Source organism: Chlorocebus sabaeus, chromosome 1, assembly GCF_047675955.1.
Source record: "Chlorocebus sabaeus isolate Y175 chromosome 1, mChlSab1.0.hap1, whole genome shotgun sequence".
Taxonomy (NCBI): Eukaryota; Metazoa; Chordata; class Mammalia; order Primates; family Cercopithecidae; genus Chlorocebus; species Chlorocebus sabaeus.
The window spans coordinates 107,741,734-107,865,597 of record NC_132904.1 but is presented as its reverse complement, the minus strand read 5'-3'; the positions used below and the strand labels follow the sequence as shown (position 1 = coordinate 107,865,597).

At 42.9% G+C, this 123,864-nt stretch overlaps 2 protein-coding genes across 3 annotated transcripts; one reads left to right on the top strand and one right to left on the bottom strand.

Annotated features, from left to right (window-relative positions):
• Window positions 1–2,357: 2,357 nt before the first annotated feature.
• Window positions 2,358–28,105, bottom strand: HOATZ (HOATZ cilia and flagella associated protein). The gene is made up of 7 exons (XM_073020947.1): window positions 27,880–28,105; window positions 27,316–27,364; window positions 26,762–26,825; window positions 17,844–17,924; window positions 5,504–5,563; window positions 4,854–4,906; window positions 2,358–2,544 (listed from the first exon to the last, which is right to left on the bottom strand). The coding sequence occupies exons 1-7, from the start codon at window positions 28,103–28,105 to the stop codon at window positions 2,487–2,489; spliced, it is 591 nt and encodes a 196-aa protein (XP_072877048.1). The 3' UTR covers window positions 2,358–2,486.
• Window positions 28,106–30,161: 2,056 nt separating this feature from the next.
• BTG4 (BTG anti-proliferation factor 4) lies at window positions 30,162–50,305 on the top strand. Of its 2 annotated transcripts, XM_073020932.1 has the most exons (7): window positions 30,168–30,243; window positions 30,607–30,700; window positions 34,936–35,019; window positions 43,953–44,151; window positions 44,626–44,763; window positions 45,356–45,554; window positions 47,448–50,305. In XM_073020932.1, exons 4-7 carry the CDS (start codon window positions 43,979–43,981, stop codon window positions 47,625–47,627), a joined length of 690 nt encoding a protein of 229 aa, XP_072877033.1. In that variant the 5' UTR covers window positions 30,168–30,243; window positions 30,607–30,700; window positions 34,936–35,019; window positions 43,953–43,978; the 3' UTR covers window positions 47,628–50,305. The 2 variants fall into 2 exon arrangements, with proteins under 2 accessions (XP_037861163.1, XP_072877033.1); XM_038005235.2 differs by lacking the exon at window positions 30,607–30,700 and having other exon boundaries at window positions 30,162–30,243.
• The last annotated feature ends 73,559 nt before the right edge of the window (window positions 50,306–123,864 follow it).

Here is a 123,864-nt window from a genome sequence, read left to right as displayed (position 1 = left end):
TCACTTAACTGTTGGTAACATTAACAGTTGTCTTAAGAGTTTTGTGAGTGTTTGATAAGGCAAATATACATGTAAATGTTCAGATATCTAGGCACTTAATGTCAATTGTAAAGGATTTATTTCTAATATTGTAACATCTGCTTCAACTTTAAAAGCTGTTACTTGGGTCCACATAATTAAATCATGTCCCGACTTCTTGCTTTGATACTCTGGACCTTGGTTTCAGATGGACTTTGTTAGGGTATACAGTCAACCAAACCTGGTAGATTACAATAATGCCCCAATTCTCCACACCTCCCTGTACCCATATCCTTTACCGTATGACTTCGTAGTTTCTCTTACTAAAGAGGCAGAGTTATATTTCCCCACACCTTGACTTTGTGTTCGATTGTGTGATTGACTTGTTTGGCTAACAGAATGAATCAGTTCTGAGCTTAGACCAGAAAAGCCCTCATATTTCTTTTTCTTCTCTGCCACTCTCTGAGAGGAACATACCTTAGATATCCCACTGGTCTATGTGTATCTCTAAGAGGATGACAAATGGAGCAGAGCTACCTCAGGCAACTGACAAACTTGCAGTAAGAGGCAGAGCTGCTCTAGGTGCTGTAGCTTGAAGCAGAGCTGTCTGGCTAAGCCTAGATCAGCCAAACTAGATCACACAAACTGCAGATGTGTGAGCAATAATAAATGTTGTTTTAGACCCCTTTGTTATGCAGCATTGTTGCAGCAATAGCTAACCATTACACTTGGCAATGTAGGGAGTTATCACCAGGGGAAGGCTGGTTCCCAAGAAAGTTCACAAAGTAGAATTTTTCTTGGTAAAATTACCTTGATCCAGAGTCCAATTCCTAGTTTAACATGCTCAAACCCAATCTAAGAGACTAATATATTTACACATTGAGAAATAGAATTGTCAGGTAAACTAATGCTTGTATTGGCCTGTTGAACACATACTCTCCCTCTTGGCAAAAAAGATTTATCAGCATGGAATCAGAATGAAAAGAATTAGTTATATGATTTACTAGTTTAGGCTTTGATAGCCTGCTGTGTCCATCTTCACAACAAAGACCTATCTGTCAGGCAGACAAATACATCAACCAAACGGGGTACCCTTTATTCTTGCTGGTACTGGGAAGAGGCTGCCAATTTATAACTTTAAAAATTTTCCTTTCCTAGGCCTGACTTCCTTTTGTTCCAAACATTTTTCTTCAAATAGTGTTGTGCCAGAACCTTGTCATTGTCCCCTAATATCCATTCTCCACTTCTTTTGGCGATAGAATCCCTGAATTTTAATTAGACAGAAGCCCCCTCCCCATTTTCTAAAGACTATTTCCAGCCTCCCTCACAGCCTGATGTGTCCTTGTGATTAAGTTCTGACCAATGGGTCACCCAGTCTTCTGTTGGCACAGTGGATGGGGGCTGCGTCTTATGAAAGCTGTGTCCAAGAGTTCCAAGTGGAGGCCAGTAGTGATGGGAATGGTGGCCTTAAATAGAGCTGCAAACTCTGGGTAGCCCTCTTACCCTAAATATATGTTGCTTACCCAAGAGTCAGACTCCTGAGATTTCATCATTGGTAACTGATTTCCTTGGATTACCCATTGTTCCTTCTATTCAGCCTTATTTTAAAATGCAAATATTCCTGGGTGGATAATAAACATATTGCTACTAAAGCTTTACTATAAACACTTTCCAGTTCTTTCTTTCTGACAGAAGGGGTCTGGATTATGCTAAGATCTCTTGAAGGAGGGATGGGGAAGAGCATCTAACCCTGAGTAGTACTGCCATTTGGACAATGCAGAAGGGACAAATCCTTAATCTTTTCTTTTCCATTACATAGCAAAGGGAATGAAAGTGAGGGAGATTGGCACTAGGTTTATGTATGTGTGTAAAACATAGGCATGTGGAGCCAGTTATTCACAGAGGTAGAAGCAACTCATTTCTGACTTCAGACATGTTCCAGAAATGGAACAAACCAAATTTTGCTAAGTGGTTTTCTTATTAAAGCAAGTAGACTTGAAGTTTTCAAAACTGCCCTTTCATTCCTATTTCCTGATTGTTTTTACTGGTGGTCTACAAGTTAAGACACATAAAGCCCCTGCTTCTTGCTTACCTGATAGTCATAATATAGATCTAGAATAGAAATTCTGGAAATACTCTTCAGATGAAAACAAGATAAATAGGAGTTTGAGAATGTGGTAAGATGAAAGAGATGTATGGTGTGGTGTCAAACAGTAGTACCCAGTAAGTAAAATAGACACAAATATTCAATAGCTGGTAGAATTCATAGAAGTCTGCATATGTAACTTTTATTTCTTTATTTTAACACAAGTATTCACTAACTGGTAAAATTCCTGGAAATTTGCATATTTAACTTGTATTTCTTTGTCTACTATAGTGTTGCCAGTGATCTCAATGATCCTGATCTAAGAGAAGGTTGTTTCCAAAGTGAAGATATAAGTGAGCCATCCTGTCATGTGTCAAGCAAATTAGTCCAAGGCTTTGACTTCTTCTTGGTCTTCTTTATCTGACTCTGATACCACTTTCCTGTTGGTAGTAATATCAGTCAGTTCCAATACACAGAACTCTGCCATTGTGAACATGATGTAGCATGAAAACAACTTTCGAAAATTCTCCCAGTAAAAATTCACTGTTGTGGATTCTATGTGTTGGGTTTTGCAACCAAGTATAAACTTGTATGTGGGAGAAGTGGTTGTGATACTGTGAAGTGTGGTTTGGAGGTACAGGAGCCCTCCTACCCTAAATGTGTTTTGTTTATTCGAGAGTCAGACTCCTGAGAGTTCATCATTGGCAATTGAGCTTTTTTTGATTACTCATTGTTTTATTTATTCAGACTTCTTTTAAAATGCAAATATTCTGGGATGGATAATAAACATATTGCCACTAAAACCTTTCTATGAACACATTTTCCGGTTCCTTCTTTCTAACAGAAGAGGACCTGGATTATACTAAGAAGATCTGTTGAAGGAGGAACGGTAAGGGGGCGTCTGTGTATGTAAGGGAATTATTTTACATTTGTGTCTAAAATAATTAGAATAGTTTTTAAAGTTTATAAATTAATGTATAGTATGCAAACATCACTTTCCAAATTGGCTAACACTGAATTACATGATATTTTTAAACTAAACTCTTTGTTATAAATACTTTCTGAAGTCTAGCACGTAAGCAGTTTGCTGGCACTTTGGGTGACCCAATTCCTCGTGGACCTTACAAGATAGTTACAGACAATACAAAAAATATGGGAAAAGTTAATAATGCAAGCAATAATAAGAGTTAAATAATTACAAAATATGGGCACAGAGTAGTGCATGATTAGTTACCCAAAGAATGTACAAAGAGTAACTAGAGGCCGGGCATGATGGCTCACGCCTGTAATCCCAGCACTTTGGGAGGCTGAGGCGGGTGGATCATGAGCAGGAGTTCAAGACTAGCTTGGCCAAGATGGTGAAACCCTGTCTCTACTAAAACTACAAAAATTATATGAGTGCGGTGGCAGGCGCCTGTAATCCCAGCTTCTCAGGAGGCTGAGACAGGAGAATTGCTTGAACCTGGGTGGCAGAGGTTGCAGTGAGCTGAGATCGCGCCACTGCACTCCAGCCTGGGTGACAGAGTGAGACTCCGTCTCAAAAAAAAAAAAAAAAAAAAAGAGTAACTAGAAGAAGTTCATAGTAAGAAGATATCACAGCAGAATAGAATGAAATTCAAAGTTTCAGGATGCAGGACAAAGTTAATTTACAAAAGGAATTAAGTAATTATTTAAATTATTAACAGAATTATCTGCCCAAGCTGTGAAATGTTTTATTATTAGATGGGTCAACATGGGTAGTAACAGGAACGTTCTGTAAAAATACATGCAGAAATCTAAGGCACCCAGACATATCTATTGATGCTATTTAAGTAGCAGTCTTCATCCACTATTTGTATCGTTAAGTCACTCTTGATTGGGCTAGTTTTGCTTCATCTGTAGAAGCTGAGTCAAATTGTCTGGCTAAAAAGTGAGAAATTAGGTTGCTGAGCATTGTGTAGATAATATAGTTAGGTGATGAAATGATCTTTAATTTTTTTTCCGGAAGTTTAAAAAATTAGTGTGGACATATACTTTCTTCTTTAAGGGTATTACTTTGATAACATTAAAGACAGCCTCAATACCAATGAGAGAAAAATCAAAATTCTCTAACTTACTGTTTCTCCCTGAATGTAGTATGAAAATGAATATTTGTCAAATTAATGTTGAGTTAGCCACATTGGTTTTTAGTCATAATACAAAAATGGAGAGATTTCTTATTAGGGGTGTGTTAGTGATTAACTATTGCTTGCTTATTTCCTTTAAACTCTTCTAGACTTAAAGTGTCCTAGTCCTGCTCTAACATTATTCCAGAGATAAGGCTACTCCCTCATCATTGAGAGTTTGCTACATGAATTAATTTTAGCAACCTTAGCCCACTCAGAGCTGGTGAACTACAAACACCTGCTGATTCACTAAAGAAGTGGGCCAGGTGTGGATAGGGGATAGTGGAGTCAGGAAGGCATGGTGGTGGGTGGCTACATAGCCCAGGATGGTAAGGGAGGGACAGAGAATGTGCACAGAGCTTCAAGGCTGAGCTGCTTTCCGTTTTGCACTAACTTATGCTTGTATATTCCACAGACTGACAAGTTCGTACACAGGCTTTAATAGCTATGCAGAGAAGAAAGTTTTTTCAAGGCAAGAAATCTGTAATACACTGGGGTGGGTTTCTAGAAGATTTAAGGGTAAGTGGCAAAGTAAGAAAAAAGAAGCGCTTCCCTACACAGTAAGTTAAAAGGTGAGAGAATATTTTTGACAGAAGTCAACTTACTTTGCTTTGTGTTCTTTGGCTTTTGGTTTATAAGGAAGGGAAATCAGTTCTTTCTGAAACCAAACAAAACAAAAATCAAAAAGCTAAAATTTTACTTCTTGCACTGACTGCAATGTACTCACTTGAAAAAAAGCTGAGGTAAAATCATCAGAGTTTATAGACTAGCTTCTTAAATCTGGAAACTGCGGGGTCAGAAATGTTGCACATTAGGGAGTTTGGGGTTTATTTAGGAGTGTGTGTTTTGTACATCCACAAGTTTACATGATGCTATTACTATTTTTACTAGGTTTGTGTCTCTTCATTTAACATTTATTTTTGTATGATCTAGGCAAGCTCAATCATTGTAAACAAATATTAGCACCAAAATAGCCCATGTTAATATCTTACAGCTTTATAATATGTGAACAATAAACTCCACTGACAATAATACCTCATTTCTTATGCCAGGAGGGCTGCAAACTCTGGAGACAGTTTTGATTTATCAACGATTGCCAAATTATCTGATGTCTGTACCTTGCCCCACTCTGGTATATCGATGGCTCTGGACTATAGCTAGCTAGATTTAAGGGTTCAATCTATAAAACCTCTGCAAATTTGCCACAATTCATCCCTTGAGATAGATTATCCAAATGCCTCACTATTGGTCTCACCGAGATCCTTTCTTCTCTTTGTTTTCTTAAGAGTTGGAGAATCTCTTCTCTTGTTTTAGCCTGTTTAAAGAAAGAAAAAAAAGTGGGTGTCTTGACTCAATAATGAAGACTTATGCCTATGGAAGGTAGAATTCTTCCATTTTCATCTTGTATTGGCAGAATTTTAAAATATTATTCCCAAGATATATTTATATATTTTCATTTGTGCCAAAATCCTATTTTTATTCAAGACAATGCTGCTTTACAAAATGCTTTTGTAAAATATTAAAATGCTGTAAAATTTTATTGTAAAATAATAAAATGCTGCTTTACATAATTGACCCTAAATGGAGGGTTTCTTCCCACCTAATAATAACTAACTTTTTAAAAATAACGAATATTTATTAAGACCTTACCACATGAGCTATGATAACAGCTTTACAGACATTATGTCGTTATTTTCTTATAACAACTCAGAAGTTTGACAGTACTATTACTCCATTGTATAGGTGAGGAAACTGAAGCTTAGTAAGGTTAAATAACTTACCCAAGCTATTAAGTGGCAGAACCAGATTTGATCCTAGCTCCATTTAGAAACAAAGTTCAAGCTATTGACCATCACACTAAATTGCCACTAATGGTGGCAAGAAGCAGCATTAGCAAGCTCAAACATCATGCTGCTTGCATAGGGCAACAAAGCTTTCTTCTTTCATCTCTCCTATTTCTAGCTTAGATATTGAGACCTGCCCATTCTCAGGTGAGTTTACCTAAGTGCAAAAAACTAACTTAGTGCAGGCATGAAGATTTATCAATATATAAACTATAAAAATAGGCAAATATAGGTTCCATTTTTTTCATAGAATTCATCTATATTAAGTTTTGGAGATACCCAGGCAGAAAATCACCTCTGGTGTATATGAGAACAAAAGAAAAGCCTGATAATCTAACATCAAACAAATAAAACTTATAACTTCAAATGGCCAGATAAAATCAAAGAAATTCTGTTTAGATCAAGCTGCAAGAAAGAAATAAGAAGTGGGAATAGACGTAGATTTGTCATAGCCAGGTGCAGATTCTGTCATCTACCTAAATTTATTGAGTACTTTCCCAAGGCTGCTGTAACAAAGTACCACACACTGCATGGCTTAAAACAATATTTATTGTCTCACAGTTCAGGAAACTAGAAGAAATCGAGGTATTGGTAGGGTTGTGCTCCCTCTGAAACCTATAGGGTTTCTTTGCTTCTTTCTAGTTTCTGTTGGTTTGCTGGCAAGCTGTGGCATTCCTTGGCTTGCATAACTCCAATCTTTGCCTTTGTTGTCACATGGCATTCTCTCTGTGTCTCCATCTTCACATGGCAATCGTCTTATGAGGACTCCAATCAAACTGGATTAGGTGCACAACCTACTCCACCATGGCCTCATCTTACTAATTTCATCTGCAAAGACCCTGTTTCCAAATAAGGTCACATTCTGAGGTACTGCTGGTTAGAACATCAGTGTAATTTTTGCATGTGGGGGGCATATTTCAACCCGTAGTAAGCGCCTATTAGGTAACATTATGTGCTACTGGCTGAACATAACACAGTTTCTGCCTGCAAGGTGACTGCAGACTTACGTAGCAGAAGACAAGTAAATAGTTTCAAGTGTGCTATCTGGGGTTAATATAGGGTACAATGAATGAACTGAAGATCAAGGACACTTAATTAAGACAAACGTGTGTGTGGAGTAGGGGTGGGGACTCAGAAGATGTCCCAGAGGAGGTGATGTCTATGCTTTAGACCTGAAAGTGGTAGTCGTCAGATAATGATGGAGACAAGATGGGGAAGAAAGCTTTTAAGACAGAGGAAACAGCGTGTGCAAAGCCCCAGAAGCTGCTGGGTGGCTAAGTACTTCTTCAGGGCAGTTCCCCAGTCCTGATGGCTCATCTGCCAAAGAAGCTAGAAACCTCAGGCATGATCCATCAAGACACACAGAGCAGGGGCCCTCGCCGGGCAGCTGTAATCAGTATCTGGGCTGGTGAACTGGGTGCTTTGGCTTTGCATCATTCTGTTTAAGTGGTATGAAGCTTGCCTTTTATAAGCCTACAAAGTTTTAATTTTATGTATTTTGAGATAGGATTTCTACATTTTACTTGAGTTTTAAGCAACATATATCACAGTTACTGCAAGAAAAATATTCAGAGTACATTTGAAAACTGTTTCACAATATCTGTCAACTTGCATAGATTGAATAAAATAATGTCCGTAAAGACCTGGGATATTTTCAATGGAGGTATTCAATGTTAGTTTCTTTTCCAACTTTTCCATTACACATGTATTCAATCAGTATTAATTGCTCATACTGTGATTACATAGCACTTTATACCTTTATTATGGTATTGATCTTACTTCTGCTTTATCTCTTAGTTGCTATCATGTCTCTTTCAGAATCTTACTCATCTCTTTATCCTTCCTTAGAGCTTAGCAATGCTTTGTATGTGATACTCAATGAATTTTTGTTGAATTGATTGAGTCATGATGTATGAATGCAATCATTGTACTGTGTAATCCACAATTACTGGCCTAAGCAAAACGCAAAAAGTTTTGCAAAGTGAAATTAAACAGTGGGTAGATTTAGTTTTAAAAAATTCCCTATGAACAAAATTATATGATTATTTTCTGTGTCACTATTGGGAAATCATGGACAAGTTATATTGTCCTGTGCTTCTAATATAAAAAGACAAACATTTAGTTACAAGATTCAAAAATAATAGTAGAATAACAAATATATTCATTCATTTTTTTCCTTGACTTCAAGTTCTTTTTTATTATAAATGACTTTGATACTTAAATATCACATATCACATAATACAACAGAAACCAATATTTCAAAAATGATCTGATTTCTGCCTCCTGGACATGTTTCCTGGAAATAAATAACAAAACTAGTGTAAACAATTATGTTATCTAAGCAAAAACATTGTGGAATATTCCAGGAAATCTCTGCCAGGAAAGCTAAATACAATTCAGTGGTAAGAGAAGATCCTTATAACTTATATTATTAGTAAGGAAGCATAACTTACTTCTTAATTTCATATTGACAAAAAATTTTCATTTCTAATTATAGTGTTTTGCTTGGGTTTGTTAATGGAATTTTATAAGACTTTATAATTGTTTAATTAATTGTTAATACAAGGGTTTCAGAATTTATATTTATAACATCTTTGACCATAGAACATCTTTGACCATTGAATATTAACTTATATTTATATATTTTATTTATGATTTATATATACAGTATTCCTGAAAAAATAAATTGTGAAATAAAATTGATTCCAGAAAATTAGGATGTGATATAACATATACATTTAATGTCTCATAGATGGTTAATGAATTTTAGTGTCACCTCAAGAGTTAAATTGTCTGGTTCTCTCCTTTTGACTTTTCAGAGCCAAATGACTCGAGTGGCAATATGTATTAGTGGAGTCAAATACATTTGGTTTGAATGCTAGTTCCGCTGTATGTTGAATGGCAAGTTCTAGCTTAACTCTCCCGCCTGGTCCTCCTTTCCCCACCACAACTATGCAGTAATCACTGACCTTTAAGTTAGAGCTTTGTGATCTTGGGTAAACCAAAGAATCCACAATCCCAATTGTGGATTTCTAATCTGTGAGGAAGGTTGTTGTGAAAATTGGAGATAAAAATTGCTTAATGAAATGCATGACATATGGTGAACATTTAATAAATGGTAGCTATTATAACACTATTATTATTAGAAAATTTTTCTTTCAGTGCTTTTAAAATCTTGAAAAGAGTAAGAAGAAAGAGGATAGATTGTCTGCTTTTTGTGTACAGGCATGAAGGAATTCTTATGATCCAACCTGTGACCTATGGTTCAGTTGGTGAATACAGTTTGAGGGAGGAAAGGAGAAACAAGGAGAGATGTTTAAGGTATGATTTGTTATTAAATATGCAGTGCAAATTCTTCTGACCACGAATTTTCTGGTGTGTTATTAACTTTCTTTTCAGTTAATATTCAATGATAAAAAAAGCTCTTAATAAACACTAGACTTTAGAAGAAAGGCCCTTTCTTCTCAAGACCTGGTTCCCACATGCAAACTGCATTTCTTTCTTGGACTATGATTGAAATTTTTAGACTGAAACATTCATCAAAAATAACATGAGGGGCCAGGTGTGGTGGCTCACACCTGTAATCTCAGCACTTTGGGAGGCTGAGGCAAGAGGATCATGAGATCAGGAGTTCAAGACCATTCCTGGCCAATATGGTGAAACCCTGTATCTACTAAAAATATAAAAATTAGCTGGGCTTGGTGGTGCTTGCCTGTAGTCCCAGCTACTCAGGAGGCGGAGGCAGAAGAACTGCTTGAACCTGGGAGGCAGAGGGTGCAGTGAGCCAAGATTGTGCCACTGCACTCCAGCATGGGTGACAGAGTGAGACTCCGTCTCAAAAAAAAAAAAAAAGAGGCAGTGTTTTTCTCTGATTATCTGTCTACATAGCCAGAAGAAATTTTCTCTTGATTACCATAGTATGAAAGCTGAATTACTGAATATAATATAAAAAATGTCTTACAAGAGTATTGAATTGATTCCAGGATCAGTTCTTTGCTTAGATACTTGGCAATCATCTCAACACACAGAGAATCAAAGAACTCTTGAAATCAGTATGAGATAGTAGTTAAAGCCCTTGGCTCCACTGTCAGATGGACCTGAGTTCAAGCCCTTACACTATAGTTTAGATGTGTGACCTTGAAAAGGTCACGTTCCAGCTTCAGCTTCCTCATCTGTAAAATGGAGGCAATCATAGTGCTTTCAACAGAATTATTCTCAGGATGAAATAAGAATGTGAATAAGATGCAGTGCACACAAAATACATTTAGTGCATGCAGTTAGTTCTCAAAAATATTATGTAGGGAGAGGAGCAGATAGTTGGAGAGAAAAAAACATTAAGAAGATAGACTAAGAAATACTGAGGGAAATGTTTTAACTCAAATGAGAATTTAAACACTTTTAAAATTCTTTCCATTGACTATAAGTGCAATATATGTACATGGTATAGACATCAGAAAATGTGAAAAAATACACAAAGGAAATGATGTTTACATAAATCCAACTGCTAAATCTAAAATATTAATGTAAGTTTTGATATTTTAAACATGTAAAAATTTCAGAAGACCTTAAAGAAGCTCCAAAATAAATAACCTATGGACTTAAAAATAATTCATCAAAAGGAGAAAGGCAGCTAAAGAAGCTGTGGGCTAGGTTAAAATGATTATAACAAACATTATGCACAAAGGCATGGAATCAAGCTAGGTCCTCATCAACAGTGGACTGGATAATGAAAATGTGGTACATATACACTGTGGAATACTATACAACCATAAAAAGAATCAAAAGCATGTCCATTGCAACAACATGGATGCAACTGGAGGCCATGATCCTAAATGAAATAAAGCAGGAAGGGAAAACCAAATGCCACATGCTCTCACTTATAAGTGGTAGCTAAGCATTGGATGCACATGAACATAAAGATGGGAGCAATAAACACTGAGGACTACTAGAGGGGTTAGGAAGGGAGGGGCACAAGGGCTGAAAAACGACCTATTGGGTACTATGCACACTACCTGGGTGACAGGATCATTCATACCCACATCACACAATATTCTCATGTAACAAGCCTGCATGTGTACGCCCTGAATCTAAAAAAAAAAAAATTGAAATTATTTAAAATATTATACACAGGGATGAAAAGAAGATAGCAGCCCACTTAAAAATAAATGGAGATCATGGTGATAAGCCTTGCTTGACTGAATCAAGGTGTGTGCTTTGAGGACTAGAGAGATGAAAGGTAGGACAGGTTAATGGGATATTGAGAAACTTGACATAAAGATACCTCTGTTTGAACTTGATTTAGTGGAAGATAGGCGCTTTGTTTTTTACCTCAATATAATTAAGTTAGAAATAAAAACAGTAAAAAGACCTCATACACTGAAAATTAAAAAGCATACTTCTAAATAATTGATAGGACAAATTAGAAATCTGAATAGAAATGTAAAATACTTAAAATGGAATAATAATGAAAATACTATATAGCTTAGGAGATGTAGCTAAATAGAACATTGAGGTATATTTATAGTTTTAAATTTGTATATTAGGAAAGAAAGTGGAAAGTCAAGAAACAAAGTGAAAAGAGAAGGAAGTTAGAAGGAAAAGAACTAACCCAAAGTTGGAGGAAGAAGTAATAAAAATCAACTATGGATAACTAGAAGAAAAAAAAAAACGATAGAGGACAATCAAGCTAAATGTTGTTTTTTTTGAAAAGACTATTAAAATAGATAATACTTTGGCATAATTACTTATGAAAAAAGATACAAATGATTAGAAATGAAAAGAGGTAATAACTAGAGCTACAGCAGAGATGAAAAAGGTATTAAAAACACTATGAGTCTTTTGCACCAGGAAATTTGAACATACAGATGAAATGAAAAATTTCCTAGAGAAAATAAACTTACCAAAAGAATTAAGAAATAACAAATAGGCCATTTTATCTACCAAACACAAAAAGGAAACAGGCAAAAAACCTATAGGCCTATGCAGAGTAGGACCATCTCTATCACCTCAACTAATTTCAATTACCATTGACTAATCAATTGGGTTCATCTAGGGTTCACTTGAGTATAGTCACTGTATTACTCATCACTTCCAATAGTGCCTCAGCTTCAGTAATTTAGCCTTTTCATAGGTTTCTGACAAGTGTTGTGAAGCAAGTAAATGGTTGAAAATTCCTTTCCCAGTTGACTTCCGATGGGGTTATATTTGAGACCACTTCTAGACTTTCAGAATCATTATGACGTTCACCTTTTAATCTACACTTGTTGAGGGAGGCATCATGATAAATTTAATTACTTTTTATTTACCTACAAAGGGTTAATTAACTTTGCCTACACATTTCTGCTCTATGTTTGAAACTTCAAAATATAACTTCAGTGGTAATTTTTCTTTTTGCAGGCAATAACTAAAGATATGATTAAGGGGGCCGGGCGCGGTGGCTCATGCCTGTAATCCCAGCACTTTGGGAGGCTGAGGTGGGTGGATCACAAGGTCAGGTGATCGAGACCATCCTGGCCAACATGGTGAAACCCCGTCTCTACTAAAAATACAAAATTAACTGGGCATGGTGGTGCACACCTGCAGTCCTAGCTACTCAGGAGGCTGAGGCAGGAGAATCGCTTGAACCTGGGAGGCAGAGGTTACAGTGAGCCAAGATCATGCCACTGCACTCCAGCCTGGGCAACAGAGCGAGACTCCACCTAAAAAATATATATATATATATGATTAAGGGAAAATAATATGAGTCTCATTTTAACACTATGAGCAAGCCAATCTTGTGTCTTTTAATCAGGATGTGGATACTTGAGTGATCATGCCTTTAGTAATCTAGTCATCATCCTTTGAGAGTTACCCTTTTAGTCAAAGCATTTCCATTTAATACTAATGCTTATTTTGAACCTGCTAAAATTTTATTTTTCAATCATGATTTGAATTGAAAAAAAGGATTGAAAAAAAAGGAAGAGGGGGAAGCAGAGAAGATAAAAACAAATTTTCACTGAGTAACTACTAGATGTTGGGCGTTGTGTGAGTTCCTTATAGGTTACCTAATTTAATCTTTATAGCACAGTGAGGTGGGCATTACTATTATTGCCTCTTTACAGGTAGAAGAAACTCAACCACGTAAAAATGAACAACTTTTATCAGGGTCACTTAACTAACTAGTAACTGGCAGAGCCAAGGATTCAAACTCATTTCCAGTTCTGTTGGACGTCATTTCCTGTGCTTCTTTTGCCACACTTCACACACACACACACACACACACACACAGAGTGACAGAATGGTTTCTTCATTCAGTCTTTACTCTAAAAATGAGTTATTAACCATGGTGAAGAAGAAAAATATATTCTCTGCTCTCACAGAAACATTCTTATTCTCATAGAAAATGCTTGCTTATCAGAATACAGCAGGTGGAGCTAATCCAGCTTGACCTCAGCCTTGATCACAGTTAATTTACTTATTTAAAGGTATCATGTTCTTGTGATAGTTTGCTAAGAATGATGGTTTCCAGCTGCATCCATGTCCCTACAAAGGACACAAACTCATCCTTTTTTATGGCTGCATAGTATTCCATGGTGTATATGTGCCACATTTTCTTAATCCAGTCTGTCACTGATGGACATTTGGGTTGATTCCAAGTCTTTGCTATTGTGAATAGTGCCGCAATAAACATACGTGTGCATGTGTCTTTATAGCAGCATGATTTATAATCCTTTGGGTATATACCCAGTAATGGGATGGCTGGGTCATATGGTACATCTAGTTCTAGATCCTTGAGGTCACAAGAACAGAAAACCAAACACCGCATGTTCTCACTCATAGGTGGGAACTGAACAATGAGATCACTTGGACTCGGGAAGGGGAACATCACACACCGGGGCCTATCATGGGGAGGGGGAAGGGGGGAGGGATTGCACTGGGAGTTATACCTGATGTAAATGACGAGTTGATGGGTGCTGACGAGTTGATGGGTGCAGCACACCAACATGGCACAAGTATACATATGTAACAAACCTGCACGTTATGCACATGTACCCTAGAACTCAAAGTATAATAATAAAAAAAAATAAAAAAATAAAAAAAAAAGAGAGAAAAAAAATAAAGGTATCATGTGGCTCTTTGCAAAATGTGGCTAAAGGGTAAAGATAGTTGAATTATAGTGGTATTTATAAACGGAGGAGCTTTCTAAGATCATAGTGTAAATGAAATATTTATGCAAGGATTTTAAATTATAAATTAATTGTAAAATGGGAATTACATTCCAAATTCAGAATATTACCTAGGCAGAGCCAAGGTTCTATGGTTTGACAGAAATTGAGAACATTATCTGATTTTTATTTCCTTGAGGCTCCAGAATTTAAATTTTTTTTTTTTTTTTTTTTTTTTTTTTTTTTTTTGAGACAAGGTCTTGCTCTGACACTCAGGTGGAAGTGCAGTGGCATGATCAGGGCTCACTGCTACCTCCACCTCCTGCCTCCTGGGCTCAAGCAATCCTCCCCACCTCAGCCTCCCGAGTAGCTGGGACCACAGGCACATGCCACCACACCTAGTTAATTAAAAAATGAATTTTTTTGGGGGGGGGTAGAGATGAGGTCTCCCTATGTTGCCCAGGCTGGTCTTGAACTCCTGGGCTCAAGCCATTCTCCCACTTTGGTCAGCCTCCTGAAGTGCTGGGATTACAGGCATAAGCCACCATACCTAGCCTTAATTTTTAATTCTATCCCAGTGGTTGAGAGTTAACTGTCTATAGGTGTACTAGGGAATTTCAGTTCATATTCAGAAAGAATCTGATTCCTCAGTGGGTTCCATTTCATTTTTATGTTACAAATGCAATCATGAGGAAGGTGAGAATTATGATTGATGTAAGGTTTTTATCCATTTATTGTTTCAAAAAGTCTCACATTTGGGCATGGTTTCAAAAAGCAGTATGCACCTTGGCTTGCTGATTTTGATAACAGAATGCTTCAACTTGAATTGACTCTATGAATTTACTACCATTCCCTGTGCTTATTAACTGAGGTCTGCTATGTTGATTCTACAACTACCATATAGGAAATTTATATCTACTCTAATAATAAGATACAGAACTGTTGGACCTCAAATTATCTACTATGTGCTTTAAAAGACAGGCTGAATAATCAGTGAGAAGGCTTTCTCCAGTATAATCTGATTTTAAAAGATAGACCTAACTATAGTAATCTATGGGAGTGGATGGAAGATGTTAGAGGGTTATTAATCAGAGAAAGGAAGAATGCTGACTTGCAGGAAAAAGATGCAGATCTAAGCACCTTTCTATACCTCCTGGAAATTGCTTGATCTTGGCTCAGTTCCTAGGTCTGACATATATACTTTTCATTTGAAAAATAACAACTTACTAAAATGAGAAAAAAATTAGTCATTACATAAGAGGGAGTCAATACAATTTTTCTTAAATGCAGATTTCAATCAAGTATGAATTTATCTGTTGTGAGAAAAAAATGTGTATTTTCTTGGTTCTGTTACATATATTTTCTTAGTTCTGTTACATATATTTTACCCATAATAATTGCCTGAAGAATGTAGATTTTAAAACATTTACACACAGACAAAATGCATGCAGAGCAGAAGTATAAGTGATTTTAAAAACTGCTTTAATATTGCTTTAAAAGTTACTTATCTTAAAAAAGCAATAAGTGAGATTTGTATTTTAATATTGAGAAAATATGAGCATAAAACAAACACTGCATTTTAAAATTCAACGAAGTATACATATATTGAGGATAACTCTATATGATTGAATTATATGTTATTGATGATTCAGTTTGCAATAATTATCAAAGCTTTTCCTTGGCAAAGACTACTGAGTCTTGAAGATTTTCATTGTTGCTGGTTATACAGACATGATGAGTGGGTGAATGATACTGACCTCATCTTTCAGATATGTCTTTCCTATTCTGCCCATAAGGACTTAAGAAGGAGAGGTTAGGGATTCCCCACACAGATCACCTCAAACTTCTTCTCTGGCTCATACTTCTTCTTTGAGTTTCTAACCCATATATTCACAGGCCTAACAGTTCACCTGCTTTTCTCAAAGGCATCTCAAACTAGATAAGTCTAAACTAAACTTGTAGTCCCTCCCCTACAAACCCCCAAACCTGATCTTCATCTAATGTTTTTTGTTTCAGAGAATGACACTACCCATCCTGTTATACAAGCCGCTAGAAAACTGAGTTATCTTTGATACTTTGCTGTACCTCACCTTCCATATCTAGTATATAACCCTAATTACTAGTTATTTTACTTCCTAACTATGCCTTCAATCTATCTGGTCTTTCTCATCTACCTGCATGATCCTAAATCACATCGCATCACCTCCCGACTGAAGTTTTGTGATGGCCACCAGTCATTTTTCCACTTCTGCTCTGGCCACTTTCAATACATTCTCCATATTACAATCTGCTGATCTTTCTCAAGCAAATGTGATATTCTCATTCCCCAATTTAAACCCTTCAGTGTCTTCTTACTGTTCTTACTGGAGTCTAACCTTCCTCCCACATTACCGCATTAGCCATTCAGCTTTTGACATGGGTGGTGCCTGTTCCCAGCACAGGGGCTTTGCACGTGCTGTTTTCGCTGTCTGGAATGCTCTTCCAATGTTCCCTCCACCCTGTCTTTCTGACCTAGTTAATGCCTGTTCTTCCTTTAAATCTTAGTCTGGTTAATCTTTGTAGAAATTCTCCCTGATTCTCTTGATTGGATCAATACCACCGTATTAAATTATCCTAACATCACTGTAATTCTTTCAGAAATATTTCTCTCCCTGATTAGACTCCAAATTTCATATAACGGCAGAGTTCGTATCTTTGACCCATTTCCCATTTGTCCCGAGAACACTGTGCTGGCAGCGAGCTGCACTTTTATTTTCTAAATGGGAAATGGGTTAAAACATGTTTTGTTGTTGTTGTTCATCATTGTACTCCAGTGCCTAGCACAGTGCCAGGCACATAGAAGTGCTCAATAAATATTTGTTGAATGAGTCTTGCACAATTCTTCCAAATAAAATTCTCCCATCCTTTGGGCCCATGATTCATTTTACTGTTTGTGGCTTTGCTTGGCCCTTCTTGCTTGAACTTGACATTGCCTTTTCAGTGTTGACCTCTAACTTGCCTAGATTTCTTTTGAAGCCTACAGAGTTTTCAGTTGCTTCTGGCCAACATTCTGTAAAGTTCAACTAGGCTCCATGATTTCAGTGCAGGGCGCCTACATGTCTGGAGTAAAACCTAAACAATGTCCAATCCAACTTCACACATACAGACTAATGTCTACACTTATACTACCAGCTATTTTATCTATTGGCAGCATTTATGACCAGAAACTCCAGAGAATGCAAAGATAATATATAAAATGTAACCATAATTAAGAACTATCTTTTTTCTATTTTTAGTTATTCAGTGCTCCAAAAATGTGTCCTTTATAATAAAAGTTTCAAAGTTTATCCTAAATAACTTTTAGGGTTTTTTAAAAACAAATTGCTAAATTACTGTTACAATGAAAATATGCACATTTTCATGTTATGTGTGGTGGCTTACGCCTGTAATGCCAGCATTTTGGGAGGCCGAGGTGGGCAAATTGCTTGAGCTCAAGAGTTCAAGACCAGTCTGGGCAACATGGCAAAACCCTCCCTCTACAAAAAATACAAAAAATGTAGCTGGATGTGGTGGGGTGCACCTGTAGTCCCAGAAACTTTGGAGGCTGAAGCTGAGGTGGGAGAATCACTTGAACCCAAGAAAGTTGAGGCTGCAGTGAGCCATGATCATGCCACTGCACTTCATTCTGGGTGACAGAGTGAGACCTTGTCTAAAAAAAAAAAAAAAGAAAAAAGAAAAAGAAAATATGCACATTTTCTTTAAAAAGCTATTCATTAAAGGTTATATCAACAATAAAATCAACTGTTTGTAAATAGATTTTTGAATATTTTTTTGACTTGGCCAAGAAAGTCAAAATAATCATAGTTAGGTCAATTTGTCTCCTGTATTGATGGTTCTAAACTTTCTGGGTTTTCTGCATATGGCAGTAAGGAATGACACAAACATAAAGCAATGTGATTGGAGTTGGGAGAAGGGTATATGCTTCCAGTATGCTGCTTTCTTTCCTTCCTTTTTTGGCCAAGCATCTCTTTGGTACCAAAGTTCTAGTATATGGAATATTATCTTGTCCCCTGTGTCCAATTCCTCGTCTCAATTTCTTGTCTAGCATTCCAGATTCTCTGGGACAGGGGTTCTGCTCTGTTTTCCACTCCTGACCTTACATTCCAATGCCCATGGCAGGGTTTCTCTTACATGCTGTTAAACCTTGGCATAATGTTTTTAAACTTCTATCAAATTTTTCTGGAATCACTTCCTTTGGAGAACATGCAATGCTCTGCTCATCTACTGTGACTTTCTTCTGTGACCTACAGAGCACAATGTACTTCCATTCTTGTCTGTTGCTCCCACATCCTTTTGCTCAACTGACTGCATGTCTGTTCAGCACCTATGAGTGTGTGAGGCCTCGGGTCTTGGTTAATATATTCTTGCAAGTTTTCCTATTAAATGAATGCTTCATATGACACGTAGCTCGAGGAACTGGGCTATCATGCAGAATTTGGTGCAGACAAGTTAGATAATCCATTTATTCATTCATAACATTTATTTGGTGGGTCAGGAGATCACCTATTTGTTAGGCCCTGTGACTATAATGTCAAAAAACCCATGGTCCTTCACCTTAAGGAACTTTGGAAGCTACAGGAGAAACAGATCAATGACACCACAGTACTATATTTTAAGGATGATGACAGGGGGATGCCTGGGGTCCTACAGAATTAAAGAAAGAGGCATTTATATCAGACTAGGAGATATGTGAGGGTGAAAAAAGGCTTGACTATGACTACTGAACTGTAAACAGCTAATTGTAGGTATTAGCTAAATGGGAAGAAATGGGAGAAAGGCATTTCAGGCAGAAGAAACTGCAGGTTTAATGTCACAGAACTCCTTGGTGGGTTCTTGGAACTATAAGTGGTTCAAAATGGCTGTAATATGAATTGCACTTAAGGGGAATGGTGGGTAGATGAGGCTGGGGAGGTATGGCAGGAGGCAGATAGTGAAAGTCTTGGTATATTAAACTGTGATTCAACCAGTTTTAGGAGTACAGTTGATTCTCATTGTTTGTCATAGTTATGTTCTAGAATGTCACCACAAACACTGAATCAGTGAATACTAAACCATTCCTCCTAGGTTCCTGCCAGCCACTGGTCATAATGTTTCATCAATGGAACAATACATAACTTTGTTTTATGTGTGTTTCTGTTGAAAGACACCTTAAAATATACTGTTGATTTATCAATATTAAACTCATGGTAATAGCACTGTAACTCATGCCTGAACAACGCTTATCTAATGCATATATTTTATGCAGAAGGTACATCACAACCTTGTTGCACTTAGGAATATCAGTACTTCAAGGCCATTTTAAACAGCAAAGTCACCAAAAAAGAGCAAAAAAAAAAGAACACTTAGCATGAAATAACAAAAAGACTCCTGTTTGGAGTTATGAGAATGAAACATAAAGGCAAAGCATCACCTTGTTCAACCTCAGCTGTGAACATTGTGTGTTGAGCAACTCAAAAAAAATTTTTTTGAGATGGAGTCTCGCTCTTGTTCCCTAGGCTAAATGGCGTGATGTCAGCTCACTGCAACCTCCGCCTCCCAGGCTCAAGCGATTCTCCTGCCTCAGCCTCCTGAGTAGCTGGGACTACAGGTGTGCGCCACCACGCCTGGCTAATTTTGTATTTTTAGTAGAGACAGGGTTTCACCATATTGGTCAGGCTGGTCTCGAACTCCTGACCTCAGGTGATCCTCCTGCCTTGGCCTCCCAAAGTACTGGGATTACAGGCATGAGCCACCATGCCTGGCTTCAATTTTTTTTTTTTTTTTTTTTTTTACCACTTTCCGCATGTCTGCAAATGACCATGCAAGTGCCATGGGTATTGATTTTGGGGTTGTGAATAAACTATAGCTAGTAGGCAAATTTGCACATAAGGAATCCATGAATAATGAGGGTCTTACTATATTGCCAATACAGTGGCTTGGGAACTGTTCAATTTCAAGAGTGAACTAGACAAATGACTATATCATCAGACTCTGAGGCTTTCTTGACCACACTTCATGTGACTAGAATACATTATCACAGAAAATGATAAAGTGAAGTAAATATAGATACATCAATCATTTATTATCTAGCTCTGATATAATTGCCTAAGAACGTTTTCATCTTGCCTTAGATAGAGGCAAAGTACAAGGGTGGATAATGGCTTTAATTTCAGATGTGTCATGGTTATTCTCTGAGTTACCTGATCCACAGAATCATTCCAGTTCTTCAATAAACCCGATTTGATTTGCCCTGCTGCTTATAAAGTGTTTACTAATTTGAACAATAAGGATTCATGTAAGTGGAACCAAATAGATAGTTCTGCATTAATTTAAAAAAGGAAAAATATACATGATCCTTTTTTGCTTCATTTTGCATTTAATAGTTTCATTTAATTATGTTTTATGAACAGATAATAAATGTGGATCCTTGCCCAATATTAGCTCAGCGTTTAAAGTGTTTTTCATTTTGTTCTTAAGGTGAAATGTATAGAAGATTTAATACACAGATCTCTGGAAAAAAGAGGAAGAGATGCATTTGGGGCATGTCCCTATAGAACTCTGAGGCTGGGTCTATATGGGACAAATGAATTCAGCAATTTTTTTTTTTTTTAACTACTCTTTGCAGAGCAGGGCTACCCCATAGGCAGTGTGCCCAGAGTAGCTGAATTCAGCTATTTGATCCCAAATCTCATTCCTTTCCTAATTATGATTTTACAGACTGTGGATGTTACTAAAGAAGATTTAGAGGGGAACCTCATCTGTTGACTGAAAATGTTCCCCAACATTGAATAACTTTTGAAAACAAAGTGGTACTTATGGATGATATAAAAGCATAAAACATATGTACATTAATATAATCTTTAAATTATCATTTACTATCAAAATATTTGCTTGTTACTATAAATGCACAGTGTGTTTTTATGACTCTTCCACTTGAGTGCTTTGACAAATTAGGAAGAGAAGAACAAGAATTTAAATGACTAAACATCCTTTATTGGTGAAGGGGAAATCCACCACTTCCTATTGGTATTTCTTTTATGGAGGAAAAGGAATTTTATGAATATTATATTAGGGTGGGAAAGCAAAACTAAAAGCCAGGTAACACTTACTGAGAAATTTTAGGTTTGTCTCGGAAGTCGATCCCTATGATTTTGATACAAAAGAGGATTTTCTTTTATCTGAGCATCTTGGCAATGACACTGAGGAAATTCCCTACATTTTTGCTTTGGTTCTCTGAAGTTGACTTATAATGATTCAAAGTATCCCTTTCACTTCTTTGAAAGTGATAATCCAACAGTTGATAATGTTAAAAAGTTTTCCACTTTCATGACTCAGTGTCTAAAAATACAACCTTTTGAAGTTCTAAGATTTTTTTTTTTCTTCTGAGAATACAGATTACAGTTCAATACAAGTAGGTATTAGCTAAGTGGGAAGAAATGGGAGAAAGGCATTTCCAGGCAGAAGAAACTGTAGGTTCAATGTCACAGAAAAATGAAACACTTTGTTGGGTTCTTGGAACTACACACTTGTAGTTCAAAATGGCTGCAGCATGAATTTCATTTAAAGGGCAATGCTGGTAGATGGGATTCTAAGACCCTTAGTGGTTGCCGGCAACTGCAGATGGTACCGAATCCTAGATATACTATGTTTTCCCTTATGTATACTACCTATGATAAAGTTTAACTTGTAAATTAGATGCAGTAAGAGATTAACAATAATAACTAATAATAAAATAGAGCACATAACAATATACTGTAATAAAAGTTATGTGAATGTGATCTCTCTCTTGGTTACTAAGTCACTAACAGGCACGTAGTGTCTACAGCATGGATCCACTGGACCAAGGGATGATTCATATCCCAAGTGGGATGGCACAGGATTTCATCACACTCTCAGAATGGCGAGCAATTTAAAACTTATGGGTTACTTATTTCAAGAATTTTTCATTTAATATTTTTGAATCATGGTTGACTGAAACCAAGCAAAGTGAAATCATGGAAAGGAGGACAACTGTAATGTTCTCATCATAGCATAACTTGCTTCTGGTTCAAGGAAGTGCCATATAACAAACTTTTGAGGAAGACTTATACTATGGACATTATTGGATGTATAGAAAGTGTAATAGAACAGATTAAAACCCCATTCCCAAATAAGGAGCCTGCCGGGGATGTTGTTCTGCAGATTGCATATTTTCCCTGTAAAAACCTTTGGTTTATATTCATTCATGTTAAAACTATGATTACAGATCATTTCCAAATATGTCATTTACATATATGCCTTCAAATACTGCTCTGACCTCTTCTTCCTTCTCCCAGCAAATGAATTATTTATAATTCTTTTCATAAAGAGATAATCAGCTAAAGAGCTTTCTTAAAGGTGGCAAAACTAAAAAGCAAATTAGTTTTATGATTTCAAAGAATTAGCTGACTATCCACTTATTATAATGTTTTCAGACTACTTTAGAACTCTCAAAGGAAGAATAATGGTCCAGTGCAGTGCTGTGAAGTTCCCTTTATGGACATAGTAAGCCATTTAATCTTGACAGGCTCAATTGTTTTTGATTTCCTGCCATGGAGATCCATCACAGAAATAGCAGTTGTGATTAATAGCATTTTGATCACTAATCAAAAGCATTTGTTATAATGCATACCTGGAAAATATTCCAAAATGGAGAATAATATTCAAGTATAAAAAACTATAACAACTGAAAAATCAATGTCCATTGAGGAGAGAGGGTTATAAAGGTACTTTCAGGAGAGAAATTAAATTCTAGATTTTCATTAATTTTAAGGAGAAAGTGGAAGAATAAACCTTAAAGAGAATTTATGGGTAATATTTTTTCCCAATTTGAGATGAAAATTATACCTGGAATTTACTTATTAATGCATATGTTCAAAACATGTAGAAGATTCTCTTAAATAGATCATTGTAAATGTTTTGTTAGTTAAAAAGATACCCTATCCTCATCTATTTTCTAACATCAAGCTAAAAATTCTAGAATGGTGGTGGCAGCAATGCAGAGACAACATTATCAACTTAGAAAAAAAGTGGTATCCAAAACCAGATTCTGTTTCAATAATTACAGGGAGTCGCGTTTCCTCCCATTATATCCATAACCCATGAAATAAAGCAGAACTATGGAGAGAGGTGATGTGCTAACAGATTAGATTTTGGGCATATTCTTGTAAAGATTATCAGCCTAGAAAAATTTGCCAGATGAGTCTATGCAGAAAAAGCTAAACAAAATTGAAATATCAGTATATAGGGCCTTCATTTACTCTTTTATTCATTTAATTATGCATTTATTTATTCAATAAACAAAGATTTACTGAGTTTCAATAACCAAAAAGGCACTAGGTTAACCAATAAGACATGACCCCTGCCTTTATAGAATGCATTTGTTGAGGGTAAACTGTGGCCAGGCGCTTCACATACCTTATATCAACTCTATGAGGTGGATATTAAAAAAAAATCATTTTCTCTTTTATATATGAGGAAGCTGAGCATCCCAGGAGTTAAACTGGTTGCTCAAGGTCACACAGATAGTAAGTGGTAGAGTTAGGCTTCCAAACCCATCTTGTTGTCTCCAAAATCTACTACACTGTGGTGCCTGTAATCTAGGAGGAAAGAGATAAACATACACAATGACCTGCAATACATATCAGAGACTGTACAAATTCTATGAGAAAGGATATGTGGCTTGCTGTGGGAGCACAGAGAAGAAATCTATTTATTCTGCTAGTCTCTGGGTAACCCCTGAGAAGGCTTCATGGAAGCTGGCATTTGAGTTAGGCCTTGCAGGTAGATGGGGAAGAACATTTCAGGTGGATACATGAAAGTGCACTGCAGAATGAAGAACCAGCTTATAGTTCCAGAACTGGGAACAGTGTTTCTCACGTTTGTATTCATACCATAGTTTTGAATTTTAGAATATTTGGCAGCATACCTGAACAATGCCATAGTCAGCAATCATTATGATACAACAAATCTATTATGGGATTAATTTCATGGACTTTGGAGTTAGGATTGCAGGCTTTGAATCTGCTCTGCCACTTACCAGTTGTGGGGACTTTGGAAAATCATTTTAGGCCTTGTTTGGCCAAATGGTGATAATCATAATGGGCTATTTTAAGGAGTATATGAGTTAATGTATGTCAATTACTTAGTTTAGTGTATAGTACCTAATATACATTCAATAATTGGTTATGAATACTACATTATATTATCTCAGGATATCTATTAGAGCATTCAGTTATTTCAGGATTCTCTTGGTTGCCTTTTTGTATTTTGGCATTGTTCAAATTGAACTGTACTAGATAGTACTGACTAAGTTTCCCCATATACTAAGAAGGCAGTTTCAGTAACTTCTTTTTCTTTCCCACTGCCTTACTGTTTTGTTAGGCCTCTTGTCTTCTACTCTCAACAAATGGAATCATCTTCTATATTGCAATGCAGAACCACTAGGCTTAATATGAATTTGGCAGATACTATGCATGTTTAAGTATAACAAAAATATACTTTTCCTGTTCATCACTTTGCGAGCATATATGTGAAGGGGGTAAACAGTGTTCCTTGGCCTATGTGGTTGAGATCCAACTATACAGAGTTGGGGTGACAGCATAGGAGAAAGTGGGGAGAGTGGTAGGAGAAGACAGGTTAGGGTTGGATTGGAAAGGAATTCGAACATGCTAAGGAGTTTGGCCTTGAGCTTGTAAAGGAAATGGGCAGCCATGGGGAAAAAAAAAGCAGGAGGGCTAGTACAATCGTATTTGGATTTTAGGAAGACAACTAATACATTGTGAGGGATGGCTTTGCATATTCTTTGTCTAATAAACTATAAATCCTTTAAAACCCATCACCTTTGGGAAGCTTTCTTGAGTTGTTACACCTGATTTTGATGTCCCTCAATGTGTTCTCATAGTATTATGTGCATACATCTATCATATTATAATACATAATAATTATTGACTTAATTGGCTGTCTCCTCCACTGGATTGTATACTCCTTGAGATCGGGGACCACATCTTATCTTTGGATCCCCAGCAGCTAGTGTAGTAATTGCAGGTTCTCGATAAATATCTGTGGAATTTAGTAATTAATATGAATTTATAGAAGGAGCCAAGACAAGGAAACCAGTTCTAAGATTATTAGCCTAAGAGTCTATCAGCATAACCTCCACTGGTAATTCACATCATATTGTCTTATTGTTTGACAAAAGCTGATAGAAATGTATTATAATAGTTTGTCTTTAACCTTTTATTTCTAATCCTTTCTTAAAATGAAATAAAATGAAAATTAAATTCCAAAAGCACTGAAGTTGATTTTTAATGATTTTTAATTCACTGAAAATTAGGCTTTTCCCCTCCCTATAGTCTAGATATAAATATACAGTACATAATATTCTAAAAAGAGAATAAAATGCTGACTATTTCTAATTACCTAATTTGTTTGAGGGAATCACCAGTAGTCCACAAAGTGAATTAATGTGATCAACAAACTCAAATGCATTGTTTTGTAATTTATGTAGAATTCCCGATAAGTCTTTCAGAGTTTGCCAATATGTCCAATGATTAAAGATATTCAGCCAAAATGAATCCTCTATCTTTGCTTTTACAGTATAGGAAAAGTTACAGGAGTGTACTTTATCCATTAATCAAACAAAATGTTTCTATAAATCACTGTATTAATTGCTGAGTTAAAGGCCATGCCTGTATCATGAAAAGCAAACAAAGGATATTGCCAAAAAGACTAGTGTGCTCAGCTGATTTGACTACACTGATGTGTTTAATTCCAGCCTTTAGTCAAAACAGGTCTAGATGACAGACTTATTCCTCTGATCATTTAATTTTGACCTATTAAGACAATCAATTCTATTTGATTTTTCCTGTTCTTATGATTTTTTTTTAAGACAGTGTCTCACTCTGCTGCCCAGGCTGAAGTGCAGTGGTGAGATCATAGCTCACGGCAGCCTTGAATTTCTGGACTCAAAGGATCCTTCTGCCTCAGCCTCCCAAGTAGCTTGGATTACAGGTATGCACCAGCAGGCCTGGCAAATTAAAAAAAAAATTTTTTTGTAGAGATAGAGGTCTTACTATGTAGCCCAGGCTGGTCTTGAATTCCTGGCCTCAAGGGATCCTCCTGCCTAGGTCTCCCAAAGCACTGGGATTGTAGGTGTGTGCTACTGCACCTGGCCTGTTATGCTATTTCTGTTCTCAGAACACTGTATATGGTTGGGGACCTTACTGGATGGAAAGTGTGTGACTCCACCTCTTTCTGTTTCTCTCTGGTTCTGTTGTTCCTATACATTCTTGGGCTTTTGCTGAGATTGATAATAGCCAATGTTGAATAGAATTTAATTTTCAATTGAAATTCTAATAAAGGTTTTCCTTAATTTGCTCAAGCTGATGCACTAGAAGTAGCAGATTTTAAAATATGCATGTGTTTAAAAAGTCAAGATTATTTAGACATTTAATGACAATCAGATGACCTTCTGAAATATTGGCCTACCTTTTGGAGATACTTTACTTTCTCCTCAGATTCCTGTATCTTTAGGGCTTCGGCAAAGATGTTTCTATTTGCTAGAGGGAATAAAGTCAAATTCAATCTGAAATAATTTTATCATGATTTTATACTAAAATTGATATAAAATTGGATACAGGTTGAAAGGGAATACATAGAGTAGGAAAGTAAACAAAAGTACATGTGGTGTATTGAAACTTTATAAACCAGATTTCCAACTATTTAGAGACTGAATTAATTAGCTATGGCTGCAGGGAACCTCTAATCTCTTTAGATGATGAGTAAGCTCTAGTCCAGAGACAAGAAAAGGTCTCAAAAGAGAAAATACCTGCAGGATCAGAGATTCCAATTTCTACATTCCTGTTCAAACTGTTAAAGAAATTTAGGCATTGTCCTCTGGATAAATAGGGTGGTCCCTCAGCAGGGACTTGGGTTTGCAATTCAGAAAGTTATACCACAGTGTAAAGTAGTACCCTTGTACTTATTGCCTATTTTCTGATGAACCTAGGAGTCAGAATGCTGAAAGGCATAAAACTTGGTACTTACTGTTGTTACTCACAAGGTGAGAAGACTGCGAGGAGTGACTGTTCTCTAAAAAATACAAAAGGGAAGTAAAGAAATCATTGGAAAAGACCACAACATTAAAGGCGTTTGAATATTTTATACCATAACAATTGCATAACGGTTTCCACATTCTAGGCCTCACTAGGGGCTTCCAGGTCCAGGAAGTTCATTAGTAATGTTGACTCCACCTTCATCTTTCTCCAGGGCTTTTCATGTTTGAATTCAACTGTGTATTTGAATTCAACTGTGTAAACTATCCTTTCAGCCAACAAATAGCATTTCCTCAGATTATTCTATATTGTTTACCAAATAGATGCTATAATTTAAGGGAAACTTATGTGTGTTTAGATGTAACAAATATACTACTAATCCTTTTCGGGTGGAAGGGTTGTTGGAAGGGTTCAAGAACAATACATGTATTTGTATGTACCTATAACTATTTGTATATACCATTGCAATTTCTCCTGGAAGGGGCTCTGGTATCTGCAGGCCGGTTACGGTGGAGGCAGATATGACTGACAGGAGGCCGCTACTCTACTCACCAGACCCTCTGCTCCTTCGGCGCCGCGCCACCGGCAGACGCTGACTGCTGTCTCTGCGCAGCACCAGCTGAGATTCGCTAGGGGGATACATCGACGCCGAGATCCAGAACTGCTTAGCCAAGTTGGCATCTTGTTCCGAGGAGCCGGCAAATACCAGTAATCCCGGGGGGCAAATTTCCTGGGACTCCTTTCGGCCGCTAGGTTCTTCGCTGGGTCCCGTTTCCATAGCAACTGAGGACGCTCCTCCAAGCGTCCTCGCCCCTCCCCCCCGCCCCGCCCCCATCCCGCCCCTCCGAGAACCGCCAAGTTGGTACCAGCCCCTGCCGGCAGCCTTCGGTTTCCTAGGTAGGTGTTGGGATCCACCACGCGCGTGGGGGCCGTCGGAAGCCCACTCCTGTGGTGATCAGGTTTTGGGACCAGTCCAAACCTTGGAGTAGATAGGGGAGAGTCAAAACATCAACTTTGGGTTGTGTCCTGTCGGAGTCAGTGGGGGAGTACTTTAGCTTCTTATATCCTCAGTGGGCCTGCCACATCCTCTCCCCTCCGCCCCAAAAAATAGCTAAATAAACTGTAAATTCCTCAGCCCCATCGCCCCAATCCCCTCTTCCAAACCAGATTGCCAGGGACAGCACCTGCTACGTGGAAGTTCTGAGAACGTTGCGTTGGAGAATTCATGGCTGAAAGCCTAACCCTTGGGAGCTAGAGACCTGAACTGGGCAGATACATGCCCATGTGTATAGTTTCTGTGATTTTAAAATTCTGAATCCTTTAAATCTTAGCAAACAATCTGGATTTTAAGTGTAACTGCATTTACTAATCACTCCCACTAAAAGTTGCATAGACTGCAACAGTTGTAAATGATGACTTAAAAGAAGGGATATAAATGAATGGACAGAGTCCCTTCACAGAAAAAAAAGTATGAGACATTTTGTTAATGTATTCTTATAAAAGTATTAACAAGTGTGTGTGTGTGAATAGCTTTCCCGGGAGATTTTTGTCATGGCAGGAACAACTTAACCATTTCATTGATAGAAAAGTTAAGATTACTGTGGCAGGAACTGAGATGGACATCATAAAGCCAATTTAGCAAAGGAAATGCACACACGACAATAACCACAATTTATGTCTTTATGGCACTTTATTCTTTCAAAATATTAGTAACAATATAGTCTCAAGAAGTTAATAATCACATGTTCATATAATAACATACATCAATCAGCTAAGTAAAAAATCATATTCCCCATTATATCTAAAATTTTCATTAAGAGCCTGAAGGAATATTGAAAAAAAGAAAACCCACATACATACACATTACATACACTGTATTCTTAGTAGCTAAAATGTTGATTTTTAAATTTTGGCTGAGCAATTAATAGGCAATGGATGAAATCAGCATTTTCCAACACCCCTCTTCCCCACACACATTGATGATGCACAGGCAGCTCATTTGGATGAATTCCCAAATCTTTTTACCTGGCCGTGTGGTTAGTGATTGGTACTATCAGCAATCAGCTAACTACACTGCCTGGTAACTAGACTCATGAAAAAAAATTGCAGTCTCAAGTTGGTACCCCCACACGTTGTGACAGGCAATTCATTGGTTGAGTTGAAGATCAACTGAGTTGCTGGCTTGGTGAATATTCTACTAGACAATGGCAAATAGACACAGTGAATCATACACAGTATTAACCGTTACATGGGTGGAGGGGCTTCACCTCCAGGGATTTTGCTTTCCTGGTATGAGACTGTTTCATCTTCTGTGACTCCTAGAGAGAGAGCTAACAGTTTAACTGTATCTGGAGAAACCGCGGGTTTTCTCGCACTTGCAGCGGGCGCTCGCGAAGCATGCCAGCGCGGGACCCACGCCGACGCCGCGCTTCTCAGGCACCTTCTCCACTCGAAGGCTGCGGGCAGCCAGAGCCGGCGTCCTCTTCCCGGCCAGGCGGCGGATGATGCTGTGCCTTGTTTTGATGGCAGTGGAGTTAGTGATTGTAACCACCACAGTACAATCAGCTAATGACACTGCCTACAAACCGAGCACTGGGCGTCCGCGGCTGCAGCTCCCTGACGGTCCGCAGCGCCGACGCGGGGTCGCAGGGTCGCGGGGTCGGGGCCTGCCTAGGACCCCATTTCACCAGGGGACGCCCGACCATGGCTGGGCGCGAGCGGCCTCCGAGGACACCCCGGGCCCGGCGGGATCCCCGCCGGCCTCGCCGCGCACAGTACGGGTAGTTGGGCCAGCGGGCGGCGCTGCCGGGGAGGACCCGCGCCCTCCCGGGCCGCGCCCCGACCCCGGTGACCCTCGGGAGTGCCGGGCCTCCCCTTCCCGCAGCCTCTCGCTCCTCTCAGGACCCTCCCGCTCAGGTTCGCCTCGCTTTTCCTTTCCCCTTCGCCTCCTCGGCCCGGGCTCCCACTTCCCTCACGCCGGGCTTCAGTTCCCAGCCCCAAACCCTAGAGCTGGCTCTCTCGACCCCGTGCGCCCCGCAGCTCTGAGCGGCCGAGTGACTGTGGCGGGGGCGACCAACCGTCCTTGGAACCCCGCGGGCCGAGGGGCGGGGCGGGCGCGAGACGGGGCTGGGGGCGGGGGGGTGGGACAGGTGGGGGAGGGGTGGGGGAAGGGAGGAGGCTGAGAGAAGGGGCTGTGGGCGGTCCCGGAAGGGCCTCCAGGGAGACGCCTAGAAGATGGAGGCCCAGATTCTTGAGACATTTCTCTTTCTGATCTAGCAGGAGGGACAAAGAGCTCCACTCCCTCATTCCCCAAGAAGCCCCCAAGCCTACCCAGTTTCCGTGCCCATTCTGCCCTGGGAAAGCGGCTTCCCAGGTACCTCAAATTATAGGTTTGAATTTTCCAAATGGAGGTGGGCTTGGGTAGCCTCTGACATGTGGGAGGATGCCTTTGAGAGTCTCATCTGCACCTTTGTGCTCTGTTGGGGACTTGGCCTTATAGTCTTAGAGGGCCATGCGGTGATGCGAAGGCTGAGCCTTCTGGTCAAATAGTGAGCCAGGCAGCTTGTTAGTTACATCAAATCGTGGTCTTCTTGAGATCAAGGCCATACCAATCAAGACAGTATATATATAAAATAAATTACTAAACTAGGGACTGATAGAAATAGAAGGGAGGCCCTTAATGAGAGCTGTAATAGATCAAAGAAGGTTCCCAGAGGAGATGAGACTTGAGTAGATCCTTGATTCAAGAGTACATTTGGATATTCAGGGTTAGGGCTGTGGATGCCAGAAAATATCTTGTTACAGTTGGGCAAAAGGGACAGTTACAGAGGACTTCTGGGAGATCTCTGCTAATAACTTTCCTTTAGTTACTCCTTCCCCTCTTTGCCTTTAATGAATGAATCACGAGAGGATAAGGAATGTTCTCTTTATCCTCACCTTGTGAAATTCAGCTGAAAGCAGCTTCCCCTAGAAATATGGTCTTCATGCATCCAGTATAGAGCACTCATTGCTGACACAAAAGACTTAGTTCTAAATTAGTTTCTGTAAAAGAAAACTTCCCATCTATAGATTGATTCCCTAAAACCAGCAAATGGTCTCATAGATGCCACTAGTAACATGAACAGGGGCAGGTCATCTGGATCATTCAATACAAACACCAAAATTACACTATTAAAACAACTAAAGAACTGCCCAAGGATGTTTGAGTAAGTTATAGCATTTTCTTTGCATATGAAAGACAGCACTTTTTTTTTTTTTCCCCAAAAGCATACTTTGTTCTGTACACCCCAAAGTGAAGGGAAAGAAACCAAAATATAAAATATATATCACATAAAATGTTAATTGTAAAAATTAACTTGTAGAATTAAATTGTGAAAGACAAGCCATCTACAATAACTGGATTTTGTATTCATCTTATCTTTGGGAGGGGCACAGTGTTTTAGCACACATTACATAAATGACTTACATTCACTTAAATATACATATGTGAAACTAGGAGCAAGATAGTCTTCATTCCATTAACAACATGCAGACTTAGAGAAATCTTGGTTAGGAGATAGTTATAAAAATGATTATCTTCTACCAAATTGTTAGTCACTTTTACCCAATACTATATTGAACACTTCTTCCCAACTGATGTTTTACGATTATTAGTTGCATCTTAAATATCTTACCTGAGCTGGATTGCTGCCATCCAAGGCAATGGTTGTGTTAGATGCCTTGAAAAGTAGGTTTCTACAGACTTTTCTTCAAAAGTAATAAAAAATAAAATTCATCTGTAAAAGTCATCAAGATGCATTGCCTCCTGAAATAACTTTTTAAAATGAGTTTATTTTCTATGTAGTACAACTAAAAATTTAAATAACGACAAAAACTGTGTGTGGCCTAGTTCTGTTGAAAAAAAAAAAAAAAGAATGCTTGTTCTTAGGGTTGCTATTGATTTGGCCTGCAGTAACTAGAGAAACTCCAAGGATCTCATTCCCTCTATGGTTCATGTCTAGGCATGCCTGGAGACCAGGGAGACCCATGATTTAATCTAAGTAAGAATGCTTGTGGTGTTTTAAAGGCCCACACAGAAGATTGCATTTGTTTTAGACTGTACCAGGAAGGCACCTTTCAGGGGAATTGTTTACTGTTTTAATTTCTGGGCTTTTGGTGATTAGGGAGATGGAAAAGGAGCCGTCAGGAGAGACAAGGTTGATGATTAAGAGGAAACCAAGAAGAGTATAGAAAACAAATACCTTCTGCTTTAGCTTTGGCACATTTATATTGACTTAATTTACCACTTCTAGATACAAGACTAGACTGATGGGAATTGGGAATTAGAAAAGGTGGAGACGGGCCGGGTGTGGTGGCTCACACCTGTAATTCCAACACTTTGGGAGGCCAAGGCGAGCGGATCATGAGGTCGAGAGATGGAGACCATCCTGGCCAACATGGTGAAACCTTGTCTCTACTAAAAATACAAAAATTAGCTGGGTGTGGTGGTGTGCGCCTGTGGTTCCAGCTACTTGGGAGGCTGAGGTGGGAGAATTGCTTGAACCTGGGAGGCAGAGGTTGCAGTGAGCTGAGATTGTGCCACTACACTCCAGCTTGGGTGACAGAGCGCAAGACTCCGTCTCAAAAAAAAAAAAAAAAAAAGAAAAGAAAAATGGAGACAATGGAGACAACGTATCCCTCCCTTCAATACATACAAACTCACCATCTCCCACAGCTTTTGAAGGATGTTGTTGGAAGAGGAAGAAATGTAGAATTAGACTAATTAGAAATTACTGGATTTTAGCAGTTTCTTTTTAAACCTGTTTTTTTTTTTTTTTTTTGAACGGAGTTTTGCTCTTATTGCCCAGGCTGGAGTGCAGTGGCGTGGTCTTGGCTCACTGCAACCTCCGCCTCCTGGGTTCAAGCAATTCTTCTGCCTCATACTCCTGAGTAGCTGGTATTACAGGCAGCCACCACCATGCCTGGCTAATTTTTTGTAATTTTAGTAGAGATGGGGTTTCACTATGTTGGCCAGGCTGGTCTCGAACTCCTGACCTCAGGTGATCCACCCCCCACCCCAACAGTGCTAGTATTACAGGAGTGAGCCACTGCACCCGGCCTAAACCTGTTTTTATATTACTCGTAGGAAATATAAAACCATATCTTGGTTTATAGACCAATAAATGTCAGATTATTAACCTTCATGATAGTATACCTAGAAACTAGTTTATATGTTGAAGCAAGACTAAATTGAAGTCAATTCAGTGCCTTTGAAGAACTAAAAATCATTGAATCTATTTATGGGAGGAGATTTTCTTTTGAGCTAAAATGAACTGCCAGCAGTTTTTATAATTCCATATTTCTAGTTCCATTTTATTGTACTCTCATTAGTAAGAGTGCACCAGATTCTTAATTAGCTTCTTGCTTATATTTATTGATTAATCAATACTGTTGCTTTCAGTATAAAATGTTAATTTATCTTTCAGGTAAATCATAAGCAGTCTAATAAAATAGTCTTTATACTTAAAGTTGCCGAAGCTCTTAGTTATGGCTTCAGTAGGAGCAGTTTGCATATTTTCCATCTTTAGAGAACAATCTCTAGGGATTTATGTGGTCTACTTGGTAAGATGGACAATGTGTGTATATATAGATAATTAATATGTTATGTTAATTATATTAGTATGTAATATGAATATATCTTAATATTAATATAACTTATAGTAATAGATTAAGAACACATGTTTGTGTTACATATCCTATTTATATTATATATAATTATTTAGTATGAAGATGGTTATATGAAAAAGTGCTTCAGGAATCCTGATGACTAATACAAACTTCATTATTGCCAACATTTAGGAAAAGGGAAAAGGAAAACTATCAAAGGGTAGGACACAGAGAAGTCTCTATGGAAAAGATGAGATTGAACTGAGCCTAGAAGCAAAAATACTAGAGATGAAGAGGGAATGTTTTGGTAGCAGGAGCGACTTGTGAAGGAAAAACACAAGCAAATTTATGGAGATTGTAATGTATGAGGCCAATTGGAAAAGCAATGAATGTGTTCCCATTGGGGAAATCAGATTAAAGAGGACTTTAACATTGAAAGTCCTCCATGATCCTACTTACCTGCCTGCTCATACGTTTCTATGAAGTTCACAAAAAAAAAAAAAAAAAAAAAAAAGGCCCAGGGAGTTTCAATTTCATTGTTCTGCTGGAGGAGCCCCAGAAGCATAAAATGTGTTGTTTTACAAGGATTCATAAAGTAGCATACATTAGAAGAGGGAGAGACAGAGGAGACTGAAAGACCATTTACGAGATTAGTAAATTTCAGTATGAGGTGATGTAGAAAATACGGGATGAAGAGAGAAACTCTGTGAAGGAAACTTTGCATGACTTGGTTGGTAACCGGTTCAAGTGAACAAACAGAATAAGATTAACTTCCAGACTTCGATGACAAGTAGAGGTGTTGAGGGGGAAAATCTAGTCAGAGAATAATTGTGATTTTAGGTATAGGCATGTTTAGTTTTAGGCCATGGAAGAATATTGTGGTGGAGTTAGATATGTGGAGTTAGAACCCTGGCAGGAGACCAGAACTGAAAAGAGACTGAAGCTCTTTTATCCTCTTGATAGTTGAAGTCACGAGGAGTTCTCCAAGAAAGGTCTGCTGGCTGATTCTTCGTTGACCTACCAGTCCCTGCTGTCAAGGACGCCAGAGTAAGTGATGACAGCAATATATTAATCTCGAATAGAGAATAGAATGAGGAAAACAGAAGGCTCAGGATCAAATCTGAGAGGATCCCTCTCCTCTTCAGGGGCTGACAGGAAGAAGTAAATCTTGGGAAGGGTTAGCCCACAGGAAGCGGAAGAGAGGACTCTCACAAAAACCAAGCTGTTTTAAAATTCATACACTTAGGAATTCAAGAGAATCTGCTGCATTGGCACCACCACATCGCCAAGGTTTGGTCAGTAAAGAATTAGCCATAGGCAGCAGATGATTGGATTGGCTCTACCAGATTTTTTTGTCCAGGGCTTTATTCATTGAGTCAATGAAGGATCAATGATCTTCTCTAGGTTAGAACTAAAGAGATGAACTTTCCTGGCCTTGTCCCACTACTGATTGGCCTCTGTCATCTCTCTTAAAAACAAAAACCAAAAAAACCCAAAAACAAACAAACAAACAAAAAACCAAAAAACAAACAAACAAAAACCCTCACACAAATTTTCAGGTTTATAAAAGTAATTTTAAGGTTTCAGTAAGCTAGTTAGTGGTCTGAACGCACAGTTGAAGAAAGTTAATAGATTTTCTCCTTCTTAAGAGCTCCAGGGTGTATTCTGTAACTCTATTAAGCCACAAGGAGAAAACGGACTGATTATCCTGTTAATTAATTGATTTACAAGAATGAAAATACTTTATGCCATCCTCTTAAACATCACTCTGTGTCTACTTATTCTTGTTTTTATTTCCACTGTCCTTATTTGGCACTTAAGCTTTTTTTTTTTTTTTTTAAGTGGGAAACATATTTAGTTGAAAAATTTACATAATCCTCATTTGTTATCTTTATTTCCTCTATATTCATAGAATATATCTCAAGGATTTTATCATGCTTACATTTAGTAAAGTTCACATTGTCCTTCCTGCTCTTAGCTCCTCTACAGTTTGTTGAAATAAAGCTCAAATTCTACTTCCTAGGTAAAATCTTCCTTAGTACCTTTAGTTCTTCCTGATCCTTTCTCTTCTGTAATCCCTTTGACACTTAATGTAGTCACTCTAAAATTAGTATGTTCCATTAGTAAGAGAGTATTATTCTCCTGTATTCTAAGTGTATTTTGAATTCAGCATTTTACTATAATGGTATAGCGTGCTGATACATATACACATGTTTATTATATTAGTATAGAGTGTATTTTCTTACACTCTGAATTATTTTTAGTAAGTTATCTTGGTTTCTTTTTTTTACGGGGTACATATTCTTGTTTGGTACATGGGTATTACATGCATAATATTGGGTATCGGGCTTCTGCTGTACTCATCACCCCAATATTAGGCATTATATCCAGTAGGTAATTTTTCAACCCTCCCCTTTGGACTCCCCAGAGTCTATTTTCTCTATCTTCATTTCTACATGTACCATTTGTTTAGCTCCCACTTACAAGTGAGAATATGTAATATTTTATTTTCTGCTTCTGGGTTAGTTCACTTGGGGTAATGAACTCCAGCTCCATCCATGTGGCTGCAAAGGACATTATTTCATTCTTTTTTTATGATTATGTAGTATTCCATGCTGTATATATACACTATATTTTCTTTATCCAATCGACGGTAGACATTTAGGTGGATTCCATGACTTTGCTCTAATTGTAAATGGTGCTGCAATAAATACACAAGTACAGGTATCTTTTTAATATAATGATTTCTTTTCCTTTGGGTAGATACACAGTAGTGGGATCGCTGGGTCCAATGATAGTTCTATTTTCAGTTCTTTGAGATATCTCTATACTGTTTTCCATAGAGGTTGAATTAATTTACATTCCCACCAACAGTGTGTGAGTATTCCCTTTTCTCTGCATACACATCAACATCTGTTGCTTTTTGACTTTTTAATAAAAGCCATTCTGACTGGAGTGAGATGGCATCTCATTGTGGTTTTAATTTGCATTTCTCTGATGATTAGTGATGTTGAGCATTTTTTCATATGTTTGTTAGCTGTTTGTATTTCTTCTTTTGAGAAATACCTGTTCATGTTCTTTGCCCTGTTTTCAATTGGTTTGTTTTTTGTTTGTTGAGTTGTTTGAATTTCCTGTAGATTCTGAATACTAATTCTTTGTTGGAGGTATAATTTGTAAATATTTTCTTCCATTCTGTGGGTTGTGTTTTTATCCTATTGATTATTTGTTTTGCTGTGCAGAAACTTTTGGTTTATGTCCTATTTCCCTATCTTCATTTTTATTGCCTTTGTGTTTGGAATCTTCATCATGAATTATTTGTCTAAGCCAATGTCCATAAGGGTTTTTCCTAGGTTTTCTTTTAGGATTTTTATAGTTTTGGTTTTTATAGTTTTACATTTAGGTCTTTAATCCATCTACAGTTAATTTTGTATACGTTAAGAGATGGGGATTTAGTTTCAGTCTTCTGCATATGGCTAGCCAGTTTTTCCAGCATCATTTATTGAATAGGATGTCTATTTCCCATTGTTTATTTTTGTTGACTTTAATTGAAGATCAATTGGTTGTATATATGTAGCTTTGTTTCTAAGTTAGAGAACCCCATACTGTACCATTAATCTCTGGGTCAGTTCTTATACCAGCACCATGCTATTTTAGTTACTATAGCCTTGTAGTATAATTTGAAGTCAGGCAATATAATGCCTTTGACTTTGTTCTTGTCGCTTGGGAGTTCCTTGGCTATTTGGGCTTTTTTTGGTTGTTCCATATGAACCTTAGGATTGTTTTTCCTAATTCTTTTAAAAATAAGGTTGGTAATTTGATAGGGATTGCATTGAATCTGTAGATTGCTTGGGTAATATTGTTATTTTAACCATATTAATTCTTCCAGTTCATGAGCATGGAATGTTTTTCCATTTATTTGTATCATCTGCAATTTCTTTCATCAGTGTTTTGTAGTTCTCCTTGTAGAGATCTTTCACCTCCTTGGTTAAATGTATTCCGAGGTATTTTGCTCTTTTTTTGTGGCTATCCTGAGTGGGATTGGATTCTTAATTTGGTTCTCAGCTTCAATGTTACTGTTTGTAGAAATGCTGCTGGTTTTTGTACATTGATTTTGTATCCTGAGACTTTACTGAAGTTGTTAATCAGGTCAAGGAGTCTTCTAGAGGAGTCTTTAGGGTTTTCTAGGTATACAATCATATTGTCAGTGAACAGAGATAATTTGACTTCTACTTTTCCAATTCAGATGCCTTTTATTTTTTTCTCTTGCCTGATAGCTCTGGCCAGGACTTCCAGTACTATGTTGAATAGGAGTTATCTTGTTTCTAACTTGAAATGTTATGTATATGCATGTATTTTTTATGGTCTTTCAAACAATGCCACTTACATTGTGAATGCTCAATAATCTAAATAGAAAATAAAAATTAGGAAGAAGCTTGTGGAAGATAAAACACTTGCATAGTATTATAGGTAAAGGAATTTTACTTTGATCAGGCTACACTAAAATTAATTTCTTTTGAGTTCAAATCAACATTGTATGGCTGTAGAATTTTATTAGATAATGTTTTGGGAAATGCAATTTTGTTTCAGCAATTAATGTAACTTCCTTTTATGTGGCTTGACCATAGTGGAACTGAGTTTATGTGTGGGTTACAGAATCAGTTCATTGTTTTATAAAATAGTGCTACTTGCTTGCTGTTGTTAAAAAAATACTTTCTGTCAGAAGTAGACTTTTGCTAAAACATCTATACCTTTCCCCTCTTTGGCAATAACATGTATTTGTGAATGGATGGGTGAGCCTAGGGACATAACTTGTAGTTTAAGGAGGGAAGTTAAAGAAATGAAATGAGGTTATGATAAGACTGGTTATTACATCACAAGTTCAGCAAATTTAATATTTAATTCAGATGATATTTTAAAACTTCTTTGTCTATTTTTAAACTTTTATAAGCATAAATATTTTCATTTTATAAGTGAAGTTTAGCTAAAACTAAGAAGACAAATGTAGAACCAGATTTTCGAGTTTTACCTTCATCAATGAACTTTGGGGCTTCACTATTCCTTAGCCATCAAGTTGAATTTCCTCATTTTAAAATGAAGAATGCAATTCTAGAAACTATTACTTGTACAAGGTCATGTCAGTCATATTCATATTTTATACCATTTGATTCTCTGTTACAGGCATAATGGGAAGTAAAATATGTCTATGCTGCTTCATCGCCTTTCTGTTCTCCAAATGGCCAGAACCTCTTATTTCTTGTTTTCTGTGGTTCTTCACCCAGACATAATCCCCTCACCCAAACAGAACACCATCCTGTTGCTCTACTATGGATAGCTCATTGGACATTTTCAAAAAGAAATCCTTGAAACACAAGGTTTTAAGCAAGGGAATAAATGTCTTATAATGAGAATTTTAGACATGACAGAAGGATAGTGGGAGAGTTGTCAAATTTCAGCAGTAATTTTCTCTTCTACTTAGCTCTGGGATTGGCTTAGGCCAGACCAGGTTAGTTTTTCTGCTAAATTCTAACATCTTGTCAGTGGACATTACTAGTTGGGTATTTAATTGCCATTGAAAGCTCAGTATACCTCAATCTGAATGAATCACCATTTGTTTTATACTGACTCTTCCACTGAATTTCATTCTTTCAATGATAACATTAATCTCTTGGTTACTAGTGTTTGAAACTTGGAGTAAATTTTGAGTATTTCATTTCCCAAACTTTACAACCAAGTCATCACTTGTGTATATATTTGACTTCCCTCTCTAGATAATAAGCCTCTTGAAAGGAAAGTTGAATTTTGATTTTACCCCCAGCCCCACTAATAGTGTCTGTGAAGTAGGTGGTCAGTAAATAGTCACTGAGTGTTAATTAAAACAGAAGGTGTAGTTGTCATCAATGTAAAGGAGGTGATTTAAATAACGTGTTTCAAGTCATAAACAAGTAACCGGAGGAAATCTTCCGTGATGTTTACTTTTTATTTGATTGTTCTTTCCTGAAATCTAAGTACATTGTTATTCTACCATTCTATTCATAACTTGCAAGGCCTGCCTGGGCCTGTTGCAGAAAATAATGCTAGGAGAGGGTTCAAAACCACATTCATGTACTTCACCAACTCAAAGTGCAAGGGAATGGTTTGTCAATGGGAAGATGAAGTCATGAAAGAATTATAGAAACACCTGGCACCATTCTATTATTGTAAATGCAAACTAGCCATTTGAAAAGAAAAAAATGTTGTGTTAATGCATCTGTTGCCTTTAGTTCAGAAGCAAAATTTCAGCAGCATACAAGGAGTTACCCTAATTTTCAGCTTTGTCCCTTCTAACATAAATTAAAAAAAATAATCTTTGCAAAATTTACCCCAGCAAATGGCTAGAAAATATGAGAATAAATGATGCAAATTTGTCCTAATAATCTGTTAAACTTAAGGCATTATTAAGCAATCAAAAGTGTAAAATAAGTTTAAAATCTTCTTCACAGCTAAGGCGGTATCTATCTTAATGATTTCCACTTTTGCTGCACATTAGAATCGCTTGGGGAACTTTAAAAAGTCCTGATATGTAGGTTGCACTCTATACCAATTAAGTCAGAATGTCTTGACCCAGCGTAGCGGTTCACACCTGTGAATCCTAGCACTTTGAGAGGCCAAGGCAGGAGGGTTCCTTGAGCCCAGAAGTTCAAGACCAGCCTGGGCAACATAGGGAGACCCCCATCTCTTTCGAAAAAAAAAATGTCTGGGTAAGGGATAGGAGGCAGACATCAGTATTTTTAAAAGATCTTCAGGTGATTCCAAGGTGCAACAGTTTGGGTACCCCAGCCACCGAGGAAGAGGAGTGAGAACTATGTCATGGGCAGTTGAAACAAACAAAAGACTATGGAGTTGGAAGATTATTAAGGTCCTACTTTCATGTTTGTTTATTTTAATATGTTCTGGGTACACAGTAGATATTTAAATATGTACTGAATTGAATTAAATTAATCTTAATTAAATCTTAAATCATATTCTTAGATATCAAGATGCTCAGCCATCCATTTCACAGTCCTTTTAAACAAGTTTTAAAAATTGATATATAATAGTTGTATGTATTTTGGGGGTACATGTAATATTTTAATACTTGTATATAATGTATAATGATCAAATAAGGTAATTGGGATATCCATTTCCTCAAACACTTATCTTTTCTTTGTGTTGAGAACATTACAAATCTTCTAGCTATTTTGAAATATACAATTGTTACCTATAATTTGTCTATTATACTAGAATACTAGAACTAATTTCTTCTATTTTTGTATCCTTAACCAACTTTGATAATCCTCACACTTACATTTCTTATACCTCTCAAGCATCAAAGACATTACAATAACTAGCATACTACCTAATGTATGTATTTCATCTCAGTTCATCACTAGTGAAAGGTTTTTTAATTTTTTTGAGACAGGGTCTTTGCTCTGTTGCCCAGGCTGGAGTGCAGTGACACAATCATAGCTCATAGCTTACTGCAGCCTCAAACTCCTGGGCTCAAGTGATCTTCCCACCTCAGCCTTCGAGTAGCTAGGGCTACAGACACATGCCACACCAAGCTGACTTTTAAAATTTTTGTAGAGACAGGGGTCTTACTGAGTTGCCCAGGCCGACCTCAAACCCCTGACCTCAAGTGATCCTTTCGCCTGGGCCCAAAGTGTTTGCATTACAGGCATGAGGATCTCTGCCCAGCTCAAGAACAAGCGTTCTAATGTTATCTATTACAATCATATGAGATTGCTATTGTATCTCCCATTTCACAGGCAGAAAATTAAGTTGCCCAAGGTTACACAGATGGTGAGTCCTAAAGTTGCAATACACACCCAAATCTATCCGATCTTAATGCCCATATTTTTAAACTTTGTATTGTGCAGGAATGGAAAGTTATGACAAAATGATAGCATTAGTGAAAAAGAGTACTTGCAAGTTCAGTATGAGTCCATGGTGTGATGTCACTGCCAAAAAGGTAAAAGCCACCTGAGGTTGTGTTCTGGAATACAGTATTCAGAGGGAGGGAAGCAACAGCCCCATGCTAGTCTTTAGGGGTGGAGCACACCTGGAGCATTGTGTGCAAGTCTGAGCCCCACGCTGGAAAAAAGGGGATTACTCACACACCTGACACTCACTGTGATGTGCGTACCCAACATGGTGAGTGAGTCTATAGGAAAAACTGTCAAAAAGCTGAGACTATTTAGGCTCCACAAAGAGAAGGCTGAGGGAGGCTGAGTAGCTAGTATTTGAAATGTCATCATATGGTGGAACATTAGACACGGTTGGTGTAGTTCCAGAAGGAAAAACTAGGCTGCACATACAGGAAAATTGGAGGTAGATTCGCCTCCACACAGAAAGGAAGGTCTGGCTGTTATTTGGAGCTTTTTAGAAATGAAATGGACTTCCTTGTGAGACAGTGAATTCCTTTTCGCTAATGAAGAAACTGAATGATCACTAATCCTGAGCGTTAAAGACTTAATGTATGTCAGGTGTGATGCTTCTCAACGCTTAGTGGGTATTAGAATCACCTGGGGGAACTTGCTAAATACTGATTGCCAGGCCTTACCTTGGGAAGCGTTGCTTCAGCAGATCTGAAATAAGGTGGGAGAATGTGAATTTTTAAATTTAATTTTTATTTTTTTTTTTGAGACGGAGTCTTGCTCTGTCACCCAGTCTAGTGCAGTGGTGTGATCTTGGCTTACTGCATCCTCCGCCTCCCGGGTTCAAGCAATTATCCTGCCTCAGCCTCCTGAGTAGATGGGACTACAGGTACATGCCACCACGCCTGGATAATTTTTGTATTTTTAGTAGAGATGGGGTTTCACCATGTTGGCCAGGCTGATCTCGAACTCCTGACTTCAGGTGATCCACCTTCCTCGGCCTTCCAAAGTGCTGGGATTATAGGTATGAGCCACAGTACCCGGTCAAGAATCTGAATTTTTAACAAGAAACACAGTGAGTCCAGATCACATGGTCACTGACCCCCACCCTCTGAGAACTGGTGAGGTTAGATAAACTCAGATCTCTTCTACTTATCCTACAAATAAACCCTTTAGTAAAAAAAAGTGTCGTCAACATAACAGCTGCTCAAAGTTGTCTTAACAAGTTTTGTAAGAAATCTAAGGCAAAATTCCTTAATATGTTGACAGCTAAGTTAGAGATGACATCATTGGAATGTGCGATATTAGGATACAGAAGAACGCTTGATTCTCTGTGTTATAAAAGATAAGATTATAATAGCAAAATAGAAAATATAGATCCAGTTTGAAAACACTTCAAATAGAGAACCCACTCCACTTATGCCAAGGAGCAATTGGATGGAGACCAGATTGGCATATGAAAAAGCTATATGATTATCTCAATAGGCAGCACCTGTGTAAGGTGAAGCACCCATCAGCCTTTAGGGCCCAGGCTTATATAAACTTCAGCCTCAAACTCACGAACAGGTGTGGTTGAGAGTTGGAAACATAAGGGATGGTGCAGTTGGTCTTTTAACTCTTATCCACTTTTCTTGGGGGCTAAAGGGCTTTTGTTGGCAAGTATAATGTGTTTGATTATTCTTAAAGCATGCAACTTGTGAGGCACATTTTGGAATAACTCTCTCCTGAAATATTTTGCTCTTTGTTAATATATCTTTAAAACGTGATGCTTGAGGTAATTACTCTCCCATACCAGGATCTTTTTTAAGTTGCACAGTGATGTTTCAGTTATTACTCAAATACTTTAAAATTTTAAAAAGACTTTTTTTTCCTTTGAAAACCTTTAAAACTGGGCTATTTGAGGAATTGCTGTTCTTGGCTGTTATGTTAATTGATAGTGTTCATGTACTTACCTAGTTTACTAAGGACTTCTTTCTAGCAAATTATCTCGGTTTTAAATTTAAGGTATGTAAAATTTCCAAATGGCAATTAAGTATTGATATTAAGTTAAACATTTCTTTCTATTTCTTCTTCCTTTTAATGATTCAGACCTCCTTATCTATTTTTCTTGAATCATGAGAGATGAAATTGCAACAACAGTTTTCTTTGTCACAAGATTGGTGAAAAAACATGATAAACTAAGTAAACAGCAAATAGAAGACTTTGCAGAGAAGCTGATGACGATCTTGTTTGAAACATACAGAAGTCACTGGCACTCTGATTGCCCTTCTAAAGGGCAAGCCTTCAGGTGAGAGCTAGTATGTGGGATGGCAAAGGGAAGCAATCACCAAACAACAGCCAGCTCCTAGGAAAATGGAGTGATCTTGTTTTCTGCATTTAAGTAACGAAAGTTTTATGGGTTCATTTGTTTGAACGTGGAATTGAAAGGAGGAGACATAGTAGATGACACTTTGGCTGGAAACAACAGAGCAAAGCCCCTTACGTGAGGTAGATTAAACAATTTTTAATTTGTGTTTGCCGTGAAAGATAAGCTGTGAATAGCCGGTAAACTAATTTTGTGACTTAGTGATGCAACATACATTCTGAGCCACTGTATCAAAAGTTGATGATGTCTTACTTGTAAGAGTGGAGAGTAGAGGAGGCTGAGGGGAAGGTGGGGGTGAGGTGGGAGCTATGTGTATTGGAACGGTATGTGCATAATGTGATTCTCCTGCTAGAGTGCCTGTCATCATGTCTTCATCTCCCTTCATTTTTTTAAAAGGTGCATCAGGATAAACAACAATCAGAATAAAGATCCCATTCTAGAAAGGGCATGTGTGGAGAGTAATGTGGATTTTTCTCACCTGGGACTTCCAAAGGAGATGACCATATGGGTAGATCCCTTTGAAGTGTGCTGTAGGTGAGTAATCTCATAGTTTGTGTGCTGTGTGATATCTGGAAACCTTAGGTTAGACAACTTTACATAAGTTCATGAAAGATGATGCACCAAAGCCTTGAGTTAGCAGCAGGGACACTTCTTGGTTAAGATTTTAGATGCAAACTTCTGTTAGACAATGAAGACTTCTATTAAAAGTGGGTGAGGTGGAAAGCACAATGATTTTGCAAAATATTTGAAATGTGGCTTTAATCACTGCACCTTATTACAAACTATAGATTGGTAACGGTATCTATTACAAACTGTAGGTTGATAACAGATAAGTATTATACGCAATATCAGAAAGGAAGTAGAGTTATCTATCATGGGACAATTCAGTTCATTAACTGAATCAAAAGAAACTAGTCTTTGTTTTTTTCTGAACAATTAACCAAAATAACTCTTATAGAATGTCCTCATTTATAACAGTATAGTAGGTGAAGGTCATAATGTCCTTCAATTTTTTAAGGCAATCTCTTTTGAAATAAGTTAGCATATTGTCTCCTGGAAAGATTAGAGACAAAACTTGTAGGAAGTTGAATCCCTAATTAGTACTTAAATTTCTTTTCCTACTTAGGTATGGTGAGAAAAACCATCCATTTACAGTTGCTTCTTTTAAAGGCAGATGGGAGGAATGGGAACTATATCAGCAAATCAGTTATGCAGTTAGTAGAGCCTCATCAGACGATTCCTCTGGCCCTTCCTGCAATGAAGAAAGTTGTAGCAAGGAACCTCGTGTCATTCCTAAAGTCAGCAATCCAAAGAGTATTTATCAGGTCAAGTGTGTTCCAGTTCTTTTCTATACGTTTTTCTATCTGATTCTAAAAAAAAATGCACTCATTATGAAAACAAAGAAGCAAAAAAGCATGGAAAGAACAAAACTGTAGATTTTTAAAAGCCAGAATCTTAATATTTTGGCAGAACTTTTTCTGTCTTCTTCACTGCACAATGTATTCCCTACTCTTGGCTGAGCTTTTAGGATCTACATATCTACATAATCTTTTATTGTCTTATTTCTTCATACAGTATTTGAAGACACACAGGTTTCCTTCCACTTAAATTCCTACAGAATCAAAGATTAAGATTAGTGGGCTTTTTTTTTTTTTTGGTCAATTGAAAATACCATGGCATTTATACAAAATTTGGATTTAGGAAAGGTCAAAGGCCTATACATTGTGCCACTAGAGCAGTTTTTCTCAACTAATTTTTTCTTCTTTTTAAACCATAACCCATTGAAAGATATGCATATTTACATTTAAAAAGTTTCCTGAAACAGTGTTTATCTTTACTAGGAGCAATGCTCCCAGTACTTCCAATTAAATTCATTTGATTTCAAGCATCTAAATTGATTTCATGACCCACAATTTGAAAAACACTGAACTAGAGAGAATTTGTTAACACTTTATGTATATATTTGTTTGTATGTTCTCTTAATCACCTATGTATTAAATGTTAAAGCAATTAACATTTTAATATTCATTTGCCTCCCTTGTAACTGATTATTGGCAGAATTCTAGACTGTTTCCACATGGTTGTAATATTTTTTAAAAAGCTGATAACTCGTATGGTGATGCCTGAATTTTAGGTTGTTTCTTGAGGTTTGATTCTCAAGCACAGAACTACCGGGTCACCGAGTATGAACATTTTACTGGTTTTTAATGTGCAGCCGAAACACCATATAGAAAGTTGTATTTATTTGTAGTGTCAGCAGCTGTATGTAAAAGTGCCTGCTCTGCCTTTTTTTTCTGGTATTGGCTATTCTCATTTAAAAAAACAGATAATTTGGTTAACATGATATGCATACGTAATACAGTATTAGTGAAATTAAACATTAAAAAATTCTGTGTGCCCAAATGTTTTACCAACTACTGTCTTACAAATTTTCTGTTATTCACCCATTCATTATTTGAAGTTCTAATGTATTATTATAGGTTCTTTATATGCCGGAATGATTTTAACCCCTTGTCGTATTTCTGGCAAATGTTTTGTCCCTAGTTTTTTAAACTATGTGTGTCATTGATAGTTTCTTGGAAACAGTGACTTTAAAATGATGTATGACAAAGCTATTTTTTTCCTCAGTGTTATAACCAAACTATGTTATTCAAAGTCCTGCTGTATGTCATGTAGCTTAAAATTAGTTTCCAAGAACCTATCGAGGTTGTTGAGTGAGGATTTGTGGTATTTGCCTTAATTCTATTTTTATTTTTAGAAAGGTCTTCTTTCATTTGGGGATTAGACCTGTAATCAGCTCTATCCTTTTACAGCAATGTCTTTTCAAAGTGTGATCTGTAAAACATCTGTATCAGTCATCTAAGGTGTTTAAAATGAAGATTTCTAGGCTGTGGCCCTAGAGATCATGAACATGCAGTTTTGGATTGGGCTGGCAGGCGTGAGGTAGGGATGGGAGAGGGACAACTCAAGAATAAACATAAACTTGAATAAGTGTATTACAAAGTTTTTAGTTGAGTTAGTTAACTTTTTAAAAAGGTACAGTATAAAGTGACTTATGTTCCTGCCAAGTGCTAGAAAATTTTTCAAAGATAGTTATGCACTTTTGATTCTATTTATTTGTGCTCCTTATGCTTTTGAAGTGCTTGACTTTTGAATTATGAGTTCATATTTAGTCCTTACAGCTAGCTTATTAGAGATCTTTATGCTTTTTTTTCCAGGTTGAAAACTTGAAACAGCCCTTTCAATCTTGGTTCCAAATCCCCCGCAAAAAGAATGTGGTGGATGGCCGTGTTAGCCTCCTGGGAAACACTTACCATGGGTCGCAGAAGCACCCTAAGTGTTACAGGCCTTCTATGCACCGGGTGGACAGGTACCACTGGGTCAACATACACCAATGACGCAGTGACTGGGCACATGGTGGGCGAGAGCTCAGAGGAGCGCCTTTATTCTAAAATAAAAATGAATTTAAGGTTGAGAGGCCCATGAAACAAAAAATGACCATATTCGGGACGAGGGTACACAATGGTAAATCCTCTCATACAGATCATGACTGTTCTTAGCTGTACTTTTAATTCTTATTTAATTTTACATGAAGTTTTATGTAACATTAGTGAATGTACCCAGTAAGGTAACAGAATGAAGATACTGACCTGTAATAAGACTCAATGAATTATGAAAAGTAATGGTTTAAATAAATATACAGTGTTTTTAATGCTTCTTAGTTCAGTTCGTTGCAAGAAACAAACTTTTAAAAGTTTATTTTTTGTAAAGAAGGGGTCTCCCTATGTTGCCCAGGCTGGTCACAAACTCCTGACCTCAGGTAATCCTCCTGTCTCAGCCTCCCAAAGTATTGGGATTACAGGCGTGAGCCACCGTGCCTGGCCACCATTCATTCTTACTCCCCTCACCCTCTACCACTTGCTAGAGGGAAAGTTGATGACTCTGCAGTCCATGTCTCTACAAATTTGATAGCAGTGAGAATTGTTTTGGCTGCTACTTTTTGATGTTTATGGTATGAGGAAATGCCCGTTAGGCTACTGCTGGTGAATTTTATCTTTGCTAGATTTTATAGATTTTAAAATTAGGGAGGGAGATTCTACAATCCAGCTTCACTCTATTAGCCAAAAATAGTTTGACTCTTCTAAATTCTGTGTCTCTAGTTGTTAGAAAATCCCCAAAACCTTGTTGACTGGACCCATTCCTGCTCATGCTGTTTGTTCCCAGCTGGGCCCTTGCTGTTGTTTGGCAGTTCCTGTTACTCTCCACTTAAGACGTATTGTAGCTGTCTTCTCATTCTCTTTGTACTCCATCCTCCTGTGCTCTCAGCAGGGGACTTGTTCTTTTTGTTTTCTTCTACTTCAAAATTTTATCCCTCCCTTCTCCTCTCTCATCTCCATTTTAAGACTTTGCTCTTCTCCAGTCGCTTGTATCTTCTCCCTACATCTTGGTTTTCTTGCTGAATTTCTGCTGTTAGGTGGTTCTGGATCCAGGAAGCTGGTAGCACTGGATCAGTCACAGCTTGGTTCTCTTGTGAGTAAACTTGTGCTTTGGGCCAGTGGCTCTGAGTGGATACAAAAAGTTGTGACCTTGAGTCCCAACTCGGGCAGGACATGCCAGCAGTCAAGCTAGTACTGACGAAGAGGGGACTTGATTCTAGCTTCATTACTTTGGGTGCAGCTCTTAGTAATCATTTTTTCTTTTTTCTTTTTCTCTATAAATGGATGGTTCATTAGGGCACATAGCAGCATTATTTTGTGGGACAAACTCACTTATCCTTAATGGCATATGAGGTCAAGTTTCTCTGCTGAAAAATGAGTTTGTCCTCTCTTGAAGAGCTTTCTGCTATAGTATGGGAGTTGTTGTGAACCTCCCCAGATTTTTCTCAAGGTAACCACAACACTAGTTTACTGGTCCCTCAGCAAACCATCCACTGGAGGTGGTTGTGATGTTCGCCAGCCTCCATACGTGTGTGGGTGAATTCTGGTCTCCAGAAAATGGGGCAGAAACAAGACTACCAGCAATGGGTGTAATTATTAGGCTTTAGGATGCTAGCATGTATGTGAATGTACTTTAGTTTAATCCTTAACCATCAAGTTAGAATTTCTGGTAACATTTCATTTTCTCTGCCTCCCTACCTTCTACCCTTGTGCAGGCAATTGTTATTAGTTACCTGTCTGGTCTTGTTCCCCATCCTAAGGTAATCTTTACTCTTCAGTTTAAAATGTTTCAATCAGGAAAATATTCAAATTCTAGAATACGGTTTCTGGTCTTAATGACTTGAGTTCTTGCATGTCTTTTCAGCCTAACCTCGACTCTCCTTTTGGACTCTGTTTTTTATTTTCTTGTTATTTTGTTTCCTTTGAGACAGAGTCTCACTTTGTTGCCCAGGCTGGAGTTCAGTGGTGAGATCTCGGCTCACTGCAACCTCTGCCTCCCAGGTTCAAGTGATTCTCTTGCCTCAGCCTCCAGAGTAGCTGGGACTACAGGCGTGTGCCACCACGCCCGGGTAATTTTTGTATTTTTAGTAGAGACGGTGTTTCACCATGTTGGCCAGGTTGGTCTCGAACTCCTGGCCTCAAGCGATCCACCCACCTTGGCCTCCCAAAGTGCTGGGATTACCAGGGACTCTGGTATTTAAGTGTTCTTGATTGGGATACTTCTCACCTTGCCTCATTGTTCTCCCTTCACTCTTGATCTTTGGGTATCACTTGAGATACCATCTCTTCCAGGAAGACTTCCTGATCCCCACGTCCAGTTTATCGTCATATGTTAGGGGTTCCTTACAGCATTCTGTCTGCCCCTAGAAGAGCACTTAACTATTATAATTGTTTCATAGTTATCAGTATCCTCCCAATAGACTGAGTTTTCAGAGTACGGATACCTCATATTCCCATTTAATGTTGGCATGTAGTAGTGTTCAGATTTATAGGCTGGATGACTTTATTGGTGATTAAACGCTTGCCTAATATATAATCTGATACACAGCATTAAATAATGCTTGTTGGTTGATCATTCTCTCAGTGGAGTAAGAAGTACTGTGTTCTAGGCTGGGCATGGAGAACTAATTGCTGTAAAAATCTGAAGTTGTTTGGTCTTTACATGTACAATTTATTGGACTAAAAAAAGACAAATCAACCATATATAATACTTGCTAGATATAAAGTGCAACATAATATTTGGATATGACAAGAATGAGTGATCTTTCAAGAACCTTTACACAGAGGGTTTTATTAATAAAGTTTCCCTTGTAGTCTGCAAGGTTAGTTTAAAAAATTTTCCAGCCAGCAGAGGTGACACTGTACCCTTGAACCCTATGCTGCTGATGGACACCGCTAGTCAATCACAGTGTTCTGATTTGGGTTCAGAGATTGCCTCATAATTCTTGTAGCATAGTACTTGAGATGACCATTATAATTAATTGTTCCAAATCGGTACTCAAGAAGAAACCAATTCCACCGTGTGCTAGGGTTTGGCTCAGAGGGAGCCATCTATGAACATTTGAGCCCTGTGCAATCCTTTTTAGCCTCTCAGGAGGCTCTGAGCAAATGTGTAGGGGAAAAAATAGAATCAACTATATATTTTTACTGCGATTAAAAGTAGTCAATATACTTGAAAAGCCCCTAAATACATTACTATCATATCTATTAGTATATTTGTATAATAAGCAAATTAGATCTTCCTAATCTACATTTTGAAAATTTTCTGTGATGAACATGTACCATTTTTCTTTTCTTTTCTTTTCTTTCTTTTTTGAGATCAGGTCTCACCCTGTCCCCTAGGTTGGAGAGCAGTGGTGCAATCTTAGCTCACTGCAGCCTTGACTCCCTGGCTTGAGTGATCCTCTTGCCTCAGCCTCCTGAGTAGCTGGGACTACAGGTGCCTGGCTAATTTTCAATTTTTAGTAGAGAACGAGGTCTCGCTATGTTGCCGAGGCTGGCCTTGAACTCCTGAGCTCAAGGGATCCTCCCACTTCAGCTTCCCAAAGTGCTGGGATTACAGGCATGAGCCACTGTTCCTGGCCTTCTCTTTTTTTAAAAAAATTTATCTTGAGGTAATTATAAATTCACATGCAGTTGTAAGAAGTAACATAGATCCCATGCATTTTTTCACCTAGTTTTCCCCCTTGGTAACATTTTGCAAAACTTTAGTACAGTATCACAAGCAGATATTGACATTGCTACAGTCAAGATACAGAACACTTCCATCACCACAAGAATTCCTCTTGTTGCCCTTTTATAGTTGCACACACTTCCTCCCTCTCCCATCCCTTTCTTAACCCCTTGGCAACCACTAATCTTTCCCCTGTTCTTTTAATTTTATCATCTCAAGAATGTTGTAAATTAATCATACTGTAGGTAACTTTTTCGGATTGACTCTTTTCACTAAGCATAGTTCTTTGGAGATTCATCCAGGTTGCTGCATGTATTGGTAGTTTATTCCTTATTGTTGCTGAGTAGTATTCCATGGTATGGACACACCACGGTTTAGCCATTTACCTGTCAAAGAATAACTGAATTGTTTCTGGATATTAGGAATAAAGCTGCTACAAACATTTGTGTAGACAATGTGTGAACATAGGCATGTATTCCAAAGAAATAAAAACACATGAGTGGAATTAATGGGTCATATAGTAGTTGCATGCTTAGTTTTTAAAGAAACTGCCATTTTAGGTTCCCATCAGCAGTGTATGACTGATTCAGCTTTTCCACATACTTATCAGTCTTTGGTATTGTTATAATTTTTTATTTCAGCCTTTCTGATGGGTGTGTAGGATATCTTAGTATGGTTTTAATTTGCATGACCCTCATGGCTAGCGAAGTTGAACATCTTGTGCTCGTTTGGCATCTGAATATCCTCTTTGATGAAATATCTGTGTGTCTCCTGGCCATTTTCTAATTGAGTGCATTGTTTATTTTTCCACTGAGTTTTGAGAGTATTTGATATATTCTAGACACTGGTCTTTTGTCAGATGTGTGGCTTGAAACTATTTTATTCCAGTTTGTACGTTGCATTTAAAAAATTTCTTCATTTTTAATTACTATGGGTACATAATAGTTATACATATGGAGTACGTGTGATGTTTTGATAGTGATGTTTTGGTATAGGCATATGATGTGTTATAAATCATGGTAATTGGGGTATTCATCATCTCAAGTGTTGATTATTTCTTTGTGTTAGGAACATCCCAATTTCACTTTCAGTTATTTATTTTTTTTATTTTTGAGACGGAGTTTTGCTCTCATTGCCCAGGCTCACTGCAACCTCCACCTGCCAGTATCAAGCAATTCTCCTGCCTCAGCCTCCACAGTAGCATGCGCCCGCCACCATGCCCAACTAATTTTGTTTTTTGGTATTTTTAGTAGAGATGGGATTTCACCATGTTGGCCAGGCTGGTCTCAAACTCCTGGTCTTACGTGATCCACCCACCTCAACCTCCCACGGTGCTGGGATTACAGACATGAGCCACTGTGCCTGGACACTTTCAGTTATTTTAAAATGTACAGTAACTTATCGACCATGGTCATCCTATTGTATTACTAAGTACTAGATCTTAATTATTCTAACTGTATTTTTGTACCCATTAACAATCCCTGCTCACCCAGCCCCTCCCTGTTATCCTTCCCAGCTTCTGGTAACCAACCATTCTACTCTATTTCCATGGATTCAATTTTTTTTTTCACTCCCATGTATGAATGAGAACATATAATATTTGTCTTTCTGTGCCTGGCTTATTTCACTTAATATCCTCTAGTTCCACCCATGTTGCTGCAAATGACAGGATTTTATTCTTTTTTTATAAAGGATTTTATTCTTTTTTATGGTTGAATAATATTCCATTGTGTATATGTACCACATTTTCTTTATCTATTCATCTGTTGATGGATACTTAGGTTGATTCCATATGTTAGCTGTTGTCAGTAGGGTTGCAATAAACATGGGAGTGTAGATATGTCTTTGATATACTGTTTTCCTTTCTTTTGTATATGTATCTAGTTGTGGGATTGCTGGATCATACGGTAGTTCTATTCGTGGTTTTTTGAGGCACCTCCATACTGTTCTCCATAGTGGCTGTGTGAGTTTGCATTCCCACCAACAGTGTATGAGGGTTCCCCTTTCTACACATCCTCACCAGCAACTGTTATTACTTGTCTTTTTGATGCAAGCCATTTTAATGGGGTGAGATGATATCTCATTGTACTTTTGATTTGTGTTTCTCTGATTAGTGATGCTGAATTTATTTTTCATATACCTGTTGGCCATTTGTTTTTGTTTGTTTGTTTGTTTTTTGAGATGGAGTTTTACTCTTGTTGCCCAGGCTGGAGTGCAATGGTGTGATCTCAGCTCACCACAACCTCTACCTTCTGGGTTCAAGTGATTCTCCTGCCTCAGTCTCCCGAGTAGCTGGAATTACAGGCATGCACCACCACGCCCGGCTAATTTTGTATTTTTAGTAGAGATGGGGTTTCTCCATGTTGGTCAAGCTGGTCTCGAACTCCCAACCTCAGGTGATCCACCCACTTCAGCCTCCCAAAGTGCTGGGATTACAGGCTTGAGCCACCGCACCTGGCCTTGTTTGTCTTCTTTTAAGAAATCTCTATTCAGTACCTTCTGAGCCAAATAAAAACAAAGAAAACAAAAGAAATGCCTATTTGGATTTTTTGTCCAAAAAAAATTAGATTTTTTTTTTTTCCTATTGAGTTGTTTGAGCTTCTTATATATTCTGTTAGTTAATACTTGTCAGATGGGTAGTTTGTAAATAGGTTCTCCTGTTCTGTGAGTTGTCTCTTCACTTTGTTGATTATTTCCTTTGCTGTGCAAAGCTTTTTAGCCAGATATGATAATAAAAAAAAAGAATTTTGGGTTTACAGCTCTTTTCATTCAGCATTAGAAAAATATGTGCCACTTCTTCCTGGCTTCCTGGTTTCTGATGAGAAGCTTGCTGTCATTCCAGTTGTTTTTCCTCTGGTGGTAGAGTGTCATTTTTCTCTGGCTGCCTTCAAGATTTTTTCTTGCTTTTTGTTTTCAGAAATTTAATTATGATATGGTGGTGTGGATTTCTTTAGGTTTTCCTATTTGGGATTCGTTCAGCTTTTTAAATCTGTAGGGTTATGTCTCTTTCCAAATTTGAAAAGTTTTCAGCCATTCTCTGAGTATTATTTTTTCAGTCTGCCCCTTTCTTTTCTCTTTCTGAGTCTTTGATTACTTGAATGCTCCATCTTTTGCTATAGTACCATATGCCCCTGGTGCTCTGTTCATTCATTTCCTGTCTTTTTTCTCTTTCATTCAGATAAAATAATTTTGTTCTGTCTAAAAACATTGATGGTTTTTCCTCTATCCCTTCCATTTTACTGTTGAGCCTATCCGCCAAGCTTTATATTTTAGTTTTTACATTTTTCATTTCTAAAACTTTCATTTAGTTCTGTCTTCGATTTTTTTTGCTGTGACTTTGCCATTTGCTGCTGAGACTTATTTCATTTGTTTCGAGCATATTCGTAATCGCTTATTGAAGCACTTTTCTGATGCTTCTTTAAAATCTTTGTCATAACTCTAACATCTTTGTCATATTGGTGTTGTAATCTGTTGATTAGGTTTTCTCCCCACTCTTTGCTTATCTTTCTGGTTTTTAGTATGATGAGTGATTTTTGATCCAAATCTGGACACTTTTGATATTATGAGACTTGGGATTTTATTTAAACTTTGTTTCAACTGGTTTCCTTTGACCCTATTCCAGTGGGGGAGAGAAGGGAGTGATGCTTTGCTACCTCCTAGTGGAAGCAAAAGTCCAGGTTTCCCTCTTGGCCTCCATTAATACCCAAGAAAGTGTCTCTCATTACTGCTGGACCAGTATGGGAGTTCTAGTTCCTTATGTGGCTTCCACTAACACTGTGGCCAGGGTGGCCTCATTATCAATGGACAATAGCACAAGTCCTAACTCTCTACTTGTCCTCCTCTGATTCCACTACAGCAGGGAGGGAGGTGGTGGTGGTGGCAGCAGCGGGGAGAGGAGAGGTCAGTACTGCCAGGTGTGGGGATGTCCAGACTTTCTATGAGGTTTCTACTGATACCATGAAGTGGAAGAGGGTTTGGATCTCCCCTGTAGTGATGAAAATTCCCAGCTCTCTGCTCGGTCTTCTCTCATACCAACCCAGCAGGAGGTTGGGATGGCTTGATCCATCCTGGCAAAGATGGAGCTCTAGACTCCCCATTCAACTTATGCTGGTGTGGGTGGGACCAGTTTTTTCTTGCTGTTTTGCTAGTGTATAGGATTTATTGTGAAAGTTTTCTTTTTTGCTGCGCTGTCCCTTTCCTGGTCCTTTGGCTAAAGAGCAGGCTTTTGTGGTCTCTTTTGGTCTGTTACCATTGGTGTTTATGGGTTGCTGGCTTCTTTATTTCCAAGTCTGGAATATACTATGGGGAAAGAAAATCTGTAGAACTCACCTCCATATCCTCCCTTGGAATCTGAGGTTCCCTAGCCAGTCTGCCTTCTTCTCTACACCTTTTAGAATCTTCTCTTCTTTCTTTTATGTGTATTGTCCAGGGATTTTAGTTGTTCTTAGTGGGAGGAGTAGAGAAAAAAATGCCTGTTCCATCTTCCTCAAAGATAGAATTCTATGTATCACTTTTGAAATAATAAATCTTAAGACAATTGAATATATTTTTGGATAAGGGTCTTTTTTGATAATGGTCAATATGGCTTCTACATTTATTGAGGTTTTCTTATCTGTTTTCTAGTCAGTGGGCTGTATGTGTGTGTACACAAGCTTGTTCCTTAAAGATAACTAGAATGTCAGTTTTAAAAAAGAACTTGCTATTGATTTGATTCAGCAATAAAAACGCATAATGCAGCAGTAAGGAGAACATGATCCCTGTTTTGTAATCTGTGGCATTTCCATTAAAAAGCATGTGCTTACTAAAAGCCTGCAGCTGTTAGTGTATTAATGGAAATAAGATGGAGGGCTCAAGAAGTCAGCCAGGAAATTAATAGGATCATGTCCTGGTAGATTCCTTGATCAGCCAAGAATGAGGAATATAGAAAAAAGGTCTTTAAGTTCTGTACTACTTTTTCTTTGCCACCTCTCCCAGAGGCCCTGGACTCTTGGCTTAACTATCCTAAACAATCTTGCGTGTCAGGCTTAATTAATCTTCACTCTGCTTTCTGGGAAATACATTTCATAATTTATGTGGGTAGCTAAATAAAGTTCTTGAAGACACATACCCAATATTAATCAAATCTAACTAAGACTTGCCTTCTTCTCAAAATACTAGAGTCTTTAATCTTATAAAGTTATGCATTGGTTTGAGGGTGTGCTCTGTTTAAGAATTCCCTGTTAATGGAATAAATGGGAGGACAGCTCCCTTATAGCCACTCTTATGCGCAATGACTATTTTACCATTTTATTAGTATCTGTGCCATGAAAGCACGATTTCAATCAAAATGGTAACTAGTGAGGTATTTTTAAGGCTGTCAAATTTGGTACTTACCCGATGACTAATCTAACTATGTAAACTGAATTAAGATGACTAAGTAGCCAATTCTAACAACGAAAAAACTCAAAATAGAGGAGTTAGATACAGTGAGTTGATTCTGAGCAGATGTTCCTGATGGCTTGATTTAAAAATCCATGTTTAACTTAATTGTAAATCTTCTTTTCATGTTATTTCAGTGTTTTTATTTTATTTTCTTGAAAGTAATCTACTATTAGTATTTTCATCAGTTGGACTGACAGCTAAATCCTCAGCCATGTATGGATGCCTCTTAATTATGACAAAAGACCTACAGAGCTAAAAATGTTGAATACCAGATGGACACTGAATTCATAAATTAGTTATCATTCATTATCTACCCAAATAATATTTTTAAAAAGTTAGTTTTAATTCTTTAGTAGTCTATCTTCCTTGCATTGCTTAGGATACTTGTTAACAAATGTTTTATTTTGTGTGTGTGTGTGTGTGTGTGTGTGTGTGTGTGTATCTATTCTGGTACTTCTCTTGGTGCATGATATGGTTTGGCTGTGTCCCCACCCAAATCTCACCTTGAATTGTAATAATCTCTATGTGTTAAGAGACCCTTCCTTGGGGTTGAGTGGAGGTGATTGAATCATGGATGGTGGTTTCCCCCATACTGTTCTTGTGGTGGTGAATAAATCTCACAAGATCTGATGGTTTTATAAATGGGAGTTCCCCTGCACAGGCTCCCTTGCCTGCTGCCATGTAAGATGTGACTTTGCTCCTCATTTGCCTTTAGCCATGGTTGTGAGGTGTCCCCAGCCATGTGGGTCTGTGAGTCAATTAAACCTCTTTCTTTTGTAAATTACCCAGTCTCAAGCATGTCTTTATTAGCAGCATGAGAACAGATAAATACAGGGCACAATAAAGATAATTATCCATGTGAGAAGCAGTTTGAATTTCAAGCATTGGCTTTGTAATCTGAGCAGGCTTTTGAGTTGAAGTGTGTGTTTGGATTTTTTTTAACCTAAATTCATGTGATGGTGATGTTTCTCCTGATCAGCACTCCAAAACTTCACTTTCATATGACTCCTTATCTCTTTGTGGTGTTTCAACCAGGGCCTCCAAAATGAATTTTGTGCGACATGGCTTATATTTTAAGTACACATTCTAGATCACCAAATATTGTATACATATATCCATCTACTTTGTGATTCAGTAATAGACAACCTTAGCCTGACTGAATAATGACATATACAAGTTTTACATTCTTAGAAAGAGTTTTAGTCAATATATTTAATAATTATTTTAATAAGATATGTGATCTAATGATCTTTTAGTCACACTGAAAATTTTAGTCACAGTGAGCAGGGGTCCTCAACTTCTGTGGCAAATATTAGCCCCTATTATATATACACCTAAAACTGTAATACACATTATTTATGTGATTTACCATGAATATTATAGATTTTCCAGTAATTCTTATCAGCTTCATCAGATGTTGTACTGATGTATTTAAGACCTTTTAATCATGCAGACTGAAATGGGATTACCATTTTCTTTCTAGATCTAAAAATAAAATGGAAAAAGATAAACATTATATGGTTATTTTCATAAAAAGACAGTCCACAAAATGGGGGAAATAGTTGCAGAATAAATAATTCCTACAAATCAACAAGAAAAAAATAGTGAAAAATAAGTTGGCATTTTAATAAGTTTGCTTTATTCATCAATTTTTTAAATTATAATCTTTTGGGTATATCCTGACTTATTTTTCACTTTGATATTGGTGCTTTATTAAGTGATGCCATAGTTTCTGTCTCTTTTCCCTCTTACTTTAAAAAGAATTTTAAAATTGTGTTTGTATATAAGGTAGGTCGGGCATAGAATTTCTGAAAGTAACATTAATAGTGTTTCTAAAGAAGTTGTCAGAAAGACAAAATTAGATATTCTGTGCACTTTCAGAGAACGACTCTTTATGTTTGAATTTCAAAAAAGGCTTACATTTCTTTTCTGTTGATTCCCTTGCATATCTACATAATTTAATCCTGTCTATTGTCCCAGATCTCTTATGGCTACTTTACCTGTTACCTTTTTTGGAATTTTATTCTTTATGTTTTACAGTTACCTTTGAACCAGAAGATATTTGATATTTTTATTCATTTTTTTCAGTGTTTTAAAATAAGGTTTGTTTGTTTTATCCATTCATTTCCTATTGTCATGTAGTTCTATTTTAACCATATATATGTAGTACTTTAAGTAAATTTTCTTATGTTATTATTTAACACAATAATAAATCCTTATCTAAATAAAAAAAATAAGATGCTGATCAGGAATCCATGATTTGCTGCAGTGAGCCTGCCTGCATGCATCTTGTAGGACTTATATTTTCTTTTCTTTTTTGAGACAGAGTCTGGCTCTGTCACCCAGGCTGAGGTGCAGTGGTCTGATCTCGGCTCATGGCAGCCTCCTCCTCCCGGGTTTAGGAGATTCTCCTGCCTCAGCCTCCCCAGTAGCCTGGATTGCAGGCATGTGCCACCACACCTGGCTAATTTTTTGATTTTTTTTTTTTTTTTTTTTAGTGCAGACGGGGTTTCACCATGTTGGCCAGGCTGGTCTTGAACTCCTGACTTCAAGTGATCCGCCCACCTCAGCCTGCTGAGGTGCTGGGATTACAGGTGTGAGCCACCATGCCCAGCCTGGACTTATATTTTCTTTTTTTTTTTTGAGACGGAGTCTCGCTCTGTCACCTGGGCTGGAGTGCAGTGGCGCGATCTCAGCTCACTGCAAGCTCCGCCTCCCGGGTTTATGCCATTCTCCTGCCTCAGCCTCCCGAGTAGCTGGGACTACAGGCGCCCGCCACCTCGCCTGGCTAATTTTTTGTGTTTTTTAGTAGAGATGGGGTTTCACCGTGTTAGCCAGGATGGTCTCGATCTCCTGACCTCGTGATCTGCCCGTCTCGGCCTCCCAAAGTGCTGGGATTACAGGCTTGAGCCACTGCGCCCAGCCTCGACTGATATTTTCTAATCTTTTTAGGTCCAAACTTGTAATACTGGACTCGTTGCTTAAGAGGCAGCTGGCCGGGCACTGTGGCTCATGCCTGTAATCCCTGCACTTGGAGGCTGAGGCAGGTGGATCACCTGAGGTCAGGGGTTCATGACCAGCCTGGCCAACACGGTGAAACCCCATCTCTACTACAAATACAAAAGAATTAGCCGGTCACGGTGGTGGGCGCCTGTAATCGCATCTACTCAGGAGGCTGAGGCAGGAGAATTGCTTGAACCCGGGAGGTGGAGGTTGCAGTGAGCCGAGATTGCGCCACTGCACTCCAGCCTGGGCAACAAGAGCAAAACTCCGTAAAAAAGAAAAAAAAAGAAAAAAGGGGCAGCCAGAGTTATCCTTTTAGGAATCTAAGTTCAATTTCTCTGCTAACATACACACAGGTTTAATTTACATTTTCGTCCTGATAAAACAAGTTCTGAGTACAAGACCCTGAGTTACCTGGTCCCAGGCCCTTCTCTGACCTCATCTTCTACCTCAAGTCCTCATTTTAGCCATTGCCTTCGTGTGAAATGTTCTTCCCCTAGCTATATCAGTGGCTCCCATTCTCCAGCAAGCTGTCAAGTCTCAACGAGGTCTTCGCTGATAACTATATACAACAGGGCAGCCCTGCACCCCATCACTCTTTGTTCCCTCAACTTGTTGCATTTATCTTTATGGGACTTATTCTAAACTGACACACTGTGTGTTTATTTGTACATTGTCTCACTCCCTTCTCCCAAGAGAAGCAAGCAATACAAGGGTACAGATTTTGATTGTTAATACTAACTTGATTCCAGTGGAAAAAAAAACAGTGTAGGGCACATAGTCAATATCAATATATGTTTTATAAATGAATAAATATGAAGGAACCAAAAAAGAAAAAAAATGGGCACACTCTAATGGAAAATGGGCAAAAGACTGGATTAGGCACTTTACAAGAGAAGGTATCGAAATGGTATATCAACATGAAAGATGCTCAGTTTCATTGATCATCAGGGAAATTTAAAACTACATTGAGATACCACACACCAGAAAAATGAAAACAGTAAAAAAGATGTAAAATACTAAGTGCTGATAGAAACGGAAAGCAACCAGAACCCTTCACTGTTGGCAGCAGTAAATAGTTTGGAACTCTAGTTGGTAGTATCTGCTAACACTGAACATATCCGTGTCCTAAGACCCAGGATTTCTAGTCCTAAGTATGTACCTGGATAGATATAGTTATGTATCATCACCAGAAGATGTGCAAGACTGTTTGTAATAATCCCAAACTGTAAAATACCCACATATGCATCAACAGTTGAATGAGTAAGTAATAATGTATCCACACAATGGGATAGTTTACAGCAAAGAGAATGAACAAACTACAACTACTTCCCACAATGTGGATGAATCTCAGAAAGTGGAACAAAATAAGCAATAAAGTAACTCATATCTTATGGTTCCATTTATATGAAGTTCATGAATAAGCAGAAACTATTGATGGTGTTTGAAGTCAGGGTGGTGGTTACTCTGTCTTGGAACAAGTGACTAGAAGGAGGCATAAGCTGCTTGTGGAGAACCGGTAATGTTCTATTTCTTGATCTGGGGCTGGTTATATGCGAGTATTCACATTGGACAACTTGTTGAGTTACACATTTATTACCTGTTCACTTTTAAAGCTGTTATTTTAATAAAGGTTTAAAATTTTTCATCCCAGACACTGGCAGTAACTTTAAATAAAGTGGATTGGGGCCCAGGAGGAGTCAGTGCCTGGTTATTTCTCTAGCTTGCTAGTTTCTGATCTTGATCTTGACATGATAGGTCCCCACTGTGCATGAGGAAGATGAAGACTTTGGGGTTCTCTGTTTGCTAATATTGTCCATTGACCTTACAAAATATTAGTGATGATTTGGAACCAAAACATTTGATTTTTAAAGATACCACATTTTAAGTTCTTAGGATTAAAAATAAGCTTTTGTAAAACAGCAGTTGGTATCGTTGTGGTATAGTGGAAGAAACCCTGAATGAGAAGACAGTGGACCCATGTTCTAGCTACTTTTTGTTCTCTTCCAGCTTGATGAATGGGGGCAAGTCTGATCCTCAGTTCCTCCTCTCTAGGATTAATATGTTACCTGCCTGAAGGGAAAGGGATAAACTATGCTTTAAACTACATCTTTTTTTTAACCATTTTCATTTTTCTGGTGTGTGGTATCTCAATGCAGTTTTAAATTTCCCTCATGACCAATGCTCTGTGCTCTCTTAGATCCTTTCTGAAATATAAGATCCACCCTCTGTTCGTATTGGGGAAGCTCTTAAGGGAAGTGATGTCACTTGTTCATACCATCACTAATTTCTAACCTTTTATTCTGTTCAATTATAAATATGGCCCAAACACAATAATAAATAATAGTTGGCATATAGATAATTGTTATCTTAATGCTATTGATCATAAGGGTATCTCACCTTATCTTCACTCCCAAATTGATTTCTTGGTTTTCTTAGGATTTGTTGTTCTGCGGCGAGGATGCTTTTTAGGAAATGTTCCATATTGGTGAAGAGCAGAAGATCTTTGTTTTTCTGAATATACTGTAGAGAATGTGGAAGACAGAGTTAATACTCTTGTTACCATTTATTTTAAGTGTCCTTGGATCTTGTTAGCCAGAATGTGGACCTGAGAGTACTATGTACAATTTTGTTTTTAAATTAAAGCAATATCTCTTCATAGATGGTGGTTGCCAGAGGACAAACATTCCAGTTCCACAACTATTGCTATGTCTTAGGCAAATTTGGTGGTTTTGTTTTTGTTTTTGTTTTTACACTTCTAGGCCTTGGTTTCCTCATCTATAAGTTAGAAATAAGAGTGGCTTCCACCTTATAAGAGCATAAGAAGATTAAATGAGATCATGTATATAAAACTCTCAATCATAACATGGCATGTGGTACGTGGCAAGCATGTAATAAATGTTTGCTATTATCTGTCTTATAGTTAGCTCAGGTAGATTGTGGTTTCGGTATATTGCATCAGGGCCCATATACATCTACTTGTTCATTAACACAGTAAATACATCTCAAGCCTACTGTGAGCCTGGCACATGGCCTACATCAGGAAATGAAACAAACATCTCTGCCCTCATGGAGCTTACATTCTAGCTGAGGAGGGAAAGTAATAACAAGTGCAAGTAAATTATGTAGTGTGTTAGGAAAGGATATAGGAAAAATTCAGGGAAAGCTGCTGAGTAGGGGAAAAGAGTTGCAAATTAAGATTGGATAGTCAGGGTAGGCCTTATTGAGAAGGTGATATTTGAACAAAGATGAGAAGGAGGTAAGGGAGTCAGGGGTAGGCCAGGATTGGCACTATTTTGGGATGAGTAACTCTTTGCTCTGGGAGCTGTCCCATGCATTGTAGGCTGTTTAGCAGCATCCCTGACCTCTACCCACTAGTTGTCAGTGGCAACCCCCTCCCCTGAGTCACGACAATCAAAAACATCTCCAGGTATTGCCAAATATCCCATGGGGGACCAAAATTCCTCCTGGTTGAGAAACACTGCCCTAGGGGAAAGAGTATTCCAGGCACAGGGAACCCTTGGGAGCAGTGTCCCCAGTGTGCTTGAACAGTGAGGAGGAAAGTGTGGTTGGAGTTTAGTGAATGAGGGGAAGGGTAGTAGGTAAGAGAGTGAGATATAAGGCCTCATGTTAATATTTGGCTTTTGCTCTGAGTGAATTGGGGAGATACAGCAGATTTTGAGCAGATCCAATTTCCATTTTAAAAGGATCACTTTGCTGTGTTGAGAGTAGGCTGAAGAGAAACAAGGGTGGGCTTGAGGAAGCCATTAGTAAGTATTATAGTAATCTGGGCAAGAGGCAATGGTGGCCTTTGCACAAGGGTGGTATTGTAGTTGATGAGCAGTGGTCGGATTCTGGATATGCTCTGAAGGTAGAACAACAGGATTTCCTGATGGATTGGTTGTGGGTGTGTGTAACAGATGAGTTTCAAGGATGCTTTGGCCTGAAAAACCTGAAGAATAGAGTTTCCATCAGTTGAGATGGGGGAAGGTTTTGGGTGGAGCAGGTTTGGAAAGAAATTAAAAATTGGGTTTTGGACATGCTGAGTTTGAGACAGTCAAGTGGAGATGGCCAATAAACAGTTGGAGGTATGAGTTAGAGAATTGGGGCTGAAGATAGAAATTTGAGGGTCATTGATATATAGATGAGATTTAAAGCCAGAAGACTAAAAGAGACCTCTAAGGACAGAAAATATAAACTGGAGAAGGGGACAGGACTAAGTCCTGGCCCTCCAACATTAAGAGGCCAGAGAAAAGAAGGGGGATCAGCAAAGAAGACTGAGAAGGAATAATCAGAGTAGGAGGAGGAAAACCAGAGGAGGCCAGTGTCTTGGGAGCCAAATGAAGAAAATACGTCAAGGACGAGAATGTGGTTAGATATGTCAAATGCTGCTGATGGATGAGCATAGGAAATGGACTGTTCTCTGTGATTTGTGGAAATTGGGGTCTAACAGAATTCTGTGATCTGGATGACCAACATCATTATCAAACCCACAAAATAAATCTGTCTTAGTAACTAATAGAGATTCAATGATGGAGATATGTGTATGGGACAGTTAGCAGGAATCAGGAAGTCTAGAATCTAGTCTCAGATCCACCACTACAAATAGCTTTATAACTTCGGGCAATTCCTTATCTTCTTTTTCGATAATGTGGCTAAAAGTATAGATACTACCTACTCTGCAGGATTGCTGGGTGGATCAAGTGACACTATATATAAAAGGGGCTTTGAAAATTGTAGTTTGATATAAATATTGAAACATGATATGCTCTTGTTCATAAGAATGAATTGACCTTTAGTGCATGATATTTTTCTTATCATATACTTAAATTTTATGATTTTTATTTTTAATAGTTAAAATCTGAGATATTTTCAAAAAAGTGTTTTATTGTATTTTTTGAGACAGGATCTCACTCTGTTGCCCAGGCTAGAGTGCAGTGGTGCAATCATAGCTTACTTCAGCCTCACCTTCAAACTTTTGTGCTCAGGGGATCCTTCTGCCTCACCCTCCTGAGTAGCTGGGACTACAGGTATGTGCCACCATGCCCAGCTAATTTATTTTTATTTTTGTAGAGATGGGGTCTCACAGTGTTGCCCAGGCTGGTCTCAAACTCCTGGGCTCAAGCGATTTTTCTGCCTCAGCCTCCCAAAGTGCAGGGATTACAGGTGTGAGCCACTGCACCTGGCAAAAGTGCTTTAACAAGATCTTAAGAATATAATTATCAAGCTTGCACAGAAAACAGCACACCATAAGTTTGGGTAAACAAGATGCCACTTGGGCATCTAAACTTAGTATGAGTCACAGTTTTACAGTTGGGATTCTGCTTAATTATTGATAATATGTTAGAGAGACATGAAGTTAGCTCACATTTGTACTCCTTATGACTCAGTCATGTAGCTACTGTCTGCCCTGTAGAATAGGATTTTAAAAATATTGTCATGAGGTCAGATGCCATGGCTCACGCCTGTAATCCCAGCACTTTGGGAACACTGAGGCAGGTAGATTGCTTGAGTGCAAGAGTTCAAGACTAGCCTGGGCAACCTGACAAAACCCTGTCTCTACAAAAAAATATGAAAATTTGCTGGGATGGCGGCATGCACCTGTTCAGAAGGGTGAAGTGGGAGGATCGCTTAAGCTCAGCAGGTAAAGGCTGCAGTGAGCTGTAGTGGTGTCACTGCACTCCAGCCTGGGCAGCAGAGCGAGACCCTGTCTCAAAACAAAAAATATTGTCATATGTGGCTTGAGGTCAGAAATATCTGAATACACTGAGGCATTTACTCTGTGAAGAGGTCCATTTTAGTCAAGGCCATGTGATACACGTGATAAAGTTAGTTACCTCTTCTAGTGATTCCGGCTCTAAGGGAGATGCATGCTTCATTTCAATGAGTTTAGACAGAAGATCTCTTTCTCTGTCAGAGATGGGCTGCTCTTCCAGCAGGATAGCACTTATGCTTTGGTCAAGTTTTCTGTCCCTGGAAACCGCTGACATTCTCAGTGTAATAGAGAATGCTTCCCTGAAATAGGCCTCCAGGCCCTTGGTCAAGGGAAGAGAAGGCGAGGGAGACAGATCAGTAGGACTTCTAGACAACTGCTACTAAAGCTTTAAAATAATAGCTGAAAGAAAAATGGGGCTTGAGAGTTCTCATCTTCACTTGCCCTCACCATGGATTATCATTGTCTTTAGCTGTTCTGGTGCGGTTTATGTGTGAACTGTTAAACAGCCACAGAAAGCTAAGATGCTGTGCTCATAGGAAAACCACTTCCGTGAATCAGTGGTACGTGCATTTTGTCATATGCTGCCACGGGAAATCTGATTAGGAAAATCCTCTTCTTGGCCAGGCAGGAGGAACCAAAGGCCACAATGGGACTCCAGTAGATTTGAAATGTTGCAAAGCCTAAAGCATTTATTCTCCTGGGGAACAGGGTCTGAGTCACAGAGAAAGAGAAGCAAAATGCCCTGTACATGTTATAAATACCTTGTAAAATGACCCCAGAAAGGCAGGGTCGGAGTCCTGGTGGGGTTCCCCAGCAGTGATGTGGGCCAGGCAGCGGATCAGCAGCAGAACAAAGCTTCCCACAGAGGCCAAACACTCTCTCCCAATGAACAGTGTGTTTTCAGCACTCTGAGAGGAGAAAACACCTCAACACTGAGATGTCCACCCCTGGGAACATTCCCACTGCCTCTTTCTTTCTCAAGGTTTATGGCACATGGTCTAAAACAAGACTCTCTGGCCCTAATGGAAATTTACTAAGGGGAAGATTCAAATGACCAGGGAAAAATTGTTTGAGTTCAATTCTCTGAATAAGTCATTTGCTGCATTGTCTCCCAATTTTCCCTACTGTCTCCATCTTATAGAAAACAAACTTAGAAATTCAGAGTTGCTTGTGTGTCTGTTTTTATCAATATCCCCCAATCACTGTTTCCTTAAGCAGTGATTCTCAAACTTGTGTGTAATAAGAATCACAAGAGGGTGATTCTGTTCTGGAGACCCATCCACAAATTCCTGGTTCTGTGGGGTCTACGTACTTCCGTTTTTCCCAGGTTCCCCACGTGGTTGGTACAGGAGGTCTAAGGACCATAGTTTGAGAATCACTGCTTTAGAGGGCTCTCAAGGCTTTCTTCATCTTCCATGCCTTTATTGTAATCAAGTTTTCAAATCACCTCTCTTGCCTATTGATTTGAAATAACTTTCCTGTTCATTCTCTTAAGGGACAGTTGGTTGGCATGAAAAAACTTTTAGGTAGTTTGGAATCAGACAATCTGAGATTTGTCCTTTGACTCAGCTGTGAGTGGCAACCGCATAGACTCATGGTTATAAGAATGAGTTTTTGGTGTCAAACACACCTGGGCTTGAGTCTTAACTCTTGCTAACTCTGTGATCCTGGGGAAGTTACTTGGCCTCTCTGGGCCTCAATGTCCTAATTTATAAAACAAAGATAACAAAAGTACCCCATAGTGTTGTGAGTTATAAATGAGACCATGCCTGCAAGGCACCCGGCTGAGTTCCTGGCACATGGCACTTGCACCACAACCTGAGTTTGTTTACTCATCTGTAAAATGGGATTAACTTCTCATCTATTTCATCGAGTTGTTTGAGGATCAAGTGAAATAATGTGTAGAGAGTGCCATATGTGAGTATTTTCTGGTGTTATTAAATCCCCCAACAACCTACTAGTCAAGTATAAACCTTTTTCTAATCCTCCAGTATTGATGAGCAGTTTCGCCTCTCAGAATTGTTTAGCAATAGACGGTCATCAGTGTTTAAGGCAGATACCAGCAAGGCACTTCCAATCTACATATCTGAAGAACTGCCAGCACAGGAACAATTTAGATCCTTTTCTGTAGAAAGATGCTGATTGTGCAGGAATTCCTGAAGCTAGAACCATGACTCTTACAGGAAATACCAGCCTGGAACCTCTGGCTTTGATAATGACAGAGATCTATTAATGGGTACCAAGCTATTATGCTTCTCTGGGCACAAGCCAGAACATATTCATTTTACTGATTAGAGAAAGCTCTTACACTGTGACATTTATTATGCTTTAGCTAAATTACTTATTTCCAGGAGGGAATAAAATATATCAGGATTTTAGGAAAAAAAATTATAAAATTTGTTCTTTTTGCTTTCATTTATCTGTACTGGACCCTAGAATTTTATAACCCATATTTGGGAATGAGTTTGCGGCACCTGATAGAAGAAGGCACCTTGGAAGGCGCTGCCTTGGGCTTCCATGGCAGGAAGATGAGAAGCAACCTTCAGGGTGATTTCTGGAGCCTGAAAAGAATAAAAACAAAACCAAAGCTATCTTTTTGCTAAAAAATTCTCATGCATCTCAGCTATGTAACATCAGCCAAATTGATGAGAAGTAAATGCATTGGGGCATTAATTTAAATTGCAACAGGGTAAGTAGGCTTAGTATACAGGAAAATAGAAAGGGTATTTAACTGCATATTTAATATTTATACTAAATATGACGATCAATTTACTACTTTTCTAAATAGACGTTGACTAGACTAGAGGGCTCTTGAGCCATAATGCCTGGATTTTAACCTTGGCTCTGCCTTTTTGGCTGTGTGATCTTGGGTAAGTTTATTTAACCACCCCATCTCCTCTGCTCAATTTTAAAATAGGAAAAATAATAGTATCTCCCTGTGTTCTATTTCTATTGTCTTTTGTGTCATAGGGTTTTTTTGAGGATTACGTGAGTTAATTAATGGAAATTATTAGAATACTTTCTGGCATGTAGAAAGTGACTAATTCATTCTACCTGTGGTTAATATCATTCGAGAGATTAGACTTTAGTTTGGTAAAATAACTCCCATCAATCCCCTTAAAGGAGATACTAGAAAGTTTGCTGTTCCAGGTGCTTAATCCTAGGGAATATCTGCCATCTCAAAGACTTCTTCCTGGCTACCCTGACCTTCTAGGCTCCATGAGTAACTGTTCCATAGAGAGGCCAGAAACAAGACTTACATGAAGCTGGGGGATGAGGAGGTACAGAATGGAGAGGCCATACTGGTAAACCACAAACTCCCTGGCAGAAAGGTCAATGGGTTGCACAGTTACCAACTCTTCCTTCTGCACTGTCTGAGTTTTGGAAGATCTTGCAAAGAGCTCTTTGGGTCTACAGAGATCAGGAGAAACCAGTAATAATTTCACTAACTTTTCTGTACAATAACGATATGTTAACAACACAACTCAATTTAGGAAAAGGTTTATTGCAACCATCTATCATCCATCCACCCATCCATCTATCCTCCTGTGCTATATATGTGTCATGCTACAGGCTCTTCTGTCCATCTTTAAGGAAAAAAAGATTGAGTTTCAGTCAATAGGAACAGAGGGGCAAGGACAGAATGAGGGTCCACAGAAGATGGCAACAGATTTTCTTCTTCTATTTCCTTGAGTCGCTTGGAGCATTAAATGTAATGTACTCAGAACAGTGTCTAGTACATAGTAAGCATTCAGCAAATGTTAACTATATTTAAGATTCTTACTTCCCTACAGTATTGTCTGTAATGGGCCTTGAGTATTTAAAATTTCTATTGTCTTTTTATTGTTCTTGAGAGAACAGTAAAGAATAGATTGGTAGCAAAGTTTAGGGAAGACTGCTGAAGTAGCAGTCAGAAGACCTGTGTTCTAGTCCAGGTTCTATAAGACCCCGAGAAAGTCACTAAACAACTTTGAGCATCAGTTCTCATCTATTAAAAAGTAATTAATAGTCTTCTACTATCTTCTAGAACTAGAATATATAAACAAGATAATGTATATACAATTACTCTCAAAATTATAAGGCCTGTATAATGGCAAGACAAAGAAGGTTGAAGTGGGGCTGGGAACCCTTAAAGGAGAGCCCATCTCTCTGCCATTCCCTTCCTAATTTCACCCTAAGAAAGGAGGAATTAATAATGAGATTGGTCAAGTTCTGGAGTCAGTAAACTTTTTTTCTGGAAAGGGCCAGATAGCAAGTATTTTAGGCTTTGTTAGCCAAGACCCAAAATTAGGGTTCAAAGTTAGTGTTCCCTATCCTCATGGTAGAAGTGTGGCCTCATTCTCCTACAAAGCCTTCTCTTGCTTCTCTGGTCCAGAAAAGCAAGTGCTCTGCCCTCCCGAGAACTCACCAAAATGTGTTACCTACATCTTCTTTTGGCACTGCCTTTATAGTGTTGAACAAGTTTTCATTTGAGGAAGCAAGTGAAGAGCACAGGGTCTGGGGAAAGACTCTTTGGGATTGGATTCCAGCTGAACTACTCACTAGCAAAATCATCTTTGAATACTTTCTTGACCTATCCAGGAGCTTCAGTTCCCTCATCTATAAGATAAGTAATAGTTCCGGCCGGGCGCGGTGGCTCAAGCCTGTAATCCCAGCACTTTGGGAGGCTGAGACGGGCAGATCATGAGGTCAGGAGATCGAGACCATCCTGGCTAACCCAGTGAAACCCCGTCTCTACTAAAAAATACAAAAAACTAGCCGGGCGAGGTGGCGGGCGCCTGTAGTCCCAGCTACTCGGGAGGCTGAGGCAGGAGAATGGCGTGAACCCAGGAGGCGGAGCTTGCAGTGAGCTGAGATCCGGCCACTGCACTCCAGCCTGGGCAACAGAGCGAGACTCTGTCTCAAAAGAAAAAAAAAAAAAAAGGTAAGTGATAGTTCCTACTTTACTGGCTTGTTGTAAAAAGTAAATGAGTTAATACATCTAAAGAGTTAGAATAGTATGTGGCATATTATAAAGCACTCCATAAAAATTTTATTCTTCTTTTGACATTTTTTCTCTAACCATCTTAAAATGTAAAATCTTTCTTAGCTTGTGGACCATGCAAAAACAGGTAGCAGGTTGGAGTTGGCCGGTGGGCCATAGTTTGCGCTTCCCTGCTCAAATTCAGGGGTTTCATGGTGCTGTGCTTACCTGGAGCCTGCATTGTGGTCTACTGAAAGGCACACATTCATTTTCTGTTACTTCCCCTTGGGAGGTGTGTGAGTTGAAGCAGACCTGGCTCCTCAGGTTAGGCAAGCCACGTTCTCTCTTGACTTCCAATTCCAGGGAGTGGTATTGTTAAAGTGATTTGGGGTCCCTTTGGGGAGCAAGGTCTTCTCTTCGTTCATTTCCTCTGTTTTTCTCCCTTTTTGTTTTTTCCCTTTCCTGCCTCACACCTTTACATTAGCTCCTTCTAACATGTGGCTGCCTGATAGAGGGTGAAGTCCCAAGATTTAGATTCAGTGCTTGGTGGGGAAGGCAGGGGGCCTTTGGAAATCCCCTTTTGGAAATTTGCCCAGTTACAGTCATAAGGGTACTTTGATTCCTATTTGTTATTCCTTATTTGGGAAAATCACTTGGGGAACTTTAGTGTGGGGGTAGAGAGAAAGAGATGTTTGGTAAGGCAGGATTCTAACATTCCTAGATCCCAGGGGTTACCCCATCATATACCTTCAGTGCCTCCCGTGAGAATCCCAAACAGGAGCTACAGGGGAAAAGGAAGTTACCTGGTTTGTGATATACTTGTTCTTGCAGTTCAGCTTTTTCCTTGTGGGCTTGGGACCAGATGTCTGCTTTCTTCAGGATGGAGAAGAATGGTGAAGTCCAGATGACATCAGCTTTATCATATCCGAACAGAAGGGAATAAAATAGTTATTTAGGCAAGGGCCTAGGGTTGTGGCCAAAGCCAAAAGGAGCCAGCTGTAGCATCGGGTGTGACAGGCAGCCTCTAAGATGGCCCCAGTGACCCCCTAATGTGTATCCATGCCCTTGAGTAATTCCCTCCCCTTGCACGTGGGTTGGATCTAGTGGTTCATCCAAATGAATAGAACATGGCAAAAGTGATGGGTTGTTATTTCTGAGATTAAGAGTCAAAAAGACTGTGGGACTGGGCATGGTGGCTCACGCCTGTAATCTCAGCACTTTGGGAGGCTGAGGCGGGTAGATCACTTGAGGTCAGGAGTTCAAGACCAGCCTGACCAACATGGCGAAACCCTGCTCTATTAAAAATACAAAAAAATTAGCTGGGCATGGTGGTGCACACCTGTAATCCCAGCTACTTGGGAGGCTGAGGCAGGAGAATCACTTGAACCCAGGAGGCGGAGGTTGCAGTGAGTGGAGATTGCGCCACTATACTCCAGCCTGGGTGACAGAGACAGACTCTGTCTCAAAAAAAGACGTTGGCTTCCACTTTGCTCGCCCTCTCTCACTCCCTGGCCTGCTTGCTCTGAGAGAAGCAGGCTGCCATGTTGTGAGCTGCCCATGAAGTCCTTGTAGCAGGAATTGTTGTCTCTAGCCAACAGCCTGCAGGGGCTTGAGGTCTGCCAAAAGTCATAAGAGTGAGCTTGGAAGTGAATCTTCCAGCAGTCAAGCCTTGAGATGACTGCAATCCTGGCCCACACCTTGATTGTAGCTTGTGGAGACCCTGGGCCAGAGGCACCCAGCTAAGCTGCACCCAGATTCTTGGCCCAAAGACACTGTGAGAAAATAAATGTCATTTTAAGCCATCAGATTTTGGGGTCATTTCTTACAGGGCAATCAATAACTAATGCATTGGGTTCCTCTAATGTTCTTCCTAAAGAACCTACTGGGGATACACACCTATGGTGCTGGGAATTCTAAGTGTAGCATTAGGACCTGTCAAAACATGGCCTGGACTGGCAGCAGAAGGCAACGCTGGAACAGGGACAAGCCTGACCTGTTTCTAGCCTCTGATCCTCCAGCCCTGGAGCTCCTACTAGCGCTGCAGTGAGCTGCTTCAGGAATGGGATCAACAGGGGGCAGGCAGCGGCCTGGTCCCTGAGAGAAGTGGTGACTGTTCCATAGAATATGTCTCCAGGGAAATTCTCCAAACACACAGGGGTTCCTGAGGCAATCATCTAGGATGAAATAGTCAGCACTGAGTTCCGTGCTTGGTCCTCACCTGTCCCACGTGGTTGCCTTGGGAGTCTCTTTTTGAGGCCCCCTATCAAAGACAGAAATACAGATCTCCTCAGCTAAGTCCAGTCCAGGGATCAGTACCTGGGTGTGCAAGAGCTGGAGGTGGCTCCACTTCCGTCGGTACTGCAGCTGACCCAGGGTCCTAGCCAGGAAGTTCCGTCTCTCCCTCACCACCCCCTGAAACTCATCAGAGAGACGCTGAACCACCTAGAACACAGGGAACATAATGGTCAAATTAAGATGAGCCTTCTTTCTCTTTCTTCACGCTCCCCTTCTGGCATGTCCATGGTTCCTTGAGCCCACCTACCCCTGAATATTACATTGCCCCGAAGAGCCACATCTGATCACGTGGGAGGATGTACCCACCACATGCGGGTTCCCTTGTCAGCCTCAGAGCCTCACCTTCCTGGGGCGGTTCCAGACCTGTGGGCTCTGATTCCTGCTTTGCTGCAGCCGCCTCTCCTCCTCCTGGCCCTGCAGCCGGCGAGCAGCTTGCCTAAGCTTTTCTGCTACCTGCGCTAAACTCTGCAGGAACTTCCGCACACCCAGCACCACCTGTGCCTCCTGTTCCCACTCTTCTCTGTCTGCTGCAAATGGCAGAGAAAAGTGCCACATGGCAGCGACCACCACCAGGGGTAGGGAGGAGAAGAAAAGACAATAGATTATCGGAGTCAGGGGAACCTGCCAGGTAAGAGCCAGGGCCTGGCTGAGCTCAGGAGAGCCGAGCACATTCAGAGGGCAGGAGGGGCTCCCCACGGGGCAGCTATCTGTGGTGATGCACTCCCCAGAGATTTCTGCTGTGGGAATCTGAGCCTAGGAGATGCTTTCCCACCTTGAGAGAGCAGGCCCCGCTCTGGGCTGCTGTGTGTGCTCAGAGCCCTGGCTCTTCTCTCCGTCTCCTGCAGGCAGCGGGACTCAAGGGCCCGGCAGGCCTCCTCTGCAGCCCCCAGCTATGTAGGACAGAAGGGACAAAGGAATGGGCCTCAGAGGGGAAGGCAGGAGCTCTGGGTGGGGCTCTTGTTGGCTCCTCCTCCCCTACCTCCGTCCTGCTTCGATACTTAGGGGTGGCTGGAATCTTGGGCCTGGGGCTGGGGAATCTTGGGACTGTGTCTTCTCTGAGATGGGTTTCATTCCCATGGTTGGAGGAGAAAAGGACTCCAAACTTTCAAAAAGAAAATGTGCCATCTTGGCAGATGGGTGGGGACCATGAGGTGGTGCCTCTGGGCCTCACCTGCTGCTCGGTGCCATTTCCTGCCGTGAAGTGGAGCTCCTGGCTCAGGTGCCCCAGGTGTTCCAGTAACCGCTCCTCCTCCTGTTCCTGGTGGCACCAGTACTGCTCCCGGGCTCTCAACTCCTGCTCCAGGACGTGCAGCTACAATATCCAGCCTGTTTAGGGCTTACTGGCTTTTTCTGTTCATGGTCCTACGTGGTCTGACTATAGATCCCCAAAGCTTCACAGGGTAATGGCCCTCCCCGACCTCGGGTATCCATGACTAAACTTGGTGAGGCCATTAGCTTGGTTTTATTTTTTTTTGTTTTTATTTTTTTTGAGACGGAGTCTCGCATTGTCACCAAGGCTGGAGGGCAATGGCGCAATCTCGGCTCACTGCAACCTCTGCCTCCCAGGTTCAAGCAATTCTCCTGATTTAGCCTCCTGAGTAGCTGGGATTAAATGTGCCTGCCACCACACCAGGCTAATATTTTTGTAGAGATGGGGTTTCACTATGTTGGCCAGACTGGTCTTGACCTGCTGACCTCAGGTGATCCTCTCACCTCTGCCTCCCAACAACGTGGTTTTAGCTAGAGAAATAACCATACATTTTCTTCAAGCTCCCTGGTTCCTCCCTCCCTCCTGGTGACACTTGCTCCAGAGTTCCCCGTGCCTCCTGCCGCCACCCTTCTCTTGGGAAGTCCAGAGGAGACAGGCACATGGTGGCAGGAAATTGTTCTCACCCCCCTCATATCGTGAAGACATGCCGACCTGTGAAATAGTGGTGTCAGGGCTAGAATTGAAATTTCTTGGCTTCTCACAAGAACCTTTTATTTATCGCATACCTTTTATCACAGTTTCTGAAACGTAACTAGACTGAGAATGTATGGGGGGCCCTAAATCATTTTCATTTTGGTGGAGATCTGCCAATGGCTGAATTACTGCAATAACCTCCTGATGGGGCTTCCTGCGCCAGTCTGGCCCCAGTCCCATCCATCCTCCGCACAGCTGCTAGGGAGAGCTTTCTAGAATGCTGACTATACATACACATACATAAACATAAAAATAAATGGGAGGAGGTGTGCCAACTTGTGAAGTGGCTGGGTTTGGTGGGAGAGATTGGGGGAGAGGTAAGGAGTGCCTGGATGGGGATGCCATGGAGGTGTTGACTGTGGATGGAGGGAGAGGAATGGGCAGGAAAGCTTTTGCTTCTTCATTGACATACTTTAAAAATGTATGAGTAACTTACATTTTGTATTGTTTCATATTTTCCAATATTTAAAGTCTCGCATTTATATTTGATTATATCCCGTGTCTGAGAACCCTTCAGCAGCTCCCCGTGGCTTTCATGATAGAAGACACGTGTCTCATACTTGCTGCCTTTGCATTTGCTTTCCCTGAGGCTGGAGTGACTTTCTTTGCTGTCTCCCTGCTGCCTGCATTACCTCATTTGGGAAGCCTTGAGCTCTCCTCTGTGTGTTGAGACGCCCTCCCCTGAGCTTTCTTAACACGCTTGTAAACCACCCACTGTGTTGGGGACGCATGGCCAGCCAGTTTCCTGGGAGCCCTATCTAGTTGTCCTTGTATCTCAACGCCTAACATGTTTCCTGGAACACAGCTCTCAATATGTAGTTGCTGAGTGAATGAATGAATGAATAAATGAATACAATAAACCCCCCTACATACCAGACCAGGGTCTCTCACTCCCCGAGGTAAGGCCTGCAGCACCTGGACAATGGGCACCACCACTCTGGCAGAGGGATCCATTTGAGCTCCAATGACGGGACCAGGCTTCCCAGTCCAGGGGTCTATGGCCTGAGCCCCAATCGAGATTGGGATTAGACCTGTGGGATGCCAAGCCCACCAGTGGTTTTAGAAACCAGAGATGGGGAAGGAAAGAAGGGGCAGTCATAGGAAGAAAGATGCATGGCAAAAAGGAAGCAAGAAGAGCCCCTGACCTCCTTTTACCCTTCAAGGGGCTCTAAGCTGGGTTATAGGGCTCCTGGTGGCCACAGCCCTGGCGTGGGGGTGGGTGGTGAGTTTCTGAAGTGCTGGTCTTTGAAAGGACCCAATTTTCTAGGGGAGGCATACATGATTTATGGTCCTGGGGTTTTGGAATCTCTGGGCGCCTTTAATTTTGGGTCTCAGCAGCCCTAGCAGAAGCTCAGAATGACGCCTTTCCTTGGCTCATGGGTACCCCTCCTGAGTTTTACAGGGTTTTGTCTCCCAGACCTAAGTCACATTCCTGAGCTCTCAGAGGTCCCAAATTCTCTCCTACCTTTGCCATCAGCATCTTCCATTGAGCCTGCCAGGGGTATGTCATCGCCAGAATTCTCATCATGCTCCATGCCCAGGATAGGCACCACGAGCCCCGAGCCCTCAGGATCTGGGATCTCCATTCCATACAGGGCTGGGACCCACAGCTCTGTCCCAGGATAGCGCATCATTCCTAACACCAGGGGGAGGGTGAGTAAAGAGGAGGATTGAGGGTTAAGCACCACTCTGAAGTCTTTCCAAGTTCGAAGTGCTATGTCCCTTACCAGAGAGGCTTCCCTGCAAAGACTGCATTTGTTTCCTTTGGGCCCAACTTAGCATTCTGAATTCAGAAGGGAAGAAAGGACAATGCCTTAATGCCCTGTTTTGGAAGAAGCAAGTGGGAATTGAGTGGCATCAGACTTTTTGAGAAGCTGAGAACAACTTCGAAAAGAAGGGGGCTTGTGTTCTTGAGCACCTGCCATTCATCAGAATCTGAACTCAGAACTCCAGAGAAGCTGTATTTCCCTCAGTCCTGCAACCTAAGCTATAAAGCCTGTCACCCAGGCTGGAGTACAATGATGTGATCTCAGCTCATTGCAACCTCCACCTGCCGGGTTCAAGTGATTCTCCTGCCTCAGCCTCCCAAGTAGCTGGGATTACAGGCTCCCACCACCATGCCTGGCTATTTTTTGTATTTTTAGTACAGACAGGGTTTCACCATATTGATCAGGCTGGTCTTGAACTCCTGACCTCAAGCAATCCACCTGCCTCAACCTCCCAAAGTGCTGGGATTACAGGCGTGAGCCACTGCGCCCAGCCACTATGCACAATTTTACTCTTCCTTTTAAATGATGGTAAAACAGTGGCAGGGAGGGGTTAGTACTAATAACTTGCCCAAAGTCAAAGAGTTAATAAATTGTGGGGCAAATCTTCAAACTCAAGTCAGTTCTGACCTGGTTCTTTTTTTGTTGTTGTTGCTATTTGTGGGAAGAGGGCAATTTCTAGAAAGAGTGAGATAAACTCCAGGAAGATGCCACTCCTACTTCTCCTTGCCTTTCCTTGTACCAGGGCTGTGGGGGAGGTGGAGTTGTGGGATGGGCTCCTTTCTTGCGTTTATTCGTGGGAAGTGAAAGATTGCTGCAGAATGAAGGTGAGAAGGGATTGAGGACTCAGGAGATTCAGGCGTTTGGCCGGGCTTTGCAGCTAACTAGCTAGAGGACCCCGGTTGGGCAACTCATTTAACTCTCTGAGCATCAGGTTCCCCACTCTGAAATGGGTGTCATAGCACCTGTTGGTGGTGTTTCGTGAACCGTGAGGTAACAAGAGAATGTATGCTCTGTAACATAAACTCAATGGCATTGGCAAGAAATTAAGACAGGGATGCAGCCAAGCACTCATGGAGTCAGGGCATGAAGTCATAGAGTTCCTTCTCTCTTCCCTTGGTCATGCATGTGCATGGCCAGTGGGGCTGCAGCCCTGTCCCTGAGCTTATGAGCCGAGGAGCATCGAAGCACCAGGTAATTCTGGGCCTGAGATATCGGGGCCTGAGAGCCTCTGGCCCAGATTTGTCCATACCTTTCCTGCCACCACTGGCTTCAATGTCATCTGCTGCTGCCAGCTGCCTCTCCAGCCTCCGAGCCTGCTGCAGGATGTGGTGCAGACTCAAGGCCAGTGCCTGTCTCATGTCCTTGATGGCAGCCTCCAGAGGCCTCTGTACGTCTGACTCTGGACTCCCCTGGCACTGCTGGAGCACTGTAATCACTTGCCTCTGGGCCACCAGCACATTGGTGTCCAGCACGGCCTGTGACCCTCCCATATGGGGCAATGTCTGGCCCTCTCGTCGGGAAGCCCCCTGGAGCTGGACTGTCTTCCCGCTCAGTGGCTCCACAAAGCTGTCACCAGGCAGCATGAGGTTCCCCGAAGCATCTTGCAGCCCTCCCAGTACAAGCAGCTGACCTGGAAGCAAGACACCAAGAGGGCAAGGTAGGAGAGGGACACAGCAGGGATGTAGGCAGGTGTGGCATAAGGGGAATTAGGGCACAAGGGTGGAGGTGAGCTGTGGGAGGGAAGGAGGAGGGGGTGAGGAAGAGGGCAGGGGGTGAAGCATGGTGGTGACAGGTGGAGGAATGGTCTTTTTGGTTGAAAAGTGTCCATTAACTTTATGGAACTACCTTGCATCTCTTCCGCTCCCCAGGGGCACTGGAGTAGAGATGGGGAAGGGGAGAGGGAAGGTTGGGGGTAAGAGGCAGAGTGAGGATGAAGGGTGGAAAGAGGGTGGTGGGTGGAGTTTGTGGCTCAGACCAGAACATGGAGAGTGTAGGGGGCTGAGAGGAAGGGGACTGGGAGGCCAGGCCAGGCATGGAGGAAGGCAAGGGAGGACATCGCCAAGGGCTGCTGGGAGACCTGTGTTTTCATCCAACCCGACTCCCAGGATGGGCGAGATGCCTCCTGTGACTGGATCCTCCATGGGGCCCCCCATCTCCAGAGGGGCCAAGGTCTTGGTGAGAGGATTGCAGTATGTCCCCCCAAGAGTGAGCCACTGCCTCGTTTGGGGGTGCAGAGTCACAGCCAGCACAGGCACCTCAATGCCTGTGATGGGATCTGTCATGAGAGCCCCCAGCGGGGACGTCCTTCTTGGCTGCAGGATGGGCAGGTGTGTGGCTGGAGGGGAACCTGTGGTGGGACTGATTGGGTAGGGCACATAGGGCAGGATGGCAGCTTCTGATGTTCGGACGCCACCTGGAGAGGGATACAGGGATACAGGGAGCTGTTGGTACCCTTAATGCACCAGCCTCCCTCCTTAGCCCTGCAGAGCAGGGACAGAGGGGCTTTGGGACTTGCCTCATTTTACTGTGCAGCTCATGGCATCCTCTGCATTCAGCAAGAATGTCAAGGTGAGGAGGGGAAGGAAGTACTTACTACTCTGCTGGTCACCAAGCCCCACTGTCCAAGGAGAGAGCCCTGCTTCCTGTGCTGTCCTCCCTGGGAGCTCATTCCTGAGAGTCCCAGCAAGCCCTGCCTCATCTCTGAAGCCCAGAGCTGAGTTGGGGATAGTCAGTGGGCCAGGGGCTCACCAGCATTGGAGTCTGTAGTGGGCACCAGGGTAGCTCGCAGCAGATCATATCCCAGGTGTCCAGCCTCGGGCAGCACCCGCCCAGTGTCGGGGTGGATGAAGTAGCCAGAGGGTATGGAGCCTGCATGGCCGCTGGCTGGAAGCATCAAGCAGTTGGGGCCAGGGACCATCAACTTGGTGACGGGATTCACACTGATGTCATCAGCACCAGGAGGGCCTGCTGGGGCTGCAGGAAAGCAAGCATTGCCTGCTCAGCCCTGGGCTGGGGGCCAGGGGGGTCGGGGGAAGCGAACATGCAGGGACTCCCTTGGCTGGTGACTGGAAGGAGCTTGTGAGAACCAGCTCCCCCTCAGTCCCCATGGACACTGTGCCCCTGAGGGGCAGGGGTCTCATCTTTGCTGAGTCCAGGGCAGGATTCTACGTGTCATTGTGGTATCATTGTGCAGGCCAGCAGAGACTGGAAGAGCCTTGGGAAATGGTGGTGACAGCCTATGGGGGGCTATAGGACTCCCAGGACTCAGCAGGCCTGCAAGTCCCCAAGGCAGGTTCATCATTTCCCAAACTTGGCCGTTTGCCTTCATCTGCCAGGCTTTTATTTTCAGGAAGTGCCACCAGATCTGTAAAGCTATGACTTGCCATGGCTTGGTTTCCTCCTTGGTTCTTCCCACATTTGAGGCTCCTTCTTTTGGGCAGGCACTGCATGGGAAGCCCCTCTCAACCTTGGGGTGTCCGCTCTGTTTTGCCCTCTTCTACCTCCCTTCCCCTGCTGGGTGTCTGAGGGTGGAACTGGAGTTTCTACAGGGCTGGTCACCTTGATTCAGGACCAGGTTTCCTGGGAGGCCCTGGCTGAGGCCCAAGCAGAGCTCACCTGGCCGCAGTAGCTCCGCCCCAGTGCCGGTGCCCAGAATGCCCCAGGCCTTCAGGCGGTGGCCCTCCTGCAGCACGACCTGGGACAGGTGGCCCAGCACAGTGTCCAGCTGGGGAACTGCCCTGCAGGGGCGCAGGAGCAATCAGCGGTGGGAAAAGGACGTTTTGGCCAGTTCTGGGACCTCATGCGGCCACACTCACTCCTCCCCATTTCACGTCTCCCTGTCTGACCCAGGTTGGCAGGTCCACACCCTTCTGAGTTCTGCCCAGCTGGAGAGGGCTTATCTGACCTGGAGCCCGTCGGTGCTTTCAGCAGCTGCTGAGCCTCCATCAGCGCTGAGCAGAAAGAGGCCCACTGTTCCTGCCTCTCCAGGAGGTCTTGGTGAAGGAGCTTGAGTTGGTGACGAAGGCTGGCTGCGTACTCGCCTGCCATGTGCCTCCTCCGGGTGGCCTCCTCCTCTGCAGCCCTGGTAGCTGCCTCAGCAGCCTGGGTCAGAGACAACCCCGCCTGCCCACCTGCAGGCGCCACAGCCACCAGGGACAGCAATCTCAGGGACACCCCGCTCACCCTGGGAACTCCAGAGTTATTCTGGGCAGGCATGGCAGCAGTGGCAAAGTGGGTGAGAAATTCCCAGGGATGGTGGGAACTGGAGCTAAAAACCTTCGGGCCAGGGAGATAGAACAGGCTGGGGAGGTGCTAAGGGAGGGAGCCTGGACCTCAGTGAGGGGAGGGAGTTGTGTTTGGGCACAGAGACCAGAGAGGAAGGCGTGAACCAAGCCCACCTGCTGCTGCTCCCTCCGCACGCTCCCCAGAAGCCGGTGAGTGGAGGCTGGGAGGCAGCGCCTTGCTCCCCACAGCTGCTGCAGAGAACCGGCTTCACGCAGAAGCTTAAGGTAGAGGAGTTTGAGCTGCGAGAGAGAGTGGATTGAGCGTGTGTGAACTCTGTTCCGGGAGCCACCCAGCCTCTCACAGTTGTGATTGCAGCGCCCCCTGCTGCCAACAGCTGCAGAGACTCCAGAGCCCCACCCCGCAACCCCCAACCCAGACACTTGGAAGGAATGAATGAAGACGGACACAGGCTCGTCCCAGCCAGTCTCGGCAGGCACATTCTGCTGGGGAAACCCTGGCCCAGTTTTGGTACTTGGACTTCTAGTGTATTCTTTTTGCTTCTAATGCCTGTCATCTACTGGCATAAATGTGCTTACCCAGTTGGGCTACCGAGGACTCGGGATGGAGATCTGAGGAGGAACTCCAGTGGTGGCCTGGTAGATTCCCTATCATTGGTCTGAAGCCCTAGGTTTCATGAAATCAGTCCTAAATTTAATCTGGTCTTCTGTCTCCCCTTCCCATATACCCTCCTTTATTGTGATTCCTTAAGGAGCTGATAGCTTTGAACTTTATGTCCATAGCTATGGACTTTTTGGACTCTATGTCCCATAACCAACTCTCCTGAAGAGGAGACTCTTTCCAGCCCCATGTGCTTCTCCAGTCTCGGGTAGAAGTGTTGCCTGGAGCTGCCGGTTACCTCTTCCTTTGTCTGGCTGAGTTTGGCTGTCACTGACAGAGACTGCCTGAGGAGGATTCCAAAGAAGGCTTCTGTGTCAAACCACTCCAGGTCTACCTGCTCCTCAGCCTCCCAGCTCCCACCTGTGGGGGGCAGGGGACGGGGAAGCAGGATTATCCTCCTGAGATGCAAATATGAGCTTCCCTACAGATCTTCCAAGCATCATCCTATAGAGCCTCAACAATCCAGGCACCGTCTTGCTACTGAAAGTGTAGTTTTTGGGTAAGGAGCATCAGTGCTACTGAGGAACTTGTTAGAAATGCAGAGTCTTAGGCTGCATCCCAGACCTACTGAAGCAGAAGATCCCCAGGAAATTCACATGCACACTAAAGTTCTCGGAGCACAAACAAATCCCAGTGCTGCTGTCTGAGGACCATGCTGTGAGGAGCAAGGACAGAAGGAGAAACCCTCAGTGTGACATACAATAAATACCTTCTGCAACTTGCTCCTCTAGGTAGTAGTAGTCACTGTGTAACTTGGCCACTTTGTACGCGGTTATACTATGTTTCTTTTGGAAAATGTGTTTAGATGTCTCTTTCCTCCTCTATATTGCATATGCCTAGTACTCGGCAGTATCTGACATACAGTAGCCACTCAGTAAAGATTTTTTGAGCAAATCAGTGGATGAATGAAGAGGAATTGAGCATTGAGCAATCTTGGAAGATGGAAAAAAGAAGCAGGAGCTGGCCAGTTGGATTTGGGGGTACCTTTGGGATTCTAGCCCACCTGTCACTCACCAGGACCCCCCTCAACCCTTGGGGCATCAGAGTCTTGGTGAGGTCGGCCTCTCCTCATTGACATTATCCCAGTTCTTGGGGAAGTGTAGGCATCGAGGTTGTATTCTTGCTGATGTCTCCTGAAGGTGGGGTGGGGAGCAGCCTTCCGAGCCCAGCTTAGGCTGTGACACTGAATCTATGGAGTACATAATGGGGAGTGGGAAGGGAAGGGTGAGCCGAGGGAGCGGCATCCTTCCTGAAGACTCTGAAAGGAGGCAGCTCGCACTTCACTGTGGTTAGGGAGCACCTCATCTTCTCTTGCTTGGGCTAATTGTTTAGGTCTCTGTTGTTTTTTGTCCTCTGATCCATCTCTGTCCTCCACCCTAGAGTACTAGGCTGGGGTACAAATAAAAGGCAGACCAGGTTTTCTCATTTGCTGAAAATTGTTATCCCCTGCCTAGGGGTTAGAGTCCAAACTTCTTAGCAGGGCCTGGAGACCGTCCCATTTTAGTCTTCCTCCCAGTTCCAGCCTTATCCTTGTCCTCACACCTCAGCTCCAGTCATGGGAAACCCCATTTGGTTGCCAGAGAAGATGTGTGTTGTTTCATGCCTATGTCCTTGCTGTGCTCACAATACTCCCCTTCTCATCTCTGTCCCTCCTCCCCAGTGCGTAACCCCTCCTCCTCAACTCACCAACCCTCTTGTAGTACACGGACCACGTTATATTAAATAATTCTCCTATTTCAAACCTCACTCAGGGATCAACTCTTCCGGAAAGTCTGTCCTGACCCCCACCCCCACCAGGGAGAACAGTCAACTCCTGCCTTAGTGCAGCACCCTGGACACGCTTTAGCTAGCTGCATTATATTTGCTGACATGTATTTGTTTCAAGCCCTGGAGGCTTGCAACTGCACCTTCGTCACCTTTCCATCTTAGCAACTATTAGAATGCTTATCATAAATGGGACTGGAAGACCCACTTACAGGGGATTGGAGAGGCGATCTTGTGGAGTGGTTAAGATGTCACTTGCCTGGCTTTACTCACCATTAGAAACAGGCAAAGCCCCAGCAGCAGCACAATGTCCCCCAGGAGTCCTAGCCAGCCAGACCTCTTCAGGGGCCGGGGGATCCTGGCGATGCCAGTCTGGATGAGATACCTGGGAGTCGTGGAGGCAAAGGGCCCTTCCCCGAAGCACTGGCCCCCTGGCGGGAGGGCGCGGACATACTGGGTAGAAAGAAATCTGTTCAGTCTTTGTCCCACTGTCCGCCAGAGACTGGCCAGGAGACAGAGTGGGACCCACGCTGGCCAACACCGATCAAATAGTTGGATGATTGTGTAAACCTGGGGGCTGGGAGGCAGAATCAGAGTTTTCCTGCAAAACTTATTCACATCAGATGACTCACATCAGATGACTATTTGTATAAGGGAGCTGTGTGCATGATCTGGGACTAAGCCAGTACAACCTCTTGGACGTTGTGCTGATAGGGAGATACTAAATGCTGTGTGTGGCACAAACAGCACACCTGGATCAGTGGTGATGCAATGTGCAGGTCACACGGATAAAACCATGCGTGGGTGGGCTTGGGAGATGGGGGTGGAGGAGACAAAGTGGAGAGTTGGGAGAGATAGCTAGAGGTCCTAAGCCGCTCAATGCCATTGTTGTCCCTGAATACAAACTTGTGTTCCTGTCCTCCCAACCTTCCCCTCCTTACACAGCACATGCTGGGCTGCTGTGGAATGAACCGTGGCATCCCCAGGACCACCTGTCAGCATTGCAGGACCCTGAAACTAACAGGGACCTCAGGGAATCTCCTTCCCTGCAGATCTGTCTTAGCTGGTTATGAGGCAGTATTTATTTTTTGTTGAGACAGAGTTTCACTCTTGTTGCCCAGGCTGGAGTGCAGTGGCGCGATCTTGGCTCACTGCAACCTCCACCTCCTGGGTTCAGGTGATTCTCCTGCCTCAGCCTCCCAAGTAGCTGGAATTACAGGCATGTGCCACAGTGCCTGGCTAATTTTGTATTTTTAGTAGAGATGGGGTTTCTCCATGTTAGTCAGGCTGGTCTTGAACTCCCGACCTCAGGTGATCTGCCTGCCTCAGCCTCCCAAAGTGCTGGGATTACAGGTGTGAGCCACCACGCCCGGCCTGCGGCAGTATTTTTTAAAGAGAGGGGAAATAATGGGATAATGTCTTAAATGAGGCAAATTATCATAGACAAACCATCTTCCGATGTCGGTTGCTGCTCAGACGAAAGACATAAATGCCCGGGTGCTGGAACTGCTGCAGGAAGAGGCTGAGGCTGTGTTCATAGAGCTGGGACTCCTCAGCCAGGGCCTGGAAGCGCCCCCAGTCAAATTGCTCCAGTGTGTTATAGAAATGACCACTGGGGAGAGAGAAAGGAGGGAATACGTTGCCTTTGGGAGTGGCAGCTGATGCAGGGACATTTCCTCTCTAGGGCCTCCGTGATGATGGGGCTGTGGTCTCTGGACACTCACAGGTCATACTCTGGGTAATGCTCATGAGTCACCAGGAAGGCCAGGGTATCATTGGCTCGGAGGCAGACTGTGGGGTTTCGGATGCCTGGCTCTGCGGGCAGCAGATCCTCAAGATGTGTGGAGTTGAGGCTCAATGACCAAGAAGAGGCCAGATGTCCTTCCCTAGACTTTCCTAGGTAAGATTCAGAGAATGAGGGAGAGCCACCACTCTTTAGATGGGTTAGTGCTGGGAACTGGGAAGGGTAGGGGAGGGATAGGAGGGGCAACAGGTGAGCTGCGATGCCCACCTGGATCCTGGTCTGGACGCCTGGGATCCCCGAGGGGAAGGCCTAGGGAGTGTAGTAGCTCACCACCTGGTCTGGTCAGGCCCAGGAAGCCAAGCCCTAGAACAAGGCAGGGATCCCTCTGACCCTGCAGGGACCGGGATAAGAGTTTCCCCAAGAGCATGCATACAATCAGCAGCTGTTCAGCCTGGTTTGCACATATTAGCTTCAACTTTCTGAAAAATTGAGGGGGGTTAGAATTTGCATGCACTTCTCAGGAAGCCCTCCCTGGGGTAGTGGTTGCCCCGTCAAACCCCAGCTTCTGGTCACACGCCCTGGTAAGGACAGACACACACCCTGTTAAGGACAAGGCTTGCATGTGTGTGGTCCCGAGCTGCAGGCCTCCCTGTGGCCTCCATCTGTCCAGCTCTCTTACCATCCATCTTGACCACATAGAGGGGGACAGACTTCTGCCCTAGGTCCAAGTTGCAGGGATGGCCCACAGCACGTGGTGGGGAAGGCCGGTCCAGAAAGTAAAAATCCTGGAAACAAAAAGAGCCAGTGTCAGATCTTCCCTCAAGAGAGAGTCACACACTTGCCCAGTAGGAAGGGAGGGCGAAAACAGCCCCTCCCATGAGGGGTGTCTGAGTGTCCTGAAAGGACACAGAGGAGGTGGGGGTGGGAATAGTTCCAAGAACTCCACAGAACAGGGGCAGCCTGGAGTCATGACCTCTTGGACAGTGTCCCTCCTCTTTAATGAACACAATGACCTCTTCTTCAAGGAGTTTTGTAGGGTGAAATAAAATCAACAAAGGGGCCTTGCTCTGGTTCTGAGCCTCTGATGTTGGAGAGGTTGTGCCAGTGATGTGGGTCAGGAAGCAGCAGCCCCTGGGCCCTGCACACAGGCACATCCTGCATGCTCCCTCTTTGGAGATAGAAGTCACAGGCCCAGGCTCTGCATGAGGTTGGACCTCAGAGTACTGTACCTGGCTCCCCATGCCTTCAGTGACAGAAATCTGTGGGATGCCATCAGTGCAGCTGAGCTGCAAGATGTGTCTCTGTCTCTCTAGGCACATTCCACTTGACTGTTGTCCCCAGCACAGGCAGAGCCCCAGGCTTGGGTCATGTCCACGGGCATCTCCTGGTGTGGCACACACCTGCACAAAGACTCACACTTCTTGGAGACACCTCCCTGGGGAAGGTCTTCCTCATTCTCTCCAGCTGCTTTTATGAACTGCCTGAGAGTGCAAAGTACTGACCTCTATATTTCCAGAGAGGAGCCAATGGAATGAGCCCAGTGGCGGGAAGGGTGGGCATTTGAATGGGAGGGTGGAGGGGTAAGAGGCCAAGGGCATAATAGATGGGCATTCTCCTACCTCATGGGCACAGTGGTCATTCCACTGAGCCTTGGTCAAACATAGTCCCTCCTGGTTCCAGGTGTCTCCGTCCTTGCAGCTCCTGTGTTCCCACTGGACACAGCCCACTGGCTCTCCAACGTCTTGGTGGCCAGGGAGGCAGGGACACTGACTGTCACTGGGCTGGGGGTGGGGAGGGGGAGGGAGGAGTGCTGGTTCATGTTGGTTGGTTAATACTTGGTTGTGGTGAACCATGCACAGGTTTTTGACTGTGACCCTTTTGGAAATGGGCCAGAAGACAAGGGCAGGGGAGGGGAAATGAGCAATAAACAGGGCAGGGGAGGAGTCAGGGGAAGGAGACCAGCCTGTTCAGGTAAGGGTGTGGCCGGCGTTACAATTTCAATAAAAAAAGAGACTTGAGACATTCAGCAAAGGAAGAATTCACACACACATTTGTTGGCTTACAGAGAACGTTCACGTTGGAAGGGCTTGGGCCAGGATGTGTTTTGGAAGTGATCGTGGCAAAGAACAACATAAAGTGTGTCATTTTCTTGGAGAAGGGGAGCCAGATTTAGCAAATGAAAACACAGGGCACCCAGTTAAATTTGAATTTTAGACACACAATGGTTTTCTTTTTTTGGTATAAGTGTGTCCCATGCAATACTAAAAAAAAAAGTTTGTTATTTATCTGAAATTCAAGTTTAACTGGGTGCCCTGTGTTTTATCTGGCAACCCTATCCCCAAGTCACTTGGAAACCTGAGCCAACCCTGATCAAGTTACACCTGAGCTGAGTTTGACTTGATACCAAAACAGTCCTGGAAATGCAGCCTGTCCTTGGGCCCCCCTGCCAGAGGACATACCTGGAACACTCGCCCAGGCCCCCGGCAGACACACGTGTGCTTGCCCTTCTCCGGCTGGGTGGCCTCTGAGCCACAGGGGAAACAGGCATCCTGGCCGGGCCAGGGGTTGAAGAACCCGGGAGGGCAGAGGTGGCAGAAGGAGGCGTTGTGGGGTCCTGCTCCAGAGAGGAAAGTTCCCGGGGGACAGGGAGCAGGTGGTGAGTTGGGACAGAGACTACCTGTCAGGGGACAGCCAAGCAGTAATTAGGACTAAGACTTAGTTTCCAGGAGCTGTGGGTCACCCACGATCCCACAGGGGCCCAAGTGGACCCCTGACAGTGCTCTTCTCCCATTAGGGAGCTTCTGAGCCCTAGCCCAGCCCAGGTGTCTCATAAAGCCAGCATCTTCCCCCAGAGCTGTTTTTCTGTTCCCCACTCCTCAACTCTACCCCAGCCCCTACCATCTTGGCATCCTGGTGGGTCTAGCTCTTCTTTTGCACAGGGCTTCTCATTCCCGCAGTCCTGAGGGTTCTCCGTGCTCAGGCATGTGGCACTGTGGAGGGCACAGCAGAAGACAGCTATGGAAGCCCACGTCACTGGGGTGCCCTCAAAGGGGAGCATCCTCACCCTTGGGTAGGGTGACAGTGGCAGAGAGAGAGGTAGGCATAGAAGTGAGAGTGTGGACAGATGCTGAGAAAGACCACTGGGGAGGCAGATGGAGAGTTAGAAGGGAGCAAAGCACAGAGATCCAGTGCTAGCAACACGACGAGAAAAACAAGATGAGGGTGGTGGAACAGGAGAGGCACAGGGACATGTGGACCCAGGATCCCAATGCAGAGAGAAATGCCCAGGAAGAGCAGCCTCTGCCACCCATGGGAGCTCTGGGATGCACTCACTGAATATTTCATGAAGATGAAATCTGAGATGTGGATCCTCTGAGCAGCTTTGGCCCAGCCAACTTCAGTGTCTCCACTCTCTTTTTCCTACCTCCCTGTCTCCCGGGAACTTTCCTCTCGGGAGGAATGCCTCCATCTGCCGTCTCTGCTCTCCATGGTTCTTCTCTATCTCCTATCTCCTTTTCCTTCCTCGAGAAGCTAGTGGGGTGTGTGTGCGTGTGTGCACATGCGTGTGCATAACTGGGCTCAGTGAGAGCCAGGGACATCTCAGTTCCCTTCTTCTGCAAGGCAAAGCCAGCCAAACTCCTTTAAGTACTCTCTGTGTGTGAAATGCTGCAGGAGAGATGCAAAGGAAATAAAACCCGAGGCTTCTGCCTTTGGTGCGTGTACAGCCGGGTTTCAGAGACCCATATGGTTTTGGCTTTAGAAAGGATGTTGGAGATTATTTAGTTCTCTTCTCCCAGTTTATAGAGGAGAAGACGGCAGTCCAGAAAGACTGAAAATCCAGGCAACCCGTCAAGTGCTCTTAAAGAATATGCATACCCAGAAAAACCAGAAACTGTAAAACTGCCAGTGAATCCTTGGATAACCACATGATGTGTCGGATAAGACATTCGGTAGATGGTGGAGAGAAAGGCTCCAGTCCTGGCCTTGTCATTAATTACTTTTCAAAAGGAATGATCAGCTGACTTATCATTTGTAAATAAGTGGTAAGAAATCATACTATCTAGCTTTCTTTATAGCTCTTGTGAAAATCAATCAAGCAAACAGGCAAGAAACTGCTTGGAAAGCCATTAAGTGGTGGCAAAAGGAAAGTGCTGATGGGGGAGGTGTGGCTGTGAGGAAGGGACCTGAGGCTCTGGGACTTTCAAGGCCACCCAGCTTATAGGACAAACTTACAACATGTAAATGGGGCTGGTGTGGGAGAACCTTAAGAAAACTTGCTGTATTGCTTTGTAATCAGGCCTCGATTTTGAAAATAAGAAATGGTGTATCTGATTTGATTGGCCCCTGTAATTTACCAACTTTTCTTCTGAGTGACTTATGACTTGGTCGCTTCTATAAAGAGACCCACCCACCAAGTACGAGGTGTCCTCCTACTGAGGGCACTTCATTCGCTCACTCATGTATTCATTCATTCTGCAGATATTTATTGCACACTTGCTATGTACCAGGCTCTCTTCTGGGGCTGGTGATACCGGAAAGAATTGTGCTTAAGCTCGGCAGGATTGTTGGATGCTATTTGTAGAACTGGACTGGAAGGAGAATTCCTGGGATGCAGAATGAAAACCTCCTCATAGAGGCATATTTAGGGGGAAGAAATTAAGATCCCTGGGAACCCATATTCTGAAAAAACATAGCTTATTTTAGTTCTGTCCAGTTGAAATATAATGTGAACCACACATGTCATTTTAAATGTTCTAGTAGCCATATTAAGCAAGTAAAAAGAAACACGTGAAATTAATTTTAATAAAATATTTTATTTAACACAATGTGTTTAACATCACTTTAACATGTAATCAATATAAAAGGTAATAATGTGATATTTTACATTCTTTTTTTGTAGTAAGTCAAATCCAGAGTGCATTTGGATATGCAGCATATCTCTACTTGTACTAGCCCCATTTCAAGTGCTCAGTAGCCATACATGGCTGGTGGTTACCATAATATTCAGCACAGGCTGACTTCCTCCAACAAAGCCACTTCTCTGCTGGGTGTTCCAGGCCCCTGAGTGTCCTACTTCCCTGCACATCTCAGTCATCTGCGTTGCCTTTGTTTGTCCAGATGGTGGCACTGTGAGCTTGCAGGAAGTGGCAAGCAGGGCGTGGAGGAGTTCAACGGAAGGAGAAGAGGAAATGGTGTTGCAGGGGAGGGGGGGTGTGCGTGCCCACGTGTGCATGTGTGAGTATTGGTGTCATGATCTTAATTATTTTTATAGGAAGTAAGATTAGCATCTGTGTAATGTTTTGCAACAATTCCAAAACGTTCCTATCCCTGCCAATCACCTGACGATCTTTTAAAGACAGAGATTCTGATTCAACAGTGTGGGTGATCTGGAGTGGGGCCTGAGAGTCTGCATTTCTAACAAGCTCTCAGTGAAGGCCGACCTCATTGGACCATGCTTTCAGTAGCAAAGTTTTGCGAGGAACTTTGAGATGCACCACACTCTTTGGTACTCACAACTACCTTGTGAGATTGACATTCCAATGAACCCCATTTATCGTGTTAAGAAATGGAGGAGCAAAGAGATGAAATCGCTTGCCTAAGATCATACCAGTAATAGGAGGTGAGGCCGGGGTAGAGCCCAGGTATTCTTGCTCTGAAGCCTGTTCGCTCCATATCAATCACATACATTTCCCAGGTAGTAGAAAGTAGGTTCACCTTGTCAACCTTCCTTTTGCTGTAGGTTGGTAGGTGGGAAAGCTTCCTATTGCTCTGAGGTCTTAAGGGATATTCTGTAACCTTGTGGTCTCTCCATCCTGTTTCTATTATAATCATGGCCATTAGCTCTCTGCACTTCGCCCCCATTCTGTGAAATCCCTCTCAAAGGTAACTTCTTACCCTGTGAGTAGGACAAGGAGGTTGTACTTGGCTGGTGAAAAGGTCCTGGGGGCCTAAATAAGTTCAGATTACTCCAGCTGGTGAGAGTAGTAGAGCTGGAGGGGATCCTAGGGCCTATATCCTTCAGTTCTTTTATTTTGTGGATGAAGAAACTCAGACCCAGAGGGAGGAAGTGTCTTGTCCTGAGTCAACACGAGACAAGATGGAAAATTCCAACAAGGTCAGGTCACTGGACAGGATTTCTAGGAATAGCAAACCGGAAAAGACTAAAATAGAGTTCAGGTTGCTCTTCAGGTTGAAGTTTAAATTAAAAATCAGATCCTAATTAGAGAACAATTGTTCTCTGCTTTGAAATGTCTGGCCTCAGAGTCTTTAACCATCAGGGATATGTTGGGCCTAGAATGTGGCAAAATATTTAATGAACCTCTTTCCTAGGCTCAGTCCTATAGGAATACAGAGGATTGCCCTCATAGGGCCATATATATAACAAAGGAGGGCACGATGAAAGATGTGGAACTGAGCTGTGTGACAGCCTACACAGGCTGAAAGGGCTCAGAGGATCCCCGGACCCTGTTGGCATGATACACAGCAGGAGGGGAGGTATAGATACTGGAGGCCTTGCTGTGAATCCAGCCTCAGACAGGTAATGCCGCTAGTCTCCCTTCCTGCGTGAACTTCCAGATTGCATTAACTGCCACATTAGGGAAGGGAGCATGTTCATTCCAACATCTCATTTTAAAGATGAGGAAACTGAGGCTCAGAGAGGTTTAGGGATTTTCACAAGGTCACATAACTGGTTGATGGCAGAATGAGGGCAAGTCCCCAGTACCCATCAGTGCTTTCCTCACAGTACTGTACCACGAGGGCAACCTTAACCTTAGTACAGTACTACGAGAGTAGCCATTGGGCTCCCCATCTCTGTTCTTCGCCACTGCTTCTTCTATCCCCTCACCAGTATCTATTGTCTCTGTCCTCTAAGGCTTATGTCCTATTTGTTCTGTTTGACAGGGAAGGTTATGGCTTTCAAAACCAGCTTTCTTCGTTGACAGTTGCCTTGGAGAGAGCCTGACCACTCCCCTGCCTTTCACAGAGGAATTCCCCACGCCAGTTCTCCTGCTGCGTTCTCCCGCCTTTCTTTCCTAGCATCTTCAGCCGCCCTTTTTCCACCATTCCTTTCTCTGTTGCCTTTCATCCAGTTCTGAAAAAAATCTCATTTGATTCCCTTACCTCTTCTATTTTTTTAATTTTTAAAAAATTTTTGTAGGTACATAGTAGGTGTATATATTTATGGGGTACATGAGATGTTTTAATATAACTCATGTATAAAAAACATATCCTTTGAGTTACAAACAATTCATTAACAATCTTTAAGTTAGTTTAAAATGTGCAATGAATTTATTACTGACTGTAGTCACCCTGTTGTGCTATCAAATAGTAGGTCTTATTCATTCTTTCTATTTGTTTTTGTACCCATTAACCTTCCCTCCTAGCCTTCACTCCCAGCCTCCCCACTACCCTTCCTAGCCTCGGGTAACCATCCTTCTACTCTCTATGTCCATGAATTCAATTGTTTTGATCTTTAGATCCCACAAATAAGTGAGACATTACCGCTTAGAACTCTCCTGTTGCTTTTCCCTTTCTCCCTTCTATCTCCTTTCCCTTCTATCTCCTCTCCCCTCCCCTCCCCTCCTCTCCTCTTCCCTCCTCTTTTCTCCTCTCTCTGTGCCTCTCTCAGTCACACACACACACACTCTCTACATACACACACACACACACACACACACACACACACCCCTCAGGGTAGTGGTTTGAATTAATTACACTCAGTTCATGGAACATTGTCATTGCTGGTGTGGTGTGGGCATGAAACTTCTATTTTGTTCATTTATTTTTCTCCATTTATTCTCATTTCCATCTCCCCATAGAAAATAATTCTGTTAAACCAAATACGTGTCTGTGAGTTCCTGCAAAGCAGGCATCATTTAGGCACATGTCTGTTTTAAATGCTTGCAGAGTTGGTTGTGCTGTTTCACCCTGGTTTCTTACTCCCCACTCTGCATTGTTTTAAATACTCACCTGTGTTGCTAAGTGTCCTCGTGTTGGAGGCTTCTAAGGGAGGCTTCCTGCTTCGTCTATGCCCATACCTAAAGACCACGCTTTCTGATTGCTGCCCTACTCTTGTTGCACCCAGGTCCTCGTCCTGTTGCCCCCAGCTCTCTGACTTTCACTATTTCCCCAAACTGCCTTCTCTCAGGACCCTGGCAGTGCCCCTGGGATGTCACTTTCAGTTCTGATTTTACCTGACTTTCCACTGGTCTGACAGGTGGGGGACGACTTAATTTCCAAGATCCCAAAGTCCCTTTTGTCTCTTATTTTGTTTCCTCTGTTTTTATTTTTATTTATTTATTTATTTATTTATTTATTTATTTGAGACGGAGTCTTGCTTTGTTGCCTAGGCTGGAGTGCAGTGGCACCATCTCGGCTCACTGCAAGCTCTGCCTCCTGGGTTCACGCCATTCTCCTGCCTCAGCCTCCGAGTAGCTGGGACTACAGGCACGCACAACCACGCCTGGCTAATTTTTTGTATTTTTAGTAGAGACAGGGTTTCACCGTGTTAGCCAGCATGGTCTCGATCTCCTGACCTTGTGATCCGCCCGTCTCGGCCTCCCAAAGTGCTGGGATTACAGGCGTGAGCCACCGCGCCCGGCCTCTGTTTTTAACAGTTATGTAAGTTTTTCTTAGAACATGCTGACATATTTTTTGAAAAACTTTATTTTTTAAGAACAGTTTTAGATTTACAGAAAAATTTCAGAAGATAACACAGTGTTCTTGTATACCTCACGCTCAGCCTCTTCTCTCGTTAGCTGCTCACATTAATATGGTACATCTGTTATAATTAATGAACCAATACATTGTTGTTAACCGAAGCCAATACTCTGTTCTGATTTCCTTAGTTTTACCTATTGTCTTTTTCTGTTCCAGGGTCACATATGACATCCAGTCATCATGTCTGCTTTGCCTACTCTCAGTTGAGAGAATTTCTCAAACTTTCCTTGTTTTTGATGACCTTGACAGTTTCGAGGAGTGTTGGTCAGATGTTTTGTAGAATGTCCCTCAGTTCGGACTTATCTGATGTTTTTCTAATGCTCGGACTGGAGGTGTGGGTTTTTGAGAGGAAGACCACAGAGGCAAGGTGCCATTTTCATCATGTCGTATGAAGGGTACACGGAATCATCATGACGTATCACTGTTGGTCACTGTTGGTTTCCTCCACTGTAGAGGTTACTCTTTTCACCTTTCCACAGTATGCTCATTGGAAGAAAATCACTATGTACAGCCCACACTTAAGGAGTGGGCAGTTGCCTTACCCCTCCCCGAGGGTGGAATTAAGTTATTTGAAATTAACGTAAGTTAATCGAATGCAAGTTATTTGAGATTCTTCTGCATGTTAGATTTGTCACTTCTTTATCTTTATTTATTCACATGAATGTTTATTTATATCAATATGGGCTTATAGGTATTCATTTCGTACTTTAGATTTAGACAGTTTTTTTTCCCCTCTCTCTCAAAATGATCCAGTGCTGGTCGTTGTGAGCTCTTCCAGTTGGCTGCTGGGTCCTTTTGACATACTTCATGAGTGTGGGTTGTTGTTGTTGTTGTTGTTTTGAGTACTTCCTTATATTTTTGGCACTATAAGATGCCCCAGGTTCATCTTGTGTGTGTGTGTGTGTGTAAATATATATATATATATATATTTTTTTTTTTTTTTTTTCTGAAATGGAATCTTACTCTGTCACCCAGGCTGGAGTGCAGTGACTCGATCTTGGCTCACTGCAACCTCCACCTCCCTGGCTCAAGTGATTCTCTTGCCTCAACCTCCTGAGTAGCTGGAGCCACCATGCCGGGCTAATTTTTTGTATTTTTATAGAAATGGGGTTTCACCATGTTGGCCAGGCTGGTCTCAAACTCCTGACCTCAGGTGATCTGCCTGCCTCGACTTCCCAAAGTGCTGGGATTACAGATGTAAGCCACTGCACCTGACCTCATCTTGTATATTTCCTGTCCCAGTCCTAGCATTCGCCATTTCCCCGAGGAGTTCTGATTCCTTTTTATTGGAGAATGGTATTAGAAACCAAAGTCTGGGTGTTAGCTATGCTCTGGTCTCTTATGTTCAACTCACTTTTCTTTCTTTCTTTTTTTTTGAGATGGAGTCTCGCTCTGTCATGCAGGCTGGAGTATGTTGGCATGATCTCGGCTCACTGCAACCTCCTCCTCTCAGGTTCAAGTGATTCTCATGCTTCAGCCTCCTGAATAGCTGGGATTATAGGCATGCACCACCATGCCTGGCTAATTTTTGTATTTTTAGTAGAGATGGGGTTTCACCATGCTGGCCAGACTGGTCTTGAACTCCTTACCTCAAGTGATCTGCCCACCTCAGCCTCTCAAAGTGCTGGGATTACAGGCATGAGCCACCACACCTGGCCCAACTCGCTTTGCTTTTCCCTTTCTGTTAATGCTTCCGTCCCCTGCCCGTCAACCGTGGGGGTTTCCCAGGATTAATCACACATTCAAGTCAATAACAAGGAGTTCTTACCCTGTACAAGAACTTCATGAGATCAAAAGCAAGGCACAGTCACAGAGTTTATGGTCAGGCGTGGGAGAGGCATGGATATATTATAAACAGCCCAAGAGCAGACAAGGACAGAGAAGTCAATCCATAAGGCGTCTCTAAGGAACTCATGACTAATTCAGACTGTGGGATCTGGGAAGTCTCTGAGCTGAGAGTTGAAAGAAGAAGGATGGTGCATTCTCTGTGGTCTGTTCCCAAGTCCATAAAATCGCCCTTGACTCTGGTGCCCAAGGAGCCATCTGCCTTGGAGGAGGAGCCGCTGCCGATGCTCTAGTTTGCCTCCCTCTTCCTCCTTAATACTCCTTCCTTCCTGTGTGAACGTGGGCAGATCCTGTTCTCTCCTCTACTCCCCAGAGCCCTGAGATATTACGTTATGAGATATTCTGTGCTAATACTTTATTTCCTAAGTTAGGTTGTGGGTGTATGGGTGTTTATTATTGTATTCTTCATTCCTTTTTGTATGGCTTGCATATTTCATAATGACATTTGAAACGTATTTATGAAAAAAAAGGAAAAGAGACCTGTCTGTGGCCCTGGCCTGTGTGACCTTGTGCCCTCACTCCAGGAATCACGGCTCTGCCAGATGACGGCCACTCCCAGCTTAGAGCCAGGGAAAGTGCAGCTGGTCTGCGCCAGATGGCTCTGCGGGTGCCTGTCTGACCAGGTATTGCATACGTGTTGATGTGACTCAGTACCTAAGTGGCGTGGCAGATAGTCACCTATCCCTTCCTCACTCTCCTTGTCCCCTCATCTCCATGACCCACCTCCGACTTCTGTAGAGCCTTAGAGCTGCAACATAGTGACAACCCTTCTCTACAGCAGGTGCTTGTTGCTGGTGCCATTCTGCAAGGGCCAGATGGGACAAGTCTGGGGCATTCCCCCTGTCTTGGGGCAGCATCTTTGCCCCAGCACTGACCTGACTCAAACTTCCTTATCTCCCATCTAAAGCTACCTGTGAACAAAAACCTGAAAAGGGCAGATCTAGGTCTGGCAGCAACTGAGAAAAGCCAAACGTTCTGCCAGCAGCCAAGGTAGGTAAGAGGCAGGCCACACGGGGTCAACTGGGGACACCGCCCAGAGGCAGGATATTGGTTTGAGTCTCTGGGGAAAGAATGAAAAGGATGTCAACCCTTCGTACATGAAGGCTGGTAACTGTGATGTTCTATTTGCAAGGATAGGTTATTTAGACATTGGGACCAGGAAACTCTGTCTCTGAACTAGTTACAGGGGCTGCTGGCTCCTGAAAAGACCTCTTTAGCTGGTATGACGGATAAAAGATGTTGCAGTTTCTTTTCTTTTGAATCTGCTTGACTGATAGAATGTAGCAGAAGTGAGATTCTGGGATTGCAGAGCCTAGGTCATGTGAAGGCTTGAAGGCTTCTGCACAGTTCTTTTGGGACACACTCTCTGGGAGCCTTGATCTGCTATGCAGGAGAGGCCGTGTGCAGGCCCTTTGCTCAACAGTCCCAGCTGAGCCAAGCCTTTTAGCCATACCCACTAAGACACCAGCCATGAAAATGAAACCGTCTTAGATCCCAGATCACAGAGTAATCCCAGAACATGAAGACCTTCCCAGCTGAGACCTGAACAGATTTCTGAACTACAGCACTGTGAGATTAAACAACGGCTGTCTTAGGCTGCTAAGTTTTGAGATTGTTTGTTACACAAAAACAGATAACCAAGATGGCCAGGGCACCCCTATTCAGGTCACCAGTTCAATGACCAACTTCCAATTCCCACATCAATATGAGAGATGGGGGATCACGGCTCATTCTCACAATGACTGGACAGAGGAGCTGGAGCCAAAACGAAAAGTACTGAGTGTGTCTTTGAAAGTGCTCTATGAGTCCTATAGGTGAAGTGCTGGAGTAAATAGGAAAATGGACCTAGGAGCAGCCTCCAGATGATGAGGCAAAGTGTGCAGAAACTGAGAGAGGATGTGAGTCTGGGAGGGGAAGTATGAGGGAGTTAGACAGTGTCTGGAAGAGGAAGGTCCTGAGAGACACATAGGAGGGAGCTGGGTTTTGGGAAGAGGACACGGGGGTGAATGTTTCCATAGGGAAGCAGAGGGCGGTGGGGGGCACCGAGAGTACAGGCAGCCTTGAGCTGGTGTCTGGCCAAGAGTTGTAGCAGCCCTTGGGCTGGTGTCTTCTCCTGCTCCACCCGCCGCTGTGCTGGGCTCTCTTTAAAGAGAGCCCTGCCGGGCATCCAGATGAGCTCACACAAACAGTGCAGGTGCAGGTCTGGCCCGTAAACCACAACAACTGGGGCCTGTGCTGCCACAATGCGCCGGGCGAAGCCTCCAGAGGGGGAGAAAGGGTGATTATTTGTTTAGCATCATCAGCAAGAGTTCCAGAACCCGTCAAAAGCAAAGCAAAAACTTTTGTATTAAGGAGATTAAACTTTAAACTCAGCTGAGAAGGCTCTGCTGTTTGAGTGGCTTTGTTGTGCCTGGCATTGTGTGATTATATGCAAATCACCAGGAAGCAGAGGCTTAGCTGCCCAGTGGGTGGGTGTGTGGGACAAGGGGCAGCCCACGTGCTAGTCAGGTAGCACCCAGTGCCCAGACTGGGGCAGCCTGCTTTCCCTTAAGTTCAGGGAATTGGGGATTTGAAAGTATGTTTAATGTGTTGGCCAGAGGTTTCTGGCGGATGGATAGGACAGCAGGGACAGAGGTGCCACCGGGAAGGTATAAATGGAAATCTAAGGCAGTGTCCGGTTAGGACGGGGGAGGTTCTCATATCCAGGGACCCTCTGACCACATCACGCCTTCTTTAACATTCTCTCTTTTGAAGCTTAGGGTAATGTATGTGGTCACCAAGGAGATGGGGAAATGTTTTGGTTTTCCTGTGGCCGTTCAGAATAAGGACTTGGGGGGATTATCCTGGGTTTATTGATCCAGAAAATGTTTAATGTTTACTCTTGGCAAGGTGCAGAGCTAGGTGCTGGGGGTGGTGGGTCAGAACGGAGATGAAGAAAATGTCTCTGTTGTTGAGGAGTTTACAGAGAAGATATTTACCCAGATAACTAAACTACCTGGCAACATTTGCTAAGCGCTGGAGGAAATGGCCCATGAGAGTGCCTGGCTTCGGACAGAGGCTAATCGAAGGGGTCGGGAAAGGTTTCACAGAGGAAGAACAGAGTCAGGCCAGGGGTGGAGGCTGCATGAGCCGAGAAATTCCTATTGAGAAGGGCAGGGTGCAGGCTGGCCGTGTGCCCTGGCTCACCTGGTGTCTCGGGCTGTGGGGAAGACAGATTGTGCATATTGAGGCCCAAGTTCTAGGCTAGAATTTGGCCTGCACAAATTGGAGTCAGATGTCTAACCCACAAAGTTAGGTCTAGGGACTGTGGGACTCCATGTCAGCACCTGCAGAACTACCATCAGAGTGACGCCAGAGACCTCTGTGTCCCGTCTGTTGATGCCTCTGTGGCTGTCCTGGCAGCCCCCTTCACCTCTTCCTTTAAGCAGCATCTGCAACTGCTTCTCAGCCCTTAATAACAGGGTCAGCTCGGACATCTCCAAGGCTCTACTTCCTGGTGGGTGTAGAATGTTGTCTAGTACAGTCAGAGTCATAGCTGTCAGTTCCCCTCTGCTGGGGGGCTATGGGCCTGGCTGGGGTCCTGCAGATCTGAGTTGAGCATGAGAGTGGAATGAGCTTGGTCCTATTAGACATGTTGAGGATAGAGATCATTAAAGATACAACCAGCGCTAAAAACAAAACCCAGGAAGGCTGAGTAGCTAAGCTATCAACCGGAGAAACTGGGCAGAGTAGCAGAAGCAAGTAATAGACCGCAGGATGGAAACTGCGAAGTGTTACCTGGGAGTGGAGGGAAGAGCCTGCTCCCAAGCTGCTGGGTAGTGGTGCGGATGCTATGGGGATGCAGGTGGGGGTCTAGGCACTCGCTATTGTAGCTCTAGCCTCAGGCAAGGCGGTGCGGACGCTCCGAGGCTCTCCGGCCCCTCCAGCCTGCAGCGGCTGGTTCACTGGCATCGGCCTAACCTCCTTCCAGACGGAGCCACAGCAGTCCTCAAGTTGAGCACAGCTCTTGGGCCCAGATTGGAGCATGGCGATTTGGGAATGAGAAACAATAGCTTTAGAAATTGAGAAACTCTATCCCTTTCCAGCCCCCTCCACTAGAAGTCCCCAGACTCATCCGGGGCTTTTTCAGGAGTGGTAAAACCTGAGGGTCATTTTTGCGGAGGAGTTCTGAGCGCTGCAGGAGGAGAATGATCTCCTCCATGCCCCAGATCAATACGCTCCTCCCCTTTTGCAGGAAGCCTCTGGGAGCAGGGGTCTCTGGGCTCTGACGGGGTGTAGTGGACAGAAGCCAAAGAAAAATCTGCTGTTTGGAACACCGTGTCCTGTGCCCCATCAGAGGAGCAGATGTTCTTCTGAGGGTGGGGGCTGCTGGGGGCTGCAGCAGGATGGGAGCCAGGCAGGAAGAGTTCCAGATGATGAGGGAGTTGAAAGGAATTTTGTAAAGATATTGTCTGCGACTTGGGTTGGATAAAAGACTCCGCAGACAGGGATGTTCACCTGCTAGGCTTTTGTTCTGCCCTGCAGCGTCTGCCTGCCACACAGCCCGGGGCGGGTTGATGGTGGGGCGGGGTGATGGCGGGGTGGGGTGATGGTGGGGCGGGGTGATGGTGGGGAGGGCATGCTGTCTGCCATCTGCCGGAGAAATACAACAAACACCCACACGCGAGCCAACGGAAACTCTCAGCAAAACAAACAGCGCTCGAGGGCGCCCTGCCTGGGTGTGTGGACTGGAGGGGCAGGCGCGGGAAGGTGAAGGGGGCACCTGCGGGGGGAGGGGCTGGGCTGGCCGCCTGCCCCTGGGCCAGCAAGGTCAGGTACAGTCTGCACCCGTGTCTGGCTGGACCCCTCAGGCCTGTTAGGTGAAAGCCCCCCCCGCCTTTTTTTTGAGACGGAGTTTTGGTCTCGTTGCCTGGGCTGGAGGGCAATGGCAAGATCTCGGCTCACTGCAATCTCCATCTCTCAGGTTCAAGCGATTCTCCCTGCCTCAGCCCCTCGAGTAGCTGGGATTACAGGTGCCCACTACCACACCTGGCTAATGTTTGTATTTTTAGTAGAGATGGGGTTTCGCCATATTGGCCAGGCTAGTCTTGAACTCCTGACCTCAGGTGATCCACCCACCTCAGCCTCCCAAAGTGCTGGGATTACAGGCGTGAGCCACTGTGCCTGGCCGAAAGCCCCCCATTTATCCAGCTGCCAGGTCTAAAAAGCCAGGAGTTACAAAGCTGGAGGTAGTCATCACCGATTCTATTGATCACTAAATTCAGATAATCAGGATGCTGGATTTGCAGCTACTGATGGAGGGTGAAATGAAGAGTAAGAGGGATTGGGCTCAAGACCTACTTAGCCATTTCTGTAGACACTTCTGTGAGCCCCTTTCTTCCTTATGTTTAAAATGAGGTGATAATAATGGCTAACCTGGAAAGTAATTATGAGAATGGAAATAATATCTTTCCAAGGTACTTTGTAAACTGTAAAAAAAATATCTGGTGGTTATTAACATTTTCTTTGTGGCTGGCCATTTGGATCACAGCAAGCGCTCTGGGTATTTGCTTCTGGCTTTGTGACATGCAGAACACATCTGCGGGGGAGGTCCTCAGCCTGGATGAAGAGCATTGGGAAAATTGTGCAGCCTGTGGGGCTCGTGAGGATAAACGTTGGACTTACAGCTGGGCTCTGAGACCTGGGTCAGTGAGGACAGTGGGAGCTGAGATGGCTTAGGGTGGGTGAGGTGCAGTTGTGTTTGATTGTGTGGTAACACTAAATATCTGGCTCTGGCCTCACCCTGGGGGTTGAGGGCTGGGCTGTAGATCTTCCCCAACATCTCTGCTCCCCTCAGGGATCTACTTTCCCCCCTTTCCTCAGAATCCATAGTGAGTGGCAGCGGGCATGAGTGTCCACAAACCTGTTGGGACAGGGCAGGCAGCTTGTTTGCTCTTCCCAGGGCCAAGCCTGGTGGGCTGGACCCAGAAGTATTGTATTACTCAGCCAAAGAATTCCTTTCCTCACCTACCTCCATTTATAAAGGGGAAACAAAACCCTGAGCGGTATGCTTTCGTGGAGCGAAGCCAGGTCCTCAAGTGTCATCTCTGGGGAGCTGCTTCCTCCCCAGGGCAGGGTGCAGCCTCCTGGGGAAACAAGAGCCCTTCTTTCTCCTTCCCACCCATGGTGGTGGTGGTGGTGGTGTCCCCACTTACCCTCAACAGACCTTGGATTCTCTGTCACTATACCCGAGTGCTTTCCTTATCCCAGGTCCCAGCCCTTGAGAATGGGGCAGGGCTTGTGGCTTCCCTTGGCCCAGTGGAGAACGGGACAGGGTTGCTGGGTGTCTGTCTCAGTTCCAGCTGGTGCTGGTGCACTCTGGCCAACAGAACCACCAAACACATCATCTGTTTGCTTTGAGAACTTGAGATGGATTTTAAATCTTCCAGGGCACGTACTGCTACACTTCAGAGTTCTGGCCAGAACCAGGCAGCCCTGGGGAAGCCTGCACCAGTGCTGGGACGGCCCTTCCGAATTGTGTCTTGCTGGAGAGTCCCAGGGCCAGGTGAGGTCTGAACTTTAGAGACTTGTCAGGTGGGATCTTATTCTGCAGCCAGCATTGGGATGGCTGATGGAATAAGGGTCAGGCAGGATGAGTGACAGGTGAGAGGAGTCAATGAAGGCATTGTTCAGGGCTTGAACTGGGAAGGACCTCTGAGATTCCCTGCCCTTCTTACTTCTTCCTGGGTGGGTGGTCCTCTTTCTATCTATAGGAAGAGAGATTGCCAGGAAATTTGGATTTGAGTCTGCCAATGCTACTAATTCACTACGGACAAACTTCTTTTTTAAAACATTATAATACTATTTATTGTTTACCGTAGATGGGTATATTTACATTGAGTACTTGACATGTATTATCTCACTTATTTATCACACTCTTTTTTTTTAAAGTATCGTGGCTTTTATTTATTTATTTTTAAAATTTATTATTATTTAAAAAATTATTACTATACTTTAAGTTCTAGGATACATGTGCACAACATGCAGGTTTGATATGTGGTATGCATGTGTCATGTGTACAACAGGCCCTGGTGTGGGATGTTCCCCTCCCTGTGTCCATGTGTTCTCATTGTTCAACTCCCACTTATGAGTGAGAACATGCTATGCTTGGTTTTCTGTCCTTGCAATAGTTTGCTGAGAATGATGGTTTCCAGCTTTATCCATGTCCCTGCAAAGGACACAAGTTCATCCTTTTTTATGGCTGCAAAGTATTCCATGGTGTATATGTGCCACATTTTCTTTATCCAGTCTGTCACTGATGGACATTTGGTTCCAAATCTCTGCTATTGTGAATAGTGCCACAATAAACATACGTGTGCATGTGTCTTTTTAGTAGCATGATTTATAATCCTTTGGGTATACACCCAGTAATGGGATTGCTGGGTCAAATGGTATTTCTAGTTCTAGATCCTTGAGGAATTGCTACATTGTCTTCCACAATGGTTGAACTAATTTATACTCCCACCAATAGTGCAAAAGCGTTCCTATTTTTCCACATCCTCTCCAGCATCTGTTGTTTCCTGACTTTTTAATGACCACCATTCTAACTGGCGTGAGATGATATCTCCATGTGGTTTTGATTTGCATTTCTCTGATGACCAGTGGTGAGCATTTTTTTCAGATGTCTGTTGGCTGCATAAATGTCTTCTTTTGAGAAGTGTCTGTTCATATCCTTTGCCCACTTTTTGATGGGGTTGTTTGTTTTTTTCTTGTAAATTTGTTTAAGTTCTTTGTAGATTCTGGGTATTAGTCCTTTTGTCAGATGGATAGATTGCAAAAATTTTCTCCCATTCTGTAGGTTGCCTGTTCACTCTGATGGTAGTTTCTTTTGCTGTGCAGAAGCTCTTTAGTTTAATTAGATCCCATTTGTCTATTTTGGCTTTTGTTGCCATTGCTTTTGGTGTTTTAGTCATGAAGTCTTTGCCTATGCCTATGTCCCAAATGGTATTGCCTAGGTTTTCTTCTAGGGATTTTGTGGTTTTAGGTCTTACATTTAAGTCTTTAATCCATCTTGAGTTAATTTTTGTGTAAAGTGTAAGGAAGGGATCCAGTTTCAGTTTTCTACATATGGCTAGCCAGTTTTCCCAGCACCATTTATTAAATAGGGAATCCTTTTCCCATTGCTTGTTTTTGTCAGGTTTGGACAAACTATTTCATGCCCCCACACCACAGTTGCTTCATTTGTAAGATAAGAAAATCAGATTGGATGATCTTTAAGGTCTTTTCCATCTTTTTTGTACATTTTATGATTGTTTAATATATTTTATATTGCTCCCATTGCAAACAATAGATGCTGGTTTACTAATGAATTCTGGCCACTATCTCCTTCTTGTCTTACCTCCAAGGCAGAGTCTGCCTGGCTTGGCCCAGTTAAGATGACAAGGGCTTCTACAACTACTTCCAGAGGAGACAGATATATTACTTGAGGCCAGGCTTGGTGGCTCATGCCTGTAATACCAGCACTTTGGGAGGCAGAGGTGGAAGGATTGCTTGAGCTTAGGAGTTTGAGACCAGCCTGGGCAATGTAGTGAGACCTTGTCTCTACAAAAAAGAAAAAAAAAAGATGTATTACTTGAGAAGTGGAAGTAGTAAGATCTGGCTTCTGAAGAAGGTGAAGGTTTACTTTTTTCACACAGTATAAAGCAATTCAAAATATTTCGTTAGCTCTCTTCTGTGCCACCAAACGTATTTGTTTCCCTTCTATCCGGCAGAACGGAACTTTATTTGACCTGCTAGTTTCTCTCATGTCTGTTATTTTCTTTACTTTTTCTTTCTTTATTTTTTTGAGATGGAGTTTTGCTCTGTTGCCTAGGCTGGAGTGCAATGGCACTGTCTTGGCTCACTGCAACTTCTGCCTCCTGGGTTCTAGAGATTCTTCTGCCTCAGCCTCCCAAGTAGCTGGGATTACAGGCACCCACGACCATGCCCAGCTAACTTTTGTATTTTTAGTAGAGGTGGGGTTTCACCATGTTGACCAGGCTGGTCTTGAACTCCTGACCTCAGGTGATCCACCCACCTCGACTTCCCAAAGTGTTGGGATTACAGGCATGAGACAATGCACTTGGCCTATTATTTTCTTTAAGTATTACTTAGTTGTTGGATTGTAATTCAGCTCTCTGTGTGTTTGTTTGGTACCCATAGCCCGTGTTTAAGTGATCTGGGAGGTAGGGACCAGGATCCAACTCCTTCATGTGGCTCCACAATGAAATACCTGGCTCATCAGCGTTCTCTGAGAGTGTCAGCTACCTGAGGGCAGGGATCTACGTGTGCTTTCTCCTCTCTCTCTAGGTCCAGGAACATACATTAAGACTCAGTAAATATTTGTTGAATGAATCAAATGTCAAAGGAATCAATAGTAGATACTCATAAGTGCTTACTGATTTGCACTGATGTACTGGTGTGCTCTATTTTTTTTGTAATTCTGGCCTTCCTGACAGTCTCCTTGGCTCTAGCTCTGTTTCCTGATATTCAGTTCTTTGGCTTCTACCCTGATCCATGTCTGTATCCTCCGCTGGGAATGCCAACCATGTGTTGTGATAGCATCTACTACTTTCATTCTGGAGGCTGTCAAGTATGTGTCCCCAGCTCTGCAAGTTGCTAGAGTTGAGTTCTTACATCTCTGATTGGGTGCTGGAAGAAAATGTAGAGGTCATCTAATTAGATCCCTTACCTAAACTTCCCATGCTTGTCCTCCACTCTGGTCATTTCCCACACAGGACAGCACATTTCACTGTGGTCCAGGCCCAGGGGTTGTTCTCCATCTCTCCTCTTGTCTAGATCCTAAGCCTCTGAACAACATGGGCCATATCTTATGTGACTCAGTTAACTTCTGTTGATTAAACAGTGAATATTTGAGAATATGAAAAGCTCGAATATTGAACTTAGGTGGGAGGTATTATTCCGTAAGTAGGTTTTGGAGGGGCCTTCTGGTTGGAATAAAAATGTTCTGTGTTCAAATTCCAATTCTACCATTTACCGGCTATGCCCCTTTAGGAAAGTTACTTCTCTGAGTCTCGATTCCCTCATCTATGAAGCAGTGATAATGGCAGTGCCTACATCATAGGCTTGCTATGAGGACTCATGAGATACTGTAAATTCAGTGCTTAGAACAGTACCTGACACATCAAGGGCTCCAAAAATGGGAGTTATTGTTATATTTATTAGGCTGACATTAATACTGAGCCTGGGGTTCTAGACCAGCCACAAAGCAATGTGTTGACCTGAAATCCCCCATCCTTAAATTCACCTCTCAATACAGTGCTGAACAATATAGCCCTCCTTTACTGCCTGGCTTAAGGTACACAAATACATTCTGCCTTCAGATAAGTCCATTAATTTCTGCATTTGAATATCAAACCCCTTCGTCACTGACTTGGGCACTATGGGGGCATAGAAGGGAACAAAATTAGTCACTGTATGTAGAGGACTACGTGCTCGCAAACGAGACGTTCCTGATAAGTCCTGCTCTTGCAAACGAAGCAGGGCGTTGGGGGCTTGTTTATGTGTAAACATCTTGAAAATCCAGAAAGTCAGGGAAAGGTCAGAAAAACAACAATGTGTCTTGTGACTTGGTAACATTCCACAAACGACTGTATAAAATAAAGCAGAGCGCGCCATTCGAGGCGGCCGCCATGTTTGTCTTGTCTTGTGTTGTCTTGTGTGTTCATTCCTTTGTTTAGGAAACATGCGGACCCCAACAACTGTATGTGAGACTATGCTGAGCTGCTTTTGTATACGCGGTGACTGCCTTCTTTTAATCTGGTAAAAAGAAAAGGCCGGTATGTATAAATGAATTAGAGGCAATATTAGCTCCATATGATGAAGGGCTACATTGTGATGTGAAAACTCAATTGAGAGGCACTTTAATCTGGGGTTAGGAGGTTCTGGCATCAAAACAACCAAGATTCTAATCTTGATTCTGCCACTTAGTGGCTGTGTGACTTTGAGGAAGTTACTCAACCTCTCTGGGTCTCAGTTTCCTCATCTGGGTTCTTTTGGTGAGGACAAAATGAAGTCATGCACTAAAAATTGTTTGAGAGAGGAAAATAAATCTTGGGACCCCCCCAAATCACTAAGCCAAGGGAAAAGTCAAGCTAATAACAGTGTCCGTGTCTTCAGGCTAACCTGCCTCCCATTTTATTCCTGAATAAGATAGCTACAGAGATAAGAATATATTTACCTCCCTTACGGTTTGCCTACAAGGAAATTGCTTGTGGACAAAGGAGAGACAGAATTCAGTCATCCCTCTGAGGCTCGCCTGAGACAAATGCATATCTGATTGCTTCCTCTGTCCTAGTGTTTATGTAAAAATGCAGATTCACTAAGCCAAACTAAATTGTGTATTCAGTGGAAGGCCAGTCAAGGGCTCAGAAGAATGCAACCTTTTGTCTTTTATCTACTTCTAACCTGGTAGCCTCCATTTTGAGTTGTCCCACCTTACTGGACCGAACCAATGTACAGCTTACATGTATCGATTGATGTCTCATGTCTCCCTAAAATGTCCAAAAGCAAGCTGTACCCTGACAACCTTGGGCACCTGTCGTCAGGACTTCCTGAGGCTATGTCATGGATGTGTCCCTAACCTTGGCAAAATAAGCTTTCTGGATTGACTGTGACCTATCTCAGATATTTTGAGTTAACAACACATGACAAGGGCACCATAAGCGTTTACTATTATGATGGGCTTGCTGTGTTGGGCAAAAGGAGCTCCCTGAGGCCTGTACTAATCAGAAGGGATAGGATTTAGGTAAACGAAGACAAAGGAAAAACAAAACACCAACAGCAATCACACAGACTCAGGAAAGTCTCTGGAGTGTTAAGGATGGTGGGATGTACAGCAGGACTTGAAGAAAGTGGATAACCTTGGAAGATATGAGAAAGCAGGTGCCATCAGCAGCAGAAGAATTGAAGTTGGCGGGTTGCGTCTTTACGTTCTCCATTGTGTCTAGGAGGGTGCTTTGCTCAACAAATGCTTAGTAGTTGCTGCAGAACTTCTTGGCCTAATTGTGTGGCCCCGTGTCTCTTATAGCTAATGAGTTTTGGGGTTTTACTACCTTTTTGTATTCTTCACTGAATTTCCTAAAACTATCTGATTCAAAGCTCCAGAAATGTCCCTTTACCTATTAGCTTTAGATCTGGTTAACAAGTCCAGGGACACCTTATCTTTTTACCAGTTATAAACCTCTGTTTATGCCTGAGAAGATGCAAAGCGTCTTTCTTCTTGGCTTTTACCTTTACTTTCTAGACACGAATGTCTGTCTCATTTTGGAATCAGCCTGATTTCATCAGTTGCTACGTGATCTTGAGCAGGTTGCTTAACCTCCCATGTTCCGTTTCCTCATGTGTAAAATTTGAGTAACGTTCCAGTTACCCATTTATTGCCTCTCAGTTCTAAGTTCATCTTTTCGGACCTGTCCTGCAGTACTGACTGGTCTCTCAAGACGCCTCCTTTCCACTGAGTGAGCCTGACGTTAAGCTTTGTCAGGAGGGGGCGCCTCAAAAGTAGGTTTTTGAGAGTAACTGCTTCATGGGAATTGGGGTTTTTGAAATGTCCTAGAATTAGACAGTGGTGATGGTTGCACAACTTTGGAACTATCCTGGAAGTACACTTTAAAATGGTTAAAATGGCAAATTTTAAGTCATATAGATTTTACCTCAATTTAATAAAAGTAAGTTGTGAGGATGGGACACATTCGTGAATGGGGGGAGCTCCGAACAATGCTTGGAACATAGTGAGTGGTGTGTAAATGTTATCGGTGATTGCATGTTTGCTTAATTATTTGGCTAGCGGTCTATCACTGGCCTTCCTCTTCCTGGGGCTAATGAGGCCCTCACACTGTGTTCCTGGTTACCACGAACCTAAGGCAGCCATGAAGCTGAAGAGCCTTGCAGAAATTCCTGCCTCTCACACTGGTGGACCCTGGTAGCCTGTTCTAGGAGTGGGAGTGGAATGAATGCCTGCAACCCCACTTCCCCTGAATGGCTCCAAACAGTGGATAGTCAGGGGCTGAGTAACTCTGCATAGAGAAGTTCAGAGACAGGACCTAACATCGAACTTTGTGTCCTAGGGCTCGGGGCTTCTGGGCTAGAATTTAATTTGGATCTCGAAGAGCTTGTTGATACCTGACTGTTTTTCTCCCCAGGTCCCCTGCCAGTCTGCTCCCCTAGAGGGATGACTGTGAGGCCCAGTGCCACAGTCCCCAGGCATTGGCAAAAGGAAGAGCTCCCTGAATGGAGGCTCTGCACAGTTCTGTAGGTCAGCAGGGCCTGCTGAGGATCGCAGGACAGAGATGCAAGGAAAAGCAGCAGAAACAATATGGTGGGGTTTGAAGAAATCTGGAGGGACTGGATTGGGGGACTTTTCTTTGTGATGTCATCATAGATGATGATGGAGAAAGGTGTAGGGGTCTTAAAAGGGAACTCAATTCTTTCATCTTCTTCTTCCCCTTCCATCTTCATAATAATCCTTGTCATCTCACAGCCTAGAAGACCAGTATTTCCATCCTATACTCTACCAAATCCCAGATATTTCACGACAGGCCTAACTCAGAAATTTTCTGTCCTGACATCTCCACACTTACCTATGCACTTTTTGGACCATTTCTCCTAGCTCTTGGGGAGGAAAATATGGCCGTTAGTCAAGTCCTTCTCCCTATAACTTCATCCTTGCTTTGTCACAGCTGCTTGCTGGGGGCTTATCGGAGAGCAGGAGGGGAGAATGCCACCGCCTTGGGCTGCCTCCCCGCAGAGCTGTATGTGTCCTCGGCCTAATGTTTGGGGTGGGGGACACCAAAAACATGTGCCTTGTGATGTGACGCCTCTGTCGCTCTATTGCCATATTTTATGAAATCAGCCCAGGAAGGCTCAGGTAGCAAATGCTTGGGCAAAAAGTCAGGGAAGTCAGCTGCCTGCTTTTAGGGCCCACATTTGACTGACCCCTCCCCTTGGGGTAGCTGCAGCTTCTGGGTGGCATTGGTTTTGGGGTCCCCGAGCTGCCAGAGCATCCCTCTAAAGACTCCCCTGAGACCTCCCCTCAGACACAGTTACCAAACATGTTTTTCATCTTTATTAATCTGCTCCTCTTCTCACGTTTCTCAGGTCACAGCTGCATTGTTATCTGATGGGCTTTCTGCCAGCCCCATGAAGCCTGACAGTTATAAAGGGTGGATTAGCGGCAGAAGAATATTTATTAGGAAAAAAAATCTCTTTTTATTCTTCTGTTGTTTTATATGGAGTTGGCCACATTTTGCCTGGGTGAGATCACCGCGGTCCTTTGAGAGCTGTGAGCAGAGGTCCCGTGTCTGGGTGTTCAGCAGTGCTGGGTGAGAGGCCATGATTATTCTTGACTGCCATGGACCCCTCTCTCTAGGCCTCTCCCAAAGGGTCCTGCTCAATTTCACAGCTCAGAGAGGTCTGTGATGTGACTGCCTTTTTCCAGAAAGAAGAGCATCTTATTGTGAATGGATCTCACCTTTCCTCTAGTCTCTAGAGCTAAGATGAGTAGAGAACTGATCCTTTCTTAATGATTTCAGTTTAGTAGCTCCACTTTGCTGGGGTATATTTAACAGCATTATGAGAGAAAAGAGATGTTCCAATAGCAAATGGAGGCAGGTAGGGACTTTTTCTTATCCACTTATGAAGAAACTCTGTCACCGAGATCATTCTAGGTCTCTTCAAGGAAATAATATCCTTTGTGGGGAGTTGATTTTCATTCTGTCTTTGTGACTTCAGTGGTGGGATTGCAAATCAATTGTGTTTGCAAAGACTGAGAAATGTTTTGATGGCACCGGTGAGCTCACAGGGAAGCCCCAGAAAAAACATGGTCTGTTAAGGCACATACACTTTGAGTAAACTCCGGGGTGATGTTAACTTTCCCACAGCAGCCTGGGAGCTGGTTGTGCCAAACCTGCCCCGGCCTGCCTGCCTCTGATGCAGTGTGCTACAGGGGCGTGGTAGGGGGAGTGTAGGTGAAGAAACCTTGGGTGCTGGCTAAGAGGGTGACTTCTGATCTGGTCTTTCTGATCCAGTGGTGGTCATCATCTGGAATCCAGGCCGGTCTGGGCTCTGGTAGCAATGGGAAAACTGAGGAGTCAGGGTCTCTGGAGCATGGAGGGAGAGTCACTGTGAGAGGAGAACCAAAGATGTATTCGAGCTACAGGGGAACACTGCAGATTGAAACACCCTGTCCACCCATCACTGCTAGAATGCAAACCCCTTTCCCTATCCTGCCATATTTGCCATGCGTATTTCTACAATACCTTCTCTCTATTGTGTGTTCTCTTTTTCTTTTGCAAAAGAAAGTGTCCTTCCAAAGAGCTTTGGAGACACGGAGAGAGAGCCATGGGTGCTAGGGTCTTCTACCAGGTGATCTATACAATGTATAGATACAACTGCTCTCAATCCAGCCCTCCTTTCCATTTGTTTTTCATTTCCCTTCCCTTCCTTCTGTCACTGCTTTCATGGTTTCTTGGCAATTCTCACCTCTCTCTGGCTGGACCACCCGCTGCCTGATTGTGGGAAGACACTGGGCATACCCCACATGACCTCATCACCCACCTCGTCATCCCGCTGTGCTCCTCTTGACACCCTGGTTTTTGGATAATGACGCCAACAGTCTGTAAGTCACCTAGGCACTAGAGCCCAGGTCAATTTCTCCTTTTTTTTCTTTTTTTGAGACAAGGTATGGCTCTCTCATCCAGACTGCAGTGCAGTGGCGCAATCTCAGCTCACTGCAGCCTGAACTTCCAGGGCTCACATGACCCTCCCACCTCAGCCTCCCGAGTAGCTGGGACTGCAGGTGTGTGCCACCATGCCCAGTTATTTTTAATTTTTTTTGTAGAGATGGGGTGTCACTATATTATCCAGGCTAGTCTCAAACTGCTGAGCTCAAGCGATCGTCCCACCTTGGCCTCCCAAAGAGCTGGGATTATAGGCGTCAGCCACTGTGCCTGGCCTAAGGTCCATTTCGATGCTTTTCTTGCCCTTGTTAGTTCTCAAATTGAGTGTAGTCTGCTTGGTGAGTATCTCTTGCATTCATACCCTATTTTTCTTCCTACCTACTGCTCTGATTTTGGTAATTATCTCTCATCTGGGTTACTACAGTAGTTTCTTGACCGAGCTTTCAATATTTTTCCTCTTTCTTCTTAAGTTTTTCTTCTACTATCGGGCCAGATTAATCTTCTAAAAGGCTCTCATCATAACCTTGCAGCTTTAAAAATTGTCACTAACTCTCCATTGCCAACCCCCAAGTCCCCAGGCTACTTAAAAGGACAGCACTGGGGACTCTCCAGTCTTTTTTTCCGACCATACCCTTAGAGGTCAAGAGTTCAAGACCTGACCAATATGGTGAAACCCCATCTCTAATGAAAATACAAAAATTAGCTGGGTGTGGTGGCAGGTGCCTGTAATCCCAGCTACTCAAGAGGCTGATGCAGGAGAATCGCTGCAACCTGGGAGGCAGAGGTTGCAGTGAGTCAGGCTCTATTAGGTGCTTTAAAAGATTAATAAAACAAGCCCAGTCCCCAAGTAGCTTACAGGGACTTTAGAGGGACTATGAGCTCCATGAGGCCAGGGCTCCTGTGTGTTTTGTGTATGCATTTATCTTCGTGATCAGCATAGCGCCTGCCTATGGTACAGACTGCCTGGCGTGCAGCAGGACCTCAACAACATCTGTGAACCCCCTACCCAGAAATGCTGCCACTGTCTTCTAGGAATCCTTGCTGCTTTTAAAAAATACCCTTCATTTTTCCTACGTCCTCCTTGGCACACGTTCTGCCTGGAACCCATGCCCCAGGATAATGATAAACATCTGTTCCACGCCTACCCATTTTCCCAGGTCCCCAAATGGCACCTTCCTTCATGTAGCCCTCTGTGATTGCACAGAAGGACCTGCTCACCTGCTTTCTAAACTGCCATGGCAGTTTGTCCCCTCTCATGGCCCTTGATATCATCTGTATTTATTTGGGTACTTCTCATCTCTTCTCTAGTAAGGTTTGAGCTACTTGGGGACCGGGCTTGTTTTTATTAATCTTTTAAAGCACCTAATAGAGCCTGGCTCACTGCAACCTCTGCCTCCCAGGTTGCAGCGATTCTCCTGCATCAGCCTCTCAAGTAGCTGGGATTACAGGCACCTGCCACCACACCCAGCTAATTTTTGTATTTTCAGTAGAGATGGGGTTTCACCATATTGGTCAGGCTGGTCTTGAACTCTTGACCTCAGGTGATCTACCCACCTCGGCCTTTGAAAGTGCTGGGATTACAGGTGTGAGCCACCACATCTGGCCTAATTTTATTGAATTAATAAACAAATGCTTAAGTGACCAGTAAATCTTTTATCTGCAGGCTTGGTTTATTAATAACCACATAACCTTACCATTTAATGATGATGAATGACTTTGAGGCCCGTTAGCTTTCAGTTTATTGGCCTCCAATAAATGAATTATTTGGGTGGATTAACCAACTCTAATAAATGTGAACAAATTAGCACTGTCATCTTACAGCACAAATTATATTGAGGTGAATTCCATGCCAAGCTGTGGTGCAAGACGCCGGGCATTTTCCTGTTAACTCATCATCTCCTTTCTCACCCCACCGTGTTCCTCGTTTTTAGATGGTGACGCCATTTTGTAAGTCACCCAGCTCTAGAGCCCAGGCTAGTTTCCTTGCTTTCCTTGCCCTTGCTGCTTCCCAAATGGAGCATCATCTATCTATGTCGCTGTCAGTATCCTGGGGCACTGGATTGTATGGACTTGGGCTGTGGATGGGAGATGCCGTAAAGATGAACCTGCGAGGGCCTTTAGTGTTTCTCTAGCTAAGAGCTCTCTGAAGAATGTGTTTCTTGTGATGGGTAGGACGGGAGAGGCTGGTCAAGCCTCTGAGCCTGTGCTCATTCCCTTCACCTATTTTGCTCCTCCATGAGGCTTCTGGCGACGCTGGTGGTGGTGATTCTAAGGCTGTGCTGACCTGGGGAGGGTCTCTGTGGTGACTTAGCACCTGGGGAGGAAAAGGTCTGGCTTTCTCGGCCTCCTCTTCTGGCAGGGCACTGAAAGGAGCTCAGGCCTTGGAGATTTCCTGGTTCCAATATCCTTTCGTCTTAACAGTCCTCAGCTCACAGCTCCTCCAGAAAGTGGCCTTTAAGTGTAAGGAACTGAGTTTTCATCCTGGCATGTCACTCATCTTTCTATGCCTTACTTTCCTCATCTGATGGTGGCATCTATTTTTTGGAGGTGGTGGCATTGTTTTTGTGGATTAAATGAATGTCATATACTTTGAGAACCAAGCATGTTATATTATTATTTATTGTCATTGATGTCGACAGGTCCTTTGGAAGTTGTCAGCTTGGGCTCAGTTGCCTGTGGTGTAAGGGTGGGCAAGGTGTCTAAGAATTCCTTTGGGGAGGGGTAGGCCAGCTCTCTGGGAAGTCGTTAGTAGGAATGCTTAATTAAATGGTTTGGTGAACATGATGCTTTGAGCTCGGTGCAGTGGGGACTCTGGAACAGAAGCCATTAGTGTGGCCCAGGCTGGGCTAAGGGCCTGTCCTGGGTGTTATTTCAAGTTTTGTCCATGGAGCTGTGGCACTGATGTAAAAGGAGTTGATTCTTAGAATCTTCCAGATAATGCTGCCCTTATTTGGGAGCAGTGGATTAGGGGAGATTTGGAAGGTGTTTCTGGAATCTAATTTCTAGGGGAGAGAGGGCCTCATTCGGTCCTCCGGGCCCTCCACCACAGCGAGCTGTCAGTAGGGGGAGCTCTGTCACTGTGGTGGCCCTTCTTGCTGACTCAGGGTGGAGGGCTATCTAGGGGCCTGAGGAGGGCTTAGGAGTGGCCAACAGGAGTCTCTTCTGCAGGAGGAATCTGAGGTGTCTGCTGAGGAGCAGCCAGGTCAGGAGACACTGGCTACAGGGTCCCCAGCAGGAAAAGAAATGGAAATGCACCGTGCCCAGTGCACAGGGGAGAAAATGCACCAATGTCCTGACACAGGGAGTCTCACTAAGGTGGGGGAAAAGAGAGAAGTGTGCAGCTTCACTAAGACTGAAGCTGCCGCAGCACCTGCTTGCTGGTCTATAGAATCCACAACTGCCCTCCCTCTCTGCCCACGGCTGCTTTTGGGGATTGGCTGCCTGTTGGGGATGGGGAAGGCCCAGACAGAACTTGGAGTTCCTGAGCGTGTCCTATGGGTGTCTCGTGTCCATTCTTATTGAGCAGGGGAGGCACTTTGTCCTGTGTCTGGCCTCGGGAGTCACCCTGTCCTGTCCCTGGCCGATCCGCTGCACCTGAGGCACAAAGGTTCTAAATAGGAGTGTTTCCACGTGGTGATTCAGGTTAACTGCCTTCCTGTGTACTCGATGCCCAGGCTCAGTCTGGGAAGAGAGGACCAAAAGGTCGAAGGACACATCCTTCTATTCCAGCCTGCACTTGGTGGCCATGTGAGCGTTAGAGCGATGGAGGCCTGTGCACACATGCATTTCCAGGACTCTTGGGGTGGCAGGCTGGGATGAGCACTACGAATGTCCATCTGAAGTGTCCAGCAGGAGGGCGCCTGGGTGGTCTCAGAGGCCACGCCCAGCAGCCATTTCTTATGAGCATGAGAGGAAGTCCAACACGAATGGGTCAATGTGGTCTTGTTCAGAGCCACTCTGCCCTTACGGGGGACCTCTAAGATGAGGTTTTGTGCCTCGAATATTTAGGTTGAGATTGAGCTTGGTGCACGGTTGGCTCAGAGATAGAGGAGGGATTTGCTGGGGTTCTCTTATGAAGGTCTCTGAGTCCAGAAGACCCTCCCCAGCATCCTTTTGTTTTGGGATAAAAAAACAGACTGGCTTGAAGCAGTTTAGGAGAATCCTATTGGAATGATGGATTAGAGATTCCCTCTGGGTGCACAGAGAAGGGACTGTTATCCTGAGTTTCAGAGATGGGGAGAGGCCAACGTGCTCTCCAGCAGCTTCTGGGCCCCTTTAATTCTCGTGAGCTTGGTCTCAATGGTATCATGAAAAATTGCTGTGACCTGCCATGCCTTCTACCTTTTTAAAAAATTTTTGTTTTATTTTATTTTATTTTTAGACAGAGTCTCACTCTGTTGCCCAGGCTGGAGTGCAGTGGCACGATCTCAGCTCACTGCAACCTCTGCTGCCCCAGTTCAAGCGATTCTCCTGCCTCAGCCTCCTGAGTAGCTGGGATTACAGGCACCTGTCACTAAGCCTGGCTAATTATTGTATTTTTAGTAGAGATGGGGTTTCACCCTCTTGGCCAGGCTGGTCTTGAACTCCTGACCTTATGATCCACCCGCCTCAGCCTCCCAAAGTGCTGGGATTACAGGTGTGAGGCCACCACGCCCAGCCACCTTCTACCTTTTGTAAGCCTTAGTTTATAGTGTTGCTGGGGAAGTTAGCCCCATTTTCTCTTTCCTGTAAGCTGGGCAGAACTACACCTCTAAGGTGCAGACATCAGTTAATTGGTAGCCAGATGGGAACCCATAGGGACATCCTGCCCTTCTGGAAACACATGTGCAAACCTCAATTTTGTCTTTGCAAATTGGTTGACTAGCTCTGCTTGCTAGAAGCAAAGTAGCTCTCATGAATTGTCCAGTTTGGAGTTTTTCAGATCATGATGAACTCACACACAGGCCAGGTCTCCTCCTTTGTTTGGTGGCAACATTAGGTAAAGGGGAGGGCTGAATGCTCAGGTCAGGATAGCTAATTATGCCATCTCATCCTCCCTCGAGCCCTTCTATGACTCTGGCTGCTCTTAGATAGAGATTAAAACCCTTTAGATAGTCTACAAGGCCCTGCATGAGGTATCCTCTCGGAGAGCTAGGCTCTTCAGACCCATCGCACACCAATCTCTGGACTCCAGCCACATGGGACCTTGGTTCCTTGACTCTGTCATGTTGTCTCCAGCCTTAATGCCTTTGCATAAGTTACTCCTTTTTCTTGGCATGTTCTCTCCCATCCGCATCCCATCCTTTTTTCTAGGTAATTTCCTCTTACCTTTTAGGGACAAGTGTAGGTGTCCCTTTCCCAAGGGAGCCTTCTGGGACCTCCAAGATTGTGTTCCATCATGTACTCTCAAAGCCCTTGGTAGCACTAATTACAATTATTAGTGTTTGGAATTGTATAATTGATTCTTTTCGCTTTTCTTGGCTGAAATGTAAGCTTCATAAGGGTAAGGCCTGTTAGTTTATTTTTTATTCTGTCAGCCACTCAGCATAATGCTTGGCACAAATTAGGTGCTCAATAAAAATGTGTTGAATAAATGAATGAATGAATGGGGTCACCAGGTTGCCACTGCAATCCCTCTGGCCTTCTACTAGACAAACTCCTGTCTCAAATTGTTGAATGTTGTTTCTTCTTCTTATCCATTATGGGGAAGAACCACAGGTGGGCAAAGTAGCTCTACCTACAGCTCCTGTGACTTTGGAGGCTTAACTCTTGTGAGATGATCATGGTCTCATCTCCCCCTTTTTTATTCTCCCCCAGAGTCTCTGCTAAGGCAGAGTCCACACCCTACCATGCCCATTGCCTTCTTCCTCCTGATCCTTAGTCTTTGGTCTTTGTGTGAAAAATGTGGCTTTCTCCAGGCAAAGCCCAGAATGCCACCTGGTCCAAGGAGGATTGTTGGCTGTGACCTCCTCAGTTCCACTTCCAGAACTGGCTTCTCAGGTTGGTCTACCCTGCTTTGGATGCAATTTCAGGATGAGATTGAGGAGCAGGTCATCTGGACTGCTGAGATGATTTTAAAGGAAACTTTAATATCTCCTGGACAAGCCAGCAGGTTTCTGCAAGTCCTCCAGGACTTTGCACCATGAGACTTGGGTTCAGGGGGAGCTGAGAAGATAGACTGTGAACTTTCCTTTGCCTAGAGAACTGGACTACAGCTTAGTGGCTGGACCCTAAGCATCTCTAGGACATTACAATTGTCCATTGTAGATTCCTTTACCCCAAACCACTTCTGGACCTGCCTGTCCTCGGGTGCCTGGTGCTGAGTCAGCAACACCTCCCTGCTCTCTTGGCGCTGTGTGGCCAAACTAAATCAAATCTGATTATAATGTCAGTTCATCTAGAAGCTCACATCCCATACTCTTTCTAGTGCGACACTTAGCCAATTGGCACCCAATAGTGAAGAGCGACTCTGGGAACGGAGGCTGCTGAGGACTCATGACCCTGCTGCAGAAGCCAACAGCAAAGTGTGGAGGGGGAAGCCATCCCACTGCCGGGCCTCTCTCTCTGCTCCATGTCAGTTCCTGTCTGGCAGCACCATGGCCCTGGCTGGCAGTCAGAGACCCACTGCTGGTGCTTGCTGGTGGTTTGGCTGTCTTCCATCTAGTCAGGGCATTTGGACCTTTTTTCTATGTTCTGCTTACGAGCTTGGGAAGCGAGCCAGTAGTTCTCCTTGGAAATTGCCTCCATCTGTGTCATTTCCCGTCCTAGTCCCAAGGGAGACATGTTTCTTTCTCTCTTCCACATCGAGACCTTCTCTTGCCTTTGGCTCAAATGTAGACACCTCAGGTAGTACCAGTGCTGTGGGGAGGCCAAGGGGCGAGGGCCACATACAGGAAGTGGTGGTGGCAAAATAGAGTTAAGTTCGGTTACCAGTGCTGGATGAAGCTTTGTATCTCTGGGGTTATCAGTCAGTCAAGAAGGAAGGCACTTACAGGCCTAATTCTTAGGTTCCTGAACCTAATCCTTGGTTCCAATTGGCTGTGGCTTTTATCAAGGACTCATTGGCACGTCTCTGAGCATCAGTGTTAACTTCTGTCATGGGCTGAATTGTGCACCCTCCTCCTCCTCCTCCAACTTTATAGGTTGACTTCCTAATCCCCAGTACCTCAGGATGTGACTCTATTTGAAGATGGAGCCTTTAAGGAGGTTATTTAGGTAAAATGAGGTCATATGAGTAGGCCCTAATCCAATATGACTCATGTCCTTATGATAAAAGATTAGGACACAGATAGGTATAGAGGGAAGACCATGTGAAGACAAAGAGAGAAGGTGGCCATCTGGAAGCTAAGGAGAAGGGCTCTCAGAAGAAACAACCGCGCCGACACCTTGATCTTGGACTTCCAGTCTCCACAATGGTGAGGAAGTAAATTTCTGTTATTTAAGCCACTCAGTCAGTACTTTGTTTTGGCAGCCCCGGTGAACTAAAACAAACTCCTGCAGACGTGGCAGAAAGGGTTTGCAGAAGGGCCAAGAGAATGGTGGCTTAGATGCTTCCAGTTTTCCCAGCTTCTTCATGGACTCTCAAGGTTTGTGGTATCCCTTTGGCTTCTCTAGTTCTTTCTGCTTCAGGTAGCTACCTCCTCTGGGTTTGCTGGTTAGCCTAAGTAGCTAGTAAATAGAGTGTTTCTACTCTTAATCTTATTTCCCCTTCATGAAAACCTTCATGGAGCTGCAGAATCTCAATGTCACCCAGCATGGTTGGTCCTGCCCTCCAGAAGCTCACATTCTATGCGGAAGACAGACACGAGGATCACTTCACTGCAGCATGGGAGGTGCTGTGATAGTGCTTAGCGGGTGGCAGGAACCAAAGAGGGCACCCTGAGCCCCCCTGAAGAAGAAGGTCACAGAAGGCTTTGTGGCGATAATGGCCAAGCCTAAAGTCTGTCCGTTATTTGAGGAGAGAGGCTGGGTCTTGCTCACCCTCCCTCACCTATGGAAACTAGCACAGCACTTTGCACATAATAAGTGCTCATCTAATGTGTTGGGCGAATGGCTCTCTTAAAGTCCCTTCCAGCTTTATGATGCCATAATTCTGTGGCCTCAGAGGTCCTACAGCAGTCAGGTGGCTGAAGGTGCTGCTGGCAGATGGCGTGAATGTGTACAGACGTGGGGCTTTATGATATGCAAAATCACTTACGAATGACTAAACTGGAAACCAGGGAGGAGAGCATAATGAGCTTCCCTTCTTAGCTCAGATTTCTAGGAGAATCCTCAGGCATAACAACAGGAACACAGCCAGTGCAGCTGCCCCACGTGGATGATCAGAGGCGACGTCTTACTCTCCACAAAGCCAAGGTTGGTCAAGTTCCTCACAGCTGTTTCCCACAGAGAGGAAATCCCCTAAGTTCCCAGGCAGTGTAAACTGACCGTGTGTTTATAAAATACACGCCATGGCCCAAGAACATGAAAACAGTCCAGATGCATGAACCTGCAATGCAGCAGTGATTCAAGACACTTGGGAGTAGGGAGGAGAGCGCGAGTGAGAGAATGCTTCAATGCTAAAGCAGAGTGGCTCTTCTCTGGAGAACACCCAAACTGATCTAAAGCCAAAGTTCAAAAAATAACAAACACGCAAGCCTTTTGAAAACAAATTGTGCCTAGGTATCTTTGCAAGCTGAGTGGTCAACCCTCAGACAGTGCTATGACGGAGTGCTTGCAGACCACCCAGCACCCAAGGAATTAGGGGTAGCTCATGCTCCCCCCATGTCCATGGGCTCCGAGAACTCAGATTAAAATTCCTTCTGCCCAGCTTTAGCAAGATGGAACCAAAAGAACCCACTTGTGAGAAGGCAGGGGATTGAGGTGGGTCCCTTCCTCCCAGTACAGACTGTGTGGTGCCTTCAGATGAGCTGTTTTGTTTCACGCTGAGCTGAGCTCACCTAGGCGATGACTTGTGACAAGAATACCAGGCTGAGTCCAGATCAGCAAAGAGGGGACAGGAAGAGGAAGAGGAAGAGAGAAGCAAGTGCAGCCATGCGGAGCTGTGACTGACAGAAGCCGAGTCAGAACTGCTGGTTAACATCGTTTTTAATCCTTCATCAGGGCTGGTAAAATGTTGACAAAGGAGAGTCCTTGTAGTGAATCTCTCAGTTTATTACAAAAGCTGTTTCAGACCTGGGGACATAAGGCAGGTGTATTGGAGTCATCAGACTCTATACAAAATATTAGTCATCAGACTCTGCAAGAACCCGTAGGCTGCACTGGGGCATAAGTCCCTCAAGGTTGAACTAAACACAGCAAACTGGGTGTACACAGACATCCTTAATAGTTTCTGGGGATCCTGGAAAGAGCTGGGAACCGGCTCCCTCAAAAATTTACTCTAAGAAAATTCACTGCAGGCCCAGCGTGGCTCCTGACCTGGAGGATAACAATGATAATGGCAGTGCTGATAAAAATAAGAATGACTACGACTTATTGAGCTTTTGATTTGCTTAGGCACTGTGCTGGGTCTACACAGTATCTCATTCAGTACTACTAAGGGACATTATTGTCCCTTTCCTACCTAGGGGAAAAGGAGATTTAGAGAAATCAAATGGCTTTCTCATGGTGACAGGGTAGGCGGTGGAGCCAGAATACAAATGCAGGGGCTCCAGCCTCAAAACCCGTGCTCTCTGCTCACACTGGCCCACCCAGGGCAGACGCTGTCGGGACGTCCTGGGGGTTTCAGGCTGTTAAGAAATGATACCGAATGAGAGCCAAGGCATGCTCCGGGTCTACCTGAAGCACCCAACTCACTCCATTCCGTGGTGTGACTAACGGCATTTCAGATCTGTTTGTCTTCCGACCTGACCTCAGGAAGCCAAAGGCCCCTGAGGTCAAGGGTGTGTATGCTTGGGGATCCGAAATTAGAGGCACACCTACCTAGGATTGAATGCAACGATCTAACCAAGAAAAGGTGTGTTGTGTATGAGCGAGAGTGAGAAAATGAGAGAGGGGGAGAGAGAGGAAGAGAGGGAGAGGGAGGAAGAGAGGTCCAGATTGTTATCCAGGGGCCAGGAAAGGAACTTTTGAAGGTCCTGAAGATTCAGTCCAGGCAACTCCATCCCCTTACCAGGCTCAACCCTCAGTAGTACACCAGCTTTCCCTTCCCCACATCCTCCAAGCTCTTTCCCCTTAACAGCTAAAGACACTCTAGGCTGCCCAGAATGAAAAATATCCTAGAACTTAACAACAAAGGAGCTGCCACGTTCCACTGTATTTCTTTTCTTTTTTCAGACAAGGTCTCACTCTGTTACCCAGGCTGGAGTGCAGTGGTGTGATCTTGGCTCCCTAGGCTCAAGTCATCCTCCTGCCTCAGCCTCCCGAGTGCCTGGGACTATAGGTGTGTGCCACTGCACCCAGCTATTTTTTTTCTTGATTTTTAGTAGAGACAGATTCTTGCTATATTGTCCAGTCTGATGTCAGACTCCTGAGTTCAAAGGATCCTCCTGTCTCAGCCTTGCAAAGTGTTGAGATTACAGGCATGAGCCACTGCACCTGGCCTCCACTGTATTTCTAAACTGTGGGTCTCTGGCTCCTCTAATTTTCCCCCACCCTGTAGGCCCAGCCCCCAGGGTTGCCATGTCTTCCCCTCCCAGCTCTGCTCTGGACGCCTGATTCTTTGGGAGGCTGTTGGGCTCACCATAGGGAAAGACCATGCTTAGGTCATGTGGGGCCACAAGCAATACCAGCCTCCTCCTCCTACCATTTTGCACATCAGGAGATATACCAGGAACCTCAGCGTCGCTCTTTCTCTCTCTAGCCTGGTCTCTGGGACCTAGGTCAGGAGGGCATGATGCCTTTAAATAGAAGAAGAAATCTCCAATTCTTTTGCCCTCTATCTTTGCAAGCCCTATCTTTTATATTCACATCCTCTGACTTCTCAGTAAACATCGGTTTGAAAGTGAATGGTATTATCAGCGGCCAGTTTACAATATAAGGGGGTCTGAAGAGGAAAGAAGGAGAAGCAGCTTTGGAGGAAGGAAGAGTGATCAAAATTAGGTTTCCGTCCTTTTGGGTTTCAGGGGAGGGGGGGTCACTGGTAACGGTAAGGCAGTCACAGGGCTTTGCAGAGCAGGACTAATTCTGTGTTCTGTGCTGGGTGAGGCAGGTGCAGTTGCCACCTGGGCTTCAATCTGGGTCCCAGAGGAGTTAGTTCATATCTTGGGGCCATCTTGCAACTGCAATCCCATTTTGAAGCCAGGTAGCTGAGTTTGTGCTCATAACCATTTATTCTTTTTAGCTGTTTTCTATCTTTTATTCTCCTTCTGTGTTTTCCAGAGCAGTCTTCTCCCCTCTCCCCAGGCTCTCCAAAGACCTGCAAATTTTGTTTTCTGTTAAGTGCCCATCTCCCCCAACCCCCTTACAGCTGGGGAAGGTGTTGGTATCTCCAGCGACCTCAGGCTTCAAGTACCAGTTGGCTGCCCATGCAAATCAGTTTTGCCTGGAGATCTTGAGAGAAGAAAGGGAAGCTCAGAGGAGGCACTGATCTTGCCCTGTGTTTTAGGGAAGCTGCTTTCGCTGCTGCTTTCAAGCGACCCGGATCTCATTAAACATACTGATGTGGGGTGTGCTTCTGAGAAGGTGCCTGAGAAATGAGCTTGGCTTGCTCGTTGCCTTTGAGGGTCCGTGGGAGAGAATCACAAGCCTGTCCAGATCTTATCTTCTCAGGAAGGGGCAGGAAAACAACAAAGCAAAACAGCTGCCCGGACGAGAACACCATCTAGTGTCTTCACACCACACACCCACATTTGGTGGTTTCTGTTTCCCATGAAGATGAAAGAGGAGGGGAGAGGCGTGTCAGGGATTCCCTGAGCCCTGATAGGAGAGTTCAACTGGGCGAGGAAGGGACCCTCAGGCCAACCCACGTAGATGGACCCACTCAGCTCCTAGGACTCATCTCCTCCACCTGGACTGCTCTCCCTGGTGGGACATTGAGGGACTGAGGGGCTCTGGTTTTGTTCTCTAGAAGAGGTGATCCATCAATAAACATCTATTAAACATGCACCGTGTGTCCACCTTGTGCTCTGGGGAAACCAATTAGATACAAGGCCATCCTGGCCCATGTGCAACTTCATTAAACCAATCACCAATAAAGGAAATATTAAGTAACATGTAACACACGTGCTCAAATCACACACATGAGCGGTTAAGTGGTACATGACTAATTGGCAAATGAAAGACCCATTCACTCTCAGTTTGCTCCTACACTGACATTTCACTGAACGAACGGTCAGAAGGGTAACACACCACTGCAGCTAGCTGAGGTGGGGGCGGGAAGGGGAGGATCTTAGATAGGGCAGCATGGCATGGCTGGAGCTACCTCTACATGTCCCCAGTTGTAACATGAAGGACTTGTTTTCTGGATGGATTCAGGGCCAACTTTGCCATGCTCCCGGAAGGCTCTGGTTGTACCTTCTTGGAAGACAATCCTACCTGCTCTCATCTGTCCTCTGCTCTTCGATGAGAACCTACTGCTGAGCCTTCCTCCATTGTTCGCTGTAACACACTCTGATATAGGCCCCCTGCTTCTACCCTTAGAAAGATGCCAGCAGCAGCTTCTCCACTATTGCCTTGCTTGGCCAGGATAAATTCTCATTGAAATGCTAGTAGAAACGAGTTGAATGGAATGGAAGTTAATTGGTTTGGGCAAGTCCCAGCTCTGTTTGTCACTAGGTATGTGATT

Bases quoted from the DNA above. Each gene is read 5' to 3' on its own strand.
- HOATZ (XM_073020947.1), bottom strand. From the start codon at position 28,105: ATGGAAACGGGACCCAGCGAAGAACCTAGCGGCCGAAAGGAGTCCCAG. The intron at 17,925-26,761 runs GTAGGCCAATAT...TTTTTTTTTTAG, and splicing joins AAGTAAAGTATCTCCAAAAG to ACAAGGTCTCACTCTGTCAC. The intron at 4,907-5,503 runs GTGAGACCAATA...GTTTGGTTTCAG, and splicing joins AAAGAGAAGAAAGGATCTCG to AAAGAACTGATTTCCCTTCC.
- BTG4 (XM_038005235.2), top strand. From the start codon at position 43,979: ATGAGAGATGAAATTGCAACAACAGTTTTCTTTGTCACAAGATTGGTG. The intron at 44,764-45,355 runs GTGAGTAATCTC...TTTCCTACTTAG, and splicing joins CCCTTTGAAGTGTGCTGTAG to GTATGGTGAGAAAAACCATC. The intron at 45,555-47,447 runs GTCAAGTGTGTT...TTTTTTTTCCAG, and splicing joins ATCCAAAGAGTATTTATCAG to GTTGAAAACTTGAAACAGCC.